This window comes from Callionymus lyra, chromosome 18 (genome assembly GCF_982586985.1).
Source record: "Callionymus lyra chromosome 18, fCalLyr1.hap1.1, whole genome shotgun sequence".
NCBI lineage: Eukaryota > Metazoa > Chordata > Actinopteri > Syngnathiformes > Callionymidae > Callionymus > Callionymus lyra.
Window position 1 is genome coordinate 21,092,775 of NC_141835.1, and position 144,179 is coordinate 21,236,953.

The 144,179-nt window shown below is 40.2% G+C and overlaps 6 protein-coding genes and 2 pseudogenes across 11 annotated transcripts; 6 read left to right on the plus strand and 2 right to left on the minus strand.

The window, feature by feature from the left end:
* Positions 1 to 12,628: 12,628 nt before the first annotated feature.
* LOC148060917 (single-stranded DNA-binding protein 3) lies at positions 12,629 to 45,061 on the plus strand. 6 transcript variants are annotated; one of them, XM_087780156.1, is made up of 18 exons: positions 12,629 to 12,830; positions 20,683 to 20,755; positions 22,417 to 22,478; positions 27,047 to 27,131; positions 35,089 to 35,178; positions 38,466 to 38,549; positions 39,405 to 39,464; positions 39,569 to 39,635; positions 40,636 to 40,700; positions 40,781 to 40,842; positions 41,207 to 41,252; positions 41,416 to 41,451; positions 41,532 to 41,586; positions 42,029 to 42,099; positions 42,222 to 42,300; positions 42,384 to 42,412; positions 42,487 to 42,612; positions 44,150 to 45,061. In XM_087780156.1, exons 1-18 carry the CDS (start codon positions 12,775 to 12,777, stop codon positions 44,315 to 44,317), a joined length of 1,314 nt encoding a protein of 437 aa, XP_087636282.1. In that variant the 5' UTR covers positions 12,629 to 12,774; the 3' UTR covers positions 44,318 to 45,061. The 6 variants fall into 6 exon arrangements, with proteins under 6 accessions (XP_087636282.1, XP_087636283.1, XP_087636285.1 ...); XM_087780157.1 differs by having other exon boundaries at positions 42,511 to 42,612; XM_087780159.1 differs by lacking the exon at positions 44,150 to 45,061 and adding an exon at positions 43,904 to 44,116.
* Positions 45,062 to 53,757: 8,696 nt separating this feature from the next.
* Positions 53,758 to 58,821, plus strand: LOC148060918 (uncharacterized). The gene is made up of 2 exons (XM_087779758.1): positions 53,758 to 53,837; positions 56,063 to 58,821. Exons 1-2 carry the CDS (start codon positions 53,819 to 53,821, stop codon positions 57,427 to 57,429), a joined length of 1,386 nt encoding a protein of 461 aa, XP_087635884.1. The 5' UTR covers positions 53,758 to 53,818; the 3' UTR covers positions 57,430 to 58,821.
* Positions 58,822 to 63,294: 4,473 nt separating this feature from the next.
* LOC148060919 (uncharacterized) lies at positions 63,295 to 70,007 on the minus strand (annotated as a pseudogene).
* Positions 70,008 to 77,060: 7,053 nt separating this feature from the next.
* Positions 77,061 to 86,298, plus strand: LOC148060920 (RNA polymerase II elongation factor ELL-like). Its single transcript, XM_087780110.1, has 12 exons — positions 77,061 to 77,320; positions 78,633 to 78,677; positions 78,768 to 78,889; positions 80,339 to 80,499; positions 80,670 to 80,965; positions 81,966 to 82,090; positions 82,717 to 83,170; positions 83,236 to 83,323; positions 83,410 to 83,470; positions 84,699 to 84,870; positions 85,348 to 85,392; positions 85,481 to 86,298. The coding sequence occupies exons 1-12, from the start codon at positions 77,192 to 77,194 to the stop codon at positions 85,595 to 85,597; spliced, it is 1,815 nt and encodes a 604-aa protein (XP_087636236.1). The 5' UTR covers positions 77,061 to 77,191; the 3' UTR covers positions 85,598 to 86,298.
* Positions 86,299 to 87,164: 866 nt separating this feature from the next.
* Positions 87,165 to 93,331, plus strand: d2hgdh (D-2-hydroxyglutarate dehydrogenase). The gene is made up of 10 exons (XM_087779327.1): positions 87,165 to 87,297; positions 88,251 to 88,610; positions 88,685 to 88,742; positions 89,729 to 89,868; positions 89,928 to 90,121; positions 90,182 to 90,350; positions 90,416 to 90,559; positions 90,656 to 90,798; positions 91,258 to 91,423; positions 91,488 to 93,331. The coding sequence occupies exons 2-10, from the start codon at positions 88,292 to 88,294 to the stop codon at positions 91,748 to 91,750; spliced, it is 1,596 nt and encodes a 531-aa protein (XP_087635453.1). The 5' UTR covers positions 87,165 to 87,297; positions 88,251 to 88,291; the 3' UTR covers positions 91,751 to 93,331.
* On the minus strand, positions 92,828 to 98,623 carry acvr1l (activin A receptor, type 1 like). Its single transcript, XM_087779328.1, has 10 exons — positions 98,485 to 98,623; positions 97,450 to 97,533; positions 97,040 to 97,294; positions 96,756 to 96,967; positions 96,454 to 96,553; positions 95,326 to 95,472; positions 94,971 to 95,246; positions 94,705 to 94,902; positions 94,491 to 94,621; positions 92,828 to 93,865 (listed from the first exon to the last, which is right to left on the minus strand). Exons 2-10 carry the CDS (start codon positions 97,520 to 97,522, stop codon positions 93,734 to 93,736), a joined length of 1,524 nt encoding a protein of 507 aa, XP_087635454.1. The 5' UTR covers positions 97,523 to 97,533; positions 98,485 to 98,623; the 3' UTR covers positions 92,828 to 93,733.
* Positions 98,624 to 100,171: 1,548 nt separating this feature from the next.
* Positions 100,172 to 106,525, plus strand: otomp (otolith matrix protein). The gene is made up of 9 exons (XM_087780163.1): positions 100,172 to 100,247; positions 100,315 to 100,451; positions 102,574 to 102,676; positions 102,765 to 102,950; positions 103,921 to 104,095; positions 104,696 to 104,763; positions 105,793 to 105,977; positions 106,162 to 106,333; positions 106,410 to 106,525. Exons 1-9 carry the CDS (start codon positions 100,172 to 100,174, stop codon positions 106,418 to 106,420), a joined length of 1,113 nt encoding a protein of 370 aa, XP_087636289.1. The 3' UTR covers positions 106,421 to 106,525.
* Positions 106,526 to 116,743: 10,218 nt separating this feature from the next.
* Positions 116,744 to 117,789, plus strand: LOC148060924 (uncharacterized; annotated as a pseudogene).
* Positions 117,790 to 144,179: the final 26,390 nt, after the last annotated feature.

A 144,179-nucleotide genomic window follows, 5' to 3' on the forward strand; every position in this document is an offset into this window, starting at 1 on the left:
GATTAGAAGCTTTTCAATGAGCAAACACACGTGTGAATGGATCCTTCAGAGGAGAATCTGGAGTGATGAAAAATACAGGTTCCAGCCCAAGCTTGTGTCGTGGATTGCACGTGTTTTGGCGTGTGTGCACCCGAAAAGGATGGGGGGCTTCGTTAGTGTAATTACAGCTTTGCTATGTAAATAAGGCTGTCAGGGGAGGGAGACACACCCACATCCCTTTCAGACCCAATTAACCTAACTCCCCTGGAATTTAGATTTCTAACAAAATTGAACACTTATATTAGGACAGAGACACGTGTATGTGTGGATCACTTTATTACATTATTAATCATTGAAATTGTCGTCGCATAAAATCTTTTAACCAATAACATGAGTACCAAAAAGGAATCTTTCAACTCTTAAGTAAAACCAAAACACTTTTTGAACATGATGGTATCACAGATCCTGAAATTAGCATACATTGTAGGTGGTCTGGTTTCAAGTTTAGAGTTTAACTAGAATTCAATATTTAAAAGCTCTTCTGGGCCACAAAGAAAATGACTTTGGGTCCAGTGGATCACATCCACAGACTCTCCGGGCCAGTCATCGATAGTAAATATAAAAATATATATCACAATATAAATGTATTGTGATATATCGTTACATCAATATTTTCTTACACCTCTAAAATTGTAGAGGAAGGTAGAGCGGCGTAGGGCTAAGACAGGCCAGTGGAAAAAGGGCCAAAAGTCTTTCCACAGGGGTTTCACATGTTTTAAGATGATGTAATTTCAAAAAGTATCTCAGTTTTTTTTAGAATGAATAATCTTTAAGAATGGAAAATATGCTCTCCATCTTTTCATTTATTTTTATAGTTTAGACATGCCCTTGAAAGAACAAATGATTATTTTCATTTTACGTAAAATCTTTATTTAGTGGTCGAACTAAATAATGAATTGAGTGTACATATATAAAGGTAGAGTAGGTTCTTAAAACAGTGGGTTATTAATCAAAACATCTAACCCTTTGTCTTCTGGTTCTCGTAAAAGCCACGTTTTATTTCAATTTCAACTATTGTAGAGCCTGTTTACACGAGACAATTTTTTCTACTCATTTATATATTCTTTGTGTTAAAGTATTTATTTCATTAGTTTTGTAAGAAGAAATACAATGAAAACTTCTTCAAATAAATCCGAAAACATGTTTTATTAAATTGAATTGATAAGGATTTACAACGGGAATATATTTATTTTTATTTTTATTAAAATGTTATTGGAAAAATATATTGTGTCCTGAATTCTTTAACAAACATCACATGTTGAGGGAGAGTGATTTCCTTGTTGATACAAATCCTAAAAATTAAAAATTTCTATTGTGGTGATGAAATTATTTTATATATAATATATACATATCATTATTTTTCTTTTCTAAATTACAAGTCATCCTTCAGTTGCACCTACTATTAATTTAAACAACATGAATTTAGCTTAATGTGTCTCAAAATTTGCAAGAAGAAACCAACCCTACATATTTGGTTGTTTCTAGCATGGCCCATGAAAACAAGTCGTCGCCCCCCCACAGGTCCCAACACTGTTCTCTTCTGGTCACCTAAAACATAGCAGCGTGGAAAGCGTGTGTTCCGTGGTGGTTGGTGCAGCTCAGCAGGTGACATCTGTATGCATACAGCATCACCTCCAGCTAACTGGCTGCTGGAGCTGTGGCGAGCAGCATCTATCATTTCGGGCCGCTGATGAATGTCTGTCCTGAGTGTTTGTGCGTGGACGCGAGGGGTGCAGGCAGAATGACTCACGCCGGAGCCAGAAAGGAGGAGAAAAAAGGAGGACGTGTCGAGGAGATTCCGGAGAAACGAGGAGGTCGTGAGGGAAGGAAGACGGGAGAAGGAGAAACGGCGGTAGAGGGGGGGGGGGAGAGCAGGAGATAGAAATGAAGGATGCGGGTGCATGTGGAGGAACAGAGGGAGACAGTGGAGGGAAAAACAACAGAAAAGTGGGTCAGAAGAGTAGAAGTAGAGAGGCAGGAGGATGTGAGGTGAAGCGAGATGGAGATGCGTTAGTGAGAGACCATGTGATGGAGACTTGCTGAACGAATGACACGACACACAACTAGCGATTCTCCAAACCAGCCACGCGTTCGCTGGGAACCAATCACAGAGCACGAGCCCAACAACTTATTTTGGAGGCGGCAGTCAAAATAGAACTATCTTTTTTATTTTTATTTCGTCAGGCAACACTCGTGCAGACTACATGAAGACAAGATAAGGACCTACTTCGCATGTGTGTCTCCACCTTATATTTCAACTAAACGTGGACTGAACATGCTAATCTGAAAAATAAATCTGATATTTCTGATGGGTCACTATCCTCTTTTATTCACCTTTCCTATCAGGCCACTACGCTGCAGACAGCTACATCCTCTCTCTCGAGCCCCTACACGTGCTGCCGGCACGGAAATGACGCCATTTATCAAGCGCTTATACCGGAAAGAAGCCGGGGCCTGAGAGAAGAGGTAGGGGCTTGAGAGAGGAGGTGGCTGTCTGCAGCATTGGTGCTCGAGAGAGGAAGATAGGCCTGAGAAGAGAGGTCAGTTTCAGATCAAAGATCAACGTCGTCGCTTTGGTCCTTTTGTTTGACATGAGTTTGAGCGTCTTGTTTTGAACTGGGTTCAATGTTCTGTTGTGTCCACAGACTGAGGAGGCTATTTTTTGCTGTTTACTCAAGACGGTGATGCAAGCTGCCTCCTGTAAACTCCCCCGTGTCTGCGCTCAACTAAAAAGTGAAAGGGAAGATTGCGATAACAATCCTGAACTATGCAGCATCATGCTGAGTTTTACTCATGAGTTATAGAAGACAAACTGATACTCAGAGCTGAGTCACTGGAAGGTGATGTTTTTGGAAAAAGCGATAGACTGAACCACAGACACAAGTGAATGTAAAATATTGAGGTTAAAAAGAAAGTCATGATTAAGCAACTACATTAATTCTCTAATCTTAATGTCAAATTTTGTAAGTTTATCCAAGAAACAACGAACTGAACTTGTTGCTGTACTTTTGTTGCTGTGTTTTTAGATTTTAGTTTTTTTCAAATGTATATATATTTATTTATATATGTATGTGTATATATATATATATATATATATATATGTTTCTACTGTGCACGTTTGTTGGGGGTACAAAGGAAGAATTTCATGGTACCTATGACAATAAACACTTTGAATCTTGAATCTTGAATCTTGAAAGCCTTGAGAAACGTTGCTTTAGCATTACTTTAAAGCTTAGAGCAGGTGACATCAAACCAATACTAGCCCGACATACAACGCATTTATAGCAGTTCTAGACAAAATGGAGGACATTGAGGACATCGTATTAAGGAATTTGCATTTTAGTGTTGTTGTGCTTTCATAAACAGCTTGTGGGACATTTTTACCATTTTATAAATGTAACAGTTCCACTCTCTGTCTCACTAGTACAGTTTATTAAAATCACGGCAATTTAGTTAAAACAGTAGAACAGTTTAGTGTTGTCTGTCTGGTTACGTTTTGATCGTCAAGACTAATTTGAATTATTATAACACCAACAACAGCAGTCAACGCTCCATAGATCAGGCGCCTCATGTCCTCAGAGTGCATGAATGTGCGCACGTACTTTTCCACCGTAAACTTAATATGTATCAGCAAGAAAATAGAGTGAAAACTTCTTGATAAGGTTTGAGCTGTTGTAAGCGCATCACCTGGGAATGTTAGCCTTGTTTTTAAAATAAATAAAACAAAATGATACGCTTCACTTCAACTCTACTCTACTTACCAATGTCAAACGGTATCACCCGCAAGTCAGTATCAAATCTCAGATTAAAGCGTAACAAAAGTCGCTTTTCCTTGCGTGATCATGCGATCAGAGCTCCTTGAAAAACACATTTCAATAACAGCCCCCTCCTATTATGACTATATGTAAGCATGCGATGTAATATAAATATGTGTGTGTTGTTCAGGTGAGCCATGAGTTCTATTGAAGCTCACAGATGACCAGACAATCTTCCTCATCATCACTACTCAGCGCTTTAAGTTACTGATTTGCAGTAAAAAGAAGAAAAAAAAGCCCCTGATTGTCTCTGTGAGTGAACGTTGATTTCTTTATTCCATTTTGATTTGGATGTACAAAGGAAAAGTGCTTGGATTCGTGTCACACACTGAATATTACATCTGTATATACAAATATCTGAATACATACATACATATATGCAGGACATACAGTACATCTGAATATTTTTCTGCACCATTTTCTGGGTTTGAGTGTACATCTGTTTTTAGTAGGAGATCCATGAAATTCATACTACGCGAGTCCCCTGATTTTGTTTTGTTTTTCTTCACACTTTTATTTTTACTTCCAGTTCTCTTTGTGCAACAACACATCATTGTAATGGCAGCATCTGGAGCACCAACACTAGAATGGCCTATGATAATAGTTTGGTCTTTATTTTCAAAAAGATCCATTTCAAACATTAAAAAATGCTTTATAGAGCAATGGTGGAAGGTTGTTCTATCATTGAAAACGTTATAGCATTTCAGAGTGGATGGGATTGACCGGCACGCTTGCACAGTAAACTGCGGATATGCTGTGATCCCCTTTACACTTAATTCCTTCAATGAGTTCTTGCAGGATGCAGGTCGTTACTCGTGGAGAGGGATCTTTCCTCACGAGGTCACAACGCTGCAGAATCACTTGTTGACATGACTGATGTAATATTATAGTTACAGCAATATTTAAAAAAAACACGATAATTACATCTTTGGTTTCTAACCCTCTGAATTATGGTTGATGTTAATGTACTTATTTACTGTTAGTTATTTAAGCCTTTTATGTTAATCGGAATAATAACTAAATAATAACAAAATAAGATATATATAGAAGAGGATCAACTGCTGGCCTGGTTAAACAAGAGCTAATAAGAAAGGAAATCTGCAAATGAGTTTGAATACAGTCATTCTTCTTCTTACTTTGCTATTATTTTCAGAGTAATCAGTTCCTTTTTAGTGTTATCGGCAAAGTTTTTGCATTTAAATGTAGCATCTGGAGCTCCGTCGTCTTTGTCACCGTCCAAAAGACACTTAAAAACATCCAAATACCTCCATGGTGCTCGTCTGTACTATCGAAGCCTCGACATGAGGTATTGTTCAAATGAAACTCAAATAAGTCTATATAAGAAGTTTGCTTGTAGCGGAAGCTACTTGTCACTTACAGTATGTCCTGCCTGAAGACCAAGTAATTTACTATGACGGTCGAGTATCTTCTGCTAAAAAGAGCTTAAAAATAGACTTCATTCATGTTTTCCGGAACAATTCCTCTTCTCGAGGCTTCAATACAAGATATACATTACAGACAAGCACCATGGAGGTATTTTTTGGACGAAGATAAAGACGAAGACAACTGAGCTCCAGTCGCTACATTATAATGTACATACATGTTTGCCTATAACTCAAAAAAGGAACAGATTACGCTGAAAACAATCCCAGCCCTTAGTTTACAGGAGGGTGAGTAGAATATGAGCGACATTTTGAATTTGAGTGAACTATCAATATGGTGTACGCACAGTTTGGATTTTTCACACCAAAAAATGTACTAAGATTGGAAATACAATTTAAAACAGGATATAAGATGTTTCAGCAAGATATTGTGTTTCATGGTTTCTTCCACAGCTTTTGTTCGAACAACATCCTATTTACGTCGGAGGTCAGAATCAGGTGGGAAGGACCATCACTGGTTTGGAGGATTCCAGTGGAAAAACTCACGTTTCATGTCATAAATACATTAAAATCAATAGGTGGATGAAGTTTTTCTGACTCGACTGAGTGAGCAGGAAGTAGCCTTAACCAAAGGGGCGTGGTTTCGAACACTTTAAAACTTCTGATGTGTGACTTTACATAGTAGTCATATACATATTGGTAAAGATAATTTGTATTTTATTTCATTATTTTATTGACAGGTTTCTCAAAAAAATCGGAGAATATTGTATATTCCGTGTTGACCGCCTCATAATGTAATAACATGTTATTAACACGTTGTTGTTTCGTACTTAACGGAGACCCGGGACAGTGTTTTGACCTTGTTGAACGACACCGCGATGCACAAGAATCCTGTTTGCATCTATTGCATGCAACGGAGGGAAGGGCCGGTGTTTCCGGGGATCATCTGCTGCGTGAATCAATACTGCAGCTGTGATGAGGCAGTGATAGAGTTTGTGGTTGGAGAGCTTAAAGGATACCTACACCATTACTCCCCCTCCTCGTTCCCATGTCCGTGTCAGGACGGCTGAAGTCCAGAACAGCTCTTTTGTTCATCCCTTGGTCGTCTCTTTGCGGCAGTATTTACACCCCGGGCAAGAATGAATCTTTTGGGAATAATGATAGGCAGGAGCAACCTTCTCTCACCTCTAACAGTATGACGCGCTTTATTCAAAATACACAAGTACAGAAATAAAGTCGCATCTTGTGCTGAAATATGTAGTCTGTGGATTTTTAAAATCACTATGGACCCCTGTAGTTCATAGAAGATCATGCTGTATGATGTTCTTAATGGAACCAATTAATTCAAGCAAAGTTTGGATAAGATGTTGATGATGGCCAATTATAACAATGTTAATAACAGAGCAGTGTTTTTGTTTCTGGTGTTTGTCTCCATTTATTGATGATATATATAAATACAACACCAACCATTACAAAGCACCTACACAACCTGACCAACACGCAGGTTTTTGTTCGGAGAATTGTTCAAATTCTTCAGCAAACGGTGTTGAGTGGGATGGTGATTCTCACTGCCCGTTTTTTGTGATGTTAGTTCCACATGACCATTAAATAAAGTTATTCTGAATGATGGATTTTCTTGGTCTCAATGTTCTAAGATCCTGGTATCGGCTGTGTTGGCTTTGACTGCAAGTCAAGTTAATATTGAACTACAGGGATAAATATTTGGTCCGTGACATCCAGGTATCAGTAGGTCACAAACAGTTAATTTATTTCGCAACGCTACTAGTACATATTTACATAATATTGCACCAGGATACAGTAAGATGATCACATTTACCTTTCTCCACCTGTACACAGTAAAATTAAATATATTTGGCATTATTGAAATGTAAAATTACCATTCTAAAATATCTCAAACTAATTATACTATTGTTTTACTTCCTTCTTGGAACATTGTCTTTTTTTTTGTATTAAGGATTATCTTAACTCATCCCTCCTTAAAATATGTGTATTTTTTACACTAACAAGAGGGCACCGAAATTATCGGACAACAATCAAGTACTATAAATGAGAGGTCACACATCCTGTTTTCTATTCATTGGTAAAGCACAAACTAAATATATATTCACATTCTTATTAACTTATATTTATACCTAATGCATTATGTACATGATTGTTAGCTACACTTTTAATATCAAACTTAAAATATTTACATATGAGAATTATATATTTTCATATTATAACACATTATTTTTAGTGCCCCTTTTCCATGTATTCAATAGATTTCTACTACATTTTTAAACATAACAAAAAAAAATTCTACTCAACTGAACTGAATGACACGGACAAATAATACAATTAATTAATAGAAAACTGTAATAAATAAATCACCACAAAACACGGACAAAAGGACGAAGGAAGTGAAATAAGAGTGGAGGTAAAAGTGGGAGGAGACAGAGATGAATTCAGGTTTGTTTTGGTTGGCATGGTAACTGATGCAGACTTGTTAGTGCCCTCTATAAGTGTGACTCTGTCTTTGTGTAATCTCATTCTGCCTCTCGAACCAGGGATCTTATGATCCATCATAAAGTATTAAAAACATAATTCTCATTCATTCAATTTCAACACTCGCTCCAGGCTCTACACACGTTTGCACAGCAGCAATAGTGATTGACATGTGAAAGTTAAGTGAGGACAAAGCTAGTTGTTAAATAAACTGTCTTGTACACTCAACGTGTATTTGAACTGTTTGGCTCTCATAGCACCACATCTGCTTGTCACAAGACTGAATTCATGTGTCCAACAATAATAGTACACACATTTACACACGCAAACACACGGTCAGCTGTGCCCTTCCCACAGCTACTTGTACATGCCTCACACACACTCTTAAAGGCATATGACGCTCTTGACTCTGACTTACACTAGTAGGTCAGTGTTGTTTAATCTTCATTTAAAAGTTAAAAGTTATAACTAGCTTAGTTTCAAAGGTTATTGAATGACGAACAATCTTGTCGTTGGTGACGGCAGCGTAAAGAACTGAGTAGATGACAAATGCATTCAGAGATAATATTAAAAAATAATGTAATGTAGTTAGTGTGGCTTGCATTCATGTACAATCTAGAGTTCTATAGTTCGACACTTCAATATTTTAGATGTAACTTCTTTCTTATTTAATGTAGTTCCAAAATATTTTGTGTTCTTCCTGATTAGTTACTCTGTCGTATTGGTGAAGCTATTGTTTTTTTTAACCTATCATTTATTTATTTATATAAGTAAGTAAGTAATTTATATTTGTAGAGCGCTTTTCCAGACCAGGGTCACAAAGCGCTTAAACAATCAAAACAATACCCAATAAAATATGTAGTTTAAAAGATTAAGACACATAACACAAACACAGGAGTCTCAGAAAATCAAGGAAAAGCCTGCACAAATAAAAATGTCTTCAGATGTTTCTTGAAGGAGTCAGTAGAAAACCTGGAAGGATTTCTCTCCTCTAGTCCTGAACCCTGTGCAGAAGTTGAAAAAAAAACAAATATAAATAATACACACACATCGTATCTATATGAGTATTTATCGACCAATTGGGGGTGATGACCTGATACACAGTCCAAAAGAAGGATCTGTAACCTTCTGTTCTGGATTACATTGGCAGTAATGTGTTTAGTAATTACTTCTGCGGTTCATTCGCTTTTTTATTTCAACATCTGATGGAGAATTTGGGGGTTTTCCGCAACAAACATATTTCGTCTATCTGGTTCTGCGCCCAATCTTTGATCCAGTAGGACGTAGTAGTACACCTCACTGGGGAGGAGCCAAGAAGTCGTCCAATTCAAAAGCTGTATCTCAAAGCTCAGCTTTATCCACTTATCGAGTACATTTTTGATGGACTGGACAGCAGTCTACTCATGTTTTTAGTCTGTGTAGAACCGTGATCATGTTTAAAGGGAACATGGATCCTCTTAACTTTAACTAGTCAGAGGAGTGTGGTGGTCAACCACAAAGAATTCGGAAAGTTAACAGCCATTAACAACTAAATTACACCATAAAAAAAGCAGTTTTGTAGATTTAAGACATCAGCCATGCACTGATGAAACTTGAAATTGACCAATTAAAGTGACTTTTTTTTTTCTTCTTATAATTATTAACTCAAACGGTAGCCAACCTCCAGTGAACTGGACTTGTATGATCCTTCACAGGTGGGGGTCCACCGGAGAACAGATCCAGGTTGTTCCTTCGGGGCCCCATGTCCCCAGACACTCGCCTACACACCCCTCCCCCAAGCCTGGCTCCGGGGTAGGCAATTCTTTCTTCGGTTTCACTCTTACAACCGCTCCGTGTATGGTTGACCTTATTTTTCACCGGAGACTCTTGAGGAGTTCAGCTCCAAGAGACAATAGGATGCTGGAGGAGCTCCATCATTTCACAATGAGATACGTGGATCGATGTGTACAATAGGTAGAAGTGCTGCACCTTTTTAGGATGCTTCCCTGGGGGGGAAGTCTCGGCAAGTGGGAGGAGACCGGGGCTGCCAAGAGAACATTGGGGCGTTCCTACTCAAATTCCGAGCACTAAAGTTGGACAACCTTCACTACCTCTATGTTGACAATCCAAGATGGCTTTATTATGAACCAGTTTTTTCAGACAACTGCTTGGATTGCACCGACTTAAAACTAATAAATTGTATTCATCAAATGAAATTGAAACACCTTTCTGTTTATTTCTATGAAATACAGTAAAAGAAACACATATTGTGTGGCTGGTAAATCCTCCACATCTTGATTTATTTATTATGATGGCCATAAGCTAGAAGAACACTTGTTTTTCCCTGAAGAGCTGGGAGAGGATTGACGTGTAAGGAAAAAAAAAAGTCACCTGAACTATTTAAAATAAACAAGCTAAAACGATATTGACACAGAAGTTTTCAAGTGATAGTTCAGCCAAATTTCACTCATTTTCTACTCACCTGGTTAGGATTATTTTTTGAGTAATGTGCCTTTTTAGAGTTATAGGCAAAAATGTAAGTACATTTTGTTGTACTTGTGACTGGAGCTCAGGGTTGACGTCTTGTTCCGTAAAGACACTTAAAAACAACCCAAAACCTCCAAGGTGCTTGTCTGCACAGCCATCTTGTATTGTAGCCTCGACATGAGGAATTGTTCTGGGAAAAAAATATTTCCTATTTGAATCACATGGCAAGTAGATTAATGCTCTAGCAGCTACTGCTAAAAACAATCTTTAAATATAGACAAGGTTAATTTTTCCGATACAATTTCTACTTTACAAACTGGACATTACACACTTGCACCATCGAGGTATTTAAATGTTTTTTAACTGCATTATTTTGGACAAAGATGAAGACAAAGACAACTGAGCTCCAGTCGCTGCATTTTAAAGAACGTACATTTTTGCCTATAACTCTAAAAAGGAACATATTACTCATAATAATACCAACCCTTAGTTGACATGAGGGTGAAATTTAGTTTCAGGTGAACTATCACTTTGAGAATGTTCGCTAACAGAAAATGTTCAATAGGGTAATGCAGTACAGGTTAAGTTAAAGTGACCATAAAATCCAAATTTAGCAAAGCCAATCTGATCAAACTAAATATCACAAATGTTTAAGCTTCGCCCAGAACTGAAGAATGATTCAGGGAATTTGATAAAAGCAGGTTAACATTTGCATATCCAGGAGGAAACAAGGCGCGTCTGTTGTGTTATGATGCAAAGCTGTGGTGAATGAACCGCGGAGATGTAAAAATTAGCCTCTGATAATTAAAGTTCACATCACTCCTACCCTTCGCACAGTACCTGAAGGCAACATGCAACAACTCTGTTAAATAAGACATGATAAAATGTAATAAAAAAAAGGATATATATATGTTTTTTAGTGTCCCAAATTGCACACGTTTGCACTTACACTTAGTATTTCGAGTGCACAAGTTTGCCCAATGAGCAGTGTGCGAAAATGTAGTGTGCACTGAGCACTCAATTGGTGCACTAAAATGGCCAGAAAATTTAGTGTGGATCGATGCACACTTTCCACTCTCAACGGCCGCCATCTTAGACGTAAGCGACGTCTCTGACGCCGCAAACGTCTCAAGAAAATACTGATTTTATCACAAAACAACGATAACACAATGGTACACTACTTAATACTCGTTTCAATCGGCGAACGGTGATGTATAGTGTCGGCGATAGTGTTCCAACTTCCGGTTGCGACCACCGTTAAAAAGTAGTAGAAGAAGAAGCTGTCGAGTCATTTCGAGTAAGTGTGTAGCGGCAGTACTTGATTTGAGACATATGCTGTGTCTAAAATCGCATACTACTCTTAGTATACTAGAAGTCAGTATGCATCAGTTTAGTGTACGTACTAACTAGTACGCAAATTCTCAACAGATAGTATGTCTGAAATCAAACACTGCTGCTACACACTAACCGGAAATCACATGACAGCTTCTTCTTCTACTTCTATTTAATGATGTTTCAACCAGCTGTTGGAACGCTATCGACACCTGCTGGCAGCACGTTTTGCAAGTTAGGAAAAAGAAATAAAGAAAAAATATGAGAATCTAAATAATCGCGAGATATTTAAACTGGTATCAGCACCAAAGACGTGTCGTCCTCCTATTGCTGCTGATAATGCACCTGTAAGTATATGCATATACAGTATATGCATTTATATATGACGTAACTTCCGTTTAAAACGTCACTAAGATGGCGGCTGTTTAGTGTGGTTAGTGTCCATCGAACCATGCTCAGTTTTGTGGGCGTGTTAGTACGCCAATTTAGTGTGCATGGCACACTAAATTTCGCATACTAAGAATTGAGACGCACTAACGCACTAAAAATACTAACTTTGAGTACGCTAGTATGCGATTTGAGACACAGCAATACTATCTGTTGAAAATGTACACACTAATCAAGTACGTGCACTATCTTAACGTGTACTACAAACCAGTGCACTCGGAGAAGTGCGTGATTTGGGACGGAGAGGATATTTATAGCTTTTCTATCCTCATCTGAACATACGAGAGAAACACAAATCCTTCAGTGTTTTTCTCTAAATATAAATAAAACGGGATTCACTTTTTTGTATTATGTTTGTTGCTTAATATCCGAGGAACTCGATCCAAAAGGCCTCAAACAAGTCAACTTGAACTTGAGCGAAGTGCACAATAACTGTGCCGCTGTCTCTTTAAGAAGCCCCCACCGTCGTGCAGCGGGGGGAGTGCGCGCCGACTCCAGGAACAGCGATTGAAAAAAAAAAAAAAAGCTCCACCAAGTGGACTGTTTCAAGTTCCCCCCGGCTGAAACCCTGCCTGATTTGTGGGCAATGTTGGGGATGCAGAAAAAAGGAAACCGGAGCAAAGAGAGAGAGAGAGAGAGCGAAAAGAGAGAGAGAGAGCGAGCGAGGGGAAGAAGTGAGAGAGGGAGACAACACTAACTGGGTAGCTATGGAGATAGTAGCTTTTCCTGGTCACTTTCTTTGACAGGTGTCGAGTGGGATAAAATAAGTGTCAGAGCAGCTTCCAAAGATGTACGGCAAGGGCAAAGGAGCTGTGGTTCCTTCCGACAGTCAAGCGAGAGAAAAGTAAGTCTTCTTCTTCTTCTTCGGGGGGAAGAAAAAAGTCCAAACGCGTACGGAGGCGCGAGCTAGCTTGGCTAAACTTGGGGGGTTTGTTGGGCAACTTCAGACAGCTGGGGGTTTAAATAGTTTGGCGAGCGAAAGGCGTCCATGTGTTCCGCGTCTTCTCTGGGCTTCTTTTTGTTGCAACTCCACGCCGTGTTTGTTCGCCGCTCGACTCGCTCCAGGAGCTCCAGCTCACCTGCTTCAAAACTCTTTTATTTCCACTTGTTTCCACGGTTAAAAGCTTCCGCGTCCACTCGGCGACCCCCACGTGTTTTTAGTGAAACCCCTTAAATAACCGGTTTTTAAAAACGTGTTTCTGTCTCCTGCGTGGAACAATGGGGGGGTTATGGATGTGTAACTTAGCTGGTGTGTGGTGTAGAAAGTGCGAGTGGTTTTGTGTAAATGGATGTTTTTTTTCTGTTGAAAATGTGCCGGAGAGGAATGATCCAGGCAGCGGGAGTTTCGAGCTCCATCGTGGCCCGACCGTGAGCGACTTCGCTCGGCGGACTTACCAGCCGCCGAGTCCGGGGAGGGAGTGGAGCTCTGGAACTTTGGCTGTCCCGAGTAGATTTTTTTCAAATCGAACTTTTCTTTTAAAAACCCTATCCTTAAACTGGTTTCTGTCTCGGAATCACTTTGATTCGTGGCATGCATTGCTCTTTTTGGAAGAGTTGAAAGTCTCAAGCCAGGGCGGCTTCAACCTTCCAGTCCCTTTGTCTGCAGGTCTCCATGCCTGTTGTTCGCTCCTCGTCCTCCACCGCTCGTGAAACCAACACAAAATACAATGAATCGAAGGGATTCTCAACTTTTTCAAAAACCCGCACACCCTCGACTTGTTGAAGTTCTTTACTCTGTTTTAAAAAAAAAAACGGCACCAAAGTTAACTTCTTAAAACGTGCGAGCTGGACCAACCCGGTCCTCTACGACCATCTTCTCCATCCTTTTTACGCTTCACTATTCTAATGTCTTTTCAGCCGATTTTCTGTCCCTCATCCTCCCCTGTTGAATTATTGAGATGGACCGAAGCAGCTGCTCTCAAGCTTCTGCGTCAGGGTTGGAGAGAGAGACAGAAGGAAAGGATATATGGTGGGCCAGACTCATCCATGTTTAATCTGAGATGGGGATTTGTCAGGATGTTGGGTATGATGCTGGTGGACCACGGGGGAGACCTTGAGTGGGAGTGTGTCAGGAGGAGAGAGGCGGCAGGTCAGGAAGTCACTTCACATGGTCTGGATGAGTTGAAACGGTGTAGCAAATTAAATAGTTTGGTTTATTATAGTTCAATCTCATGCCACTTGCCATTAGATGTAGTAATCTCACTCGCCAAAGTAGGTCATGTCCTTTAACAAAAATGTCTTATGCCCATAAACATGTTGCTTAAATGCGACTCTACCCATGTTTCAAAAACCTCTTCCTTGGCCACGAGTGTGCTTCTGAACTTTTAATAATGCAGGAGGCAAGGTTCTCACACACGCACACACACCTCCTTTTCTAACCCACACAAAAACACACCACACATAAAATTTTCATCGATTGACTCTTGGGGGGGTTGGAACTGCAGCGTGATCCTTCCATCCCTAGACATCAAGTCCTTAACTCTGCCCTTTGAGTCGCACACCTATGTTTACATGTGTCCATCTCCAGACGTCATTGCCACTTTTATTGATTAAATTCAAAATGTTGAAGTTACCTGTAAGGATTTTTTCTAACCAAAACGCCAAAGTTGAGTAGGTGTTGACGTGTGATCGGTAGGTAACAAAGTGGATACGTGTCTGTGGTCCAATACCAGTTTGACCTGCGAGTGACTGTGACTTACACTCTACACCGGCGGTCAGAGAGCTCTGTGACTGACAAATTGCCCTAGAAAGTGGTCAGATTCCCTTCGGCCACATGGACGGGCGAAGGTGTGCGTGTCAGAGAATCTGCTGCAGGACATTCTGAAAGACAATTGAACCAAAAAAAAAGAAGTATTGTTTCAAGTATGATCCGTCTCTAAAACGCCTCAGTAGGGAATTGTCTTTCTGGTCTGACATCGGTGAGCTGGACAATTGGAATTCTGTATTTGTTCAAGGTGGAAAAAGAAGGAAGATATGCAAGTTCCAGGAATTTGGTGATCAGCCGCAAAAGAATGGTCTTGTGTGCGGTGAGAGTACACATGAAGCTGGCATAGGAACTCACAGGGTGCTTGGTATTTGAGAGAAGGAAGGCTTACCCCTGGACTCCACTCAAAGTGGAAGAGCTGCGGTACTGAAGCGCAGCTCCATGGCAAACAATCATCTTGTCCACAATGTTACGAATACACTAAAGTGATATCAACTCTCACAGCGGAGATCTTGGTGCTGAACATGAAGCCTAGTTTGTTTCAGTTTAAAATCCTTACCAAAGGTTGCCCAATCTATTTAACTTAAAAAACATACAAACTGTTTTCCCCATTGAACAACAATACATTTCTAGTGCATTTCCTAGTCTTACCATGGCTCGTGTAGAAAAACTGATTAGAATTCAAGTCAAATTCATGGCTTCAATCTTTAGTGGGAATCAGGGGTGAGCTTTATTTGTCCTATTTTTCATTTTCTAGTTGGTGCTGTATGTCTGGTTCCAAACCTGTTTACCAGTACAATACTTGATGGTGACAATGTTTACCTACGCGGAGTACTCTGGTAAAGGCAATATCCCAATTCATGAGGATGTTTCAGCCGATGTCTAAAACTACATGCAGGAGAGTACTTCAAATGGTCCAATATTAGGTAGGAATGAGACATTCTAAGCAGTATGTTTCATATATGCTTTAGCCCTGTCAACTCGCCAGTCACTTCCTTGTTTAGATCCAGCAGATTAGAAGGACTCTGATCATATACATCTTCTACGCTCAACTGATTCTGTAGATGAGATATATATATATCTCTTCGAACAATGGTCCCATTTCTTTGCATATTAAAACCGTCATTTGAGATGAGATGTTAACATTGCAGCGAATAAGTGTTTGTGGCTTTATCTCAGACCCATAACATGAACATTTGAGTCAAAATTCACAATTTCAAGGCCCCCAAAACACCATCGGCCTACAGCCTCCAAGCTATCAACTGAATTATCCTGGTATCACAAGAGAAGGTCTCCAACAAATCTTTTGTTAGCATGAACTTTAAAAGCTTGATCATAGTCAGACTGGTGTGTGTGTATATATGTGTGTGTGTGTGTGTGTATATATATATATATATATATTGTAAACGTCTTCTGATGTTGGGTTATTAGGACAAGTTTAAATTACCTTGTTAGCCCAGCTAGAAGTCTTGCTTTAGAAATATAACCCAAAGACGATGGAGGAAAAATGAATTAATATTTATTTCCAAGCCCCTGATTTGATTTTCTCTTAGACAATTAAGCTCTACTGACAGGCTATTGGGTTTTGGGATGCTCTTTGTGGGCATCTCGTGTTTGCAAGTCCCATTATCACATTTTTTTTTTTTCTGTAGTCTCCATGGCCCAAATGAGTACAAATGCGTGCTTTACATTATGTGAGATTCACTTGTGCTTAGAGAGTCAATGCTGAAATAAAAATACTACATGTGTACAGTTGGCCTTCCATCATTTTGTTAATGATTTAATTTAGATCTGGACCATAATGTATAACTGAGATTATTAAACTTTATGTTGTATCAAAGTGGTAATAAAGTCAGTGGATACACATAAAGCAAAACTTTTCTTTTTCACTTAATTTTGCCAAACACGCAATTATACGATTGATTAACAATTTATACGCTATTATAAAGGACTGTCCATCCCAGTTACATTGTAATCTAACTCTCTACTTGCAAACATATTTATTATCAATGGTTTGTCGAGTATTAGCTTTACAACTTGATAGAGATGTTGCGTTCAGTCGCTTTCTCTCTTCAATTGTAACATGCACTTGGATTCTGTGCTTTCTTAAACTATTGTTTCATTCTTAAAATTCCTCTCAAAGCAAAACAGTGGTGTACACTGTTGCGTCAGCTTTCTGGAACAAACCTCAGGGCAGCCCAGAGTCAGTTGAAGTGAAGATTTCCTTGGGGTACTACAGTTTCCTCCCACGGACCAACACAAATGTTCTATTGGTTCCGAATGGCAAGACTTTACTTTTTCAACCTTGAGGTCAAAAGCTGACCAGTTATGTCATTCTTTTCATGGCATTAATCCAGACTAAATATGAATCCTATTTAATGTTAAACATCTACTAAATCCAAAATAATATTTTTAATTAATGTCACTTTTTTATATTTACAATTAATACTACCTCCTACAAAATTCCCTGCTTGTATTGGCTGTAGAGGCCTCTGGGCTTCATACATAGTCAATTTTTCATCTCCCTTTTTATTTATACATACTGGCCCTGTTGTTGAAATTCAGTAATCGTGTTTTCTCATGTTGAATTCGGTCTAAATAACTTGAAACTTTTCTAAACTACTTAAATGACTCATTAGTAATAGTCGTTTTCAGATAACTGGGTTTAATTTGTAGGATTAATTTAAATCCATTAAACAAGCATTTTAAAGACTTGAGTATTGTAGATCGAAATACAAGGAAAAAAAAAAAATCTAAACCCAGTTGGTGTTTTTTGAGTGATGAGTACAAAAATGGAGTGCGAGCTAGAGACGGATGTGTGAAGTAATGCCATGTTAACTGAAGAGTTAAAAACTACATTTGGTTTGGATATCAGTGATAATGGGTTATATTCATCAACATTTGGGATTTTTACTTTTCACCAGGAGGTCTGGAATGTAACCCCATGATAATCAAGGGATTACTGTATAAAGATATATTGAAGTCTGACCCACTCTGACATGACAAACACTCCTCCCTGTTTACAAATCCTCTTTAGTAAAACCTTATAATGGGTATCTTGCATTTTTATTTATTGTTTTTATAAAGGGTCTGTGCATATAGCCACTAAGAACCATTTATCACCTGTTAAAAAGGCTTGATTAATACTTATTTCCTAAATGAGTTAATAAACTACAAAGAAATGTACACGTATAGGTTTGTAAGTGAACATTAAAATACTTTTTCACATTATTTATCATCTGGCTATGTAATACTAAGTATGTGCTCTTACATTGATAGTGAAGGATATGTCAAGGTTAATGGTGATTGATGTAGCACATACAAATACATTTCTATTTAAATTAAAAGTTCTTTACTTTACTAACATGAACTCTATTACAACAATATATGTATTTTGCCGAATAAAAATGTCTTACCACTTAATTAAAGGCATTTATATTGACTAATGCCAGTGTGATATTAGAAATAAACCTGACTAAAGGATGTAAATAAAAGTGTTTTCCTTATTATTATTATTAATAAATAATTTGATGGATGGTTGAAGAGCCATCATAATAAACATGGATTTTGATTTGATTGTGGACAAGTCCTGGCAAGAAACATTTTTATTTCCACATTTTGGCTTTGTTTTCATTCTCATAATGACGACTTCAAGTCTAGCAAGCCTACATGGATACCATGGCTCAACAGAAGAAGGTTCTGATCTAAACGCTACTTAAAAAGACATCACCTCGCTTCTCAGAGCCAAGTGGAAAATATCTAGCTTTGTCAAATTTAGTTTTTGTAAATATATTAAATAACTTTCACAGGGGCTTACGGGCAGCCTATTGAAGAAGTCATATTGTTGAATATATTCAATCTTAAGAGGCTTAAAATGAGCTTAATGTGCTTAAGAAGACACTCTACACTTTGGAGTGCCCCACCACCGCCTGATTAGCTCAAACTCACGTTTCATTGATCACTTCATTGACTAATTACGGCGACGCCGACACTGAGCTGCCGTCCTTCTCATTAGGACCATATTGGCCCGTCAGGATCTTGGCCTGCTCTGGGCACGGGGGGCACTGTCATATCCACACCGCCGGTCGATTGATGGTCCATTAACAGCCTATTAAACATGACTAAGTGAAGGAGTTAGGAGGACAATGTTGGGTCAATAGGGGTTTGCCACTCCACAGCATGATCCTCGTCTGTTAATAGACCCCGTTGGATCGCTGGATTCAAGTTTGAATGTTGTTGGATTCATATTCCGTTTTCATGATGGGGACGCGTTGAATGCTTTTATTTGATGGTAATACTAATGTACACACCCTTAAGAGTTGTATCAAGACCAGTTTGGCTGTATTACAAGTCAATGTATTCACAGTATGGTTTCAGTTAATACAAAACTACAGTGAACTAATTGCAGTGAGATACTTACAAACTGATCTTATTCTTAACATAATTGGAATATTTAAAAAAAAAAAGCCTGAAAATGGAGCAACATTTGCATTATGACGAAAAGTGCATTTGTTGTTGTTGATTCTTTCGTTCTTGCAGTGTGTTGGCACAGCTCCCCATTTAACTGCGAGATTTACCAAATGTTTCAACATTCTAACGGGAACATGTCGCGGTTATATTCAGCTTTTGTTTCATTTAGTGCACGTTGAATAATCATCACCCTACGTGACATATTGTTTGTTGAATTTTGAAGTAAAAAAAAAATCTGAATTAAATAGTTTTCTAAGTCAGAATCTGATGTTGTATTACTACAACTAAAATTGCAAAGTGAGGTTAGAGGACATCTTGGATCACTAAATAGCTTTTACTAACAAATGGTTGAAAATGATTTCCCTTCTGTTCCAAAAAATGGTGCTATTGAGTTGATTAAATTCCAAGAAATGGAAAGAGTCCCTTTTTTTGAGTACAATGGCTATCTGTAGGAGTGAATTGTAACGTAATGGCTCAATAAGCTTAATAGCCATTTACTTTTTAGTGCAACTTAATACCTACATAGATAGATCTACTATACAAACGCAATGAAACTCACTTGATACAAAGTAGCAAACCAAAAAAAACATGCAATTATTACGTTCAATATCACGATATTGGAACATGCGATATGCATATCGAAAACATGTGCGATAATTTATCATTATTTATTGTAAAAAGCGGCAAGTATTGTAGAAATACAGTGGCAACAACAATGGGCAATACTACAAATCTACACAGCCACTTTAGAAACCACCACAAGGACCTTTCTTTACCAGTCAACAAGTGCACATAAGACTCTGGTAAAGATGGGGAAAGCGAAAGGCAACCTCACAAACCACTATAAATTAATCGTTTGAATTGTTTTCATACAAATGAGTGATGGCAGCAAAGTGACACAAAGCGCTAACCACAGCGTTATATCGCAAACTGCACTCAGTCAATTCAGTATGTAACGATGAGTTTTTGGATCTTTTCGACGGAAGATATCAACTGCCTTCTTGCACATATTTCACGCAAATTGCAATTACAAATACTTTTTCATTTTTAAAAAACAAACAAAAAAAAGATCCTGCAGGTACTTCAACGCATTACATGACTTTACATGATTTAAGAAATACTGGTGCCATATATACTCACCTGTAGTATATACAGTATATACCTGTAGATCTGCATTTCTTGCAAAATGTCTTCTCTAGATGCTCATTAAAATTAAAAAACCTCAATTTTGGTTCTCAAAAAATACACTTTATACGGACTGTAAACCCCTAAAATGTAGCTTAAGTAAATACAAGTGAGATGTTTTTCCTTCAGATTTTTTAAAACTTGTGAATCTCCCACTTCTTTTGTTTGCGACTATTCTTCCTGGATAACTAGCTATTAAATGTTTAGCAGTGGACTTGAAAAGTTTCTGCCTACAAATATTTGCTTATAATCTTTTAAGTCAAAAGTGGTTCCAAGCATATTGACACATCTGGATTCTGCTGTTTGAACTCAATTCCGTGTCCTGTTTGTGTTTCAGGTTAGCGTTGTATGTGTACGAGTACCTCCTACATGTGGGAGCACAGAAGTCAGCACAGACTTTCCTGTCTGAGGTAAGACATTTCCAAGACGTTTGAATTGTGTTCCCTTTTTTTTAAAACTGCCTCCAGAGAAACACAGTTTGTTTTTATTGTAATGTCATTAAAACTCTCGAGAGGAAACCGAGCAAGTAAGGCCACATTTGAAAGTCCTCGTGTTACCTGGAACATGTGCCTCGATTATTTATGAATGTAAAGCGGCTCAGTTTCTCTGGTCAGTAAAGCCTCATGCCGCTCCAGTAGATGTTAGATAGCGGACGGATGTACTGCCTCTCAGATATATACTTGTCAGTCTAAATGTACTCCTGATTACACGAGTGCAAGGTGTGGCATACATTTTTCATAAGGATCCTATAAAGTTACACCACATCCTGCACGCCACCGTGAGTCATGTTTAAAGTCAACCAACGCCACTTTGTGGCATTAGTGTAGCTGTTTGTAGCTGTTTGTAGACTTGGGTGGTGTGGTGGTTTTGCACTGATGCCTCTCAAGAGGAAGATCTCATTTTGGATGTTTACCTTCCACTATTGTTGACATTATTGAAGACTGACCGGAGTAAAGTGATGCTGTTAAGGCGGCTGTTTAAAATAAATCTTCTTGGTTTAGATGAGGCTTGTGACACACGTACACACTCGATGATAGAGGGTTCAATGCTGGACACGAGGCAAAGTTTGTGACCAACTGATTATATGTTCTTAACACACAGACCAGCAGAATGATGATCCCAGTTAACTCATCTCCTTCTTCTTACTCTATGCATTGTTCCTTTTTACAATATTCTTATTTCTTAACAAGACTGTCCCAATTGTGTACTTTCCAATTTCTTCTGTTCTTCATATTTCCTTTTTAATCAAACATTCTATTGTTCTGCAATCTGATTTGTAATACTTATTTATGCCTTCCTTACTTGATTGCTTTTTTTCCAATTGTATGTGTTATTCCACTTTTCTAATTTTTTTAAAAACCTCACAGTGGGTTGTAGATTTTACCTAGAACACTTTACTTTATGAATGAAAATCACCCCTGATTTCTGCCGATTCATTAAACGGGCGCAGACAAAAATAAAACATTTTGGTCACAGTATTAGTGATGTGTCAATCACTCTCAAATTTGTCCTACAAAAACCAGACCCTCATAAGCAGAGTAGAGAGGGTAACGGGACCCTCTCTACTCTGCTTATAAGGGTCTGGTTTTTGGGAACATTCCAAAAAGAGTCTAGTTTCTTGCAAAAAATGATTAGTATTACTTTTCCTTAGACCAAACTGAAAACACCACAGTTTTTACCTAATTTAAATTTGAATCACATGGGCAACTCGCCCATTTTGATTCTAGTGGGGGGAACTGTGGACCCCCTGCTATGACGCCGAGCACCCCCACCCCCACCTTTTGCATATACTTCCTCATTCTTTATCCTCGAAGGTTTGAACAGAACCATAAATGACGATCTAGTATTGCTTTAAACGAATACTCCTACTACCATTATATGACAGCTACTAAGAGGTTAAGGGTGCTGTTGACGCCATTGAGCACAATGGGTTTTAAGGTTCTTAGGCTCCTTATGCTTTATTTTGTTTTTCCATTCAATTTACATCCCTCTCTTCAAGTCTTCTCTCATTTTTCTTGATGTGTATGTTTTTCTCTTCATAATATATTTCTCAATTTGCTCGTGTTTTTAGATAAGATGGGAGAAGAACATCACATTAGGAGAGCCCCCTGGATTTCTCCACTCGTGGTGGTGGTGAGTCATTTTTTCCTTGCTTGCATTGCTATACATTTGCCTCTTTTTTTTTTTTTTCAAACTGTATTAATTCTGCCAGGCTTCCATTAGTTCAGGGAATAAGTAGTAATTTGTTTGGGTTCTGTACTCATAATGTTAATACTCCCAAAAGAATACAAACAAAAGGTCGCATGATGTCTTTTTGACTTTTGCCAACTTTGATTTAATTAATTTCCCCCCCTCAGTTGGTAGAGTAGCATCAGTTGTTAATGCCAAATCCCTAGCAAGTGTTATTTAACATTTCCACATTGTCATCTCTAGTGACCATCAATCCAAGCAAGCCCTGTTCTGCTCCTGCAATATAACAAATGGGAGATACTCTGTTAAGGTTTATTTCTATTAAAATAATTACTTTTTATAGCATGGAACGCAAAACAGATAATCATTTCAACGTAAAATGTATAATGTTTCATTGTTTTGTAAAACACTCAATTTTACTTGCTGAGGCATCAGAATAATTTGGATAGTTTTTCAGTTGGTTGTGAAGTAAATATTTGCCATTTGCCGGTTAAAAAAAAGGCCATCTACACAACTTAATGGTGCATAATTCACTGTGTGATAACTAGCCGCTGTCTAAAAAAAATATTTCATGGCACAGAACAAAATGTTTGAGCATCAAAATATACCTCATCTTTAACTGTCAATTTCCAGTACACAAAAGTAAGTGGAAATGTACCCGTGTTGCGTTTCGGCAATGAAAAATGCTAATGAAATATTTTCGTCAACAAGCCCTCAACACGTATTAAAAATCAGACAAGACTCAATACAGAGGCAAACAATTCATTTATATCTTAATTACATTGACCAACACAAGACAATACCTAATTTGATTTAGTTTATATATATTTTCCAGACATCTCATTTACTGGCAAGTCTGGCGTGTTCAATAATGCAGGAACAACTATGGTGTTGGCAAAAAGGTTCACATAAAAAACAATGTTTTGAAGTATGACACTCGACTTAAATCAAATGAATCAACAGAAACTCTTTGCTCGATCCTCCTGAGTTTTCAGTTAAATATAATAAACATCTTCCTCAAAAAAAAATAAAACTCAAGATTTGCTTGTCGTTTCAGAGGTCTATAATACTATTTGAAGGAGACGGCAAAATTAATATCTATGTCTTTCGTTAAGAAACGAAGGCAGAAATCTAACTGTAGGCAGTTTTTTAACAGGGAAGTTATACATCTCTTAAAAACATGGGAAGGTACACCTCTGAGATATAATATCCTGTCACACTAATGAATTTGGGAAATGATGATTAAAACGACTCCTATGGGTGTGAGGTCTCACCCAGTCACAGCCTTGTGGGTGACCAGACTCACCAAGGGCGTGACCCCCCCCCCAGCTTGCCCCTCCTCCAGTTTTCCATCTTTTTAGGCCTGTTCCTGAAACAATAGATCCAGATGGTTAGGGAATGGCCTCCCCCTTTGCATTCCCCTCCCCCTCCTCACCCCACCGTCACCCTTTGTGTGCCCCCCCACCTCCCACTTGTCTCCTTTGTTCACAAAGGAGAAGGATTCTTAGCAGATTAACCCGTTGCATTCCAGGTCCCTTTGTGCCCCCACTCTGTTCGTTGGCTCCCTCCAACCTCCTTCTGTCATTTCTGCCCCCCAGCTAAGATTTGACCTCAGGGGGTCAGTAACACTCTAAATACTGACCGGTAGTTTCACTTGTTTTATTGCCAAATTACCATCAGCCGTTAAACCTGAAGTTACCTTTTTTGAAGTGAAGTGCTTGATTATAGGTTGTCGATCATTTGTCTCAACTAATCGTCCAAAAATAAGACTATAACAGACTCTAACTGAAATGTTAATGTTTTCATTGTCTGCTTCTCTCATGTAACTTTGAACAGACGCCCGGTGCACTCATGGAGGTGCATGGTAATGTATACAGACAATGGAAACGATGATCGGAATAAGTGGCTTCATTAATCACAGATCTTCTCAAAAGAAACTGCTCTTAACTGGAGATACGGCAAAATATGTCTCCACAAGTGTTTCGGTGGATCACAAAGGATTCATAATTACTAAGTTGAGGTGTCGGATCAGAGTCGATAAACATTTAGCACTTCTGTGTTACACGTTTTTTATATGTAAAGAAATATTTTAGATTTACTAAAGTGTGGAGTTGTAAGTTCAAGTTCTCTGCTGGGTTACAAGATCATATCTGCATCGAAGTCTTATCTTAAGTGGTAATAGTAAATAATGTTATCGTAAAGGGAACGCTGAATACAACAAGTGAACAGATCATATTTATGCTTGTGATGGATTTATCACAGGAATTCCTCACATCTTCTCTTGCTACACTAACCCTGCGTTGGCAGTGACTGTAGATTTTCATGTAGAGATTCACTCCTTGAGTCAAGCATGGATTTTCCACATTTTTCACTGTTCTGTGAGCAAAATCTTTTCAGTCTAAAAAAAATCTAAATATGTATTCATTTACCATTTTTACAGATATAATTACATCATGGTAGATGAAAAGCTTTGTGATTGTTTTGGTTTTTATGGGCAAGTAAAACTAATATAAAACTGAAAAGGAAGCTACATGTTTAAGAAGAGCCATTATGACACAAACTATCTTGCAGTTTAAAAACATTTAATTTGACTTACTTTAATTTACAGGTATATTATTGTGAATATGATCTTCTTTTCCATAAATCTGTACATTCTGAACATTCCCTTTGCTGAATAAATATTAAAAAATATATATAATTTATGAAAAGAATAATCAGATGAACTAAAATGTGTATACTATTGCCATCTGCATCTATAAGTAAATAATGGTCTAGACAAATGTCGGAAAATAACATTTTCCATATCTTAATTTTTTTTATACTTGCAAAAAAGATTCTGGTCATTTTAGTGAATTAGCAAATTTAAAAACACTTCATTTTAATAACTCTATTTTACATCATAGGCTGTGGAGATGGTATTTTTCACACCTACCTGAGGGCTCTCTTGTATTGACTGTGTTTACATGCATACAGCCCATTGGTTCTGTTGCAGCCTTTTGTCTCAATATAAAAGTTATAAGGTTTAATATTCCTTCTAAATTGTTGGGTTGTTCTGTACACGCATTAACTTGTTAGTCACTTCCGGGTTACCAGGTCAGGAGAACTGCGATTATGGTCATCATCCACTTTTTTCAGATGAGATGAACTAAGACGGACAACATTGCATTTATCATTCAATTTGCTCAGTCGTTGCTATTACCATGAATATTAAATCACGTTTTTAATTTTTTTTGGTATTTGTGTTCGTTGTTATTATTATTATATTCTGCGGTAAGGTGAATACGGTCTAAGAGACAATACCAAATATAAGAAATGGTGTTTGTAATATTGACAATGATAAATATAAGAATTGCAACAATAACTATAATAATATTAATTAAAACAAAAATAAATAAATATTTTCCCTATTTAGAAAATTGATTTAAATGAATGCACAAGTAAATATAAAACAGGAAATGTTGCAAATGATTTAGCTGTAGGTGACTAATGTTAAAATAAAAATAAATAAAAATGAGATGTTGAACATCTTTTTTTCTTATCTCAAACTTACTGGGTTTAATGTTGTTTCTGTTTTTTGAGCTAATTTTACATTTTATCTTAAAATGTTTCCATCTTACAATGTTGAGTTAAATGTTTCTCCATTTGATTTGATGTTGCCTCTCGGTTAAAGGAATCCTCTACAGTCTATAACGCCCTTCGGCTAAGATGGGTCCATGCAGAAGTCACATGATTAGTCATAAGGGGTTGTTGGCCAATAAACAAACGGGACAACATGGCGAACTACTATCAAAGAATCCTCTAGTTTTCTCACATGATAGAGATCAGCCATGGTGAGGTGAAGAATACATTCTTAACTTGGAAACACTTGATCACATTGTTGCATCAGCACTTACTCCCTTGGTCATTTTTTTTCTCCAGTGTCAGAGTAGCTGACAATGTAATGCTTTGAACGGACCTTTTAAGATTCTTTAACTTTTCACCTTAGAGGTTTTCCGTTCTGCTGACTTAGAAGAATGGAAATCAGGGCCATTAAGCCCAATCAGCATATCGGAACCAAGGACATATTTTTAATAACCAGAAAAAAGATGAACAGAATGGAGCCGCGATAAAATATAATTACTTTTGGTACCTTTTTTTTTTTTTTTGGCTCACATTATGAAAGCCTGTATTCTGCTGAAAAATAAACAACATTAATAATGAATTAGTTTATTTTGTGATTTTTCTTCTTGGTAAAGCTAACATTATCGTATCTCCTATAATAATAGATGGTGGTAAATAAGCGTTGTTTTCTAGTCTAATTTCACTTGCATATTTGGAGTGCAATGTTGAACTGGAGGGGTGACACCAGCACCATGTCCCACTCTGTGATGCTCTAGTGTGTGAGAGGCACTTTTAAGAGCACTAGGGAGATTGCCAGAGTGTGTGAATGGGTTATGAATAGCTGTTACACATTTGCCTGCGCAGCTCGATGTTTTGACCTTCTGACCCCTTCTCCTTTCTCTTCCATTCAGTGTGTTCTGGGACTTGTACTGTGCCGCACCAGACCGAAGGGAGACCTGTGAGCACTCCAGTGAAGCCAAGGCCTTCCATGACTACGTAAGTGACTCACCAGTGTTGTTCCTTCCCAATCCAAGTGCACAGGTTTGCACTGAGATGTCTCCAAGATTTTTTTTTTTTTGTTTGCTTTCAATGAGCTGCATGTGATGTATGGATTAAATCCTAAGTGCCTCTGAAACTCTCAGATTTCTGTACCCAACCCTCCAAAATATTTTCGACAGAGGGCTCGGATGTTGTTGTGTAAGGCAGATATTGTTTGTTTATTTGAAGATCCCAGGAGAATTTTGCCATAACTCCGTCAGATTTGAAGCGCTTTATAAAACGAGTAATCCTACTGTTTAAAATATCTGATGGAAAAGTAGCGTTTTTTGGTTAATCTTTCTTGTTTATTAGTAAGTGTTTCTATCTGCTCCAAGTCATAATTTTTTCATGTCCCTCGCCACGCAGAGGTCAGGCTCAGATATGCTAGAGATTGAGGGATTCATCATTCATTCCCTGCAACACTTGTTTGGTGTGAAATCGGTTTTGCAAAATGGAGTCTCCAAAAAATTTCCTTGAGAACCTTCATAGTAAATAAAAGTCAGCGGAGAGATGTGTGTTATAATTTGTACTCTTGCATCTATCTTCAGCCTGTCGTCTCTGGTCAAGACTGTGGCGCTGTCTGTGTGTGTGTGTGTGTGTGTGTGTGTGTGTGTATGCGTGCACGCTGTATAGTGTAGGGAGATAATGGAATAGAGTTCTAATCCGGTAATCCAAGCACTGGGCTGAGGCTAAGCCAGGGATTTGTGCGTGCGTGTTTGTGTGTATGTGTGTGTATTTTTGAACATGGGGCATCTTTGGCAACAGGCCCATTGGTGGGGAGGGGGCTCACACCCTCAGTGCCAGTTAACCCTGTTTGTGTAGATGTTTACTGTCTGTTCATAACCGTGATGAAGCAAAGGAGTAGGCAGGAGTTTAATTTTGGCTCCAGCTCCCTCCAGGCCGGTCTGTGCAGTGCAGGTCCTTTTCCAGTGGTTTTCATAAGAAACATGTTGGTTTGAGGCGTCTGAAGAAACCAAATCTTCCACCTTATCTTTATAGGCTCTTTTTTGTCTTGAGGATTGTGAGACACACTTGGCTGCATTAGAGAAGCATTGTGACAGTTTTTTTTTAAGGTTTTCCAAAAGACACACTGGTTATTAAATTTAGGAGGGAATTGTCGAGTGAGAGAAGTTCATGCAGGGTTTTGCATTACATGATCAATTATTACTTCAGCGTCAACAACAATACTTGTTATTCATTTAATACTCTGTTGCTCATGAGATTTCAAATAACACAAATCGTGCATTTCAATTGGATTTACCAATGGTTTCATTTTTTTTAAAAGGATAACACTTGTAAAAGTGAAATGTATACATTGAAGACAAACGATATAAGCTGCATAAATATTGTAAAAATGTATATTTAAAAAAAGCTATATAGTATGATGTTGTCCGTGTTTATCCAATGACGTGCAATCCCTTCTGTACCAGCAGTAAATTTAAATTCGTAACAAACCAGATCAATAATACAAATTTTCTTTCACCCAAAGTCTGTGGCTTCTTACTTTTTCTCTTCACATTTACTTAACTGTGCCTTTTCCCACCCCCTTTATTCCTCTTACTTGTGTTTTATAAAACATCTTTTTTTCCTCAACTTCTTTTTTTATACGTTCATCGGTGTCACCTCCCCTCCCCTGTGTTTTTTTTTTTCTCTGTTTAACGGTTACCTTTTTCATCCCCCTTCACCCTCTTGCTCGTGCTCACCTTCGCCCCTTGTGCCTTTCCTTTCTCTGTCCTCTCCATCTCTTCTGTGACCCCCATCCTCACCCCCCTACCTCTGCTCTCACTGTTCCCGGGAGAAGATTGATTGGCTAATCTTGTTGTTTACCCACAATGCTTAGTTGCACTGAGATGAGGGCAGAGTGGACGGCATGAATGCACAACCAAAAGACTGTTCAGATACTTGCAATTACAGTCTTGTTGTTTAAAAAAAAAACCCAATCAGTTCTGTCTCTTCGTAATTGTTTAAGACTACATTTTTGTATTGATCTTATTTGTTACAATTTTTAACATTTTAAACGGCTCGGATTTATGCAATAATATTTTACAGTTTTTTTCTTTTAAAGCATTCTGTTTGCAATTATGATTTGGAGCTCTATGACACAAACAATGTTTTACATAAAACAAAGTAACCTGATCTTGAAATATGACCAGCGTTGACTGGAGTTTTCATATCTCGAACGTGTTGCAGACACAACATTGCAATCATTCCCTCTAGAGTGTTGATGACAAACGGTACATTCTGCACATTTTGTACGGCTGGTGTAAGGGATACTTTTGCAAGCAAATGCTGTTTGTGTTGGTGCTCTTCATTTTTGAGGGCATAGATACAGACAAAGTGTTTTTTTGGTTTTTTTTACACCATATTTAAACGTATTACATTTTCAACAAGTGGGTAGAAGGAAAAGATCCTTTGATAATATGAGCTGCTTTATTTTCTGTATTAAATCATTCTAAATTGCATAATAAATACAATTTGCTGCATGAGGAAAAATAATACTGTTCTAATGATGTTTGTCCAATAGAAACATGAATTTAGTAAATGTCTTAAACTCAAATTGAGTCAACAGTGATCTTTAGTTTATTTAAATGTGAATTACAATTTTAAATACAAGTTTTGATCTGATATTGTTGATGAGCTGTTATGTGTACAAAACTAAGGTCAACAAATCTGATAAATATAAATACAAATAACCTTTTTTATGGATGGGCAATCGGACAATTTAATCATGGATGTTATGTAACAACAATCTGACTTTTATTAGAGAAAACACCTTCGTCAAATTTCTAATAAAGTTATTAATAGCTGCTGGCTGTTGATTTAGCTTTTGCTTGTGTCTGGATCACCTTCTGAGCGTTGGCTGACTACATGTTGTGTCTGCTGCATGTATTAGTGGTACATGCCTGCCTGCCTGTCTGGTTTAGCTCCTGTCCTGTCCTTTTTTTTTTCTTTTTTTTGGGAAAATATCTGTGTAGGACCAGCTGGACATTTCAACCCTGTCACTCTTACTCTTGTGCGTATTTTTTATTCATCATTCAGACAAAGGTGTGTGAGGCAAGCGCATCCTGTTGCTCTGTGGAGAAGCGCTGTGTTTTGACTGGGTTGATAAATGAGGTAGATCCTCACAGTCAGCTATTTTCCACTCCTCTTTAAGCACTTACTATCCTGCATCCCTCAATCCCTCCGCCTTCTATCTGTGAGTGCGTATGCATTGAGGACAGCGGGTCAAGGAGACGGTGATGAGGTGCATATCAGTGTGAACCAGAATGTAGATTAGTAGCGTCTCTGCAGGCCTGGACACAAATGCACACGCACATATATGTGTATATAATATATATATATAATATATATATATATATATATATATATACCCTGTCTGTTTCTCTCTTCTCCTCTTTCCATCTAGTGTTTATGTCTCTGTCTTTCTGCCTGTGAAAGGTATCAGGCAGAGGTCAATAATGTGTTGAGCACTATTGATCTGTCCTGGAGGTCCTGTGCTGAAGAGAGATGAAGAGGCACGAGGAGAGGGAGGGATCAATGCTATTTTATATCGCTATCTCTACACTGTACAGGAACTGCCAACCTGATCATCCATCTTTGTTCCTTGTCAGAATTACCCATTGTGCCAAAAAAGAATTGAACGTCATGTGAGGTAGCTTCCATCATCCCTTGTTTACACCCGCACTGGTGCAACGCCAGCCCAAGTGTGAGCTCGCGGCTGGCACGCCAAGTATCTGGTGCGAGTGCTGGGACGTGCTCATGTCTGCAGCCATTGTAAGGAGAACACATGGACCACATTGTCCAAGTGGTTTTCATCGCCACCGGTTGAGTGTCGTGTGTGTATGTTTCACTGTTGAACATTAAATTTAATTTAAAGCCTCAATTCCCAACAGTTATCCCAAGACATTTTACAGTTAAATGACACTGTGTAAGGGAAGAGAAAAACAGGCCCCGGCAATTAACAATGAGCAACAGTGGCGAGGAAAAAAACCTTTAATGGACAACATTTTTGGAATAGGATACTTCTTTTTTCTGTTAAACTAAAGGCGTTTCTAGCTCCCTTGGAGCTTTGGAATAGTATAATTTGAATTTTGGAAATTCTGTTGCTAAATAAAACAAAATACTTACTGCTGACCTTCTGCTTTAAAGCACTTTTGTGGTCATGTGAAAATTTGACAAAATGCACATGTTCCATATTTTAGATTTAAATTCCACTATTCCCTTGAAAAAAAGATTTGTGATCTTTATTTTAAGAGTTGCAGTTTTAGGTAATCTGTGTAGTTGACGGCTAGCTTTGCTTTCAATTGCCCTCCGGAACCAGACCTCCCTTGATTTTGGGCCAGACAATATTGTTCACATCATTTAATAATATGACTCGTATAAGTGCCCCCCAAGTGGCTCGTTAAGATTAGTTAATGACTTAAGTTTAAAGTTAAATCAATTTGATTTGGCTATGTTATTATTTCCAGATTCATGCTGCTACTATCTACACTTAATTTGTTATACCCCAAACTGAAGTTGATGTAATTTAGGTCTTACTTTCTTAAATAACTTGTTTTTTTTTTTTTTTAAATGTAATTGACTGAAAGATTTGAGAAACGCACCTTTTTTTTCTTTAAGTTTTGAATTGGATAAATTATCTTTTAATAATTTAAAGCTACACTTCCTCTAGAATTTATAATCATTTTGCCTAAAGATTTTACTTTACAAGGAGTTTTTAAACTGTGTTCCACTCTCTGGTTGTGCAGTCAAATGACTTCATCAACTCAAAAATGACTTGCACTATATCTTCTACAGAATTGGCTGCTGCAGGCTTTGCTGCTTCGTCTGTGTAGAGCTGCCGTGGAAGCCCATTAAAATATGGTTTATAGTTTACAGTGTAAATATTCCCAGACATTGGAAAATGTCTCCCTCGGGTTTTGTTGAACTTTTAAGTTCTTCAATGAAAGAAACACAATCCTCTTCTCTTTCCTGCTACTTGTCACACATGAAAGATGTATTTTTTTTTTAAAGTCAATCTGCCTTTTTTCCATACGTTCAGCGGCAAAATGAATAATTCAACTCGACTACAAACACCGAGGTTCAGTGTATCAACTAATTAGTGCATCACTAATGTGTGTGTGTGGAAGTTTTCGTGGTCTATCCCACTATTTTGAGTCGGAGTTTTCACCACAGCGATGTAGACTTGTCAAGCTTTTATTGTGAGTCCGTTTGTTGGAGGGATTTCTGCTCACTTCTATGCTGCAGAAGTAAAGATCGGGCATACTCTTGGAATCACAAGGGGGGAAAAAAAACTTTTTAAAAAGCACTGTTGGGTTCTTTTGTGCATTTCCTCGGGCCAGTTGGTTTTAATAAAGACGGACTGCATATTAAATCTACCCAATGCTTTGCTGCTGGCAACTGTGTATTTTCCCTTTGCATCCAATTTTATTCAGCAGATTGGAATATTCATTATTAGCCACTGTTAATGGTCTAGGACAAGAAGTGTGAACAAAGATCTGCATCCCTGTGCCATTTTCCTTTTTTTCTCCCTCTCTCTCTTATCATCTTTTTCCTTCTTCTTTCTTACTTGTGTATCTTTTACCCTCCCCCTTTCTCCCCTGTCTCTCTCTCCTCACTCCTGGAGCGGGGGATGCCAGGGGGACAGCGCGCAGATAGGACCTGTCTCCATAGCAACAGCTTCTGCAAGCTGCTGACGCCCTACTAGGGGGATAAGGGGAGGAATGGTTGTGATGGGAGGAATAGTCCGGCGTTTGGGCCGCCCGAGAAGCTCAAAGTGCGACTGTGTGAAAGTGAGAAGGGTCACGGAAAGGAGAAACGTTTGGAGGAAGCGTGTGCAACAGAAAGGGTGTAGGAAATGGATGGATGCTTTCGAAGGGGATGGAAAGAAGGAGGCAGTCGACCCTGCTCCTTCCCCAGGGACTCGGTGGCCTGCTCATGTTCAGTAGAAGAATTAGCATAAAGATGGGGGAGGTGTGTTTGAGTGTGTGTGAGATTTGTCAGTGTTTGTGTGCTGGTTTCAGATTGTTGGAACAAGAATTGTAGCGGGTGTGTTCTTGGATGTGTGTATTTGTTACAGTGGGTGTGGGTTGCTGCCCGAGCATGGTCGATGCGTCACATGGATGTTGGGTGTATGTGTGCTGGGGAGTGATGTGTGTGAAAGATTCCCTCCCCTGGGTCTTAAACCTCCTCCCTGTTCTGGTGCTGTGTCTCTGCACTGAATTGGCTCCACTTTATGAGCCTATGATGCAACTCTTTGTGTCTGCGTGTGTGCTTGTGTGTGTGCGTTTGTGGGTGTGCGTGCATGTGTGTGTGTTTGTTCCGGTGTGCTTATGTAAGCACTTTGAAAATGCGTCTCAGTCTATGAGTGTTGACAAGAATACAGTTATATCATATTTATCTGGCAGGCTGAATTTCTCACCCGCTCTCTCATCCCAGATTCCTGTTTTGTTCTTTCTTATGGTTTGACTGACAATGATGGATAACTCTTGGATGTTTGTTTTTTTTACTTTGAAAAAAACGTACCTTCAAGTGAAGTTACATTTTTGTGTTTGTTTTGATCTACTCAGGCGTCGGTATGATAGTGAAATTGTAGTTACTAAAGTGCTCCGAGGCATACATGAACCTTGGAGCCCCAGCTCTTTTTGACACAATTTTAGAAAGATTGGCAGCTGTTACCAGGTCCTGGCTGAGAGTATAATACTAGTGATGGGCTCAATAAACAGATTTTAGGAGCACACCTGGGGTGGCAAGCTACTCAAGTTTTCTAATCTTTGAAATGTCCGGTCAGTGTATTTATTATTATTGTTTTACAAGATGAACATCTTTGGGAGATAACTCGCATTTAAAGAAAACGACTATATTCATGAAACTTGTCAAATGTTTGTTTACGGAAGTTGTCTGTGTTCCATAAATAGTTTTGCAAATTAAATTTTGATAATAAAATGTATTCTAATCTGAAGATAAATATTGAAGGAAAAAAATTGGAATAAAACCAAATACTTTGGTGTGTCAGGTTTAACCACAATTGGATCTTCCCTTTGTTCTCTTTCTTCTTGGTGAGATGATTAGATAAGGCATAACCGTAATATTGTTTTTAGTCCCTTTATATAATCATGTTAAATTATAAAATAAACCTTAATGGCAATTTAATAATTCTTATTAATTGGTCTCTTGATATCGCCATCAACGCTTATCCTCTATTATTTAGCCTCATTGGTTTTCATCTTTTTCTCTTTTGCCCACGTACTTCCATCACTGACCTTGTGAATCATTCGAGTCTACTCTTTGTTGATGTTGGTGCCTGACTGGTTTTCCACAGACTCCGTCATACACGTTAAAAGGACTTTATTCCCTTGAAAGTTTGAGATCTGAGGAAACTGGAACACACAATTTATTTTCAGTAGCACTGCCCTAACACTAATAATTCAAAAATAAAATTTTAAAGATAGGCAAATGGTAATGTTACCCTTTCTCTTATTGTCTAGATAATTATAATATATTTGTTCAGAATTACTGGTAAAGATTCTAAGTTCAAGTAGAAATTCCAGTCAATCATTATAATGTGGGTTCCATCTTGCTTTTGTTGTTTTTTTTATAGTTAACAAAAAACTCTGTATACCATTCTTGCATTTCTTGATGTTTTTATTTTATTTATTCATGTTTAACCCCAAATTAAAAATCTTCATACTTTCCATGTCGATAACTCTAAATAATCTCTTCCTTTATCTCAGTTTAAAAAAAAAAAGAAAGGTATAAAATTTGGCCTCAAATTAAAATGATTATTTTTTAATTGCCTGCATAGGTAAATTATTATGAAATGGTTCCATCTGTGCTGATCCCATTCTCTCTTATAATGTGATGTATAACGCATGCCTAACACAAACGTCATTTTAAACCTTTTCTTTTCTTTCAGAGCGCAGCTGCAGCCCCCAGCCCAGTCATGGGTAACATGCCCCCCAATGACGCCATGCCAGGGGGTCCCATGCCTCCAGGCTTCTTCCAGGTAAGAGTCTCTTTGACTTGCTGAGCTCTTCCTCATAAAGTCTTCAGACCATTTCTCATACACCGTCCTGTTATGGTGTACCACAGCCTGTGCATGTAAAGAGAATCCCTCGCTGTCATTCATGGTGACGCTGCATACAAAGGTTTTTAGGGAAGTCATTTCGGTGCCTTTGGATGGTTGTAGGAACTTGACGTTGGTTGTGTACCAAGCCTGGTATCGTAGCTACATGAAAATGAAAATCAAGATACTAAACTTTGAGAGTCATTAGGATGACGCGCACAAGGCAAGCTGGTGTTTGTCAAAAACGTAAAACGGTAAAAGTCATCTGTCTGATTGAGTCCTACTTCACAAATCCCAAGCTTGGATTTATCACCATAATTACAGTTTATGCTGTCAACTCTCCCACTCCTTGAGCAGATTTCTCCAAACACTGTTCATTCCGCTCTTGATATTTACACCCACTCAGGCCTCCGAAGCTCACGCCGTTCATTCATTTGTGGCTTGCCGGCCACTCTGCTGTTCAACCGATTTGTGATTCAACCATCCTGTATTCATTCGCTCCACACCTCCATCGCCGTCTCCATCTCTGACCTGTGCCGGCTCCTGTGAAGGGAAGGTTTTAGTGTGGGAGATGGCTGTCTGTGGAGTGGTGAGAAGGAGAGACGCAAACGTAGGGAATGCACACCGATGCATACGCGCACAAACATGCACACAAACACATACACATTCTTAGCGAAGGCAGTGGTGTGATGGACAGCACTGGCATTTGGCAGCAGGCATGATAAGGTGGCTGAGAAGAGTGGGAGAGAAAAAGCCAGTGACATGATAGAGGGAGAGAGTGAGAGTAGATAGAGGGAAGGCAGTAAGAGATCATTGCCACCAGGACTGCAACACTGTTTATTTCTGTGGCTGCATACCTATCGGTCCATTTTTTTTTTCCTGCTGCATGTAAGGGTGAGGAGTGGGTGAGGAAAGAGGGAGGGGACTAATGAGAGTACAGCTGTGACTAGGCGAAGAGATTGGTGGTGGGAGTGAGGGTGAGAAGGGACGCAACGTTTTTTGCTATTTATAACGCTGGTGGGGGAGTCTGCGTGTGTTTTTGTTTAGAATAGAGTGGCTGTAGAGTGATTTTAAAACAACTATGTTTGACACGCACACAAACTAGAAGGAGTTTTGTGAAAATTAATGTCCTATTATACATTTGTTACGTCTTTAAGATCTAGGGGATCTTTGTAGAGAGAGGTCAAGCAGTATATGTCTTTATCATTTAAAAGTTTGGGAGGGACTAATGTGCTATTAGTGCAGAAACCTTGAGATAACTTTACTGCATTTATTGAAATGAATGGGTAAATGGGAGACAGTTACAATATACAATAAAGAAGCCAACAAACTCAATACATGGCTAATATGAATATATCAATGACAGAAAAAACAATTCCATCTTTATTATCTCTACATGTCTACAAATTAATATTTTAAAACTAAAGCAGTGTATACAACTATACATTTATCCATCAAATGAATGCCAGTATGTTCATAGTAACTCATTAATGCATTAAAAATGTATTTTCTTGTCAATTGATAGATTACTTGCTTAAACAGGACATTGAATATTAAGTCCTCCCTCTACTATTTGCGTCCTTTTTATTTAATTTTGGTGTGGTGGTCAGATCAAAAAAAGGACATTGACTTTTAATTATAATTCAGTCCTAAAAAAGGCTTACTGTGTTGAACCACAAACACACCAAGCGCTGTTTTAAGAAACCTGTAAATGGCATCCAACCAATTTGACGTCAACACTATAATTCATCATGTAAAATCAACCAACAATACTTGCACCAACCACCGATGATCATAAAACTATCCACAACAGAATCCTCTCTATTTAAACGCACACGTTTTCTTTGTTCCATCATTGCACAAAAACATTCAAATGTGAAAATATTTTTTTAATCATGCAGGTTTGAATGCACTATTTATGTGTCCACCTCCTGAACCCAACAGCCGTGCATTTTAATGGCCATTTACAGACATCAGTAATAAGGATGGGAAGGCATGCAGTAACCATGACAACAATTACAGAGTGGAGTCAGAGCAACACCACTGGGCCAAAATCTGCACAAGTTTTGCCCTGCTTGTTTAACACTCACCGACTCTGCTTTGGGCAGATGAAGCATCGAACACCGACCGACTGACTGACACTGCAGGTGTTATTTGTTAAAAGCATCGACGTAACATAAAACATGTCCAGCCAGTGGCACACTGACCTCCTGCCTCTGTTGTATTGAGTTTTGCTACATGAATGATTTGTGTGATAAGATTCCAATTTGTAAATGATCTTGCTGGTGACAGTCACGATGAATACATGAAGGCGCTGACAGTGACTGAGCGGAAGATGGACTGTTGCATAATGAGTTATTTATGAGGGGTCATTAACCCCGTGCTGACATTTCTTGGGGTGAAATGTCAGCAATAACACATCGGTGAAGATCCGGCAGTGGCTCTGTGACGTCGTTTTCTCAACAATCGGACAGCAAGTCTAGAAGTAAAAAAGATCAATGCGTGCTTAAGTCAGTATTTTGTTTTGGTAAGAAATTGCTGCTGTTTTGTCCTTTTGCTGCCTTGCTGAATTCTGCTTTGGCAACACTGACCCCACGTGGCTGTCGGGTAAATTGCAAGTCGGTATTGAACGGCCATAGGTGGATATTATGTTGTATTTTGGATCGTTTAACGGTAAAACAAGTATTCCACAAAATGTTATTATTTGTATTGTATTAAAACTTCAAACATTCAAACAATTCATTAAAAAATGTATTGACTAAATTGTTGGTACCAGCCTATAACTGGGTAATGTTTTGGGGATTTTCTGACATGAACACCACTTTGTTGTCCTGTTTTGAATTTATTTATTTGTCTTTTGTTTTGAACTAAAGGTTTGAAAATCCTAGACAAAGGGGCAGATAAATTAACAATCACATTGCGTACTCGACTCTGTTCTGTTCTGAGATGTGTTCATATGATTCCTGAGCCTGTAAAAAGCTTGTCCAGACTGATTGCTACGATGATACCTCTAGGCCTGTAAAGAAATGTCCTTTAAGCTTCTTGAAAAGGTGGTAAAATATCATAACTTGCCATTAATGGATCTTTTTGTTATAAATTGAATATCAGTGCATTATTATTCACTTGAAAACGCCCTCTTTTTTTAATCATTCCTCTTATTTTGATTGGCTTTCATCCTGTTCAAAAAAGGCCCCTCTCCTCTCTGATATCCCTCTTCTTTCTTAAAGGGACCACCCGGCTCACAGCAGTCCCCTCATGCACAGCCCCCCCCACACAACCCCAACAACCCAATGATGGGACCTCATGGGCAGGTAAGACTCAAGCACCTTCTCTTTAACCCCCCCTCTCTCACACGCACACCTCTTATTTCTCTCTCTTCCATACAAGATTTCCACACTGTTTGACCCTCCGGCCCTTTTCTTCTCCTGCGAGCCCCCCCTCTAGTTTAACGCTCGGGTCATAAAGAGGAAGCCCAGCTTGCTTCTCTGTAAGACCCAGAATCGGTGGTCCCCGTGTGGGATGAATAATTTACCCCACTGCCCCTCCCCTGGAGCATCTTGTGGGGGTTGCACACATATCTGCTGCTTTGCTTTTAACACAAACACACCTCTTCTTTCTTCCTACTTCTTCCAGCAGCTTATAAATTAAACAGAGTGGAACCACTGTGGGCATGTCACACACTCCACCGATCAAGTCCGAAATCTGAACTATTAAGAGGTTTAAAAACATGCGATCACTTATGAACAGTAGCAACAGATGCCACAGCAGAGGTAAAGTTAGCCTTCCACGATTAACTGCGGCTGCTTGCTTCTCATTCTTGTGGTCTCTGGTTTCTTGTGTGCGAGGGAGAGTGAAGACATGCTTCCTGTACGGTTTTAAACTACACTTTTGGCTCGACGCATCTCAATCTACGCCAGTCAGACCACAGACCGAGTCGGCTTACACCACAATAGAATCACACGTTGGTGCAGTTGTAAATGAATATCAATGTTTGAAGCTGGACAGCAATTGTTTGGACGACCTGCCAACACATTTGTGATCTCCATGTGTCGTCATCCATCCTCCAACCACTGTGTTCATCTGCGTGTCCTTGCTGCTAACTCTCTGAGTGCTCTGGATCTATCAATAATAAAAATGTCAACTTTCTCCTTCCATCTTCTCTGCAGCCTTTTATGTCACCACGGTATCCAGGTGGACCTCGCCCCTCACTCCGAATGCCAAATCAGGTACCTTTAGAACAGATCATCTGATTTAATGATGCGTTTTTACTGGTGGATACAGTTTTTATTGCCCATTTGCCACTCATCTAATTAATCTGATGTTTCCTTAGCCTCCTGGGGGGATTCCAGGATCACAGCCACTCCTGCCAAACAGCTTGGACCCTACAAGACCACAAGGTAATGGCTAAACATCAACATCATTACAATACTTTAACTACTCTGTACAGGCCAATGGAAAAAGGCAAAAAAAAACAACATTAAAATATCTTTGAATAGATGAATAGTGTTTCTGAACCTTTGCAACCACTCAATGTTGAACTCAATGACCAATGACGGTGAATAAACACAGTTTTAGACGATTTCTCTTAAATATTAAATGCACTGTAGTAGCTTTCATGTAATCATCAGAAAGAATCACTGGACCACTTCATGAAGTTCATCACGACCATGGGTTTGTTGGTCTGATTTAAGTGTTCAAATGGAAAACGCTGCTCACTCTACTGTATTCATTGATTAATTGATTATTAAAATCTGGTGTTTATTTATTTAATCATCGTGGTAGGAAGGGCCACAAAATAGGAAAATTAATTACTAATTCTACTGGATCAGAAGTTAGACGGAACAATCAGTACAATATGTAATGACACTTTTTATCAATCATTTTGTTTCTGAAAACAAGAGCTATCAAGTGATGTATGGCATTTGCTTTTATAGCAACACTTAACCCACACAGCTGCATTGATGTGTTCACTGAGAAGGAGCGAGGATGAGAGATTCGCCCAATCACATTGTCTATAAAAACCTGCTCATTACACTTATTAATTGGCAGAAAATAAAGATCTAGGAGTGAAAGTAAAAATATTTGAAATGCATCATCTCGGTTTTTCTTATTTAATTCATTTATGTGTTATAAAGAAGAACACTTCAGTTGTGTAACTTTTTTTGTTTTACATTTTAAGTACTAAAACATATTGAATATTTAATCTTGGAGAAACAAATTCTATATCCATAGCAAATAAAACCAGGCATTTGTTTATAATTGTAAGACTGAAACCCCTAATGGGATTGTGGCAGACTATCGTCTGAGGCATTTCTTAAATCCTGACTTTAGGAAACCGTCCATATGTGGATTTATGTGAGCTGGACCTGTGTTGACTGTCCTTTTTTGTCTCCACAGGACATCCAAACATGGGAGGCCCAATGAGAATGAACCCCCCAAGAGGAATGGCCATGGGCCCACAGGTAAGACTTGGTGATGCTTTCAATGCTAAAATATAACAAATATTTGTAACTTTAACATACAGATATTTCCTTTTACACAGAATTATGGTGGTATGAGACCTCCACCTAACTCAATGGGGGGACCGATGCCAGGAATGAACATGTAAGTTAACTCACTTCTTTAGTGAAACAAGCCAGAGATGAATAAAGCAGATTATTGAAATGGTGGTAGTACCATTCGGTCCTACTGAAGAGGACAATGGGTTAATCTTTTGTCCTCTCCCAATATTGCCTTTTGTGACTAATATTGATATTGATTGACAATAAGATCATAGACACAAAATTAAGACATTAGGGTTCTCTGCAAGCAGGTTATATGAGGCCCTTCAACTGTATTCATGTGGCCCTCAAAGGGACGGAGTAGACTTTCATTCTGATCATTCTTTTCATTTTTGTGATTATTCTATCCATTTATTACAGCTGCACTTATTATTCCTCTCATATATATTTTCTTAATGTCACTTCAGGGGTCCAGGTGGAAGAGGACCATGGCCAGGACCCAATGCTAATTCTGTAAGTCTGAATGAGAAAAGTCCCCCAATATTATGTGCATAAATGTTGTATTTTCTCCAAATTAAGTTAAGCGTTCATGTAGCTTGAAATATTAAAATATACATTTCAAACTAAAATAGTTGCACATGTATACTTACTATTGTCTGGGTTGATGCGTCTGCAGATAGCCTACTCTTCCTCATCTCCAGGAAACTATGTGGTAAGTTTACTCACCAGTAGTAACTCTCATGTCGTATCTGCCTACAAACCTTTAATCTGTTTGACTTTTTTAACTTGCAGGGTCCGCCGGGAGGAGGAGGACCTCCAGGAACACCCATCATGCCCAGCCCAGGTGGTGCGTTACTTCCATTTTTCCCCTTTTCCTAATGATTTAAAAATATGAAGTTCTTTCCTGTCATTTATCCGTGCGATTTAAGCTCATAGTCATAACTAACCATGAAAATGGACATGGACATATCTCTAACATATATCTAACTCGATATGCACATTTCTTATTATCAATGCTCTTCTGTGCTTCTTCTTATGTCTCATGTAGCCTGTGGGCTCTGAACTGGGTCAAACAAAGGGTCTGATGTTTACTAAATAATGGCAACTTATTGCTACACCCTCCAAAACAACACACACTTTTAAACAGCATCAATAAATTATCTCTCAGTCAGTGTATCATATATATTTATATGTTGAATTGTCTTGTGTGCAGATGAACAGTTTCTAAATATATTTTGCAGAGAAAAAGGTTTTACTTTTTTTATTTTTTTGTTTCTTGTCTTCCCTAGACTCAACCAACTCCAGTGAAAATATCTACACAATGATGAACCCGATTGGACCTGGAGGCAACAGACCCAACGTGAGTCTTTGACACTTACGTTTTTAGTTGACTGCCACAGAGCCTTCACAGTTGGGGATCATACGAATGTGCTTTGAAAAAATGTTGATTTTCCTAACAAACATTTTATTCTTGTGTCGTAGTTCCCTATGGGTCCTGGCCCTGATGGGCCGATGGGAGCGATGGGAGCTATGGAGCCACACCACATGAACGGATCACTAGGTGACTATGAACGGATGCCGAACATGTTCGACTGATTCTTATTCTTGCAAACAATAACACTTGAGTTATTCCTGCCTTCTCAGGGTCTGGGGACATGGACGGGTTGCCAAAGGTGAGTAAATGAATATTTCCTTTTGCGTTTTGCTTCAATTATTTGTGTAAACACAACATTAAAACACTCATCAGTTCATCTCTCCGCCTTCTCTACAGAGTTCCCCGAACAACATGGGGGGCATGAACAACCCTCCTGGAACGCCGAGGGATGACGGCGAAATGGGCGGGAATTTCTTGAACCCATTCCAAAGCGAAAGTGTAAGTAGATGGAGTGAACACCGTTTGGTGATCCCTAACAGTTATCCTCGATGCCCCGACATGTCAGTGGAAGAATGCAAGCAGAGGTTTGGAGAGTCCACGTGACAAAAGTGTCCATAGATGGACCACGTTTACACCTCGGTGCTAAACTCTAATTTTCCTATTTGGATTTTGTCATGAACAGAAGCAACCTTATACCAGACCTACCATTAATACTTTGATGCCACCTATCTGTAAATGAAAATATATTTAATGGATGATTCCAAGGCAAGAGGACTATATGTGGAAGAAAAATATATATATTTTTTAGTATAAGATTGTGTGCTGCATTAGTAGTGTATAGTGTAAAGTTATATAGTAACAGTATTTATTTTCCGGTAAAAGTAGTACACATAAATGTACAAATGTAATAACATAAATGTTACTCACCAGTTTATTTTCTTCAATTTATTTTCTTCAATTAACTCTTTAAAGCTCATCGCAGATAACACAGTATAAACGAAGTGTCTCATTTAAGAGTACACTGTCGTATTTTCATCATTTTGTGTTGCCGTGGTAACACTAATGGATTCTGAAAAAAAATACAATTGAATCATTTGAAACTTGACATAGAAAAATCAGTCCATGTATTTTCAAATATCCCTGATTATACACCTCAGAATAAGTTGTAGTTTAAAAAGAAGGCCACATGAGAATCAAACCTTTTCTATTAAAAAAGGAAACTACTGTTAAACACTGAGACATTTAAATGAATGGTAATAAGCATGTTCACTGTTCAAATGAAATCTGAGAGACACTCTTCAAGTGTTTATCCTTGAGATTTGTATCGATTAAATTCAGGCACATTTTGATCAACTTTCCCGTTCTGCTTGCATTAAACTGCTCACTAATTCATCCTCGTCCCTCTGAATCAGTGATGGGATTAAATTGGCAGTCAAATGAACGTATTCAAATATTTCATATGTTAAATGATGATTTGAACAAAGTTGGTTAAATTTTTTGGTGTTGTACAAAACTGTGACACGCTCTCACCCTGGAACCTCCGAGTCGGCTTTAGTTCAGGATTCAAGATGTCATCAATCTGAATGTATTTGATGCTGAACATTGCAGCATCAGCAGCCACTCGCTCCTATGAGCAAGTATGAGAGTAAAAGATGGTCAGTGACATTTCTTATTTCTGGTCTTCTGCCGGCTCAGTGGAACAGTGTCCGAGCGCCCCCTGGTGATCTAATGTTACACCTCCACTCATCTCTGCCCTCCTTCCCCTTTCCCCCTCTCTCTCTCTTTACAGTATTCTCCCAACATGACGATGAGTGTGTGATTTTATTTTTATTCTTTTTTTTTCCTCTCGTTTTTGTATCCCTTGTTGATTTTTTTTTTTTTTCTTTTTTTTTCTTTTTTTTTTTTTCTTCTCAATTCTGACCCTATCCTGGACTGGACCATCTGCCCCATTCACACATACACAAACACACACACCTTTACCTTTTTCCACGTCTCCTCCTCCTCCTCCTCACTTGGGAATCGTGCGGCCGCGCAGCCTTCCGGGACTGCCCTTGAGCATGCTGGGACTCTAATTAAGGCGGGCGCTCCCGGGGTGTGCAAGATGGCCAGCAGTCTGAACAGGAAGCAGTTGCAGAGCAACCGGAAGAGCCTCTTCTCTTCCGACTCCGGCCTCCCCGGCTTCCTGTCAGGGTCCAGACAATGAGCAAGGGAAGGGAGAAAGAGAAGAGACGGGCGACTGACTGATCAGCCCTCTCTTGTTCGAACACTCATCTCTCATCAGCGGACTGGAAGCTCCTCAAACAATCGCTGAATTTCGACCCCCGTGGATCCAGCAGAGGCGACCCAGGCTCTCTGTGTGTGTGTACATTTTTAACAAGGTGTCGTGATGATCATTGGACATTCTTCTTTTCATTTTTGTGTATGTATTGTATCATTGCTATTTTTATTATTGTATTATTGTTATTAATTATATTGCTCTGGTCATTTTTTCTGTTTTAGTGGCACATTACTCAAGACAATACACAGATGATAATTTAATATTCAGGAGTATGGAGTTATATTTCTGCATCCGCTCCAAATCCAATCCAAACAAGAAAACGACTGTTGCTAATCTGATATGGTGGTCCTGTAGTACTGTAATCTTCCGATTTCAAAGGAGGGAAAATGGATTTATTTAGGATTAATTGACTCTTACTTTTGAGTATGGAAGTACTAAAAGCCTGAAAATTTGAATACTTTTTCTAAAGAAGCTTCTTTTAAATATCGGTTATTCTGCACACACTGCTAAAAAAGTTGCGTTTTACCCCGGTTTGCTCAGGATTTCCGCAGTAATATAAACCCATACTCCGGTGCACCTGTAACATCACCGCCCCCTGCTGGCGGTGGCGTTCTCAATCTTTTTTTTCTTTTCTTTTTTTTCTTTTTGTTATTTTGCTTTCCGTCACAGACTCAGATGTTCAGTCTCTTCATGCAGAGAAATGCACAGCTCTATTTATTTATGTACTTTTGATTTGTCTCATGAACATTTTCAAGTGTTTGCCCTGATGTTTGCAGAACTATAGTAGCAGCTGTTTTAATATGATCCAGTCAACAGTGTCTCCACATGTCTCTACTGACCCCCCCACACTCCTCATGCCCACTCCTGTGTCCAAACACTCTTTTGTTTTTGTTGCTATGGTCCTACATGGTGGTAAGACCTCCACTCACTGTGATGTTTTTTTTTTCTCTCCCGTTTGGTTTCACCTCAAAACCTCCACAACGACTTTTAAGCTTAGCGTCGAGGGGGCAGCAGCAGGTTGGGCCAGAACTGGTCAGGTTCTCTGTTGTGCTCCTCCCAACCCACAACACCTTCCTTCTGATTTTTATACAATCCTCCATTTTTTTTTTTTTTTTTAAAACCTTTTATTTTTGTAAATACTGTAAAATGCATTTTGATATCATTGACATGTTTTGATATTTCAAATCACACAGTCGAACCAGAGCTGCTGCGACTCTGCTCCGAAATAATGTAAGCGAGAGGGAAGCGGAGATAATTCACCTCTACTTTCGGAGCTGTTCTTACAAACCATGAAACTATGTTTTTAATCTTTTACAAGAGAAATTTAAAGCGCCACATGTGAATTAGCAGTTTTTTTTTTTTTTTTTGAGCCTCCACACTGACACTGAACGTCGGCTCGCAATTTCAACCACACGGGACCAGAGACTCTACTATGAAGGATTTTTTTGAAATTCTATTTAAAAAACGGGGTGCAGGTGAAACGTCCGAAGATCCCAGAACTAGGGGATACTGTTGTATAAAGAGCAGCGGAACTTCTCTGGATGACTCTGTCCTGTGAGTGACGCTGTCACGACGTTGATCATTTCTGTATTTCTATCGTGCTGATGTAAAATACTGTAACATTGAGGGGCGAGGGAGGGCGACAGAGGAATGTGGGAGGGTTGGAGGGATTCAAGAAATTTCGGTTCCTCATCTTTCCCCGTCTGGATGACAAAGCAGTATTGAATATGAGGCAGTCTGTCTTTGGGGAGTTGCTTTGTATCTCATGTTAGGATAGTTTCCGAACCTAAATGTCTCGTGTAGTAAAATAAAGAGGTTCCTTCTTCGTATGTTTCTTTATATTGTAAAGTTTCTTTAGAAATGCTATTTGGAAAAAAAGGTGGGAAAATTGCATTGATAAATGGTCTTTTTTTTGTTTTTTTGTTTTTTTTAAATTTCATCATGTTGTCGGTCTTTTTTGCCTGTGTCCCCCCCTTGTTGTAGATACATATGAAAAACAAATAAAATGACTTCACTCCTTTTGCCATGAACTTGTGCTATTCTGTGCTCTGGATTCAGGAGTCGCTGCCGATTTCATTTCGTTCTTAGCTGGAATATGACGAGTGCTATGAATGTGGAAGTAAACACGATTGATTTATTTCAATCTTTACTTATTTTGCACATTTCCCTGTTTAATTTTCACGTCCCATGCAGGACCTCATTCTGTGTGACACTCGGTCATCTTAGCCACAAGTCTGATTGTAAATGATGTCTGTGAGCTGGAAAACCAACTTCACGAAGGAGATCTTCAGAGGGATTAATAAAGTTGATCTAAAACAGGATTTATTAAGATTAAAGAAAACGTTTTACCTTATGTGTTAAAAGAAACTTTGGCATACAAAATAAAAGTACTGGAATGTGTCTAGCTAAGTACACTGACTGCCTCCTTCATTGGCCTGTTTTAGTCGGGTCAGGTTGTGGATGGTGAGCCAAGGTTCTGATGTCAGCCTCTGTCAGTTACTAGGAGGAAAGTCCTCTGCTGCCACTTCTGCTTCCTTTTATACCTGATAGAAACAACACCCACAGTCACCAACATCCGTAGCAAGACTCTTCCTCTTGTACATCCTGTGTTCATCCTTTCAACTTTAGTTTGATCTGTTCTTCACTAACATCTGTCTGTCCTCTTAAGATTGACCTGGCACTCACTGATCCCGTGATAATCCTGACATTACTGTGACCATCCCTCGCCCTAAAAAACAACTTAGCAAGGAAATAAAAAAAACTAATTTAAACATGTCTTCTTAGATAACTGGATACATGCAATTTATTTTCTCTTGGTGACTCAATTCGTTGTAATGATTCGATTAAAGACTCACATTCCTCTGTTTTTATTAGTGATACCTGCAGTTCTCGTGCACAAGGTGACTTCAGATGTTATGGGGCTATTACAGTTGCTAAAGCTTAATAAATGCGTGTGCATTTATTTGCAAATATATACATGTATCTTCACAGTGATCCGTAACTCCATTTACTGAATGTGTAACTTGATTTATAAATGTGTTATTCAGAATAACTATGCTCAAGTCTGTAAAAGCTGACAAGTTAAGCATCACAAACTTCGCACAAGTTCCAAAAAACAGAAAACCTTTTTTTGCACACATGACTTTTGCAACAGTCCTGCCACGGTTCACGATCTGCACATGTGTAACAGGATTTGTAATAAAGTTTTATCCATCTAGCTATACAAATGCATCAGCTGCGATGACACCGACCCGCCAGTAGGGGGCGGATATGCCTCCATGCAGCTGGATGGAGTTAACATGGTGACGAACACGAAATAAGCCTCGGACACGACATGATAAAAATGTGGTCAGGAAATACTGAGTTGTGGCCACGGAATGATTATCTTGTGGTATCAGGAATTCATTGAAATCTTTTAATTTCATCTAACCGTGATGACGTTTTCAGCCAGTGTAGGACATCGCAACACTATACGGGACTTCACCTCAAGATACCGGGTTCGAGACCCGTGTAGTTCTTGTCATTTTTACGTGATTGTTTTTAGAATCTTATAGTGGTTTAGAGAATTAAATATTTAGATATTAGTCTCAATAAGAGACATTGGTAGTACTATTAGGAGAGTGCGTTCTTTAGAATAAACTCTGGTGTCAATGTGAGAATATTAATAATGTCTAAACAAATAGAAAACAATGTCTGTTATTGAGACTAATACCTAAATATTATTTACAGCACAATAAGATTTTAAAAACAATCACGTAAAAGTAAGGACTAGACGGGATTCGAACCCGCGACCTCATAACAACATGTTTTAGTTTTTACCATGTCATGCCCGGGGCTCGTTTGTTTGTGTCAATGTATCCGCCCCCTACTGGCGGGACGGTTTCATCGCAGCAAATGCATTTGTTTACACATCCTGTTACACATTTGCGGATTGTGAAAAAATAGCAAGTTTTTCCTGTAGCTTTCATAGATTTGAGCATAGTTATTCTGAATTACACATTTACAAATCGAGTTACGCGTTTGTGGATCACTCTACAAATACCCATATGCATTTTTTTTAATTCCTTTCACGCATTTACAAATCTTCAGCAACAGTAACAGCCCCATACGCCTCATTGCGACTTTAAATCACGCTCTTAAAAACGACATTATTTACATTTCAACAAAATTTCAAGATTGTCAGCTTGTCTCGTTATTACCATACTACAGTCTAACAAAAAGAAAAGTTGAATTTTATGAAGATGCTTTATTTGACAAATCAAAAAAACTGAACAAGTAATAACATCTTACATGACAAATATTTTCAAAACAAAACAAGTGTATATACACAGCAAACTATTAACCTGTCTTTTTTTTTCACAAAAAGGAGATTTAACGTTGGTCCTGGCCAGACATTAGCGCAGCCAGTTCATCTCTCGTAGCATTTCCTGACTGTTCATTAGCCTGCAGGCCTTCATGGGGTGGGTCAGGGTCAAAGTTCGCCTGTGCAACATGATCATCTGGCTCAAGCGTGTCTTCATTGTCCAGACAGACGTTGTGCAGAAAGGCACAGGTAGCTATCACCACAGGCAAGAATGAAGGTCTAATGTCTGTTGCCCTTAAAAGAGTGGACCTCCATCTGGTCTTCATCACAGCAAAGGTCTTTTCTATTACGCCTCGCCCCCGGGAATGGATGGAGTTGAAGTGCGACTCTACAGAACCTCCAACAGGTTCTTCGTAGGGCGTGATCAGGCGAATCGGTGTGTCCAGACACGGATAGCCACCATCACCAAGAATGACGTGTCCTTGGGGAGGGTACTGTTGTGTCCTATAAATAGGACTCTTCTGCATGACGCTGGTGTCGTGTACTGAGCCTGGGTAACCAACAAAGATATCCAGAAACCTCCCCCTACTGTCACAGATGGCCTGCATTTTTACAGAAAAGGAACCTTTAGAATTCAAGTAGTCATTTCTGTGTATAGAGGGAGGTTTCACGGGGAAATGACAGCCGTCTATAGCACCGACAACACAGTTAAACACAGGAGTTCCTGAGAGCTGTCCAAATCCCTGCCCGATTTCTTCGAGCTCCTCTGGCCGTGGAAGGCGGATGGCGAGCGCCAGGTTCTTCCAGATCGATTTCGCAACTCTGTGGACTACACGGTGTACAGTTGTGTTCGGTACACCGAAGACTCTGGAAACCACCTTGAACCCAAGTCCATGGGCCAGCCAGTAGACGTATATTAGAACCTCGATTTCAGAGCCCCAGCCATGGTCCTGGTACCTTTGCAGAAGCCTCTGGAGACCATGCAAGGATCTTCTGCTGATGCGGAAGTCCTGTCGCAGCTCGGACTCCACGTCGAACCACATCCTGAGTATTGGAACGCTTTGGTTTAGCTTGCAGTAAGCTGTAGGGTGAGCATTCTGGGGAAAATCACATGAAATATTTGTTATTATTCTATTCTATAAAACGTTACCAACAATATGTGAATATGTCAAGCTAACCCACAACAATACACGCCTAAATACCTTATTAATACTGTATTGAAAGAATAAAGGGAAGTTGTTTTGTTAGCATGTGCTGGGGCTGGTTAGGCTAACTTAAGACAATACATTTTCATTCTTTTCTACATACCTGCGTTTGAAGCAGAAGTAAAGCCATGTGCCGTAAACGTTTTCTGCGGTGAACATTTCTGCGTCTGGCATTTAATAATCTCATAAAACTGCCGACAGCCCAGGCTATAACAGTCACCATATTCTCTGGAGCCATGTTTGCAGCTTCTGCATCTGTAAACAGTGACGTCATTTTATGTCGACGGCAATGGGCGACTTACGATGACGTCATCCTCTGGTACACACAACGTATCAATAATGTCGTTTTGCTTCCTTCTTATATGATGTAATTATTACTATTATTTCACAGTTTGTTTAATTTAATGTGTATTTATTTTTTAATATTTATTGTCTATTTCTACTGTGTATTGCTGTAACAACTTAACTCTACCTACTATGGGACAAATAAAATAATGTTTTATCATATCTAGCAAACTCTCATCATATCAATCAAATGGTCTTACTCACATTATTAAGAATTTATATTGACAATAAGTAATCGTGTTAACAATGTGTTCTTACCTAAAGATGTATTGTGTGGAAACAAATGGGTCACAGCACTGAAGAGGACATTATTTGTATTGCTTTTATTGTTCAAAGCTCACAGTAATTAAAACTGGGAGAAAATGTGTTCTGTCCCAAAGGTTAAAAATCAAAGTATTTGATATTTAATCGTCTCCTTCTTGACCTCTCAGTCCAGGGTGGAAGCCTTTTGCGACATTCAGAAGTCCCATTACTTGTCGGCTGTGAGTGGTTGAGTACTCTCCTAGATTGCTGAATATATCTGCTGGGCTGTCATTCCCTCGGGATTGTGGGAGCAAGGGAAGGGTTGTTGGTGATTGTAGTCAAGGACATAACCCTTGTCTTTGGGGGTCTGACGTAGTCGAGATGGTCTTCCCATGGCTCCTGGACAAGAAGGTAGCCCTGAAACGTCATCTGTCGACATCTTCCATAGCAGTCTATGAACCAGCTTGAAGGACCAATGTTGCATGCGTCACTTTCTAAAGCACATTTAACTGCAGTATCTACACAAAAACACTTATATTCCTAGAGTCCCGCTTAGATTAGGATTTATTTCCATCTTTGTATTCTGTTAGAATAGCCCCTTCTCTCCTTCACAATCAGATGAGAAAAAAACCCTTCTTTGTCTGTTTTATCAAGGGACAGATCGCATGAGCAGCAATTTCATCAGAGAGGCCCAGACTTTCCTGTTCCCAGCTACATCATACAGCTCTTCCCGGGGAACCCTGAGGAGCCCCCAGGCAAGCTGAATCCGGCATGTACTCGGTCTCCCCTGTTGCCTTCTATAGGTGAGACATGCCCCGTACACCTCACCATTGTGGCAGCCAGAGGACATCCTAATCACACGTCAAAGCCATCTTAACTGGCTCCTCTCAACATGGATGAGCAGTGGTTCTACTTGGAGCCTCTCCCGGATGACATTGCTTCTAACCCTTTTTTCTAAGAGAGAGTCCAGACAACCTGTAGATAAAACTAATTTAGGCCACTTGTACCTATGAACCTTTTCTTTAGGTCACCAGTGATCATAGGTGAAGGTAGGCGTAGATCAACTGATATACAGAGAGCTTTGCCTTCTGGCCCCACACCACTAAAAAAGAAGGAATTGTCTGAATGAACAGAATATCTAGATGCAGACAGGGTGTTGAGGGGATCGGATTAGAGGGCTTAGCATTGTGCTATGTGCCGAAAACCTAGTAATCAGACCATGACCTTCAGCTCGTGGAGGATGAGATGAAAGGGGAATGAGATCATGCCAAGTGAAGAAGTTTCTTCAGAGAAAAAAATGAAAATAAAAAAATCCCCAGTTGTATTTACTGCTAATATTATTAGTTTACATTCACACAAGTTTTCTTTGTAAGGTGAGAGAAATAACAAATGTTCACCAATGTTCTCATCTCTATGTCTTACTTTTCTCTAAAGCAAATAACTGTCAGGTCACTCTTTAAACTCTATCAGCTGGCGATGCATTCACAGACCGTCGGACCTTTCAGCATTGCTCCTTGACTGCCCAGTCGCCCGCCCTCATGTGATTTGTCAGAGTTCCACTGTCAGTAAATGATTTGCCACAATAAGAGCAGATAATAGGTTTTTCTCCAGTGTGCATTCTCATGTGTTTTCTCAAAGTATCTGTACATGCATAACAATTACCACTGTGGGAGCAGACCAACGGTTTTTCTCCAGTGTCCTCTTTCTCTCTCAGTATTGCAGTTACTATAGAGGAATAAAGTTGGTAGAGTGGTTGCCTGCAGTCCAAGAGGTTGCAGGTTCAATCCCAGCTCCAGACAAGCTTGTGTCGGTGTGTCCCTGAACAAGACCTGATTGCTCCTGATGGCAGAGCTTGTGCCATGTGTTGCAGCCTACTCCCATCAGTATGTGTGACTGGGGGAATGCATGACTGTCGCTTTGTGACCCTGGTCTAGAAAGGCGCTATATAAATAGACATTATTATGTGTGTTCGACTGGTGCAGGACATGTATGTTGGACTGGTGCAGGACATGTATGTTGGACTGGTACAGGTGTGACAGAAGGTGGGGGTCGGACTACATCAGAAGTCCCTTCTTGTTTGCGGTGGTGATGGACAGACTGACAGATGAGATTAGACAGGAATCTCCATGAATTGTGGTGTTTGCAGATGACATTGTGATCTGTGGTGAGAGCAGAAACCAGGTGGAGGAAAAGCTCCAACTTTTTGTCAGTTTAACAACTTACCCTTGAGCAGTCATGTATAGTTATTCTGTCCTTATCATCGTTGTCCTTAAATTGCGTTATTTAAGGACAATGAGGACAAGGACAGAATAAACACTCTCGATAAGTCGCTGTTTTCAAACTCGCTTTTTAGGCGAACCCAAATTCTCAGCGTGTTGCTGCCCCTCTGGGGAAATGACAATTTTACAGTAATCAGTCATCTAGATTCAAATAATCACTTGATGTTCCATACTAAAGTCAAGCTCGGCAGTACTTCAGGTGAGGTCAAGCCTACACACGAGAGAACCACAAGAAATCTTTAGATGGTTTCAGCAAGTCTCTGCTCGAGGACAGACATCTGTGTAAGTAAAATGATGAACATCTTCTTTCTAGAAGAATTCGACCACGAGGCACGGCCATCTTAGAAGCCAAACCCCGACACCCCCTAGTGGTGATGGTCATAGTTATTAAAGAAAGGCTTCACTGACTATATCGCAACCGTGTTTATTTAGATTCATGTTATTAAAATGCTAAATAAACAGAATTGCAATTTGCAAATGGTCTTTACTTTAGCTTTAGGTTAATAGTGATAAACTGCATAGTTATTGTTATAAAACACAGTTGTCATGATCGTATTATAAAAATAACTGCAGTTTAAACCTGGTCTTTAAGTCTAATCTTAACTTCACTGGATATGGATCAATGGCCATTCAAATCCTTTAAGTCCAATATTTGGACACTGGTTGTGCTACTAACAGTTATTATTTGGGTCAATGTTCATTATTTAAAATATTTCTTTCATCTAGATTTGGTTTAAAAGGAGATATTGGTATGAGGTCTTGATTTAATTATTTATCATTTTAACTAATTTAAAATAAATAAATTGTAATCTCACCTTGAATAAATGGAAGTCAAAATGTTTCTGTCATGTCTGAATAATCTTGACTGTGTTGAAGTACATATTTCAGCCGTTAGATGGCGACAGTGTCAACTGGAGACTAACAACGACGACAGAAGAAGAACACTTCCCCACATGACATAGTGGTAAACAAAGGATCTTCACTCTCCTCCATTTTCTTCCACCAGAAGCACCGAAGCATCTCCTCCAAACGGAGGAGGATCCAGCTGGAGATGGAGACCATAAATCCAGGTACACACTTATATTTGTATTCAAGGTGGGAATAATGACATTGTTGACATCATGGTGAAGTTAGTCAGATGTTGGAAATTCGACAGATATTCACTCCTGCACCATCTTTGTATCATTGAAGCTCGAGCTGCAGCGATTGAAGAATTATATTACAAAATTGACAGAATTAAATTTGTTGACGGTCCTTCTTCTTATAAATAATCATTTATCAACGTAAAACTGATTCTTGAAGTTATGATTGTAGTAGATGATATTTTGTTCTTGTATTTTTCTTTCCTGCAAGCAAGGTTGATGAGTTATCTTGTAACTTTAATATTATTTGTATCATTATTGATTATCTTTATCCCCGTTTCTTGATATTGTGTTGCTGTCTCGCTCGTTCTCAGTGACTAATGTTGCTCTATTCCTAGTGAATGAAGAAAAAATGAATCCTTGAATGTTAAATCCTTGCTTTTGTGGTCAGTTTGATCAGGTATACGTTTGAGTTTAGTTTACTTTACTACACATCACAAATGACAATGGAGAAAACACGTCAACATAGATGACAACATAATAACACAAAAGTGAACAGATAAGTCCTGAGTTTGGGCTCTAGGTTGTTGTCTAAGAAAACTATGAATGTTGTATAACTGTGTATCAAGTTTAGTTTAGTGACAGTAATTTGGTGAACAATACAGTATTTGTTTTGATTTGATGCAGTCATAACTGTCTGAGAATTACATGTGTTCTCCGTGTCAGGCCTTGACTCCCATGAGTAAATGAAACAAATCATGTTCTGGTCTGGTTCGTCTGTAGTTCCTACCTACGAATGTACCTTCTTATCAAAGTTTTATGAGACTGCTTCAGTAGGAAAATTCTCTACTTCTTGAAGTCGTATCATCTCTCTCTTTGCAAAGATTGTTTGTCCGTCACTGTTTTTTACTACTTATTTTCTTTGTTAAATTCAGATCTTTTCTATTATTAATAGATGTTTTTCAGACTCAAGTTTCTTTAATGTAAAAAGTGATTCTTTCAAAAGGGAGGCATGAAGCACTGTTTGTCTAGTATGTGTAATGGTGCCTATGTTTACAGTATATATTTTTTCAAATTATTACAAAATGTCAAACTCAAGCAAATATAAATATATGTCTATAAATATGCATTTGTCTCAAGTATTATAGTGTAGTGTAACCTTTTAAGTTTAGCATTATGTGAAGATCACTTGATTAAAAGGTTATATTTCATATTAAAGTAAAGCTCAGCTGTACCTCAGGTCAGCTAAAGCCTACACACAGAGGGAACCATAGGAAAACATTTAGATTGTGCCAGCAAGTCTCTGCTCAAGGACAGACATCTGCGTAAGTCAATATTTCTAAAAGAAAACAACTCCAGTAACTTTCCACAACGACCACATGGCACTGCCATCCTAGAAGCCATTTTTTTAGAATTGCTGTCGAATCATGCAAGCAGGACTGACCAGGGGCATTTACCTGAATATTCATACTACAAAACAGCCGCCATTTCGTTAGAACTTTGGCACTTGAAGAAGTCTCTGTGATAGATCTGGGCTTTGCCAAGAATCCATGATCATGTAAGTTGTTTCTCTGGCTTATTTCACTAAACAAGCATTTTCTCTAAAACTCATTCCTGTGTCCTTCTCTACCACCACCATGTATCGAGACTCGGGATGGGTCGATTAATTGGAACAAAATCCCGACATGATCAAAGTAAAAAAAATCCTCCTTTTTATTTTTTATTTTTCTTATTTTCTTTATGTATTTTAACTGTGTATTGTTCTGTTGTTTAAGCACTTTGTGACCCTGGTCTGTGAAAGGCGCTTTACAACTATAAACTTACTATCTCTATCTCTATGGGATATATAGAGAGGATATGGGAGATGGATGGATGGATAGATTGGGAGATACTTGAGATACAGAATTTATCCTTCTGGGATCAATAAAGTCTCTGTGTGTATGTAAAATATATACAATGCAATTATTATTTTTTAAATACGACTGATTCCACAGATATTTAACCGGAATCGCCTTTTAGGGATTCTTCCTGAATGCTTCTTTGGAAGGTGTTCTTTGGAACGGGAATGACTGACTGGGATAATACCCAGGATACATTTGAGAGACTTTCCTAGCAGTGAGAAATTATAATATATATATAAATATATATAAAATATATAACACGTCCACTGATTTGGATTGGTCAGTGACTGAGGTGTGTTTGTGTCCCTGCAGATGTTCAGCAGCTGCTGGTGATCAAAGAAGAAATTGAGGAAGAGAAGTGCAGCTCCAGTCTGATTAAGGAGGAACATAAACATGGTCTCATTACAGAAGAAGATGCAGAAGATATACAAGCTGAAGAGAAACATCCCCCCCAGTTCTTCCACACTCCTGTTGATGTGAAGAGTGAATATGACAATGACACCAAACACTTGACTCCACAAATGAAGGCAGAAGAGGATGGAGACAACTGTGGAAGACCAGAACCAGCCAGCTACTTGCATACACCTCTCCATCCTGACCACCAGATGGGGCTGTGTTCTGAATCTGACACTGATGACAGTGAAGACTGGGGAGAAACCAGTAACTCTCAGTCAGGTTCAAACTCTGTGGAGAATCCAGAAGTTCATGTCGGTGAGAAGAAAGATGACGATGATGATCACAAATCCCTGATCTGCTCTGGATGTGGAATGAAATGTTCTTCAAAATCTGGACTGAGTAATCACACAAAGTTCTGCAGTCTAGGACCTTTTAGTTGTTCGATTTGTGGAAGACGTTTTTTAAAGAAGGAGAATCTGAAGGTTCACATGAGAATTCACACTTTAGAAAAACCCTTTAGCTGCTCTCAGTGTGGTAATTGTTTTGCTCAGAACGGGACTTTGAAGGCCCACATGAGAATTCACACTGGAGAAAAACCTTTCGTATGTTCCCAGTGTGGTATATGCTTTACACAAAAACAGAGCCTGAGAAAACACATGCAAATTCATACTGGAGAAAAACCTTTTAGCTGCTCTCAGTGTGGTAATTGTTTTACTGAGAAAGGAAGTTTAAAGGCACACATGAGAATTCACACTGGAGAAAAACCTTTCATCTGCTCGCAGTGTGGTAAATGCTTTGCACATAAACACAGCCTGGGCAAACACATGCAAATTCATACTGGAGAAAAACCTTTTAGCTGCACTCAGTGTGGTAATTCTTTTACTGAAAGAGGGAGTTTGAAGACACACATGAGAACTCACACTGGAGAAAAACCTTTCATCTGCTCGCAGTGTGGTAATTGTTATGCACGTGGAGATTGTTTGAGAAAACACATGAGAACTCACACTGGAGAAAAACCTTTTCCCTGCTTCGTTTGTGGTAAATCCTTTACTCAGAGTGACCGCCTTAAGATACACATGAGAATTCACTCTGGAGAAAAACCTTTTACATGCTCTGTGTGTGAAAAAACCTTTACCCAGAGTGACTGCCTTAAGATACACATGAGAACTCACACAGGAGAAAAACCTTTTACTTGCTCTCAGTGTGGGAAATCCTTTACTCAGAGAGGAAGTTTAACGAGGCACATACCTCAGTGCAGAATACAAGTGATGGAAAAATGTTAAAATGAAGTATGTTTATCAAATTTACTTGAAGGGCACCTAATGTGTGGATTTAAATTGATCTTCGACCTCTATTATACCTATCCGTATGTTTCTTTTTGCACAAAACTCCTTTAATAAAGATATTTACATTAGAAAATGTGCCTAAGCCCCGCCCACTTGAAAAGATCTGTTTTGGCTGAGATTAAATCTCGTCCAAGCAACTGGAGAATTAGAGCTGTGCTCTAATTGGTCAGGGGTCAAAGGTGGTAGTGACTAGTCCTAAGGAAATCTCAAACTCACCTGTAAAAATCTGTTGTATACAGCGCTTTGCTGGTGTACAAACAAAGTAATAATTAAAATAAGGTTTGCTGCTTCATGTACACATTACAAAAACAAAGAAGAGCAGAAGCAAGTCCCACCATGTTTAAATAAAGATAATTTGTGTCACGCTGAACATGCAGGTTGTGTTTAGCGCTTAGTAAATGTCGTTGTTAGTATATTTAAATTCTACACCAAACTTTGCCAACATGACTACATTGCAGTGTTTCCTCATTTGGTCCATGTAGAGTCACGGAAAAGACGTCGTTTCACATGCGGTTGTTGTTAAAACACGAGTCCTCAAAGTATCGTTTGAAAACAAAAATCCTCCCATTGATGCGTCAATCCAACTTCCTTGGTTGAGTATGACACCATTTGAGTAACATAATTTACGACTTGTGAAACTGGGATAGAGATATAACCGCAACCTCAACAGAACTGGAAACTCTGCTGTTCTTCCTCTAATTTTATACAATTCAAATGTGTGTCTTTAAACCAAGATCTAATTCCTCATCATCGTTTAAAGTGTTAAGTCAGATTCTAACATGACAAATTGGACCTTGGAGCCGGATCCCAGCATCTCTGATCAACGGGAGGAAGACGGACAGCTTACTGAGAGACTGTTTACACAGCATTTTAAAAGACCTCTGGAAGGCCAGTGACTGAACGTGGAACTCTTGTCGACCAGAGTGACGGAATTAATGAACCAAGTGTTAAAACAAGTCCCAAACCCAGTCATGGGACTCAGTAGCTGTTCTTAATGCCCTTTCCTTGGTTTATTTGCTTGTATAGTATTATCTTAGTGTTTTTAACTGTTCTTATTTTAGGTGACATTTTAATGTTCTTGTACAGCACTTTGTGTCAACTGCTGTTGTTTTAAAGTGCTCTCTTAAATGAGTTGAGTTGAAAAATGACTTCCGATTTGGTAAGATAAGTACACAAAAGTCCATACTGTGCGAAACGTCTGAGACCATATGCCTTAAAATATGCGTATTGAAAATAAATATTCTTATTAGAAATACCAAAGCGTGTGTATGTGGATCGTTGTTGAAGAAGCAGGACTGTGGAAACACAGTGACAACTGCAGCAGTCTGTTGAAGTAGACACTGTAAAAAGTAAAGTAATAAAGTAATTGAATTATTTCTGGTCCAATTAAATTCATTTACTAGTCGAGGTAGACTAGACTAACATGCCTGACTACAAATTGTAATCTAAAGTAATTGATTATGCAGAATAAGAATTTAGCCCTGGGAAAATCCTTGCAAATAAAATCTAGCAATAAGGTGACTACTAAAAATTTTTTTTAATGACAGAATAGAAATTTAAAAATAGCAAAACTTGCACCTCTATATATTTAGTTCATGGCATTTGGAAATCAGTCACAGTTAAATGTGTTGAAGAATAGAAGAAAGGATATGAATTTACTGGGGAAAAAAAAAAACAATGCGAAGAGTTTAGTAAAAAGCATGTTGAGTTTTGGTATGAATAAGGGAGAAAGAGGGAAAGTGAAAAAACAAAAAGAAAATGCTGTTCATGATGAGTTCCTGGCTCAGGGCCTCATCATTTCGTACAATTTGATCAACCAATCCACTCTGAATCCAGTGAGTAAGCGAGCAAAGATTAATTTTTTAATTATTTCAAAAATTCAGAGAAAATGATAAATGATACAAATTGAAAAATCAAAGAATGTCAAATTTTCCGTTGTGGACTGTTTGGATGGTGATAAAGACTTTTTCTATTAGTAAGTAAGCAATTGTGAAGTGCCTTTCTAGACCAGGGTCTGTAAGCATTTGAACAAAACACAGTTAAAAATACATATAAATTTAAAAACTTTAAAAGTTCAAAACAACATACAGTCAAACACAGCAGCAACAAGAAAGTTAAGGAAAAGCAGAAATAAGAAGGTCTTAAGATGTTTCTTGAAGGAGTCAGTAGACTAGAGTTTTAAGGATCTGGGAAATGTGAGTTCTTCTACTAAAGCAAGTCAGAATTCTCGCTGCAGAGTTCTGAATAAACTGCAGGCGAGACAGATCCTTCTTGTTAAGACATGAAAATAAACCGTTACAATAGTCCAGACGAGATGAAACAAACACATGGATTACAAGCTCCAGATCATGTTGTGACAACATTTTAATTTTTCTGCAGTGTTGAGTGTTGAGACATGTCTTTGTCAAATACAACACCCAGGTTTCTCGGGCTTGGTTTGACAGACTGTCCTAAGTCACCCAAGTACTGACTTTCACTCAGTTTCAGTTTTGTCCACTTAGCCATTGTTTGATCTCTAGCAAGAAAAAAAGCTGTTCAGCCTCTGGGGCTCAATTGGATCTCTGTGTTATATTGCCCTTCAGCATATATTTGATTAGTATTGTTTTGTTTAAGCGCTTTGTGACCCTGGTCTAGAAAAGCGCTCTACAAATATAAATAACTTTCTTTCTTACGTACTTACTTTATTAATAACTTACTTAGAGCTTGTGTGTAAAAAAACAGGTAATCTGAATGAATTATTTCACCCAGGGAAATCAAGTGAAGAAAAATAATAAAGGACCCAAAACAGAACCTTGATGGATTTCCACACAACAGATCCGCTGATTTAGACCTTATTTGATTGGCGGATACACTGACACTGCGCCCAGAAAGGTATGACGAAACCTGGGCCTGGGCCTGGCAAGATAAAAATAAATGAAAAAAATCTTAACTATTAGAGGAAAGATTCAAGACCTCCTAGAGTCCTCTACTACAACCAGTGCAGCTTTACTGGGCATAGACACTAAGCCTGATTCATACTTTGACTCATTTTTACCAGTAAGTCCTCGACAACTGTCTTTGATTGTTTCCTCCTCTAAATCCACAGCATGTCTCTTGGATCTATTCCCACATGGTTGCTTAAAAACAATGACATCAGACTATGTGCCTCAGATTTTTAAAAGTTGCAGAAATTAAACCTCTGCTTAAAAAGCCCACTCTTAATCCAGGGGTTCTAAATAACGATAGGCCTATCTCTAATCTTGTCTTCATTTCACACGAAAAAAAGATCTGTGATTATCTCTATGACAAAGATCAATTTAAAGTGTTTCGGTCTGGTTTTAGGGAACACCACAGCACAGAGACTGCCCTAGTAAAAGTCAGTAATGACCTTGTTCTTCTGGACCTCAGTGCTGCTGCTGACACTGTTGACACCACATTCTTCTACAAAGACTAGAACACCAAACTGGCATAAGTCAAGCTGCTTTTAACTGGTTTGAATCTTATTTATCAGACAGAGAACATTATGTACATGTGAACCATCTCTCATCGACACACTATAAGGTCAGCTATGGTGTCCCACATAGTTTTGGTCCAATCCTATTCAGAATCTATATTCTTCCACTAGGCAACTTGATCAGACACAAATGTCAGTGTTATGCTGATGACACTCAACTGTATTTGTAAATGAAACAGAAATCAGCCAACACAACTACAGTCCTGTATTACACATATCAAGTCCTGGATGAACAAAAGCCAATCCGAAAGCGACGGGAAGCGGTAGAGGCTTGTCTACCCACACCGCCTCGTCCAACGAGATCATGGGCCGATTATATTCACGAGGACCGATTCAGATAACAAGGACGACCGGCGGTGTCGTGAGATGGATCCTAGATCCCTGTTCTGATCCGAACTGGGAGAAGTCGGAGCGGAAAGGGAAATTGGGTTGGAGTTTTGTTCTGATGAACCGACCCTACCCCAGTCTCGAAACGTGGGGGTGGTAAAGAAGGACACAGACACAGGAATGAGTTAAAGAGAAAATGCTCATTTAGTGAAATATCGAACCCTCCGATGCTGTACGTGCTGCCCTCGACCCTGGAGCTTGGCTCTGGCCAGGCCGCACTGTAGCTCTGCCTAGAACTGAAGACAGGCTAACGACTGTGCAGTGCGCTCGACAAGCTCACGGTTGACCGTGATGAGCTGGGACCATCTGGAGGGCTTCACGTTTGGTGGCAGAGAAACATGATGGAACGGAAAAACCATGGCGCCTTTTACACGCGGGTTTTCTCGCCATTATGAGACCAGACGATGATGAGGAGCTACCCCTGCTGGGCGATGGGATCTCACGAGCAGGTCAGGACTGCCAACGGAGCTGGAGAATGTACAAGACGGGGTGAGTGATGCGTGCTGACGCACACGGATCTGTTCTCAACTCGCATCAGCTTCGTAGAAATTCTCTGGTACATTACTCCACTGTCAGCTCCTGTGACACTATGGAGTGCTCGGGGAGCTGGGGAGGCTTCTGGGGGGAAGAGGATACACGCGCAAGGTGTATCTGAGGTTCCTCACGCCCACTCGCTTTTTTCTCCCACAGAGCTGGATTACATGTACGAGAGTGGGGGTTCTAGTGAATCCAACTCGAGTACATGCTCGTGTGATGCCCTTTCAATATCAGCCCGTCCTGGGACAGCCCATTCTCCAACTGACAAAACAGTTGCTGTAAACTCGGCGTCATGTGACGACAGCAGGTGTTGTTATGTCCCTCCTGGGGCTCATGGCAGCAGCTCACAGGGCGGTGCGACTGGGCTTGCTGCATATGAGTAAGCTCCAGAGATGGTTTGGTCATCTCAAGCTAGACCCAAAGCGGGACCAAGGTCGAAAAGTGCGCCTTCCTACTCACTCAGGTGTTCAAAGACGCATCTCTGACAGGTTGGGGAGGCACCTCGTGTCAGACCTATGCCAGCGGGGTCTGGAACAGACCAGTGTACAGACACGTCCACTGGCTAAAGTTGAAAGCAATTCACAACATCCTGCTTCACCTCTCTCCCCAACTGTCACAGTCAACCTTCACAACCTTCTAATGCTTATCAGACAGCTCCACTGCCTTGGCGTACGTGAATCACCAGGGTGTAGTCAGATCCCCAGCCCTTCTGAGTGTGGGCAAAAAAGATATGGTTGTAGTGATAGCATAGGCTGTCTGTGATGTCTCTTAAAGAAACTGTGTCTTTGTAATAGCACGAAGATTTAGGTATTACAGAGTGATAGATAGATAGATAGACTGCGGTAGAAAATCAGCAACAAGACTTGAAATTTACAAGATATAATAAAATGTCAATTTTACACATTAAATATTGAAGACCATGTACTTTTTAATCTCACCCAAATTATATATGGCATGAAATGTTCTCCCTGCTTGTGTGGCTCTCACACACTCCAAACTCATGGGAAAATGAGGCCCATTGATTCCATTTAGGTGGTTATTTAAGAGGTCTGTGTGAAACAGTAAAACCGATCATCTAGAAATGTTTCTGACAACTAACCATGCTGCAGTTCAAAATTAATTATGGCTGTTTTAGCTATCAAAATATCCTGATGAAGTTCTTGGTTTAGGACTTAATTTTCTCTTTTGTTTTTTCTTTCTTACTTATTTTGTGTGTCTGTATTTTTCCACAGCTATTAACAGTCCAGGTGAAAGATAAGTCTTGCGGATGCCCTCGATCACATCTTCAGTGATGTTGTATCCTAGGATTCAACATCAGATCCCCTCAGCCCAGGCGACCCGACCAGTGGTCATCAATCTCCGGCCTGTTTCCCAGTACCGTTTTCTCACAGTTCTGCCCTCTTAATTCAAAGTTATCGTGTGTCTTTCTCTGCGGTTTCAGTTGGGGATCTGATGGCCTCCCGTTTTGCCTGGCTGACAAGTACTAGCCGCGTGAATACTCTACAGAGTTGCAAATCCCCGGCAGCCCACCTCCAGAAGCTCACAGATGGTTTTCAAGCCTTGATTCCTGCACTCTTCCACTAGCTCCTGGTATTTGGCAAGCTTCCTTTCCATGCGTTCTTCCCATGGCACGCTGAGCTCCAGAATGATAAGCTGCTTGGTGGACCTGAGACAATGATTGTGTCTGGGCTAAGGCAGGTTGGTGTAATTCTGGGAGGGAACCAAGTTTACTTCCACTTGCCAGTTGTTGGCAGAAGTGAGGAGGTCAGACTTTGCCCATGGTGGTATATTGGGCTTCTCTCCAGCTCTGTGGAAATTGATGGCGATGCTGTCAGCCACTGCTCTAAGCACCTGGTCGTGGCACCAGCAATAGCGCCAATCTCCGAGGGCTTTTAGACAGCTGCTTAGTGGGGGACAGGATGGTGTCTCCGTTTTACCCCATACAACCGTTTTACCCCATACAACACCCCATTAAAACACATCCTTGCCCATGTGATGAGCTTCCCTGGGCCTTGGAGAATCCACCTGCTGCCTGGTACGGATGTTGTGGTGACAGTCCGTTCATCCATGAAGGCTGGCGTACTCCTGATGTTGTCAAGGGGCCCCTTCTCTCTACCTCCGCTTACATGACTATCATGTTCATGGAGAGGGCTAACAGGATGACTGAGATTGTGCAGCTGGTTATAATTCGCTGATGCCAATCTTATTTTCCTGATCTTACGGTGACTCTTAGCCTAAAGTTATTGTAGCAATCCAGAATAAGGTCTGAGACTTTGCTGGGAACATGATGTCGATGGAGGGCAAGCTCAACCAGCTTGTGTATGCATTGTTTATGGAAATAATTCCCTCTGTGCTCAGTAAAACGCCTAGCCTCAGTGTGTCAAGAAACTCGTAAACACGTAAATTAAAACAGGTTTCTAGACGACTAGAGAAGAAATGGCGTTCATCAAAACATAATGAATTCTACCAGGACTGGCAGGATAAGTTAAAAATATACAAGGCATCTCTTCGGAAAGCCAGAGACAGCTACTACTCATCACTTATAGAAGCAAATAAGAATAACCCCAAGTTCTTATTCAGTACTGTTGCCAGGCTGACACGGAGCCATCAGTCCATTGAGCAGTCCATCCCTTCTCATCTTAGTAGCAATGACTTTATGAACTTTTTTAATGAAAAAATTGTAACTATTAGAGGAAAGATTCAAGACCTCCTAGATTCTTCTAATACAACCAGTGCAGCCTCACCCGTCACAGAAACTATGACTGATACATACTTTGACTCCTTTCTACCAGTGAGTCCTCGACAGCTGTCCCAGGTTGTTTCCTCCTCAAAGTCCACAACATGTCTTCTCGATCCTATTCCCACATGGCTACTTAAAGAACTGTTCCCCTTACTTAGCACTTTCATACTTGACATTATTAACTTGTCAATAACATCCGGCTATGTGCCTCAGATTTTTAAAGTTGCAGTAATTAAACCTCTGCTTAAAAAACCCACTCTCGATCCAGAGGTCCTCACTAACTATAGGCCTATCTAGTATCTAGTATTCATTTCAAAACTTCTGGAGAAAGTGGTAACGAGTCAGCTCTGTGATTATCTCCAGGACAATGGTCAATTTGAGGTGTTTCAGTCTGGTTTTAGGGAACACCACAGCACAGAGACCGCCCTGGTAAAAGTAAGTAACGACCTACTGATGGCCTCTGATCAGGGCCATGTTTCAGTTCTTGTTCTTTTAGATCTCAGTGCTGCATTTGACACTGTCGACCACCAAATCCTTCTACAGAGGCTAGAAAACCATTTAGGCATTCGTGGAACTGCTCTTAACTGGTTTAAATCTTACCTGTCGGATAGAACGCACTATGTACATGTCAACCACCTCTCATCGACACACACTAAGGTCAGCTATGGTGTCCCACAAGGTTCTGTTCTTGGTCCAATACTATTCACAATCTATATGCTCCCACTAGGGGACTTGATTAGAAGACACTCTATAAATGTTCACTGTTATGCTGATGACACCCAACTTTACTTGTCCATGAAGCCAGATGAAAGAAATCAGCTAACACAATTACAGTCCTGTATCACAGATATCAAGTCATGGATGACCAAAAACTTCCTCCTACTGAACTCGGAAGAGGTTTTACTAGTTGGTCCGCAACATCTCAGACAATCATTAACTAATGATCTAGCTTTACAAAATGGACTTGCTCCTGCTACTAGCACCACTGTCAAGAATCTGGGTGTATGCTTTGACGAGGAATTATCATTTAACTCACACATAAAACAAATCTCACGGACTGCTTACTTCCACCTTCGTAACATTTCAAAAATTAGGCACTTCCTTCCTTTAGATGCTGCTGAGAAGCTCATCCATGCTTTTGTTACCTCCAGGCTGGACTATTGTAACTCTCTTCTGTCAGGCTGTTCTAAAAAGTCTCTCAGAACTCTTCAGCTCATTCAGAACTCTGCAGCTCGTGTCCTGACTAAGACTAAGAGGCGCGAACACATTTCCCCTGTACTGTCTTCCCTACATTGGCTTCCTGTAGAATTTACAATACAATTTAAAATCCTTCTCCTAACCTATAAAGCCTTACATGGTCTAGCACCAACATACATTAAAGATTTAATCCAAACTTACCAACCCTCAAGGACTTTACGATCCCTAAACTCTGATCTACTAGTTATACCACAAATCTCTAAATGTAGATTCGGAGCCAGGGCCTTCAGTTTTCAAGCCCCTCTGCTGTGGAACAAACTACCGGCTTCAGTCCGGAGGGCAGACACCCTCTCTATGTTTAAAAATAATCTTAAAACCTTACTTTTCGATAAAGCCTATAATTAACTTGACTGTTTATCTCTAGCTGTCATAACTAACAAAACTGTTTATCTTAGCTGCTATAGGCTGAGAATGCTGGAGGAGTTTTAGTTTTAGACACCGAGCTCTGTATATCCTTTTTCTCGCCGGGGCCGTTCTGGCTTGGCCGATTCGGGTGTGAGGGGCCCGGCGGGTGGGGCCTGTGGGTGCCTTGGGCCTGGTGGTGGTGACCGCTGGTGCCGCGATGGCCCCGTGTGCCGGCGGGGGGGTGGCCCGCTTCCGGGGGGTCTTTGGTGGTGTGTGGGGGCTGGTGCTGGCGGGGGTGGTTGGGGTGGTGGATTGGGGGTTGCGCTGGGGGCGGTGCTGGGGCTGGGGGGTTGCTGGTCCCGCTGACGGGGTTGGCGGGTGAACCGTTAGGGGTGGGGCTGGGGCTGGCCGGGTGTTCTGGATGGCCTTCCGGCCCCGATGGCTTCGCCTGGTCTGTGGTGGGGGGCCTGTCTTGGGGTGGGTGTCTGCTGCAGCGGTGGCTGTGGTCCTCTACCCGCCCTGTGTGGCATGTGCTGTGGTCGGGGAGTTTGTTGCCCTTGGTCCTGGGGGTTCGTGGCCGGGTTGGTCGGTCTTTCGGGGGCTTCCCGGGTGGGGGGGGCCACACTGGGCGGGGTCACGTTGGGGGGACGGCGGAGGCATTGGGCGGACCCATGTTACCGTAGAGACCATGTACCGCCCATGCAAGTGATGCTGTCCCCCTGGGTGCTGCATGGTGGGTGGGGGCGGGGGGCTGGGGGTCAGTACGTGTGATGGGCGGGGCCTCTGCACCTTAGAGACCGTGGACCGCCCATGAAATACTGCTGGCCCCCCAAACTTCCCTCATGACATGGGGGAGGTGGGCTGTGGCTGTTGGGGACGGTCTACAGTTCAAAGATTGGAGGCCGTTCCCGGACGGCTACCCCCGCCCTGCCCGCACAACCGTGGCCCCCCTGTGACCTGGGCGACTCTCACCGGGGGACCTGAGCCGGTGCCTGGCCATTGCTCCCCCGGGCTCATGCGGTGGCACTCGACCCGGCTACTGGCCGTGTCCGCAGGGTATTTGGGGGTCTCCGCCGCCGCTGCTGTGGTGGATCCCTATCTCCTTGACTCGGTCCCCTGCTATGGACTTGGTGGCAGCCTGACTGTCTAAGGGTCTTCCGTGGCCCGGCCTGGCCCCGGGGCTCTATCCCCTGACTGGTTCTTCTGGCTGCCCCTCTGCCTCCGTGCCTGCGCCTGGTGCCTCCCCCTCTCTGCTTCCTCGGTCGTCCTCGCCTGTGCTTGCCCTCTCGCGCCCCCGGTGGTGGTCCGCCTTCTCGCTGGTGTTTGGGGTCGGCTCTGGTGGTTATCTCGCCTGCCGGGTCCTGGTCTCCCGCGGGTTCCTGCCGCGGCTTGGGCCCCTGTGTCTGGATCCTGCTGTGCTAGGTATGTGCCCTCTGGCCTGGCTATTTCAACCCCCCCCCCCCCCCCCCTCTCCCCTCTATATATCTTCACCCGTCACCGGAGTCTGTATACCTGTGTATTGCATACATTTGTCCCAAACCCACACCTTTTTATTTCTCTCCCGGAGCCCCAGGGATCCACCTCCAGAGCTGCTGCTGATCCAGGATCTTCACCACGTCATCAGATCCCGAGTTCTCTCCAGCACCCCCATGGACCCTCCTACACTCTCCTCTTTTCTCTCACTATATCCTCCCTCACTCCTCTCCTTATCCATCTGTCTACCCCCCCATCCTTCCTCCCAGCCGGTCAAAGCGGCAGGCCGTCAACAATGAGTCTGGTTCCGCTCGAGGTTTCTGCCTTCTAAAAGGAAGTTTTTCCTCGCCATTGCTCACTGTACAGCTCACTGTACAGTGTTTTGTTTCTTGCTCTTTGTTGAATTGCTGGGATCTATTTTTCCTTAATCAACTGTAGTCTTATTTCAACTGTATAGTGTCTTGAGATAACTTTGTTATGATAAGACACTTTAAATAAAATTGAATTGAATTGAAAATTGAATTGGCGAGATCGAGCCACAGCACAGTGAGGTCCCCTTTGCCTTCGTGAGCCTTCCTGATGAGTTGTGTTACAACACTATTATGTTCCAAGCAGACGGAAACACTCCAGGGATTTCACCCTTCTGAACAGATGTGTCTATGTAGCTATTCTTCAGAAGGAACTCCATTAGTCGTCTTGCCTTTGACACTTAGCAGTGAGATGGTTTGAAACTGACTGATGTCCCTGGAGTTCTCTTCCTAAGGGATCCACACACCATCAGCACACCTCCACTGGTTGGCAACTTTCCCCTGCACCAGATTTCTCTCAGGATCTACTACAGTCAATGAAGTAGTTGTAGGCAGCGCTTGTACACAGTGTATGGGACTCCACTAGGGCCTGGGGCTGACGCAGTTCTGGCTCCTCTCTCCACTTCCTGAACCTCTGTCCAGGTGGGCTACCTCAGAGCAAAATCCACTGATGGAAGTTATGGGTTTATGAGGGCCCTCTGTGGCTGAAGCTCCAGTTCTCTCATTGGGTCGCTCAAGGTGTTGTGCAGAAAGAAGTTCACCTCCTCGGCTGAGCGGACTAGGCTGCCACTGCGCTTATCCCCCAGGAGCTTCTTGGTGAAAGTAAAAGGGTTGGAGATGAAGCGGCGCGCTTTCTTTTTCTTTTCTTCCCCCGTTCCTTTTCGTCCTCGATAGACATCTCCCAGTCATGGTCTCGAGCCGCCGGTCTACTTCCCCCTTACTTGTGGTCTCAAAGACCACGTCAAACTGTGATCACACTGACTGGCTCTTAACTGGAGGCCATTTGATCCGCTTCTGTTGGACTATTTTGCAGGTATTGGAGGGACTGGGCTCTTTGGGGGGACTACGGGCCGGGCTCCTCCTACGTCTCACCAGGATCCAATCCTGTGCGTTGCATTATATTCTCCTGCTCCCTGCATTTCATCCTCGCCAGATGTATGTTTAGGCCACGTTTGTTCTTGCTGACTTTTCCGCAGATGCATCTTGGATTTGTGGTCGTGCTTCTGGATGCTTCTCTTTTCCCCCCCTCGCACACTCCCCTGGGAGTATTTCTCAGAAGGCTTTTTCATAGCAATTTTTGGTTTCTCCCTCGCAGAAGACACAGGTTGAGGTGCTTACCCTTCCCGTACCCGGGTGTCGTCTTTCCAAGCTGTCAATTGTCCAAATATTTGTTTGTTTTATTTGTTTCAACAGCAACATTGTTTTCTTTAAACTGTATTTTATAAGTATGTATTTACTTGTGTCTATCAAAATGAAAGATGAATGTATATGTGTCACACGTGAATGCAATTAAATTAAGTATATCTAAAATAAATAAAATCTCATCCTTTAATGCCATACCAAGATTTCTCATTTTTTCCTAATGGAATACATAAAAGATTAAAAGGAAATAAAGAATGTATTCTAAAAAATAATGTGACATCCACCAGCAGTCGACGGCTGCTCTGATGAGGGGGCTGCAGTCGGACAGAGGGTCCACTATGTGAAGGGAAGCATCTTCCCTCATCCTCCTCCTCTTGACTGTTTCCAGTCGTCCACTACGGTGCATTGAACCAGTGGAATAAAGATCTGTATTCCAACAACTCCACATTAGAGCAGGAGTGGATCGTCCTCGCTGACCTGGTGTTTCCTCTGCACTCCAGCTGCTGATGATGTGAGCTTCAGACACAAGTCAGCATTTAAAAAGGGGTTTTAAGACCTAAATGTCACCTGGCGTGGACGCTGACACAGCAAAAGGCTGATTGATACAAGTCATCTTTGAACAGTCATCATCTACCTGTGAGCACCGTCGACATCAAACACACAGAGAAACACTGTTAAGACACACGTCCAAAAATCACTGTTTGTTTTTCTTCATTCAAGTCAAAGTGTGGTAAGAGCTGAGTAGAATCTACTTCTGCCATTGATGCATTTTTTAAATCCATCATGTAATGTTTTAAATATAATATAAAAGCAACAATAAAAAAGATTGAAAACATTGTTTTTCGCTTCCCCAGTGTCAGAGCAGCGTTACTACAATATCATGGAACCCCTGAGTTATCTATCATAACCTCAGGTTCTACGAGTTGGTGCTCCGCCCTCTAACGGCTTCGCTATTGGTTTACCCCGAGGCACCGCCTCGTCTCTGAGAAAGCTTAATGAACTCGCCACCCAGCAGGGGGCAGTCCACTTCCTATAAAGGCGGGAAGCACCCGCCGCACTTTCTCCAACTGAAAACTCAGCGAGAAGGGCGGCCGCTGGGCGACGAGGTTAGAGGGCTTCGCACCAACTCGTAGAACCTGAGGTTATGATAGATAACTCAGGGGTTCTACGTCATTGGTGCTCCGCCCTCTAACGGCTTCGCTATTGGTTTACCCAAAAGGCGAAGCCTGACGGGATAAATGTACCCCCAGCTGGACGCCGCTCCTGAAGCAGCATCGCTAGGGCCCCACCGGCCCAGGATCCAAGTCCACTGGAGCCGTGGGCCTCGAGGGGGGGCACAGCAGCGCTCAAAACCGTATGAGCTACTGATCCCGCCGTCGTGTCGAAGAGATAGGCCTTAGCAAGGTAGACGTGGACGCCCAAGAAGCAGCTGAGCAGATATCCTCTGCTGCCACACCCCGCAAAAGAGCCACTGAGGCTGCCACACCACGGGTGGAATGTGCCCTCAGACCGCTAGGAGCGGATCCACCCGCTGCTCGGTAGGCCCGGATAATGGCCGATCTCACCCAATGAGAGAACCTCTGGGAGGAGATCGCCTCTCCCCGTCTGCATCTACCGTGGCAGACAAAAAAGGGCATCAGAGCGCCTAAACACGGCCACCCGCCGCAAGTACCAGGCCAACGCCCTCACTGGACACAACAGGTGGAGACGTTCCTGACCCGGGTCCGAGTGGGGCGGCGGATGAAAGGCCCGCAGCGTGAAGGTCGTCGCCCGGAACAAGGAGCTCAGAATCTTTGGGTGGAACGCTGTGCTAGGACGCAAAGACACCGAAGACTCCTCGACGCCAAGGAAAGACACTCAGGGCTAATGGAGAGGGCACAAAGCTCACTTGCTCTCTTCGTGGTTGTTAGTGCCAGAAGGAGCGATACCTTGAAGACAAGATATCCAGTGGGACTTGGTCAAGAGGCTCGAAGGTCGGGCCTGTGAGAGAGTCCAGTACCAACTGGAGATCCCACTGAGGGCTGGAAGGCCTTGCAGGAGGTCGAAGCCTGCAGGCACCCCGCAAGAAACGTGCCACCAAGGGGTGGGCGCGAACCGAAGCACCCTCAAAACCGACATGCCTCGTCGCTATGGCTGATGCGAACACTCTCAGTGTGCCACAGTCCGCCCGTTATCCAGCAAATGTTGCAGGAAAGACAGGATAGCGGAGACCAAACAAGAGCTGGGGTCCAAGGACCTGTCTGAACACCAGCGGGAGAAAATCCCCCACTTTGAGGCATAAGCCTGCGTGTTGACAGGGCCAGGGCGTTCTCCAGCGTGTGGAGAACGTCCGGGTCCAAAGTCCCGATCAGCTTGTCCCGTGCAGGAGCCACACCTTGAGAGGCCGGCCCAGCACCGGGGGCGCTGTCAGAGTCCCCCCCGCCTGACACAGGGCAGCGGGGCCCAAAGGGATGGCCCACGGGGCCCCGACCGCCATGCGCACCAGCTCTGGGAACCAGAGCGCCCCCGGGGAGTTTGGTGCTACTAGAATTAACCTCAGCCCCCCCCCGCGCCTCGCCCTCCGAATCAAGGGGAGAAGGAGCCGCGGAGGAGGGAAGGCGAACAGTAGACCGACCGGCCACCTCGAATGGGCTAAAGCGTCCACGCCTAGTGGGGGGCAATCCGAAGCCCTGAGGGAGAACCAAAGAGGGCATTTGAAGTTCTCCTTGCTGGCGAAGAGGTCTGCAACCGGGTGACCGAATCGAGACCAGATCTCGCTCGCCACTGCCTCGGACAGACCCCATTCGTCCTGGACGGCCCCCCCCCTCGACAGTCTGTCCGCTACTGCATTCAGCTCGCCCGGTACGTGCTGAGCTCTGAGCGAAAGCAGGTGACAGTCTGCCCACAGCCAATCTTCTTTGCCACACTCAGAAGGGCTGGGGATCTGTCTCCACCTTGGCGATTTACGTACGCCACGGCGGTGGAGCTGTCGGATAGTACTAGGACGTTGGACCGTGACAGTTGGGGAGAGAGGTGAAGCAGGACATTGTGAATCGCCTTCAGCTCTAGCCAGTTTATGTGTCTGAGCACCGGACTGCTCCAGACCCCACTGGCATAGGCCTGACCCGAGGTGCCTCCCCAACCTGTCAGAGGAAGCGTCTGTAAACACTTGAGTGTAACGAAGGACGCAACCCAATGGAACTCTCCGCCTGAGGTTGGCTAGAGAGTTCCAAAACTGGATGTCCTGCAAAACCCGAGCGGGAAGGCGCACTTTCCGACCTCTTTCCCGCTTGAGGTCTAGCTTGAGACGACCAAACCATCTCTGAAGCTCCCTCATGTGCAGCAAGCCCAGCCGAACTACCGTGTGGGCTGCTGCCATGAGCCCCAGGAGGGACATAACAGTGCCTGCTGTTGTCACGTGACACCGAGCTTCCAGCAACTGTGTTGTCAGTCGGAGAATGGGCTGGATACGCACGTCCGGGAGGCGCGAGTATCCCTCCTCCGAGTTCAACAGTACCCCCAGGTAAACTAACTGTTGAACTGGAGTCAGAGCGCTCTTGCTGAGAGTTCACTGTGAACCCCAGGGTGGCAATAAGGCTCAACACCTTCTGTGTGTGAGCGTAACTTTCTGCCTCTGACCTGGTAAGGATCAACCAGTCGTCCAGAAAGGTCAAGATCCTTACCCCACTCACTCTCAATGGCTCCACTGCCGCTTCCACACACTTGGTGAAGGTCCTAGCCGAGTAGCCGAACGGGAGTCGAGTGTATTGAAACACCCGACCCTCGAGGGCGAAACGCAAGTACTTTCGATGTCTCTTGACTATCGGTATGTGAAAGTACGCGTCGGTCAGGTCGATAGATGTCATCCAATCTCCTGGACTTACACCTGAAGCAGTTTCTTGACCGTCAACATGCGAAACGGGCGGGTAGCTATGAACTTGTTCAAATAGCTGAGGTCCAGAATGGGCCTCCAACCCCCGGTCTTCTTCGCCACGAGGAAGTACCGGGAGTAAAACCCTGTCATCATCTCGGCTGCAGGGACCAGTTCCAGGATAATTTCTCCTGCTCCGCCATACGCGTCCAGAGAATCCCTGAAAAACGCGGGGGTTGACGGGCAAATTGTAGCGCATATCCCCGCCTGATTACTCCCCCCAGCCAAGTGGGTCTTAGAAGTAAAACCAGGCGACTCCAAGCCGAATAATGTTCTGTCAGAACCGCAGCCCTGGCGCCCCCAAGGGCGGGCCGTAGACGAAAGGGCATCACACAAGCCGCGTCTCTATCTCTTGAATCCACAGAGCATGTACTCGAGTTGGATTCACTAAAACCCCCCACTCTCATACATAAAAACCGGCTCTGTGGGAGAAGCGCGCAAGTGCGCGTGAGACACCTCAGATGCGCGTCTTGCGTGTTCCCTTCCCCCCCCGGAAGTCTTCCCAACTCCCTGAGCACTTCTTAGTGTCACCGGAGCTGACAAAACCCGCGATGTGGAGGAATGTGCTGGAGAATTAACCCCGAGCTGAAGTGAGTTAGGTCGCGCGCGCGACGGCACCGCATCACTCACACGGTCCCGTACATTCTCAAGCTCCGCTGGCGGTCCAGACCTGCTCGTCACTCGTGAGATCCGACCGCCACGCACCTCTCCAGTTGATCGACCAGACGGGGCGGAAGTTCTTCGCCCTCGCCTGGTCTCAGGACGGCGAGAAAACTTGCGCGTAAAAACACCAGGTTGCGTCAGTTCCATGGCGTTTCTCCGCCGCCAACCGTGACGTCCTCCACGGTGCCAGTGCTTGTAGACAGCGCTGTGGGGGAAGGAACAACCTCCGGTCAACATAGACATGTCTGGACTAGTTCCACTCACCTCAGCTGTCAAGCTCTGTCGGGCACGAGCGCTGGTCGACGCGGAAGTAAACACAGCTGACTCAGCCGGTCTCGCGGACCTCTGCTCGTCTGTAAACAAAACACATGTGGTTGGAGTCTGCCCCTCATTCGTGTGGACAGACTCCGTTATTACAGTCTCGGCATGACCCGGGCGAAGGGGTTTAAACCCTCCTTCGAACTGTGTTCTGAGAGGAAACTCTCGCCGTCTATGAACGGCAGAGCATGTTAGCTTAGCATTAGCGGCGAAAGTCTCTAATGACGCCTGTGAATACGTCACACTCACAGGCGCCTCGTCATCACGCCAAACGTGACGTCATCCATGACGTTTCTCCGCCAAACGTGACGTCATCCATGGCGCCGGGATTTTCTTGAAAACGCTCATCGGCGGTCAAACCCCGTCAGCGCATGTCAACACGGAAGTGAAGTAAACACAGCTGATCAAGCCGGTCTCGTGGACATTTGCGTATCCCCGTCGCGCCTCGTCATCACGCCCATGCAGGTGATGGTGGAGCTGCGCCGCCTCCTGCCGGGCCATTCCTCTCAATGGTGCGTCCGTTCCATGGCGTTTCTCCGCCAAACGTGACGTCATCCATGACGTTTCTCCGCCAAACGTGACGTCATCCATGACGTTTCTCCGCCAAACGTGACGTCATCCATGACGTTTCTCCGCCAAACATGACGTCATCCATGGCGCCGGGATTTTTTTGACAACGCTCATCGGCGGTCAAACCCCGTCAGCGCATGTCAACACGGAAGTGAAGTAAACACAGCTGATCAAGCCGGTCTCGTGGACATTTGCTTATCTGGAAACAAAGCACATAGTTGAGTCTGCCCTTCATTCGTGTGGACAGACTCCGTTATTACAGTCTCGGCATGACCCGGACGAAGGGGTTTAACCTCCTCCGAACTGTGTTCTGAGAGGAAACTCTCGCCGTCTATGAACGGCGGAGCATGTTAGCTTAGCATTAGCGGCGAAAGTCTCTAATGACGCCTGTGAATACGTCACACTCACAGGCGGAGCCACATGCACACTAACACCTCTCAAGTGAACCTGTCGAGTGCGCTGCAGGGGGGCCATGTGGCCTGCAAGAGATACTTACCTGATCGCTCTCGCATACCCCATGGTCGACTCCATGCAGCGAGCCAGTCGTCCTCCTAGTCGACGTCTGTTCATGATCGATGGACGACTCAGCTCGACTCATCAGGGCCCAAACGTTGGAACGTGAGCTTGTCGAGTGCAGCTCACAGGACTGCCATGTTGCTTTCTTAAACAACATGGCAGTCCTGTGTTGATCATAATCATGATCTGAGGCGGCCTCGAACGCTTCCCAACAAAAGCCGTGGGAAGCGCTCGGAAGGCCACATAATCATCACGTGTGATTTGGGCCTCTAGGCAAACGAAGCAGACATGTGTGTCTCCTCTTCAGGGAGTCTTCGTGCACACATGGTTCACTTCAATATTCATTCGCCATCATACATTCCACTGTCAGGAGCTTTCTCGCTGAGTTGAAAAAGGAGAAAGTGCGGCGGGTGCTTCCCGCCTTTATAGGAAGTGGACTGCCCCCTGCTGGGTGGCGAGTTCATTAAGCTTTCTCAGAGACGAGGCGGTGCCTCGGGGAAAACCAATAGCGAAGCCGTTAGAGGGCGGAGCACCAATGACGTAGAACCTCTGTCGTCACATACAGCTTTTGTTGACAAACTGGACGTAACAAACATTGGAATTTAAGGACATTTTTTCCTCATTTCATAATTTAGAATGAAGTATATCTTCAATATCTTCATCAAAATTCGCATTCAGTTTCTTTTATAAGGTCAAAATGGGAAACTAACAAAGTCCTGGTCGCTCTCTCCAAGGCCAACAAATGCAGACAGTTCTTTAAACCATTGAGATGACATAATTAGTGAAACACATTACAAAAATACCCATTTAGCTGCGTGACGCATAAATAGTTAGATAACTTTACATAATGGCGTATATTGTCCTTCTTACGAACATTGAAAAGTTTTTACTCTGAATTATACTCTTGTTTAATAATCATTGTATTTTGAAAAGTGTTTTGAGTAATATTTGATTATATTATTCTCATAAAAGATACTCTTTTTTATTATGAGGTAATTTAGCCTCCAATTTATTTGTACAATTGTGAAATCTCTTACATTCTTTTATTTTCAGAATCTGAACTGGAAACGTGTATTGCCAGTGTTTCAAACACAACATAGGAAAGGTGGCCTTGGTGCTCGGTTCTGTTTTGCTTATTTTGTTTGTTATCTTATTTCCTTTTATTCTGTACTGCCACCATAGAAAATTTCTATCGCAGATCCACATTTCATCGACGTCTGCTGTCACCCTAAGTTAAACCAAGGTTTATATATTTTCAATAGTTCAAAAACACCATTGTATTTTAAGTAAATTATAATGTGTCAAATAAAATGTTTTTTTTTTTTATTTATTATTGATATGGTTTAAGTTAAGCACGTATTTTAAGCATGAACGTATTATTACTATTATTATGCTATTTAAAAGAGCAAAACCTTTGTTTATTTAAATTTGTTTTTAAAAACACCTTTAATATTGCCAAAATTCCTGATAAACCCTCAAATAAATTTGATTTAATTGTATTTATTTTTTAAATAAACTTGTTGTTCAGCATTGCAACAGTGTTTCATCATCTTATACATCGATTAAGCGTTCATGACAGGAAGTGGAGGGGCGGGGCCAGAGAAGGCACTACGTCCTGATTTATTTACGTCTCCTGGCCAATCAGGTGCGCTTCGCCGTGATGACGTCACGTAGTACTCTCCAGAATAGCGCGCGCGGCGGAGGAGCAGAGACAGGGAAGCGACGATCTTTCCCTGCTGTTCGCGGGCGGTTGGAGCCTCTTCACCCGGCGCTTTCACTTCGGGGTTCGGCCTGGCTGCTCGGGGGGTGGTGGTCGCGGGATGTCGGCGCTGACGGAGAACCGCTCCTATGGACTGTCCAACGCCACACTGAGCCAGAATGTGTCCGTATTTCACGTCAAACTCACTGACAGCGCGGCAAGAGCTCTCGGCACTCACCAAAACACAAAGGTGAGTCCTTCCCCTCCTGTGGGGCTCCTCTATTGTCCCCCGAATCCACTCCAAGTTAGGAAGGGAAGCGTTAGTTCCTTCCTTAAGCTCGATTTGTTGTCTCTTTAAGCAGTGAAAAGGAAACACTGGTTGCATAATGCAATGCGGAAATGTTTCCATGAGTGGTCATAGATGTAGCTGGAATTGTTATTTGTATTATTATTATTGGCTAACAAAGACGTACCCCCTTTTTTCAATGTGTTTAGTTTGACAGTATGTTAAATATACTGCCAAAGTACAGGTAAATAATACATTTAAACAAGGGACGAAAGTAAACATGAGAAGATACAAGGGGTTATTAAAATCCTTCTCAGAGTCACGCCATATTAAGGGAAATGGATCACAACCAAATGATAACAAGTCATAAAAATATGCTCTCAAGACCAAATAAAAGTCATACATAGAATATGGAGCCTGTTGGATCATTTACAGCCTCTTCTCAGAATGAAGAAAATTAGAGGTAAAAATCTAAACAAACGACGTAGATATCATTCCAGATGGTAGTCAGGCCTCAATGTATCCTCATTGAACAATTGAATTGAATAATTAATTAAGTAAATAAGCAAAATATAGTGTTTTGTCTTTTAAAAAAGACAACAAAAAACAGAAATCTGTAGTCCTGTTGACTACAGGCTGTGTATATTTTGTAAGACTCACACAACTAAAATGAACCACATTCTTTTTTTGTTTTCTAAATTCAGTTATTTATTTTTCTACTGTTGCCTTGGTATTGTTATGTCGCAACCAGGTGACCTTAATGGGAAATCTAAGCGTGTTTACTGCAAGGATACACTGCATGATCATCATCTACACTTCCTCTATTCGTCAATTCCCAGTAAAGCGGATAGTCAGTCACCAGCCAAACTATCATCCGTGTCTCATCTGAAAAAGTGTAAACCACACACACAAACCATGGTGAACCAGACCGGAAGCAGCTACTACGCTCGTAGCAACAAGTCATATTCGTGTTTCCTTATTTATTACCAAGTGTGTCTGCACTAAACTAGCCTAACCTGATGACAGTGTCAACACCCATGGTAAGAACATGATGTCTTGTCATTTGAGTTACTCAGAGCCGAGTGGATGTCATGTACTTTTAAACGTGCAAATACTTCTGCATAACCGCACAGGATCCTGTTGAATACCTTTTTCAAACTGCACTGACACGCTGACACTAAATAGATTAATGTTGCCGTTGATATGTGCAAACAAACAAGAGCCAACGATGAACCAATACCAAACATGTGAAGCAAGCTTGTGTTTTCTCCTCCAGGGCTGGTCTAGTCATCCAACCATCTGCTTCAATGGAAACCAGGGGGTAAGATTTTCTGCCGTCATTCTTTCCACTCGTTCGTCGTGTTTATTCAATGTTCAAACACTGAATTGTCGTGCATCTTTTGTACGACAGAGAATAACTATTCCTGGCTCAAATGATCAAGGAGACATGAGGACGTTCACTTTCGGAGTAACCAGTATCGCCCCTGACAATCCACATGCCAGCTTCGACTGCATCCGGCAGCTTTCCACAAGGTAACGATGAACAGAAAGTATTACATGCGTGACTTTTAATCCTCTTTGTGGTCTCTGGGTCAAGATGAACAACCTCCACCACTAAATTGTATTTCTGGAAGCCCGGGAGGTCGTTCATCTTGAACCGGAGGCTTACAAGTTTACAGAGTGTGTTATTGTGTCAAATTACGCGGTTAATAAATATGAGTCATAAGTGGAACTTAATTTCTTAAATATTATTTTTAATAATTAATTCACTGTTTCTGTTCGCAATAGAAGGGATATTCAGCCCCGCTGGTAGAAGGTAAAGGTTGCGGCAACACTTGAAATGCGGAAGAATTTAAATGACTAGAATAGTATTTAAAACAAATAATTACGTCACAATGTTTCTTTTCATAAGCTACAATAATTAAATAAAAAGAAAGAAAAATGAGTACTCTTCTCAACGTAATGGATTAAATCAGATCGATCAGTTACGTTTTAATTACTTATTGCTAAATCACTCTTTTTTAAGCAGCACAAAAAATAATACAACGTACTTCACATTGTGTTGTCACACAAACATTTAGCATCCCTTCACAATGCAACAGAGACTTTGAGACGGACTTGCTAACATCATTTCATCTTTTTTTTTTATCCTTCTGCTCAGTTTTAAATGGATGGGCATGACATCACCACAGTGTCTGAGTTCTTAGTATTAAAAGAACTCAATCTCATACAAGATAAACTCTGCAAGATAAAATTGATCTGCCAAGGGAGGCAGAAGCTCTGCAGCAGTCATTTGATATTGAGGTATTTAATATCGTGTCTTGAGTCAGATATGCTCTTGCTATGAAGTAGTCATACAGTAAGCAACACTTTCATTAAGTTCCAGCTCCTTTTGCAGAAGTATTTTTTTCTACAAATGTGTCAGAAAGTGTTTCCGATGTAAAAAGCATCACGTTTTATCCTCAAAAATGAGTCTTCCTGCAAACGGAGAGAAACAATTCAAGTTAAGTCCTTGAATTTCAGAATGTGGGGGTGGCTCAGTGGTTAGCCTGATCGTGTTTTGGGGAGGAGACTTATGGCCTTTCTAGTTAGAGCATGTATGTTCTCCCTGTTTTGCTTGGGTCTACCCTGGGCACTCCGGTTTCCTCCCACAGTCCAAAAATATACAGAGGTTGATTGGAGAAATTGTTTGTAGGTATGAGTGTGTGAATGGTTGTGCGTCTCTGTGTGCCATTGAGACAGATTGGCGTCCTGTCCAGGGTGTCCCCCGCCTCTCGCCTGAAGAAACTGGGATGGGCTTCAGCCCCCCCATGCGACCACCATAAGGGAACGAATGAACAATTATCTATTGGATTGACTTGTTTTTGCGTCTTTATTGACAAGTCATTTCACTATACAACAATCAATTTGAAATGAATATAAACAAGCAAGAGGTCTGCAATCATTGCTACATCGGCGTTCTCTCCCTCTCTTCTTCCTCAGTGGTGCAGAGGAGCTGTCATGTCTTGGGGTGATTCAGAAGAAAATGATCGTCAAAGCAACGGATGACTCGTATGATAAGGCTCTTCAAAGCATGGCCCAGGCTGAGGAGGAAACGCGTAGTCGAGGGGCAATTGTCATCAAACACAGGGGGCGGCACCAGGGTAAGAAATGAAGCAAAAGAACATGTGATCACAACTGAGTCGTAGAGATAAAATTGGACTTGGTTGTAAAGCTTAATGACTAAAAAAAACATCTGCAGGCTTTAATAGTAACCATGGTAACCTCTTAGTTAGAAGTGGTTTTAACCTTCTGTATATAAACCTCTCACTAGGGAAGAGGGTGACGGTACGAGCCCCGGCACCAGCACTGGCCAGGCTGGCCAAACCTCGAGTGTCCTCTCTGTCACTCCTCACCAGCATCAAGTCAAACAGTGGGCAGTCCAAGGTGAAGAGGAGCATCAACATGTTGAAAAGAAGAAGCAGCGACGTGCAGGAGCGTCCACTCAGAGACAGAGTGACGCATCTGCTCGCTCTCAGGCCGTACAAAAAGCCTGAGCTCATCCTCAGGCTGCAGAGAGATGGACTCACAGCTGCAGACAAGACCCTGCTGGACTCTGTTCTGACTGAGGTGAGGAGTATTTTATGACAAAGTTCAACTTAAAGTTCGGGAAAGGGATTATTATGTCATTTACAATTGCCTGATTTTGATGATGACTGTAATTAAATATACAGGACAATGTGATATTGTTGACTGATAAACAATAGATTGAGACAGCGCACCTTAAAAATAACCTCAGAATCTAAAAACGTTAAGTTAATAAAGAACATGTTTAGCTGCACTTCTCTATGAGCTGCAGGTTTCCAGGTTCCCTCGACTTTTTTGTGTCATTGTTACAGAGCCCCACATGACATGGTAAATTAAAGAACAATCAACTTCTGTTTTGTCTCTCGCCCAGATAGCTACATTTGTAGAGTACACCACTCTGAATATCAGAGACACAGGTTCGATCCCTGCACTTATAATTGCAATATTTACATGATTATTTTGAAATCTTATTATGTTGCAGCTACAGAAGTAGAGTTGCTCTCTCTGGGCTTTCAATTTTGTTAAGGCCTTTTTCCTGGTAATACGACTTGGGGACCTACGATGTCATGGCTTTTTATACTGCATTGTGCATCCTAACTTTACTTTAAAGCAGCGAACATGTTGTAACTGTTCTACCATTGGTTGTAAGAGGGACATTACAATGTATTTTGTTCCCACAAATAAAACATTTCCGTCTTTTACATGGCATGTATGGGGCTCTGTCAATTGGGTCATGAACTTTTATCTCCTCTGCAATCTTTTAAAAAGTTGTTGTTGTACTTTCAAATTTTTTTTGCAATTTTTGAATTTTTGAATCATGTTTTTTCATGTTTTGTATGTATTTCTGTATTTATTTGATCGTTTTTACATTTATTTATAGCTGTTTGTAGGGATGGATGTTTTATTGCTTCTTGACAAAATAATTTCTCCTCTGGTGGAGCAATAGAGTATTTATCGATCTTATTTAATCAATCCTTTACACTTCTGTTTTCAACATCTTACCATTGATTAAAATTAAACCTTTTTGTTGTTGTGTCTGCAGGTGGGCCAGTTGAGCGCACGAGACAGCAGTTACCTGCTGAAGGGCAGTGTTTACAAAGAACTGCGCAAGGACTGGCCGGGCTACACCTCCGGTGACCAGCAGTTGCTCAAAAGAATTCTTGTCAGGTAACTCATGACACAGTCAGAGGATCCTGTGTGCAAGACATATTGGGCAAGTTCAGATACCGAGATTCAGTCCACATGTGTTTATTGTGCTCCTCCTGTGAGGGGAAATGAAGCGAGTTCAAACATGCACTTTGAATAGTATCTCCTTACTGCAAGTAGCATGTTGAGAGGAGGGAAAAACCCATATTAGTGACGCCCATATTCACCAAGCTCTAACATGACTTCAATAATACCAGGGTTAAATAATATGCTGCTAAGATAGTTAGATTTTAGGTTTTTAATAATTGCTCATGAGAAAATATGCCTCACGACTAGGTATTACTATGATTTGATTTTTATGTTAGTACGTCCAGCTACACCTTTAGAAAAACAAAAAAATATTTGTTCATGTATTAATATCACAATATTATTTGAGATCATGTTATTGATTCCACCAGTATATGTTGGTACGAAGGAGTTTAGCACAACAGGATTTAATGTGCAACAGCAATGTTTTTATTTCTCTTTAATGCGTGATGGCTTGAACAGACGTAGGTGATGTTAGTTGGATTATTAGTTTGATTCAAGACATTAACGATTTCCAAAACAATGTTTTAATTGTGTTATCATGTCATCAATCTCATCAGGAGACTCTTCCAACCTCACCAGAACCTCCTCACTGTCCCTGAAGCTCAGGTCAGCCCCCTCCGAGACACGCCCAACTCTTCCCCGGCACACCGGCACAAACATTCCAGCCAGGAGGAAAAGCCTGAGCCGCCGGGGAATAAAAAACCCAGAATCTCCCACTTCTCTCGTAAAACCGCCGGTGATGAGTCGAAGCAGAAGCCTTCTGCGGCTTCCGACGATGCTCAAGTAACGGAAGATGACGAACCAAAACAGTCGGTAGACTCCAGTCGGCTTTTTGACTCGCTGTCAGACACCAGCATGCAGAAGGAAGAAGTCCAGGAGTTAAATACATCTCCACGTCTGCCTGGTGAATCCACAGACCAACATGACCCTAACAAGTCTCCTCCCCCGCTTGTGGTACCTGATCTCAACAGTAACCTAGCTAAAAAGAAAAACGGAAAACACAAAGACAGGGTAAGAAAAAATGATTAAAATATTTTTTTGATTTTTATTTTAATTGTGTTGATATTCTCTTAAAGAAAAAAGATAGAGGGCGAAGCAGGAAAGAACGGAGAAAAGATCGTCGCTCTGTGGATGGGAGTAAAAAAATCCACCTGGACCTCTCAAGTGAGTAGTGACTTTTCAGAATGGACTGTATGGCTGAAAAAACAAAAATAATATATATATATATATATATTTTTGTCTCTTTCCAGAATCGGGAAGCGCATTAAACTCTGAAGCACACACAGACAAGGATACAACAGATTATTTATTGTGAGTATCCATCATTACAAAGCCACACTTTTGTATGGGAAGATGGACGGACGAACGGACGTGTAGATGGATAGTAATGGATGGATGGCTGGAAGAGAGATGAATAGGAAGATGGATAGAAGGATGAATCTGTAGATGAATGGTGATGGATGAATGAATGAATTGGTAGATGGATGATGATGATGATGATGATGGATGGGGATTGATTGATGGATCAATAGGTAGATGGATGGATGGGGATGGGTTGATGGTAGTGTTGTAGTCAAGACCACACCAACCAGGACCAAGACATTATCAAGATTGGAGAGTGTTCGAGACCGAGATACTCTGCATGAACACGTGGGAAAACGGGGGCAGATCTACTGGGGGGGCCTTCAAGATAGTCTTGGACCCCTGTTGCCACCCCAATTTGCGGATTCAAACGGATTCAATTCAGTATACATGTCTGTAATATTGCCACCCCTCGAAAGTTTCTGCCCCCCTCTTGTCACCCTTTTTTTATTTTTTTTAGATCTGCCCCCTTATGAAAACATACACTCGGAAACAGAAAATAGACAACTTGCTTGTAGGGATGCAACGGTTACTGTTAAAAGTGTAACTGTGGTAAATGTTGCTGAGGTTATTATTAGAGAGGGCTTTTTTAATAACCGTCTTTGATTACCTAAATTTCTCAATAGCTTACTGTGACTTCTTATTACCCAACGATGGAGCAGTGTTTACGTTGTCTTCATCATCAGAATCAGTAGATAGTGAATTTGTGTTTTCATACTGGTTAAAGGGAGTACTTGATCACGTCTGTGTATTAAAAATCTGTTTAAAAAGCAGAGATCAAAGTTCAAGGGTATTTGACAGGATGTGAATCACCAGGCGACTCCGCTGTTCAGAGGGTTTGTTCAACATATGAATGTAGTCACAAACTGCCTTTTGTATGTTGTGACTTTTTCTGTGGTTTTGAGTCCGATTCAATATTTTTTGTCTATAGTTGCATCAGATTTAAGCAACATTTGTGATGGAAAAATAACAGGGCCATTGTGAAATAATTTAAATAATCATATCACCAATTGTGTGTATGTATTAACGGAAGATTTCAAGTGATCTTCAGAATCAATGCATTCGTACGAAGTGCTTCTCCATGTCCATTTTGGTGAAACGTTATGTTCACATGATGTGTTCAATGATGTAATGATGTAAAAGGTACATTTATTTCTCCATTTCTCCTCTCTTTTAGAAAATATACTTTGATAGACAACCAGGAGCAGAGACAGAGATACAAGCATGAGTTCAACAAAGAGTACAACGAGTATCGAAATTTGCACGCTCACATCGACGGTGTGACTCGACAGTTCATGGAGCTGGATTCTCAGCTGAAACAGTTGCACCCAGATCGACATAAATACAAGGTATGAGACTCCTGTTGTTGTATGATAATGTCATGTTCTTCTATACCAGGGCTGGGCAATTACATTTACAACTGGCCACATTATATGTGGTGACTGCAATTGTGATGGCAGAAAGAAAGACGATATCAAGAAAAGGGGCCTCAACATAATTGGAAAACAAAAAATATGATTAAAAAAAATGCAAAAAGACTTTAAAAAGTAGAGCTGAATGATTATAAAAGTTCTGTGTATATATTTATAGCGTTTCATTATTAGGAAGTTGTGTTTAAAAAATATGCAAAATGCACTTAAAAAAAAATAAAATTTTTTTTTTATAAAAAGTCAATTGAATTGTTAAAGAAAAAAGACAAAGTATCCCTGAAACGTATAAAAGTAGTTTAACAACTTATGATAGGAGTTAAAGTTACTAATTCAAGACACTTCACAGTTTAAACCAAACGGCAGCAAAGAGATCTGATCTGTTTCTTTTTCTTGCAGACTGTTCGACATCAAATTCTTCAACATTATTGCTACATAAAAAAGGTAATTAATTATTAACTCTGTGCAGAAGTCAATAAAAATACTGTATATTTGAATTTGTCATTAACTGTTCTTGATATTCTTTTTGTAGTCAAACCCCAACTATAGCCAGGACAAGACCCGCTGTGAATATCTTCACAGGAAGCTGGCCCACATCAAGAAGCTGATATCAGACTATGACCAACAGCAACTTGTTTCTTCCAACTGACTCATAGAGAAGGGGACAAAAGGAGAGAAGGGAACTTATACATCTTAAAGTGGCTTAAGCTGCTAGGATGTGTAAAAGAAGCCTTTAAGTGTTTTATTTTTATATCAAACAAGATGATTTCCCCAAAACAGGACAGCAGTTTTGCTGCCTTTGCCAAGGATAAAGAGACAAAGACGCTGCTGAAGCTAAGCTGCTAACACGGATGTCTAGAAATGGTGCTCATGTTAGAAAGCAAAAATGTGTATATTCACAGCAAGTGTTTCAGGTGGTTTCAAACTCGATTCTGTCACCTTTGTCAGTGTTTTAGTGGAAGCATGTTTGCTAAATGCATGCTGTAAATAAGACTTAAACGTTTTCATTCAAGTCTTTTAATGTGCCATCTCATTGTTAATTCCCTCAGTGTTGTTGACATATTTAGTCAAAGTTCCGGACACGTATTGTTTACTTGTGTTGGACACTCTCAGAACCTTAATGTTATATTCAGTAGTGATGGGCTGATGAAGCTTTATAGAACAATATCATGTTGTTTAGAGGTCATCTAGTGGGCTCTGAAAAATAATGAAGCTTCATGAAGCTTCCTCAATCCATCACTAATATTCAGGCCTTTTTACATTAATGGACAGCAGTCGATCTTTTGTTTGTTACTGCATGTTGTCATGTTTGCAGGATGCATGTCGGAATAAATCTTAATTTAAATTAAACATGTTTTTTTGTGTGTGTGTGAATATTTGGTCTCAAACACATGTTTTTGAGATCAATTTTAAACTAAATATTCTAAGGCACGGGTAAACAGTTATCTCTAAACTGGCATCACATTTAAGACATTCTCTACTCTCAACAGGTTAGGCAAAATATAAACTGTAACTGTGAGAATGTGCTGGTCATCATTGAAAAAGCTCATCATTGCTCAGAGAAAATTGTAAAAAATGTAAAATCGTATGCATTAATTAAAAAGGTTTCTAATTGGAGCCTTGGGGAACACCAAAATCTAATTGTGTAGTCACAACAATTTGATCATTTAGACCTTACTTACTATTTTTTTTATTTTTTTTTATTACTTACTTCCTTACTACAAAATGATATTAAACTTATTAAGTCTGTCTTAGGACATCATGGAAGTGGAAGTGATGACAAAAATATTTATTGTACATATAAAATATCTCACAGGTTCTGTAACGATCGTAATTTGGCAGCAACACTGGTCTAGTGGGAGGCAGCGTGACGGTGCATGATGAAATCTTCCTCTTCACACCATAACATTTCACACAAGCAAATAGATCCGTTGTAGCAAAACAGACAAATTGAATCAATGTATTATTTAAAGATCACCATAAATGAATTGCAAACTATTTTATTTTTTATTCATATGTTGTAGAAACGAGTTTGCGAATGAAATAAAAATCCGTTAAAATATCTGTATATAGTTTTGAAGTCATCGAATGGTAATTCTGCGTTGTGTGTTTACCTCGGCTCTGATTGGTAGACCTCTTTGCAAAACCACCTTCTATTGGTCCATTGTAAATACCTTCCTCTGATTGGTCACCATTCACTTCCGCGTTTAGATTGTTCAACGATTAGCTACAAATACATAAATATAAGCTTTTGCAGGAGTTTAACGTGTGTTAAGATTGTAAATTATGAAATGAATATAAAACATCATTGAAACAGTGACTTCGACCTTCAGGAGAACAGCGTTTTAAGTAAGTAATGTACGACTTACTGGCTTAACTGTCATTGCGGCTGAGAGCTAACACGAGTGACAGTCGTGTACTTCCCTTTCCTAACCATTAAAGTCAGTAAAGTTCGTGACAAATGCTGAAGAAATATGAAGGGACTTCTCTGTGTCTTGTAGCAATTTAAAGAAAGTTATTTGTAATCATTAATCGTAACGTTGCTTGCAAGTAAACTTTACCTGCAGTAAAATGAATCACTTGTTTTTCCTCTCTGCAGCGCTTGACCTGACAGGTACATCTTGACCTGTAGTACTCGCTTAAAAAACGTTTCAGTGTTTTGTGACGAAGTATTGGTGGTGTTTTTTTATTTTGTGCTTTAAGTAAATGAATTCTTCTTCAAACTCAAGGGAAACGGAATACACTTGAAAAAGTGTTTAAAGAAAAACTTAAAATGAAATTCAAAAATGTACAAAGTATTAATATGAAATTCTGCTACCATATTTAATTAAAAAAGGATTTAACTGTTTCAACATTTTGAGGTAAAACTTTTATATCATTTCAATCTTCAACAGAAAAACATCAGTTTCAGTAAACTGTTTTTATTTGAAACAATCGTTTGCTTAAAGCTATACACATTTTTGCGTTGTATACATCATTCATGTAAAATTGACCACATTCAAACATTTTCACCTGCTTAATTAACACAAATCAACATAGAAAATATATTTAAAAGAGTGAAAAGAAATAGAGAGAACATCTTATTATTTTTGATCCACTTTTCAATCGTTCCCATACATCTTCCTTTCAAATTATATTACCTTTTAGAGAATAAGGTTCAAATCTTAAAATAAAGCCAAAGGAAAATAAAAGTATAAACATATATGTTATTATATGTATGTACTTTGGACTTGGAGCAAAGTGTTAGAAAGTAAAAATATATGGTCATTTGTAATCTTGCAAATCCAAATCTGTCATTTCAGCATCTACCTCTCGGAAGGACTCCTCCACTCACCCTGCTGTCATGTCTGGAACACTCCGACTACGCTCCACTCTCAGACTCTTGAGTAGCCACAACAGTGTCTGCTCTCCAGCTACAACCAGACAGTTTCAGCTCTGCAGACAGAGTTCGCTGACAACCTGGTGCCAGCTAAGAACTCGCCGCCTGCACACTGGCACAGATGATTCTCACAAGTCAGCAGCTGAAGCACCACAGAGACGGCCATTTTCCAAAGTTACACCTGCTGATCTGGACTTCTTCAAGAAAGTGTTACCAGGTCGGGTCATCACTGATCCAGACCTGCTGGAGTCCAACAATGTGGATTGGCTGAAGTCAGTCAGAGGTAAGTCTTTTTTTTTTTTTTAAAACAAACTTAAATCTAAAAAAAGGTAACTTTTATCATTTTATTTCCTTCAGGGTCTAGTGAAGTGTTGTTAAGGCCACACTCTACAGAGGAAGTCTCTCAAATCCTCAGGTAATGGGTTCCTCTGCTTTTTATTTTCTCAAAAGCTGTATCATGGATTTTACATTTCCATGTAGTTATACATAGTAATTTGGACTAAATCATTGGTTATAAGCGGCAAATAATGTAGGTTGTGTGGTTATGTTATCTAGTTCCAATGAATGTACAAAGATTAATATTCAAACAGTTTTAGTTGAATATCTTCTACATCTAAATACATCTAAATCTTAAGGCATGTTCTGAACATATAAATGTAATTTTAGGAAATGCTGAGATGACACTAGAAATACAAAGACAAGATCTATTTTTTAGTGTTCCAGATTACAGTCTGTACAAGGGATGTTTTGACTTTATTTATCATTCACTTGCATGAGCATAGTCAGAAAAAAGAAAACGTGACTTAAAACACTTTATAATGGATTCACTACAATGAATAATCTCTGATGCGAGTCTGGTGACAACATGTGGCATTGTTGTGTGGAATGTTTTTCGCTGTGATGATGCAAGTGATTAAAACATTTAAAAATGCCTATTATCTGTAAAATATGAATGTATTTTGGGCTCACTGCTGCATCGTTTAAATCTTTTAATCATTGCTTGGACAAAATTTCAATGTAAAAACATACAGAAAATAAGTAAGTAAGTAATTTTGTTTGTACAGCGCTTTTCCAGACCAGGGTCACAAAGCGCTTAAACAATCAAAACAATATTCAATAAAGTATATATTTTAAAGATCAAGATAAAACTGATAACACAACAGGAGTTCCAGAAAATCAAGGAAAAGCCTGAACAAATAAAAACGTAAAGCAAAAATACATAATTAAAAAAGGTTTTAAAATGGAGCCTTGGGGAACACCAATATCTGATTGTGTAGGGACTGCAATTTGATCATTTAAACCTTACCATAAAATAATATTAAGCTTCTGTATCAGGAAATCAAGGAATTGGAAGTGATGTACATATGTATGTATTTATTGTGCATTTGAAATATGTCACAGGTTCTGTAACGAGCGAAATTTGGCAGTGAACACTCAGGGGGGCAACACTGGTCTAGTGGGAGGCAGCGTGCCGGTGTACGATGAAATCATCCTCTCCACAGCTCTGATGAACAAAATTATGAGCTTTGATGACATTTCCGGTGAGTTTAGGCAGATAATACAGCAGGAGCAGCTCTGGACCCTCCTCTTGACCCTGCAGGTATCCTCACCTGCCAGTCCGGCTGCGTCCTTGAGAATCTCTCCACCTCCCTGGAGGAGCGCGACTACATCATGCCGCTGGACCTGGGGGCTAAAGGAAGCTGCCACATCGGGGGGAACGTTGCCACCAACGCAGGGGGTCTCCGGCTGCTGCGCTATGGCTCCCTGCATGGAACAGTTCTGGGTGTGGAAGTGGTGAGTCGGCCAGCTGGCTGAACACGGATGAGTCATGGATTCATTGAGTGGATGTTTCAGGTGTTGGCTAGCGGTCAAGTGCTGGACTGTCTGGCCACTCTGCGTAAAGACAACACCGGATACGACCTCAAGCAGCTCTTCATTGGCTCTGAAGGGACCCTTGGGGTCATCACTGCCGTGTCCGTCCTGTGTCCTCGCAAACCCAAGTCGGTCAACGTGGTGTTTTTAGGTCAGCTTTGTCTGTGGTGCGTCTTCCCCTGTGTCTTATTTTAGGAGACTTTTTCTCTGCTGCAGGCTGTGAAACCTTCGACCAACTGCTGAAGACATTCCAGCTGTGCAGAGGCATGCTGGGAGAGATTCTGTCTGCCTTTGAGTTCCTGGACAGTGAATGTATGAGGCTGCTGAACACACACCTGAAACTACACAATCCCATCACCGGTACACACGCACACAAAGACGCATGCACGCACACACATGCACAGTTATTTCTGATCTTGTAAAACTCAAATCTTGATCCCACCTCCGTTTATACAGAGTGTCCGTTCTACGTCGTCATAGAGACGTCAGGCTCTGACTCCACTCATGATGGAGAGAAGCTCCACAATTTCTTGGAGGAAGCGATGACATCATCACTAGTCACTGACGGAACAGTAGCCACAGAGGATTCCAAAATTAAGGTAACAGTTGGATCATATGAAAACAGATTTTACTTAAAAGTATAAAGTCAATGAATTGTGTCAAACTAGGTTTAACCTTATTCTTTATTATACATTTACAGTAAAATAAATTATTGCATTTTTTGTGAAGAAAATCAAAAATACATAGTCTAGGGGAAATTAATGAAAATAAAATATATTTATATAAAACATTTAATTATTTCCATGAACAAAATATACAAGTCTGTGTATATTTGAAAAGCATGTTTAGGTTTAACAAAATTTTAAAAATGTTGATAAAAAGATTGCAAAGAAATATAATAGAAGAAAATCGATACATTTCAAGTAAATTTTATTGATTTATGAGAACTATGTCTTAATAAAGTTTAGTCTTCTCTTAAAATATTTTTGACGGTTCTTTCCATCATTATAAATAAATGTTCAATTTTGTGAAACTCAAGTTAAATGCAAGTGTTTCAGGCTCTGTGGTCACTGCGTGAACGAGTCACGGAGGCTTTGACTCATGACGGCTTCACCTACAAATACGACGTCTCCCTCCCCGTGGAGAAGATCTACCAGCTTGTGTTGGACATGAGGGAGCACCTGGGGGGCCGGGCCAAGAGTGTGGTTGGATACGGACACGTGGGTAAGACCTGGAGCGACATCCACGGCTATGTAACACCGCAGTGATCTTCCTTCTGCGTCTGTAGGGGATGGAAACCTCCACTTGAACATCACCTCTCCTGCCAAAGACCCGTCGCTGCTGGCTGCCATCGAGCCGTTCGTGTACGAGTGGACGTCCGGCTCTCAGGGCAGCATCAGCGCCGAGCACGGGCTGGGTCTGAAGAAGAGGAACTACATCTACTACAGTAAACCCCGAGAGGCAGTGGCGCTGATGAGGGACATTAAGACCATGATGGACCCTCGAGGAATCCTCAACCCATACAAGACTTTGCCCGACTCTCTTCACTAACTCTTGCTGAAGAAAAGGAGGTTCTCTTCTGAGTGGAGGTAACGAGTCCACAGCCGCGGGTGACACCATTATAACTTCACACCTTCAGAGCTGCACATGAAACCTGATCTCCATCTGACCTTCACCTGTCTTTAATGAGCATGTGATGTCATGAGGTTTTGAACAAATCCATGTTTATTAGGGGATGGCTGCAGTATTTGCTGACACTAACTCATCTGATTATTACAACGTCAGTGGTTGGAAAACATGGACAGAATAAGAAATGTATAAAGTGTCTACACATTATCTTTAATCAGCCTCACAACGATGGGTGTTTGTACTTTATTTTATTGAGGCTTTATAATTGTTGACTTGTGTTATAAGTCGAATGAAAATAAAATTACTAAGACTGATTAGACTAATTTATGTCGTCTCTTTGGGTGACATGCCTTGACTCGATTGATATGTGATGCTTCTTTCAAATTGTAATAGACATAACTTGAATAATCCTTTATTTTTTCAATACCTCTCTTCGACTTTGGCCAGGTGCGCCAACTGGTCACATGACAGCCAAACTACTTAACCACAGTTGCATTCAGAAGGACAGATAATTTTGTCGAGCTTTAAGAAAGTTTAAAACAACACAAAAGGACTCGTATGAAAAAAACAACGACACAATGTTTATTGTAGCAGCAGGCCTGGAACACTCGTTTACGGCAATGCAATTACATTGTTCAAACAGTGGAGGGAGCCGAAAACAAATGTGTTCACTTTTGGCATTAACGCAAACCAGATCTAGGCAGAAGTGATCCTATAGCTATGTTTTGGAAACCATTTTAATTTAAAATCATTTGAATTACTCATTACTAGTTATATAAATAGTACCTTAATAAATCATATTTTTTCAAATGAAATGACTGGCATAAATTCAAAGTCATAGACGATTAAAATGTTTTGCTCATTTGGCTTCATTTTATGTCATGAAGGATGATTTTTGTATTTTCTCTCCTTTGACTTGATGGCTCCTCAGTAAAGTGGACCCACATGCATTCTGCGGTGCCAGAGCAAATGTCGTGTGTGTAACACAGCAGACGTAGGTGCAGTAAATATTTTATTATATATAAAACCTTTCAAAACAAAGTCTGCATTTATGGACACTTGCACGTTTAAAGTTTCCAGGATGAAGATGAAGTGCTGCACAGCGAATGTTGAGTGGCAACCCGGCCTTCCTATAGATCTCAACTTTATACTTTGAACTATCTTTGTTGTTTTCTTATTATAAGATACAAACTGAATCCTACTTGCAGGTCTTCCACATACAAACACTTTTGTTCCAGAAACAACCACATGAGCGAAAAAAGGGAGTCTACTAGTCGGCATGTTTTTCCTTAAAGTTGCACTTGTAGAAAGTCTTTTGGCTCTTTTCCTATATTTGATGTGTTTTTGACTGACTGTGGTGTCTTTTGTGCAAACTAGGGCCCAGTCCTTATTTACACCCTACATATTCTGTGACATGAGTGTAGAGAAACGCTGTATGAAGGACATTAATCAAACGCTGTTGTGCTTACATTTTGTTTTGTCAACAGAAGAATTTGAACTGCTCTAATGTGCCTCATGTGTTTCATCTTCATCTCAACATTCACTCCACAGTTCTGACCACTGACCAGCTGCTAGATAAAGTGTTACAGATAATCCAGCCAACATGAACGAGTGTGCTTGTATATTGACTCAAAAGCTACACACTTCAGCGAGTCATGAGTGGACTGGACCCAAGCCTACAGCAGATCGCCATGACAACCACTACAAACACATGCTGGGGATCAGAATGAAAGAAGACACTTGTCGATGTGAACGTGAGTTATGTTGAAGCATTTCTGTCATTGTTCAGGAAACGTAGGCAGTCGGCGTCCGAACGGAGACGTCCAAATGTTGGACATCTTTCGGAAGCGCGGAGGAAGGATAAGACTGTATGACGATGATGAGCTCTCGAGGCCCCACGCTCTCTCACGACTCCTTCCCTTTCTCCAGAGAGCTGTGGATCTTGTCCAGGGTCTTCTTGGTGCGCAGCGCTGTGAGTCTGGCGGAGGGGTTCTGGTACCAGCACTCCTTCATCAGCTTCACCAGAGCAGAGAGAGTCTGGAAGGCAAAAAGCAACAGATGGTGTTGAGCGTGTGTCGCAGACACAAGACAACTGGTGGACAGAAATCATAGAAAACAATAGGACCAACTTAAAAATATAGTCTTGTCATTTTCCTAGTGGACAAATAATGACACTGCTCCATGAAGCTTCATCAGACCATCACTAGTATTTACACTTAAGACTATATTTCTCAAGGAACACTATGTTGAATTTGTGGTGACAACTGGTCACATGACCACAATACTACTTAACCCCAGCTCTTGGTGGGAGACAGTTGCAGGTTTTTCTTACATGGCTCAACTACTGACTGTACATTTTGAGGCTTTCGTACCTAAATTTAATTTAAAACTTAACCACAATATGTATGTACACACACAAATGCACATGCCAAGTGGCCCTGGGACACTTCCGTTTTCACGACAAAAGCAATTTTTTGTTCTCTAGTCACGCAACGATGTTCAGTATTCTGTCGTGCGACTTTGAGTTTGCAATAATTGCAGGTTTCATTCTTCAATCGGTTTATATCAATGGGAAACATAGTTTTAAAGCTCTAAAGAGACAATAAAACATATCCTTCATTTCTTCGTTTCAAAACATTTGTCAGCATCATCTGTAACTCACAGGGTCAGAGAACCAGCGGTTGGGAATGAAAGGCCTCTGCTGCTCCACACACACCACCTTTCTCATGTCGTCAAAGCTCGGGTCGTTTGGCACTTGGTCGTAGAACGGAGGCTTGTATTCTTCCACAATACCTGGAGAGAAGAAACGAGGACCAGGAGAGTGAGAATTCCTCTGCTTGTGCCATTATCCGGCTGCTGTCCACCACGACTCTCACCGTTACTGTAGGTCCGCCTGGCGATCTCCCACAGCACCAGTCCGAAGGCCCAGATGTCCACTCTCTTGTAGGCATCAAAGCAGTCCGTCTGGATGGTTTCTTCCAGAACTTCGGGTGCCATGTAGCGCTTTGTGCCCACTTTAGGATTGTTACCCACATCAAGCAGGTTATCTGTCTGAGAGTGAGTCACAGCCAGCCCTGCAACAACAATATTCACAAATGACAACTAATCTGGACTAGAATCTGAAGTGTTGTCAGGTACTGACCCAGGTCAGCGATGCAGCAGCGCAGCTCCTTGGTAACAAGGATGTTTTTACTCTTGAGGTCTCGGTGTGCGATGGCTGGTTTCCCCTCCGTGCCGAAGATCTCGGTGTGCAGGTGCACCAGGCCGCTCGCAATTGACGCAGCCATCGCCAAGCCTTCAGACGTCTCCACGGCAACCCGCTGCAGGTAATCGTACAGAGAGCCATTTTCATGGTAGTGCGTGATGAGCCACAGCTGGGTGCTGGAGTTACGAGACGTCATGTCGGACGCCATGAAGCCTAGAAGAATAAAAAAAAGAAGGTTTTGTTTTGTCAACAAATGAAGTGGTTTCAAATATCAAACTAACAAGTCTCTCACCCAGGATGTTTTCATGCCTTAGCAGCACCGTGTTGTAAATCTCCGTCTCTCTGAACCAGGACTTTTCATCTCGTGACGAGAAGATTTTAACAGCAACATTCTCACCCTGCCACTGTCCTCGCCAGACCTCCCCGTACCGGCCTTTACCTGCGGAGAGACACAACAGACCATCAGCTGGTGGCAACATTCAAGGAATGTGAAGCCAAGATAGAGCCGAAAAAAAAATTCATCACTTTTGACGAGTCTCAGACACATTTAGTGGTTGCCGTGTAGGTTGCCATGTAAACAGTTATACTTGGATAGTTAACACTGAAGCGGCTTCCTTGCTCTTGACCTTCTAGCTGCATTAAACAATGCTGGAGCCCTTATTACAAACACTCATCATAGAGCGTTTGTCGCAACAAAATGATCTAGCCCAACTATGAACTCGATTCTGAGTCAATATTTACTCGCTCGTGATATGAATTTCCTGAAAATGACCTTATTAAATCAGCTAATTTAGTTAGTCTTTTCCTCCGTTACAGAGGCTGCAACAACCCAGGAGAAGAATACAAATATATTTGAGTTAAACAACCTTGCAATGTGTTCTGCAGCTCTGACTCAAATCAAATTACTTTCCCTTTTTCATATCAAGTTTTAATACATATTAACAAGAACAACAACTGTGTCATGTGTGTCACCTAAATTGACAATTACAGTAGCAAAACTTTACCACTTAAAGTATAGCAACAACACTACTATTACTACTTTCTATAAATATTGTTATCATTTTGAACAGCTATGACTCATGAAGAATTCTCATAATTATCTCTAGACGACCCGCCTGCAGAGTCTGTGACAGCTGACCACAAAGTACGAGCCAAAAATGATACAAGAAGATTAATAATTTTGTTTTGTAAACAAAAGCACATGCTGAAAATGAGGGGGCGCCAGAAGCCCATTTTCAATCCTAAAGATTGGGCCTTTAATACCAGTGCTTCTTCTTTATTGATACACATTTATTGGCCAAACATTGTGGAAATTATCTGGACAGAATCCAACATTGTTGTTTTCCCAGACTCACGTAGTTGAAATTGATTCCATGCGTTTCTTGCACATCTTCAAGAATGATGGAAATGTCTCACTCACCTACACACTCCATCAGACTGATCTGCCGGGCAACAGTTCTCTGAACAAGGAAAGGAAGACCAGAACCACTGCCAGATGTACACGAGTGATCCAACAGATCCTAGATATGAAGGAAAATATTAGTGAATCTGTCCAGCTATGTGGATTATTTAAAAACATCTCCAATTAATGCAATACATAGGAATTGACTATTAATAAAGCTGTACCATTTCCTTGTTTTAACATGGAATTATCAAAGGGTTTAATCAGACATTATTATACATTTGTAACATTACTGTAGCTAAAGGTTGATTTTTCCTCACCGCTAATGTGCTGTCTCCTACATTGGAGCTGATAAGTCCATCAATGGCTCCTTGCTCGGTGTCAAACTCCTGTAGCCGCTGTAGACGGCCATGGTGGAGCCTCCTACAGGCCAGGATGGATAACAAGGACAGCAGAGCCAGGACAACCACAGGGGCCAGGATAAAGAGAGCCACCATCTCAACACAGTAGCGAACCGGCTTTTCTTGTGGGGCTGTGGGCACGAGAAGACCAATGAGCTGCAGTGTTTAGATTTACCTTACAGAGTGCACACAGGGACACACACATGACGGAAGTTGAGATATCAAGGCGCTCCTGGTGGACTTGTCGTTGCACATGTCCTGGGAACAGCAGAAAATAGCCTGTCTGTGCAACGGCGGCGTGTAGCAATGCAGGCGCGTTTTCTCCGACCCGTTCAAGCAGCCATGCTCGAAAACCATCCCATTACTCTCGTATTTGACGGACGAGAAGCATCGCGTGCCGTGACACTGGGAGGCCTGCGAATACTTGGTGCCGTCGCACAGACACACCAGCTGTCCATCTGAAAGAGAGACCACACAAGTTCAACACTTTGTAGTCAAAATCTGTCAAAAAGTGCCACAGAGAAACTGATACTCAGCACATGCTAAATAGTGCCCCAGATGTGTTCAGCATCATTAACAGATGTCAATAACCACATCATGTGGCCAGGCTTACCCGAGGCCTCCACTGGTGGTCGCAGTAGCTGCAGGAAGATGAGCAGCAGGACGTGGACACTCCAACACGCCATGGTTCAGTGCACTGCAGAATAGAATGAACAAAACATACATGTTCAAATCTTTTGGACACAAAAATGCTGTTCTCATCTTGTTCTTTTGGCTCATTCAGAAGGAGTAGACCATTTCACTGCAGGTCTTGCTCAAGAGGGGCCACCTTTATGCCATAAATGGCATATAGACGATCCTTACAACACAGGAAGTCCTAGCTGACTCATGTTATTTCTTTATATGACGATACATAAATGCATTTTCCTTAATTGTAAATGAATGCAATGATAATAGATAAATAAACTTGACTGAAAAAAAGTTGAATCCACTAGATAACAAAGTGCTGGTAATATGTTCGAGTAATCCAGACATCTATTGGATTAACTTTAGTTTGACAATGTCCCAAGTTTGTTACTCAGAATAAAGAGATTGAACTAGTATAGATGAATAAACGACCTTAAGAATTTCAATTGTGTAAAGACTGAATGAAGGCAAGTACTCGAATGATAACTTGGCGTTAAATGATGGACCTTTAACTCACTTGTGTCTTTATTCGATTTATTACAACAAACCATTCATGTTGTGAAGATAATCTTGTTCCTGGGACAGTTATATCCCATCAACTGAAGAAAACGTACATGGTTGTACTTGAGTGTATATGGGAATAAACCAGGAAAACCACCAGCGTGGTGTTTACAGATATGCTAACAGGCTAACATGCATTACAGCGTAACAGCATCACTTTCAATAGTAAAACTGTGTTGAGTCACACACACACGTGTTTTTCCTTTAGTCTTAACAGTATTCATCAAGGGAAGGGTTGCCTGGTTGAGCTAAGAGGCCATTTTAATAGCCGGAGACAGACGCCTGAGAGGCGCCAGGCAGGCGACTCGTCGATGCTGCTTCTTCCGTTAGCTCCGGCGGCTAAACTCGCCACAATAAGCAACACCACTGATGTACAAAGGAATAAAAGACCAACTCATACCTGGCACTTTTCTTGTTCGGCTCCTAACTCATCCTGTGGTATTTGTGTACTCGTGTTTTGGGTTTAAACGAGGTTATGAGTTTAATAAAAGCAGAGGGGCATCGCAGCCCAACCCACTTCTCCTCCCAGTCACCAAAACATTCCTGTCTTCTTCTCCCGGTAAACTGTTGGGATCATCGCGTCATCGTTGTCTACTGCCCCCTAACGTTCAGGACACGTCAGTTACTACTGCTTCTAACAGCATATATTTTTGTTTAAAGGGCAACTAATGCGTTGATTTAAGTGTCTCTTCAATGGAACCTCTATTGTTTATTTATGTATATACATATAAATAACTTACTTACTTACTAATGTTACCATCAGTATGTGTCTGTTTGTACAAAACTCTCTTTTAACTAAAATATTTACGTTAGAAAATGTGCTTAAGCCCCGCCCAATGAAAACAGTTTTTCTGGAGATTAGATCTTGTTTACCATAACTAAGACCACTCCGCTGTGATTGTTCAAGCATCAAGGTTTGTCACCGTTCATCATTAATCCCAGATCTCCACCTCCAGGGGGCTAGTTGTATAAACAAAGTGGGGCGTCATTACAGCTGGCTAGAGGAGGAGTGGAACACATTAATACGTCATAATGAACTCCGCTCTCGTAAACTCTCATTTGCTGTTATTTCAGATGCCAGAGAACTTTATAGAGCATTGTTTACATTAATTGCCCTTTAAATCAAAGTTTCAAACCTCCAAAAAGTGACAATCTGACAATCAGATTCATACTCATGTCAAAGACGGTAAATATCTTGTTCAATACAATAGGCCTATAGTCCCTGTTTTATACTTGTATTTACTATTGCTGCTATCGCCTCGATAATTGTTTTTAAATAAAAGTGACCCTACTCTTAACAAAAGGCCATTATGTGGGCTAGTGAAGGAAATATATGATAACCTGTCTGAATTTCTCCTAATGACTGGTTTCCTTTTGTACAGCTGCTACTGTGACTTTATAAAAACAATTTGCCAACAGTTTTATGTCAGCGTGACCTTTTCGATCTGTAATTACACAACAGTGCAACAAATCGTTGTGGGAGAGAGATCAATACATCAACGGGACAAAGGACAAGGCGGTTGACCATGATTAATCTCATTCTTTGTTGGCTCAGTGTCTCTAAGAAAAAAATGTCGGAATGTGCGTCCAAAGACAGAGGAGAGGAAGACTTGTATCGAATGGCCGATACGTTTCTGTCCACTGTGGCCGCGAACAATAACCTGCTGTTTGTCTCCGCTCAGCTCCACGCTTCAGCCGCCAGTGAATCGGATCCGAACCCAGCCGGTATCTATTTGCCACGAAACACAGTCCCAGCACAGAGAGACATTGTCCAAAGCCTTTTTTAATTAAAGACCCCGGTTCCAGGTGACCCCACCTGCTCCCAGGTATACCCTCTACCTTCTCCAGTGGGGATAAGTCTCAGTGGGTATTCGTGGATGTAAAATGATCCTGCTATCATGAGACAGCGTCAGGATTATGTGCAGAGGGGGAATAAAGTCGTGTTTTATTCTCTTTAAACCCACTTGTCCCCCTCCACACCGGACCTGAGTATAAGACGTGGACCAGTCAGACCAGTTCCTTTTTTTCTCTGGATAAAGTCCTTCTGTATTAGCAATAACATCCAGAGTGAGCGTCCCGGAGTGAACATGGAGCGACTACTTGAGGCTTTTCTCCTCCTGCCTCTTCTGTTGGTCAGTTGTGTTTCCCATCACAAGGCGACAGGTAGATGACATCTAAGAAAATTCAACATTTCTGCACATTGATGACTCATTTCTTGAATCTGGTTTAGTCTCCTGGTGCGTGATATCTGATGCGGAGCAGCAGAAGTGTATGGACCTGGCTGGGAACGCCACTGCTCGGAATATAAGGGGAACTTTGGAGTGTGTTCGAGGCCTGGACTCGAGGGATTGTATGGACAAGATAAAGGTAAAATCTCTGTCAAGAACTGTTCATGTTGTCAATTAAAGAGGTTTAACAAAATCATAAAAAAATTGATTTCCTGAGTCACTTACTTTAGTTCATAAAAGAGTTTCAACAATTTATGTGTTTGCTTTGCAATTAGATAAATAATCTTAAAAACCAACCCTGATTTGTGAATATTTCTTCAACTCTAGCCTTTAAAAAAAACGTTATATGTGGTTTGTAATTCTGTAATTAAACCAGATGTCATTCTTGTTTAGGAAAAGTGCAAATTCGTTTATGTTTCTGACACAACTTTTACTAAGCCTGAATGATGAACTAGGTATGAGTTTGATAAAACACCTAATGACATAGGATCATTGAGGAAGTACAAAACATTGTATTCATTTATTCTACTGTTATTAAAAACAACTAAATTTAATCTTAAATAGTTATTTCTGTCGAGATGCGTCTTATCTCCGACCTGGGCCTCTTCAAATCTAGGCTAATTTTATCCTATTTCGTCATTTTTTATTTTGCACTACTCTATTGTATTACTGTTTTTAATTGCTTTTATTTGTTTCCTCTGTATTTATTAAATGTTGTAAAGCACTTTGGTTCACCGAATGGATTGTTGTAAAAGACTGAATAAATAAAGTACATTTACATGTAATTCATCATTCTTTTTTTGTTGTTAATCTCTCTTATTTGATTTGATTGTATTTTTATTGGTCTGTTTTTATTTCATTTAAATTATTTCATTATTTTTTTTCAGTACTCAAACCGCAAAACAAATCCTTTGTTGTGTTCACAACACTGGCAATACAAGTTTCTGATTCTGACATCCATTGATTTGACCTTATCCAAGTCTTTCTCTAATCTAGATCTTGGCTTACAGGCAACTCTCTAGAATTGAGTTGTTTTTCCTCAATTTTCTTTTGTTCTTAAAGGATTGATTCTTTTTTTTAAGAATCGATTGGCTCCTTCTTTTTCATTTCAAGTGTGTTCAAGAAAACAATAATTGTGATTAGCTTTTTCCTCACTTCTTTTTTCTCTATTTATAAAGTTCTTCAGCTCACGACTTGAGAAATGTGAGAATCAGAGTCGACAATATACATATAATATGGATTTACTTTGTAATTAAACAAGGGAAACAAGTTCAAATATTCATCTTAATACTGAAGGAAATAAAACATCTATGATAAGTGTCAAACAGTTACAGGTGCTTCTGACACAGAAGATGAAATCAGTTATAACGTCTTATCATTTATTCAGTTATTTTGTTTCTGGATGCCGAGGACGAGGACCGATGTGTTGCTTTTGGTTCAAGATGAACGTCCCTGGCTTCCAGAATTACATTCACCTTGACCTTGAGACTACACAAGGGATACCACAAACACATTTGTTTTTGGGCCTTCGGACACTTTGACCCTGAGATGACACGAGGGATTAGATCGGTTAATGCTTTGAATTTATATTTAAAAAAAACTCTGTTGTTATGCACATATCAATGTGTTTCAATCAATCAAATGTTAATTTGAATTTCCAATGTCTTTACTTGAGTATGTTTTGTTTGACAAATCATAATATATATAATATATAAAATCCAATGTAAAAAGGCTCCTTATACTAATAGGTAGTGATGGTCTGATGAAGCTTCATGAAGCAGTGTCATTATTTTCAGAGTCCACTAGATGTCAGTCTCTGCACTATTTTATTGTTCTCATAAGACATCACATCATTTTTAAACTGATGACGCCACCTACTGACCTCTAAACAACATGACACTGCTTTGTGAAGATTCATCAGTCCATCACTACTAATAAGATGAACTTTCATAATATGTATTCATTAATATAAAAAGACATCTAGTATTTTCTTAGATAAATTTGATTTTTTTTATATCCTGGTATGTACGGCGTGAAATGTAATGTTAATATATTGACGTTTACATCATAGAGAGAAACTCAAACTAATGTTGTGTCATGAAGTTTCATGGGTTCAAGGGTTTTACGCGCATTTGTGGATCATACTTTTAGATTCAGCCGCCATTCTGCCTTTCTTGTCTTGAAAACCAACATAAGGGACTAAAAACAATCTATTGGAAAATCAATTTATTAACTGCAGACAAAAACCTTTGTTTCCTCAGAACGGCACGGCAGACGCAGCCTCCATGTTTGCAGACGACATCTACGCTGCCAGTCTTTGCCACGGCCTGGAGCTGGCAGCAGGAGAGTCCCACAACGGAGTGGGTGAGTCATATAAATCCTGGAATGAATTCAAATCAGATCATTTAAAAAAAAATGGTTGTGCGTCATTTTTATGAATCTGGTCACCTAGATGGTATCAGCTTCTACGTCGTAGCCATGGCTCGTCGCTCCTCTTCCGATCTTTCGTTGCTGGAGATGCATGAACGCAGCTCCTGCCACCCCGGCATGAGGACCACAGTGGGCTGGACTGTACCCATCGGCTACCTGGTCAACACATCCCAGATCAGCGTGGGGGAGCAGTGCAACCTCCCGAAAGGTAAATCATACGCATGCCAAAGACGGGTAAGATTGAAAGGAAAAGTTGGGCAGTGGGAAGAGTCACTTGGTAAATGTGTTGGTGCCGCAGGTCTCGCCCAAAAGTTTTAAAAGGTGATTTTGAGGGGGAGGGATTTGAGATAGAGCATCGGGTCATATTTGGGATGGGACAGACAGCAAAAAGAGTGACCTCTGAGGTCGGTGGGGGTCGATATTGAGGCTCAAAGGTTGGGATTTTTTTAATTTTACCGTGGCCAAATGGGCAGACACAGGCCGTCCACATTTTGGGAGGTCACAGATCGTCGAGTTGTCGTTGAAGCTGCACCTACAAGGTCGAGAAGTTGGTACAAAGGCAGACATAGTACACGCTAGTGATGGGTTTATGAAGCCTCATGATGCAGCATCAGTTGTTGGAGCTGAATCATGATTCAGTGTCTATCATTCGAAAGGCCACTAGATGGCACTATTTGCATTCTTTCATTATTTGACTAATCTACAAACTCACGCCTTCAAAATGATGACACTGAATCATGATTCAGCTCCAACAACTGATGCTGCATCATGAGGCTTCATCAACCCATCACTAGTACAGAGTATCCACGCAAAATTACGATTTTATGTCGGCTTCTGCAATAGCGATTACTTTATGGCCATTTTTCACCCAATTGGGGCGCAAATTTGGGACCCAAACATAAAATGCAAATGTTTTCAAATTATTTGCGCACAAAGTCTCAAATTAAAAAATTAAAGCTGTGTGAATTTTGTTCAGGAACCAATGCCATATTCCAATTACAACGTGTTTTCTAAATGGGTGTTCAAGGAGGATGCCAAAAAAAAGAATGTAAAACAGAGACAAAAAAGGTTCAGGGTCATCAGATAGATCGTGTTCTTTATTTATTGTTGAAAAAAACGTTCATTCCAGACGAATCCATTGATATTTGACTGACATCCAATTGTGTGTCTCTCAACAGCTGTGGGACAATTCTTTGGTTACAGTTGTGTACCGGGAGTCAAAGATCCCAAGCATGACCCGCGTGGAAACAACCCTAAAAACCTCTGCGAGGCTTGTATCGGCGACGAAAATGACAGATACATTTGTGCCAACAACCACAGGGAGAGACACTACGGAGAGGCAGGAGCCCTGAGGTACCTCTAGCTCTGCTCGTTTCATACACAAATATGTATATTTTAAAAGTGATGAGCTGCCTATTATTTCCTAGAACTGTAAGGAAGCATCATTTGTCTTTAAAAAGTTCAAGTTTGATGTCAATGACACTTAATAACTCACAAAGGGGTTGTTAAAATGTTAAAAAAAATAGAAAGAAATGATTGATTACCAGGAAAATAATCACCACCAACTTCTGGATCCCAGTTAGACATGTTCAGAACAACAAAGTGTCCAGGAGTCTGTGCCACCTCAAGCCAGACTTCTATTCATGTTGAGGAGCAGAAGTTCTACTTTGAGTCTCAACACAAGACTCAGCATCTCACACAATCTCTAGCGAGACCTATTTCCTTTGGCTCAGCTCTTTTTCCCCCCACAAGAGCCACATGATTCTCACGAACATAACCTTCATTTATAATTTAATAACAAGTTTGTAAAAATGTAAAAGTCAGTACATTGATGTCAAGGATTTATTTTAGCGTAACATTTCACTAGATTATTCAATTTTCTTTTAGAGAGGATATATTTATAAAAATGAAAAATGTGTGACCATGTGATTATTTTGTGTTGTTTCCTTCCAGATGTGTGGCAGAGAATCTCGGTGACGTGGCATTCATCAAACACACAACCATATACGAAAATCTTGACGGTCAGTGGCGACTTTATAATAAACAGTAAATATGTTTCAGTAAGCAGCTGCTGTTCTCGACTCAACCGCCGGGTGTCACTGTTTACAATGTTAAAGTGAGGCTCAGAAAAACCCCTCAGCAATAAAAACCTTCCTGGTTCTGCTGCTCCACTTAGAGCAGCATCCTAAATGAATAGTGATCATTGTCAGTGCAGCTGCTCTGCTCTGCCTCCAGTGATCAGCTTCTTGGAACAACTTTGACATTTACAAAGCAAAGATCAAGCAGAGTTGCTTACAGTAAAAATAGAACACAGCTGACGTCAAGTGGAGACGAACTCCAGATCACGCAGAAGCCACCAAAGACTGTAAGACAAGGCGAAACCCTGCAGGTTTACATAGTTCAATATAGTGATGCCGAGCAAATATGTCCCAGTTAAATAGTCGGGACGGTTGTTCAAACACGAATGGATCAGTAGCTGCTGTGAGAGGAACGTCATGACCAAAGAAGATGGACTCAAATAAATATTGGCTTCAAATGTAATTAGGCTATGGTGTCTTTTTGAAGATCCTTAAAAAGAATAATATAATAACTAAGGATATGCAGCACAGGTTAGCGCTCGGTTGGCTCTGCATTGCAGCCTACTCCCATCAGTGTGCATCTTAGTGTAATATACTTAATTTTTGAAACATTTTTTCAATTAGGTTTATGTGACAAGAGATATTCACAATAGACAGATGAAGAGATTGAAAAACAAGTTATATTCATAGTAGAACGTGTAGGTAATACAAAAGTATAAATACTTTATTTTAGAAAATGTTCAAATACACTATTAGGGCCATGTAAATGTAGTCAAAGGGTTGCATGGGTTCGAACTTTGCAGACTCATTTGTAGTATGAAAAGCAATAAACTAAAATAGGACAACGGTGATCCACTCAATGAATAGAGATTTTGAGAAGGATACACCATCCAGATGTTCCTCGGGCAAGAGAAGCGTTGATGTCCTTTTTACAGACATATTCCCAATTATCCAACTTCCATCTTCATAAAGGTAAGAACCAGGAATCGTGGGCTCTGGATCTGGAGCTGGAAGATCTGAAGCTCCTGTGTCCAGATGGTACTGATGCGGGTCTGGATGAGTTCCAACGTTGCCACCTGGCTGCCGTACCTGCCAACGGCGTGGTCGTGCGCCTGGAGGATAAATGCCGCGTCTGGAAGTTCCTGGAGCGCCTACAGGTGGGGTCTGGCGTTAAAAAGCTTTCTGCAGATATGTCCCTGTCACGGTGGATCTGCGCGTCAACAGGTCTGTGCCGCCCTGTCAACCTGAGACATGACAGACGCACTTGGCCACATCCTCGAGTCAGGACGAGTCTATGCCTGCCTGCCTACATTTAGCCCTGTCACGTTTTCTCTGCCGCAGAACGCTTTTGGCAACGCCACCGAAGGGTTCCGCCTGTTCAGCTCAGCTGGCTACGCCGAACCCGATCTGCTCTTCAGTGACGCCACCCTCCACCTGCAGAGGGTCGTGGGGAGCTGTGCCTCCTGGCTGGGACGCTCCTACAGCGCCGTGCTTCAGGCCTTCGAGTGCGAGGGTGAGACGAGAGCGTTGGTCCTGGTTTGTTTGCTTCCTCTGCAGCTGTTCTCATTATGGCTCTCTACCTCCAACAGGCTTCTGCTGATGGAACAGGAGGAAGACATCCAGCGCATCAGCTTCCACCCAATCTCTCCTCCGTCCTCTCGTTCTGCCTCCCCTCCCTGCCATCTGCATCTCTCTGCCTGCATCCTATTCCTGCCTCTTCCTGTCCTCCATCCTTCTCGTCCTTTTCTTCTCATTTGTTGGCAAAAGGATAGAATGTAGCTGAAAGGGATTAATGAGCCGTGGTTTCTGGAATAATCCCATATACATTTTTAAATCCCGCCAGATGTAGGTGAAGAAATTTGACCCCCAAAAAATTGTTCTCAAAAACATATTAAAGAAAAAAACAAATTGACCTTTAATTTGTTATTGATACTAGATGTGCTCTTGGTCAAGCAGGAGGCTGATGACCATTTACTGAAGTGCTGAAGAAATTTGTAATTTGAAAACTTGGAGTGAAATGACAGAACTCACAAAACAAAAAACAGTCATAATTAACCCTGTTATCTCAGTGACCCGAAGGTCATTGTGTAAAATGGTTGTGTCATTTTATTTTGAATGACCAAAAATGTTCGCGAAATACAAGGTCGCATAAAGAACTCAAATAGTACAAATAAATACAATGAAAAGCAACACGTAAATTGTGTTTTTATTATGGCAAAGCAGTCAAATAATTATTTTCGCATGAAGGCTGGAAAGTTAAAGGTCCAATTTTTTTTATTGAAAATTGAAAATTAGAAATTAAATAACCTGCAAAACTATGTCAACAACACATTTTCACCATTTTCCGGGAAATAAAGACACAATTTCGGGTTTAATTACTCAGATACGGTTTAGTAAATATGTTTATATTTTTCAACCAAATAACACATGAATACTTCTTCAGAGAAAACTGGCTCGCACACGTAATGTTACCTTTTTGTAAGGTGAAAAACATTCTGTGCTTTCTTCATACATTTTCTTTTAGCCCCTGAGAGAAAAACAACAAGTAGCCACTTAATGTTATTAATACAAATTTCAATTTAATGTTGATTTATATTCTGCAGTAAATTGTAAATGGAAGTTTGATCGGTCTAATCTACATATTTGACCAAAAGCGAACAAGGGAATTTTATTTCTGAAAGTTATAAAAAAGAAAGTGTAAAAGAAAATAAAACTTCCGGAAGAAAAATTTGCTCTATTTCTACGTGCAGTGTTGTGAAGTACACTTATATAAAAAGCTCTCAATTAACAACTGATCCGACCCCCGGAGCACATGTGGTACCGACATCCTGAGAATATTTACCCTCTCTTCGCTCTTTCCCTCCTTCCTCCTCCACAGGGTCGATCTCTGACACTGAACAATTGGGTGCTATTAACTTCAAGCTTAGAAAGTCTCCATTTCTGTTTGTGTGTGCGTCTGTGCGAGTCTTTCCTAGGGCCTTGTGTTGCCTTAATTGCCAGTCTGGCATCTGTGTTTGTGCATTAATGCATTTGTGCCTTTCCCATGACTTGTATAAGATTACTTCTGTGGATCACTGCCTCCTCAGTTCCGAGCCTATGCCAGCTCCTTATGTTTCGTGTCTCAGAGTTCAGCCTGGCTTGGCCACCAAGTGCAGTTTTAAAAGCTATTTTTTTCCCAATTTTCCTGCAAATGGTGTTGTTTTTCCTCTTATTAACTAACCAACACAAGCATGTTTAGTGAAATGTCTTATAAGAAGGACATTGATTATTACACGAAAGGCATGTTGAGAACAGATCGTTGACGGCACAGTTGGTCGTGTTTAAAGAAGTATTGGTAAATTAATCAGAGAGCCTGAAATAGTTTCAGAAGCGTCACAACATCATATATGTTTTGTTAAGAAGACTCATTAAAACAACCTAATCACAGATTTTTTTTACGCCGACTTCCTCCTTACAGTTAACAGGATTGACATCTTCTCTAACACATTTGCTATAAAACGAGTTTCAAATAAACGTTTCTTCTCTTCAGAGTGAGTGTTTTTGATTTAAGTTTATGAGAAATGATACCTTTTTTTTATCAAAACATTCCTGAAGCATCCATTACCGTTCTAGAATCAACAGAACCTGAAGTATAAAAATATATAACTGGGTATAACTCATTTTTTCAGTGTTATATATCATTTTCTTCTAGTTTTGGTCCATCTGTCTATTCATTTTCAGCCGCTAATTCCCTTATGGGGGTGGCAGGGGACCGGAGCCTATCCCAGGTGAAGCGGGCGAGAGGCAGGGGACACCCTGGACAGGATGACAGTCTGTCGCAGGGCACACAAATACAGACCATTCACACACTCATACCTACGGAAAATTTCCCCAAGTTCCCAGTCAACCTCTGTATGTTTTTGGACTGTGGGAGGAAACCGGAGTTAACCCATGGAAAAGGGGGGAGAACATACTCAAAGAAAGGTCACAAGTTGACTCCCCCCCAACCGGGAAGCAAACCTGCAATCCTAAAATCCACACAACTGAATATAGTCAAGGAAAACGGAGACCAACCTTGTTCATAAAAAAACAGTGAGGTTAACCCCTGTGTGAAAATAACAGGCAGATAGGAAAACAAGGAATGCCATTGTTTTTGTCAGTACAACGTCATAGCTATTGATGTTAGAACTTAACTCCAAATTTCCCCAATGAGGGGAGGATAAAGGAAAATCAATCAATCATCAACAAAACCATGGCGATTAGATACCAGCTCTTAAACTAAAATCTTATGAGACACCTTTCCTTTTATACATCCAGTCACTTGTAGGCCAGGTTTGGTAAACACTCACAGCATAACACAACTTCTGCTTTGGTAATAGACGCACAATAACCAAAACCTCAAGAGTGAACACGTGCAAATAGTGTCATTAGGTCTTGAGGAGAAAATTAACGTATTTCTTTTTTAAAATATTACTATAAAGTTCACCTCAAATACAAACCTCACCCATTTTCTACTCACTCGTGTTGACTAAGGGTGGCCATTATTTTCAGAGTAACCTGTTCCTTTTTAGGGTTACAGGCAAAAATGTATGTTTATTTTAATGTAGTCACTGGAGCTCAGTTGTCTTTGTCCAAAAAGACACTTAAAAACATCTAAATACCTCGATGGTGGTCTTCTGTAATTTCGCTCTTGTATTATACCAGTTGCTACATTAAAATGAAAATACATTTTTGCCTAACTCTAATAAAGAACAAATGACTCTGTAAATAATCCCAACCCTTAATTGACATGAGGTTTAATTGTTTGTTTGGCTCAATTTAATTCAGAAAACATTTATTTAGCTCTGAAAAGTTTTGAACGCACCACACTTTGCCGGTTGATGCAATGCGGTGAAAGGATATTCAAATTGTTAGTCACTTATTTTGCATCATTTTATAACTTATAATAATATTTAGGTCGTGTCTTGGTTTTGTGATAAAGTCGTTTTTTTTGTTGACACAAGAATTACTACGTAAGTTTGTGTGGACAAAAGTCCATGAACAAATAATTGATGACCATTTGTCCATGAAGCTAAAATCTATCTTATAATTCAATAATGTAATAATAAATCACCGATTTCCTTTACGATCAGTGGATGCTGCACAGCAGCTTGTGTGCTGAGCAACAAAGCCACCATGATGAAAGATGGCCAGAGCTCGAGATAAATCTGACAACTTGATCTTCCCACAGAGTGACTGAGCTGCCTCGGCTTGTAGGTGGTTCCACCTCGAAAGGTGACTCAAGGTCACTTGCTAAGACGGTGGGTGGTCTTACATAAAAACATTCGTGGAAAAGTTGAACCCTGTTCCGACGGATCTCCAAAATGAATCCTTCAGAGAGAGAGAGGGAGAGAGAGAGAGTGTCGGTGATGGAGGAGCTCCATTTAGCGGCGGGCAGATACAGAAGATTGAAGCGCAGTAGCAGCAGATCGCCATCACTCTCCATTGTCTGTTGCTTTTACCAGACTGCACAACGACTCTGGCTCATAACAATCCAATTGAACCTCACTCAGGCTTATTCTTCGGTCAGCTGGTTATTTCCCTGAAGGTCAAACCTTTACAATTAAGAGGATTTGTAAAGCTGATTTGGATTTGACTTCTCAACAAGAAGGTTGCAATCCAATAGTTGTTTCTAAAGTTGACTTTGTTCTTGTTTTTTTGCCAATAAAGTTTGAAAGCAAAACATCTGTCCACCGGGGTATGCATTATCTCTTATGAGATTGTAGTATACGACCAGCTGAAATCCTAAAATAAATATGGTATTAGTTTGATTGTAATGGGATGTATTTGAATTCTGATCGGAGTATTTTGCCTTTATTTCCAAACCCTTTTAATTAACAAAAAGAGTTTAATTCTGGACATCTCCATTATTATATTATATGAGTTTATATAACAACTTTGTTAAGCGATTTTTAATCTATAAGACCATAAGATCAGGCAAACGCCGACACAAACAAACAGACATAATAAGAAAAATAAGACATAATAAGATAGATGAACAGACAGACACATTTACTATTGTATATATATACAGTATATATATATATATAGGGTTGAGGTGTGTGAAAAGTGAACTTAAAATGCTACAGGCTACATCATACATATTAAACATTTTTAATTGTGTATGTTTTTTTGTGTGGCCGACCACTCCTGATGTACAATCATAGCTGCCTGTAGAAAGGGAATCACGTTTGTCGTCTTCTGAGATGACTTATCAAAGTTTTTCGTTCTTAGACCACCATCATTTTACTTCCATGGACAAGCTGGACAAGCTTCTAGACTAAATGTTGCATGTGTCAACCAGGGCACATCAAATTAATTCCAAACCGCAGCAGATTTTGTATCCTCTAACAGGGAAAGCCCAACCACTATTAAAAAGAAACTGTGTGATAGATTTCCTTTATAAATCTAGTTACTGATGATGCATCATTAAAGCAAACTTTGCTCTCTGGTTCACTACTTATTCATCCCATGAATTTGTTAAATCATCTTCAAGACACAAATGTTAATTCTAGGGCCATTCATTCACTGATCAGATTGAATTTTTTGAAAACTCGTTGAGAAAAATATGGCCACAGGCATTAACATTAACACTTCATACTTATACAACAAACTGGGGGATCCGATTAAATGTTTTAGCGACTGTATTTCTGTACTTGTACTTGTGTGCTGCGTTTGACACTGTTGATCACCAAATTCTACAGAGACTAGTTAAACCAAATAGGGATAAGTGGAAGGTCTTGTGGACGAACACTAAGGTCAGCTTTGGTGTCACACAAGGTTCTGTTCTTGGTCGAATCCTATTCAAAATTTACAATTTATGAATCTCAGCGTATCAGAAAACGTTCATATTTTTACTTTTATGTTCAACTGTATTTATTAATCAATCCAGGTGAAAGTAATCAGTTGACACAACTACACTATAAAATACTACAGATGCCAAATCCTGGATGACCCAAAACTTTATTTTCGAAGTATTAATATAGACTTTTATAAAGGACTTGCTCCTGCTACATCACCACTGAAAAATAAAAATAATTTGATTTTCTTTGATGAAGACCTGTCATTTCTCTTAAACAATTCCTAAGAACTCCTTATTTCCAACAATTTTAAAACTCAAATATGTTCTTCCATTTGAAGCTGCTGTGAAGCTCCATGCTTTTGAAACCTGCTGTGGAACCAATTACTGTCCTCAGTCCAGTAAGAGTGGTCTTAAAAACTCGACTTTTTGATGGAGCTTAAATAGTAGTTAGGACTGACTGGACCAGCTCTTGGTCATGCTACTATAGGTTTGGATTGCTGGAGGAGTTTTTACACACTGAGCTCTCTCTCTGGGTCTTTCTTTCCTGCTTCATGTCTCATCACCTGTGCAGTTCTAACTCACACCCTTGCTCTTCGTCCCCCCAAAGGCCCTCAGTGCTCCACGTCTTTTCAAAGCAACTACAGGTCATGTTGCTGGTTCCAGGATCTCCTTCAGATGGAATCAACTCCTCTCATGGTCCTCTCTGGACCCTTCTATCCTACTTCTTTCACTGATCTTATGACAAAGAAAGCAGACTGGTTCATTAACTAGTCAATGACTGGTCTAGTTTTACATGTCAATAAACTTTTAGACATACTTATATTAAAAGAATAAATGACCAAAAAAAACATCTCTTCACTATCACCTACAACACCTGATAAATTATTTTCCTTTCTACTTCTTTCTGAGTATCTCGTTCTGTATGAATGTAACCCTATTTTTTTGATTTATGTAAAGCAGTCTTTGTGTACTATGAAAAGCTCTTAAGAAAACATATGAATTATTAATTTTATTAAATCAAAGTGAAACAAATGTCAGGATCCTGACCCAGATAAGACTCAAAAATATGTTTCAAAGCTTGAAACAAATACAGAGGTTTATTTTTTTTCAGATGAAATATATTATTATGTCTTTATTGTGTTTTCATTTATTTCCATAATAGCTAGAAACGATTATTTCAAAGGAAAGAAAAAAAAAGGTGGCAGCAGTTTCCATAAATTATAAACTTTTGTATAACTGGGGCTTGTCTAGAAACATACTTGCTGCTTGAGGTTCTACTCTAGAAACAGTTACAAAAGTTAAACAAAGAACAGAATTTACTGTTATGACACATTGTTGAAGAGAAAATCTAGTTAGCTATGCTATTTCAATCAATATTGTATTTGTTTTCCTGTATACAAATTAAAAATATGTGTTTATGTATGTCAGTTATTTTAGATGTCACTTTACAGCTGGCTAAGAATCGACCATAGATTTGTTGAGAACCATGATCTGTTAAAAAGTGAGAGATTTACCTTTGAAAGGGAAAATGTTTGCGGACCCACATTAAAACAAAGACTCCGGCTGTATCTCCGTCAGCACGGGCAACGACTCAGACGCGAGACAATTTGCCCAGAGGTTGCCGGGCGAGAGGAGAAGCATGACAGTGATGGAGGGAGAGACGAGGGTACAGTGACAGGTAATCCATCAGAGGCGTTACTGTCATTATTCAATTACCACCCATCCTTAGCACTCTTGATAACCCCGACACACACCCACGCTGGCCACACATGCGCACTGACCACAGAGACGCTTCTTGTGCACACGTGTGTGTCTGTGTGTGTGTGTGTGAGAAAGAGTCACGACCTCATGCTTGGCTCCGCTTCCTTATATGCTTTTAGTGCAGCAGACCCTTAAATCCCCCCTCCTCACCTCCTACATCCCTCACTATTAGTAAGTTTTTCTCCCCCATCTAACCGTCTTTCTTTCTTTCCTCCTTTTCCTCTCTTGAGTTCATTTCATCTCCAGAGCTGTGAGCCGATAAGGAACATGGAGTATGATTAGAGCCGGTGACACCGAGCTTATCGCTGTGCTCCCAAAACCCTCCTCAGATCACGAGCGCACACACAGACGCGTACACACACTGGGTTACATCAATATAAGATATGGTTTGCGTACAGTTTGTGTGATGGTGCATGCTGCCTCCATAATGACGCAGTAGCCAGATGAAAAATGACCACAGCCAGTAGGTTGTTGAAGTGTAAAGCACTCGGGAGTGTACCAGTAAGCATGTTTGCAAGTGAGCGTGAGGAGGAGGGAAGTTACAGTACTGGATAGCAGCAACATTTTTTCAAATTTTAACTTGCAAAATCTGAGAAAAAAATAACAATTTACACATTTATTTACATTAAATACTCAATTTAAATATTCAACAAAGCAACCATATCCATCTTACTGACCAAGACCTCTGTATGACCTACAGATAAAGTATGTTTTCTTCTCTGCTTCAGAAGTCTGTAGCTGCTCAACTTAACCCTGCTGAACTCACTTCCTTATTCTCTTATCTGGAACAAATGATTCGATCATTCTGTCACCTGAACATGGTTCTGACATCACAAGTGAGCACTGAGGAAACAAGGAGAGAAGGATAACATTCTTCATGAATTTACCAACCAAGACTTACAAGGAGATTCAACTGCTTTTTAAAATGTTCCCATTTTGGTTGAAATTAGTATAAATATTAATAATTCTGTCCACTTTAGCTAACACAGAGTAACTTTCTAGTGGTCGTTTTGTTGCAAACTGGAACAAATGAACTATTGTTCATTCCTTTGAGCCTTAAGATCAATATTTTGTTTGTGTCAATCAGTTATATATATTTATGAACAGTTTAACTCAAGATATCATAAAAGATTGTCAAATCTGATGCACTTAAAATGTCATTTTATAATTGGTTGAGAAATTCATCTTTGTAGCAGCAATTCTTTAAGCTATATATTGTATCCATGCCATATCAATAAGATGAATTTGGACCCAAAATAAAAGAGGAATGGAGAGAGAAAAAGCCAGAGAATGTTTTAGGGTAAAGTGCACATAAAACTCTGGGACAATGGTTCCAACATGTTTTTCTTTTGATCCCCTAGAAAAGCAGTTGTGATAACCACTTCCTGTATGTATGTTTTGAATTATTTGTTTATGTCTTTTTGTATATTTTATTATTATTGTATGTATTTATGTAATGTATTCAACTATTCATCTTGATTTTTTTTTTACATGTTTTTATGGATATTAATATCGATGGATGTGTTATTGAGGCTGGACAAAACAATTTCTCCTGTGGGGATCAATAAAGTATCCACCCAGCCGTCCATCCCTCTGTCTGTCCATCCATCTATTTTTGTCACCTGATTGTTCTAATTATTAATTATACATATTATATGGCTATGTTAGTTAAGCTACCAATGTATGAGGGTGAGACACAAAATGACATCGAGGCTAAGTTCTGTTGAATAATAGCCACTGATACTTTGTCAGAGCTGGTGAGTTTGAGTGGGCAAAGATAACAGGTGGGGTTCCTCATGGTTCCATTATTGGCCTCATCTATATGCAATCTAGTTATGGAACATTTTTGTGCAAATGCAATCAGAATAAGCAATTTAGCCCACTCAGAAAATTGGCAATTTCAGCTTTAAATAAATGTTCGATTTCCTTCCTCTCCTGTACACTATGAGGGAGTAGAATGGAAGTAAATCAATGCCATCAGAATATTGAATGGTTGAATTCATTTTTTTTTAATTATTGAAAGGTTGAATTCATTTCAATTATTCATTATTTATTGTATTTTACTTTCAGTTATTCAATATTTTTTAATTCGTAGAGTTTTAAATTTAATATAAAACAATTCGAAGCCTTTTAAATTCAGCATAATGGTGCCATTAGACAAAACCAAACGAGTACAGAGTTACCGAATAATACTTGCATAAATGATCAGGTGACGTCATCACTGCTGCATCAGTTTAGATATTTTCATGACAAAGTATCAACTGTTGTTTTAACATCTGTAGTTTAAACATGTTAAACTACATCTCACAATCAATCAGTAGATTCTGATGTCAAATGATTTGCTCAGTGAGTTAATGTGATGTCTTGTCTTTTGGAGTCGCGGGTTCGAAACCTGCTCTAGAACTTTTGTCAAGCGATGTAATGTTTTAGAATGTCTAAAGAAAGAAAATCTCACATCTGGTGAGACTGACTCTCTTTATAACGTTTGTTCTGTGAAAAAATGCAATTTCTTCCCAAAAATTACTATGAATTTCCTTTTTGTGTTAAGAAAAAAAAAATTAAAACATCAATTGAGACTGTATTAACAGTTTATATTCGTTCTTTTAAAAATATTTTTTGACATCACACTGTTGTAAAGGAGTTCAGACGAGTGTAAATGTTTATATTTGACATACATTAACACAAATACTTTATTAATAGAGACAATCTAGAAAAATAACAAAGAATACAAAGATCAATCACCATAGAATATAACATCATGATACTTTCACTCCACTGTTAATATTTTTAAAAGTGCCAGGTTTTTCAAAAGTTTACTGATAAAAGTGAAAAAGTAAATGAAGCAATAGTTATGTTTTTATTGCATTAAAATGGTGTGAATCATATGAGTTCACCACAGTTTCCGTTGTTGCTTAACATCTGATAAAGCTAACAGGAAGTAGCATGCGGAGCATCCTCCTGATGATATCGCCTAGTTCCACCATTTGTTGGCGAGAAGCTGCTGGTGGTGAAGAGATTGAGATCAGGAAGCAGCAGCAGAGTTCACTCTCACTCACAGACGAAGACATGGCTGCACAGATCCTGCTGCTGGTGGCGCTCATCTCCAACAACATCCACGCTGAAATCCTCAAGATGGAAGGAGACTATCATGACTTCATCCCGAACAAAACAGCTGATGACTTCTGCTTGATCTCAAGATGGAGCGGTGATGAGAAGAAACTTCTGTGGAACTCTTCACAGCATCATGACTCCAGTTTGCACGGAGAAGCTTCTTATAGAATATACTCTCTGATGGTTTCAGACTCGGGTCACTACCAAGAACAGTGCTGGACCCAGAACAACATGACGCACGAGAGGAACTCCACTCTCCTGGTTTGCGGCACACGAAAGTTGAATCTTCAGTACTTGAACCCTTATGTTGGACAGACACTGGAGCTGAATTGTGACGGTGTGGGACCAAACCAGAGTGTCCAGTGGGCTTTTCTTCATAATAACCACATAACAGAAAATGTTGAATTAGCTTTATTATTATCGATGATGAAATATCTTCAATGTACAAACTACAGCAAGTGAAGAACAAATCATCTCTTCTGGTAACGATTGACGTAAGTTCTGATCAGTTCTATTATTACTGTCTGGAGAAGAACCATCAGAGCTGTGACGTACTGAACCACATTTATGTTTCTATACAATCACACAATTACAGTCACAGCTGGGTGGGAGAGAGTCTGGAGCTGAACTGCTCTGACATCAGTGGAAGCAAACCATATGTGTGGAGGATCTTTAAATCAGTGACTGAAGAGAGAGAGAGTGACAACTACACTTTGATGTTTCCTTCACTGACCTTGAACCACACAGGTTGATACATCTGTGATCGCAGAGGTCAGGATGATTTTTACTACCTGATTGTGTGTCCTAAGTCTGACCTGCCTTCTGATGTGTTCTTCACTGGAGAAGAAAACGTGACTCTACAATGTGGCGACTGGAAACAGTCTGATGAGATTCTCTGGTTCATGAAGACAAACAGAGCTGAAGGAAGACAATCACGTGTATTAAATGAAAGACAAAAAGACAGAATCTTTCGCTCCGACACGAGCCTGGTGATCACTAACATCTCTCTTGAAGACAGCGACGAGTACTGGTGTGTGATTATGAAAGACAATCATTGTGTGTTCAAATCTAAGACCCTTGTAATGTTTGGAGAGCCAGAGGTTGATCACCATTCAGTGAGGTCTGTGCTGCTCAGTGTTGTGATCTTCATGATGTGTGCTGTTGTTGTTGTGGTCTGGAGTAGCAGGAGTAGAGAGCAGCTCCCAGTACCAGTGGTGGAAGTGGAGATGTTTGATTTGTCTCCAGCGTCAGCAGATGTGCAGCCAGAGACTCTCTGAGGCTTCAACATGATCCACGTGTGTTTGGATTAATCTTTCTTTGACTGTTTGTTTGTAATCATTGTGACTCTTGTTTCCTATTCAGTGTAAATAAAGTGAACCATTGATCTCCTATAAAAGAGTCCCGTTTTCTTTCTTTAGAGATGTTGATGAAGTGTACATCAGATATTATTCTGCATTTTTTCCTCCTGTTTTCCTTCTTTCTGCTCCTCAGTCTGTTTCTTAATGATGTCTCTTCTCTTTTCAAATATTTTCTCCAGAAAACAAGGTGGTAAATAATCTGCTTACTGATCACATCACCAACTGCTTCACTTCAATAACAATGTATTTGACAAGAATGTCTCCCATCTTTCTGAGCAAAAGCATAAAAATATTTCTACACTTGTAAATGCAAGGATTTTGATTGTTTTTATTTTGTTACGTTTTCTATTATTTTGAAAACCTTTAACCGGAAATTTAAATTTCCGCGCGAGTGTCAGAAGGCAGAAAAGTTACATTCACGAGCAGAAACATGAGGTGAGAGCGAGACAAAGAGATGTTCCAGAGAATCCAGTGACCGTGCTTGATAAGGAGACAAAGTGGTTCTTTAATGTGTATTTGTAACATCTTTACCTTTTTTGTTCTGCTGTGTAAGTAAACTTAGACAAAAAGTGCGTTAAATCGGTGGCAAATAAAAACACTATGGTGCAGAGGTATGGAAGTAAATCAATGCCATCAGAATATTTAAAGGTGTATTAATTTCAATTATTCCATATTTTTTGATTCGTAGCATTTTACATTAATCATAACTGTGCCACCAGACAAAACCAAACGAGTACCGAGTTACTGGATCATACTTGCATAGACGATGAGGTGGCGCATCACTGCTGCATCAGTTTAGATATTTTCAGGACAAAGTATCAACTTTGTTTTAACGTCTGCAGTTTAAACATCTTAAACTACATCTCACGATCAATCAGTATCTTTGTTAAAGCCCCGCCCACAACCTCTGTTTGGCTCAGTGAGTTAATGGGATGTCTCGTCTTTTGGAATTGCGGGTTCGAAACCTGCTCTACAACTGAGTGTAAATGTTTATATTTGACATACATTAACACAAATACTTTATTAACAGATACAATCGAGTTTGAAACCTCTTGAGAGGAAGTTGAACAAAAATAAAACTGCAAGTTGACATGTATAACTACATTGACATGTATAACTACGTTGACATATGTAACTACGTTGACATGTATAACTACATTGACATGTATAACTACATTGACATGTATAACTACACTGACATGTATAACTACGTTGACATGTATAACTACTTTGACATGTATAACTACATTGACATGTATAACTACATTGACATGTATAACTACATTGACATGTATAATTACACAGACATGTATAACTAAGTTGACATGTATAACTACTTTGACATGTATAACTACATTGACATGTATAACTACTTTGACATGTATAACTACATTGACATGTATAACTACATTGACATGTATAACTACACTGACATGTATAACTACGTTGACATGTATAACTACTTTGACATGTATAACTACATTGACATGTATAACTACGTTGACATGTATAACTACGTTGACATGTATAACTACTTTGACATGTATAACTACATTGACATGTATAACTACGTTGACATGTATAACTACATTGACATGTATAACTACATTGACATGTATAACTACACTGACATGTATAACTACGTTGACATGTATAACTACTTTGATATGTATAACTACATTGACATGTATAACTACGTTGACATGTATAACTACGTTGACATGTATAACTACTTTGACATGTATAACTACATTGACATGTATAACTACATTGACATGTATAACTACATTGACATGTATAACTACACTGAAATGTATAACTACGTTGACATGTATAACTACATTGACATGTATAACTACACTGACATGTATAACTACATTGACATGTATAACTACACTGACATGTATAACTACATTGACATGTATAACTACATTGACATGTATAACTACACTGACATGTATAACTACATTGACATGTATAACTACATTGACATGTATAACTACACTGACATGTATAACTACGTTGACATGTATAACTACGTTGACATGTGTAACTATGCTCTCATCAATCATGAGGCCTTCATGATCATAAATCCTTTGACATCAGAATCTACTGATTGATCGTGAGATGTAGTTTAACATGTTTAAACTCCAGACGTTAACAGTTGATACTTTGTCATAAAAATATCTAAACTGATGCAGCAGAGATGACGTTACCTGATCGTTTATCCAAGTATGATCCAGTAACACAGTACTTGTTTGGTTCTGATTGCGCTGATGTACTTCCATAGAGTAGTGGTTAAAGATTTCAACAGCTTTGAAAGTGAGTCCAGTTGTTTTAGGGATGAATGAAAGTGTTTTTTTTTTGTTGTGGTGTGATTTGCGATGAATCAAACTAAATGTTGCGAGTCTGATGCAGAAGAGATGTTTGACTGTTGTCTGCTGCTGTCACTCATACACCCAGTACTTTTGAGATTGGACTGCTAGTGGACCAGTGGCAGACCCGTGTAGGTACTGACACGGAATCTTCCCCTTGGGCATCCAAGCAGCCGCCTGCTCATTACCGCTATACACACTTGGACATGTATACGCCACACATCCATCAAGGTCACGTGGTAAAAGCCATCTACAGGTTGTTACGTTTGTGTGAGTCAGGCATCAGTTAAAGAATCACTTATGTGCAGCCCTCCCTTAACCTCATTAGGAAAGGTGTCACTGTAAAAGTGAAGCTAAGGGCAGCAGGTGGGCAATTAGCCGTGACAAAGGAAGTTATAGAGAGTCAAGATGAGCATAACAAGGCTGGTGTTTGTGCTGATGCAGTCTGCGGCACATTCATCTGTACCAGTGGTCCATAATGAGCTGACAGGTGTACGAGCAGCAGAGCGGTCAATGACGGATGCATTCCTTCTATTCAGCCACTCACTTTCCACCACCTATAGATACACACACACACTGCTATAAACACACTCAGTACAGGCTCATATATTGAAGGGTATTTGTTGTCTAGCCTCAGCAGCACACGCAGCTTTGGAAGGGAATCAGGAAGAGAAAAGAGGCGTTGGGTGATTTAATAGTCTAGTTAGTCTGCAGAGTAGCTTCGCACATTAAGCGATAGGCCATTCATCAGGATAACACCACACACACGCCCTCACCCATTCACCGGAGGAGTGGAAAACTTTACTATAAGCAGACTTAAATGGTCAACTTAATGCGAACACATCTGAATAACTCTAAAATACACACTTGTCCCACGCACTCTTTCAGTTGCCAGGCCTGTCACGAGTGTGAGTAGTGGCTCATTAAAACTCTCCAAACTCCCACCCACACCTCCTCGCCGCATCCTCCACCAACCCGACCGCATCTCACAAATGGACAGGACTCCTCTCCGCCAATGCTGCCGCGGAAAATAGAGTGAAACGCAGAAGAGGAACGAAGGGCACGACTAGCAGGTGATGCAGGTGCGCTGTCTAACAAGAGGGGTGGTGGTAGAAAGTGGTGGATGAAGTTGAGGAAAGGATTGCAGAAGGAAGAGGGTGAAATATTAAGATTAAAAAGTGATGCTAAATAAGTACGAAGGAAAGCCATTATACTCTGGAGCATTTTACTGTGAAGTATATGCATGTCTTCGATAAGGAGTCTGGAGTGGAAGAAAAATTAAGCAGGACGAGGTAATGAGGGGAAAAAAATTGACGAGAAAAAATAAAAAGACATTAAGAAACGATGAAAATGGAGAAAATGAGGCGTTTAGGTGACAATTACTTAACAAGATGAACTGGGGAGGAAAGGGAAAGCGACAAGGACATCATCAGAGCAGCAATTTCTTTCACAAACAACAAGTTCCTTGTGCTCTCAGTTAAGCTTTAATCCTCCGTCATTATCCGAGAGCTCCAGTTATTACCTCTTCATTGCCCGGACTATGATGATGGATGCGTTCCAATCAGTCCGTGCATTAATACCATCAACGTGGACATTAGCCCAAATCATTCAGCACGCTGTTGATAATAACTCATGATTGTTGTGATTCAGTCCCATCGCCACGACAGCTGGAGCTGCGTTTAAGGACCATTAGTTACAGAGATATGGGGCGAGGGAGGGAAGGAGGTGTAAGAGAGGCAGGAAGGATTGCCAAGGAAGTGCATTGTGCAGAATAATCAACGCGGCGAGAGAGCATACCAACTACGCTAAAACTTATTTTCACTAGGTCATACTAAGTCACTGAGAAGTCACAGTTTGACTAAACTGATCAGGTCATAGTTGCTAAGGTATAGTTACGTAGGAGGAAATCTGTAACATCACACTACACACAGAAATGTCTGATGGTCTGATGAAGCTTCATGAAGCAGTGTCGTTATTTTCAGAGTCCATTAGATGGCGGTCTCTGCACTATTTTTCCTTTGTTTTCAACACTATCCAAAATATAAAAGAGTTCATAGAAATAGTAGAAATAGGGAAGTTTTACAAAACTCCAAGATTACAAATCTGCTTCAGAGGAAAGGCCATTTATAAAAAATTATAAATTTTCTAATTTAAATTCTAGATCTTCTGTTTTTCAATTAAATTGGTTGTCTTTTAACTAGGTTTTGAGTTTAATTACACTTCTATTGAGCTTTTTTTTTTAACAACCTGATCTTTTTTTGGTGAAAAAATACAGATACTCCTATATCACCCAATTCCTAATAACATTTTTGGAGTAGCTCTTAAATCGCTCACAGATAGAAAGAAACAATCATGTGTTGAGGATCATATACAGTGAATAAAATAAGTATTTGAACACCCTGCTATTTTGCAAGTTCTCCCACTTAGAAATCATGGAGGGGTCTGAAATGTTCATGGTAGGTGCATGTCCACTGTGTGAGAGATAATCTAAAAAGAAAAATCCAGAAATCAAAATCTATGATTTTTTAACAATTTATTCGTGTGATACAGCTGAAAATAAGTATTTGAACACCAACGTTAATATTTGGTAGAGTAGCCTTTGTTTGCAATTACAGAGGTCAAACTTTTCCTGTAGTTCTTCACCAGGTTTGCACAGACTGCACACAGATCTTCTCTAGAAGGGTTTCTGGGCTGTCGCTGAGAAACACGGAGTTTCAGCTCCCTCCAAAGATTTTCAATTGGATTTAGGTCTGGAGACTGGCTAGGCCACTCCAGAACCTTGATATGCTTCTTACGAAGCCACTCCTTGGTTTTCCTGGCTGTGTGCTTTGGGTCATTTTGGAAGATCAAGCCACGACTCATCTTCAATGATCTGACTGAGGGAAAGAGGTTGTTCCCCAAAATCTCACAATACATGGCTGCAGTCATCCTCTCCTTAATACAGTACAGTCGTCCTGTCCCATGAGCAGAAAAACACCCCCAAAGCATGATGCTACCACCCCCATGCTTCACAGTAGGGATGGTGTTCTTGGGATGGTACGCATCATTCTTCTTCCTCCAAACACGCTTAGTGGAATTATGACCAAAAAGGTCCATTTTGGTCTCATCTGACCACAAAACTTTCTCCTGGGGGACTATGAATATTATGAACTCAACCTCAGTGAAAAGACAAAAATGCATGAAGTTATGCCATTTCAAATTAAAATCCCCTGTACTGAAGGTTCAAAGGATGAATACACTCTAAACAGCAAAGTTCAGACAAGAATGAACTGTAAATATGTGCTGTCCTCCCACTTACTTCATAGCTGGTGCACCCCTTTAGTAGTAATTCTTAGAAGTCAACATAGAAATATGGATGGACAACAATAAACACAATTACACGAGTGAGTATCAAAGTAAATGCCTACATGAACATTTTTCTTGTGTATTTTTATATTCCTGTATATTTCAGAATTTATTTCTATATTTAGACTGACAGTTTATAATGGTATATCATCATTTTTCACCTAAAATTGTCTGGATAAAGCAGATGAAGAGGAGAATTCATCCTCCTCAGTGCTCAGCTAAAGAACTTTGGACTTGTCCAGCACTCAGATGACTCACAATTTGAACTTGACGAGGTGAGATGGCAAGTAATGATCCACTTGAGTTTTGGGACTTTCATCATCTCCTATCATTACTGAACAGTCAAACTTGCTTTCACATCCTGACAGGTGAAGTTCAGTCCACTCTAGTGGAAAAAGTTGCGTGACTGACAGATGTTGAGTCGAGCAGACATTTTTTTTAGGCTGCAACAAAGACACAGAAGGACTCGAAGCATGTGGTAATGGTTGTGCTCATTTGAAGTTTAACTTGTTTGGGGCATTTAACTTTTGCCTCCATTTTGTCCAGAGTCATGCAAAGTTATTTGGTTTCTATTGGAGTTTGGGATGTGGAATGAAATCATGTAATGAATATGGTTTAAAAGCAGCACTACAAAGTTATTCATTTTACGACCAAAAGGTCTCTCGGTACACGTCTCGTCTCATCTTCTTATGCTTATATAGTGTTGGATCGCGTTGCAGTGGCTTCAGTAGGAAGGCCCAGACTTTTCTTAACCCTAAATAATCTAGCTTTTTTTCACAAAAACTTTCAACCTCGTTCAGTTGTAACACGTAAAATACAATACGATACACACATTTTTTTTAGTTCATTCCTCATCCACAAATCCCTCAAATTATTCATCTTCAGTGTCCGAGTCAAAAAGTTGTCTCCCCTGTCTTGGTGAAGGATTAATTCAGTTAATCTACCTGGAACCATGAAATGCGTGTTCTTGTTTACGTTGTTATGGAAATGGTTTGTATGGCGAGAATCGAGAGGTCAAAGTTGAGGTACCTGATCTAGTGTGTTGTGTGTGTTTTGAAGGTGAGCTGCACGGCAGGAAGGGACTCCATGAGTTGTTAAATGAAGCCAAGAACACTCATCTACTTCTTGAGTCCTTCAACAACTGTATATATTACTCGGTAAAACACTCTGCACTACGCTAGCTGTAATATTGCAAGCGGTGCGGCTGTGTGGTTTACCAAAGTAGTACTAAAACATTTAAACCGAGTGCAGTAAGCACTGTGTACCAAACAAAAACTCTTCTATGTCAGACATCCCAGAATGAATCCATACATACAGCGCAACAGATTATCAGGCGCACCCTTGTTTTTTTAGAGAATGAAATGTGTTATAGTCTCTAAAACACAGTAATGAAGATCATTGTTAAAATAATAGGCGAGAGTTCTACTAAATTCTACATCATGATTAACAATCATTATGAAAATATGACAATTTAATAATTACCTCAACAGTTTATCTTAATACAGAGCAGTGAAGATGAATATTTTTTTTAAATAGTACGACATCCAATACGACTAAAATACTGCTTATTTAGATAACACATTTCAAAATGCTTTTCATTTATTTTACATCTCAAAGACAACAACCTACATACTACATACTTTTTTGCAGATGACATCTGCAACTCTACTGCTCTTTTGATCCAACTGAGCCCCAGAGGCTGAACAGCTTAGTCAATTGTTTGCTAGAAATCAAACAATGGCTGAGTGAAAACACTTTGCAGCTAAATGTGGACAAAACTGAAACTCTGGTTATTGCTCCTGATGATAAAGTTCCAGGGTTGAGTCAGTACTTGGGTGACTTAGGCCAGTCTGTCAAACTCAGCCTGAGAAACCTGGGTGTTGTATTGGACAAAGACATGTCTCTTGTTCAACACTGCAGAACACTGACCAGAAACTGTTTCCTTCAACTGAGAAAAATCTCTAAACTTAGGAAAATGTTGTCACAACATTATCTGGAGCTTGTAATCCATGTGTTTGTGTCTTCTCGTCTGGACTAGTGTAACAATTTGTTTTCATGTCTTGACAAGAAGGAGCTGTCTCGCCTGCAGTTGATACAAAACTCTGCAGCGATCATTTTGACCGGCTCTAATAGAAGAACTCACATTTCTCCGACCCTTAAAACTCTTCACTGGCTGCCAGTTTCTTTCAGGATCAACTTTAAAATTCTGGTTCTAGCTTCATGGTCAGGCTCCTCCTTACATCAGTGATCTGATCCAGCCTTACACCCCAACTCAGGCTCTGAGGTCTGTGGATCAGAATCTACTGATGGTTCCTCGCACACGGTTCAGGACCAGAGGAGAGAAATCCTTCCAGGCTATTGCTTCTTAGCTTTGGATGCGATCCTTCTCTCCCTCTTCGCTTTATGGAGTCTACTGACTCCGTCAAGAAACATCTAAAGACATTTTTATTCGTGCAGGCTTTTCCTCGATTTTCTGAGACTCCTGTGTTGTTCTTTGTGTTATCTTGATCTTTAAAGCATTTTATTGAGTTTTGTTTTGATTGTTGAAGCGCTTTGTGACCCTGGTCTGGAAACGCACTCTACAAATATAATTTACTTACTTACTTACTTACTTATTTGAAACTACTCCATCATTTTGTTGACGTACATCACAGTGTCTTCCTTGAACACAAACATAATATAATGGCAATAAAAAGAATCCTGATTTTAGGAGGAGAGCCACTATGTTAATAAATGTCAACGGGTGACTGCATGAATAATCTAGCTATTACTGACATACTGAATTTGCATATCTGACAATCCACAGGCAGCGTGGTGTTGAAGGACCATCTATTCTCATTCCTGCTCGTATGATGTTCATGGAAGCTTGTGAGCCAGCACCAAAGAATATTCTCTCCAGATGAGACATTTTCAAATCTGGCACACAGGTCTTTGTTTCCATTTGCCTCAGGCCAGCGTTGCATCTGCTCTCAACAGCGTGCATCTGCTTTTCTCTGTGACGGCACTTTTTTTCCTCTATTGTTCACGTCTGGATTCTCCTCACAGGGAGAGCCCAATGCAAGGGAGACAGCTCGCTTTGTGGTCAGGATCCATGTTTTATATGCATTGAAAACAACAAGTGTTCCTCCTGTGTTTCCCTCCAGTGAGAGGAGGAACAATTGTTACAATCCCAGAAGAAAATGGACGAGTTTCTGACATTAGTTATCAAAAGAATGAATGTACAACTATAAGTGTACTGCAGGATTTAAAAAAAAAGAAAAAAAAGAAATAAATTATGATAATAATAAAGGATGAATGATGTCACTCCAATCTTCATTAAGACTACTTGGTATAATTATTGAATCATCATCAGCCAGAATACTTGTACAGCCACATTTGGTGCTTGAGGAACAGTCTTGATGCTTCACTGCTCCAAAACTCAACAGTGCATGTTCCAGGGTGATAAAAGCCAGGATGGTATGACAGGTCCGCTTTCTGATTCTTAAAGGTTGCAATATTTGTTCTATATCTTTAAAATATAGGTCATATTTTGGTATCATATTGGTAAGAAAAACATTTTGAAAATGAATGATTTTCTTTTTTTACACATACAGATTTATAATCTAATTCCAATATAATAATAAAAAAAAGCTATACATTTTAATTTGTTGACGTTTACAATCGATATAAACATGGTGGTATAATACTTCCACCAGACAGTGCCAGAAGCGTACAGAGCTACTTAAACTCTCAGCCAATTATGCGACGCACAGGTGATCATGTGATTATACCAAAGAAGCACTAGCGCATCTGATGTTCAACCTGTAGTTTTGATCAAAGGATTTCAGCATTCATGACGCTTCATTCCCACAAATGATCTTATGTCATTTTCTTTTACCTAGAATTGAAAAAAAAAGTTGACACTTTGTCTGGAAAATACCTTGATTGACGTGCCAGTGCTTTGTCACATGATCACGTCTATGCATCACATGATTGGTGTAAAGTTCAATGAAGTAGCTTAATACTCTTAAAGTATGTTCTTATGGCTATCATACCAACATTTCTATATTGAATTTAACAGACTACATATTTAAACAAACCGATAATAAATATAAAAGGCTAAGAATTAAATAAAACATTTAATTTTTAGTTTACTGGAAATAAAATATCATACTCCTTGTATAAAAAAGTAATTCATTTTGACTATGTTCAAATTATTAAATTCAAGATAAATAAATTCAACTCTCTTTGAAGATTATTGCAGGTGTCACATTCACAAGTCTGTCCTTTCTGTCCACTCACCTCCAAATCTGGCAATGTTACATTGTTTCTTTGTCTGGGAGCGTTTCATAAAGGATGCAGCCTTTAGCAAATGGTTCATATGAGCGCCCATCCCTCACGCTCTGCACAGAACTGCTTTATTTCGCACAATCAGCAGGTCCAGAAGGTAAAACAGATGAAGGGCATGTTAGGTGCTCAATCAGCTTTTATTTTTTCATCTGGTGGCAGAAAAGGCCAAATAATCATTAGGAAAATACATTAATTCATTTTGAGTCACCTCCTTGATAATGCTGAACTATTTATACGTTGAGTTCAGAGAAAACTGAGCATTGTGTGCATGTAGGAGCGAATTGGAAATGATGGTATGAAATGAAACGACGTAGAAATAAATTGCCCGTGCAGCTGCTACTGCAGATAATCGCTGCGACATCGGTTAGAAAAACTCACTGCCAAGACCATCTATCACTGCCCTACATCTTACGTGCAGTATTGGTGGGGGAAAAAGAAGCAAAAGAGCTCCAACACTTTGGCTTGGCCCGAACATAGCGACGCCTTCGATTTCAGTCACAAAACAAGCCTTGGTCCAACGTGCGCTGATGTGTGGGTTGCATGTGAGAAATGGGGCAGAACGAACAACAGGGCAAACACTATCTCTTCACAAGCCGCATGAATATTATATCAGGCCACATCACCATAGGAGCGGATCAGTGTTGCTCACACTAGCTCACCTCGATTACACTGCAAGTGGAGCGCTCCTTATGAATATTACACACCTCAGTGTTAAAAGCTTTCCGTCTTCACGACCATGTTGGCGAGCTGCTGCACAGATGCCTGTGAATGTGTGAAGCGTGTGTGTCTTCAGAAGGTGATTGGGCGGCTCGTCTTTGGTTTGTTGTGAACACAAAGGACAGTGACGTGACCGCATGATATGAAGTGGCTTCTGTGTTTGTGTGGGAGGGCGCGTGGGTTCAACACATCCAGGCACGGTCATGTAAGTGTCACATGCTCTTCATTCAACGTCCTGTGATGAGCGCTGGGCTGTCCCTCATACACAATGTGAACAGATGTGTGCAGGAAATGTCAGCTGGGCTCTAAATGAGCCTATAAATAGAAAGAGCAGTCATCCAGATATGTGCAGTTGTGTCCCAGACATAACGTCTTTCCTCTCAAAAATAAAGATCATCTCTTAACAAAAGAAAAATCTCGTTCACATTATTATAACTGGGGACATTTTATAACTATAATACTTAATCATAAAGTTTTGGGAGTGAAAATTCAACTTTTACAATTTTTACTGGACCGTAAAAAATCACATGGAGAGCTCAGACCTCTGCCAAACAGCTTATTTGATAAAATAAAGCATGGACACAAATAATTAAAATAACAAAAATGTTCCAATATTTAAAATGGACTGCAAAAAGCCTTACAGTGTGGGTGAAGCGGTAATTACAACGCAAACATGTGAATACATTTTCCAAGTACATCTGTTCTCCATTTGTTTCAAATGGTTATTCAAGACTATGCCTCATCCATGAACAGACCACAATCATCATTACAAATGAGGAATACGGAGTAAAGATTTGTTAATCAATATCATTCAAACTCTTAAAAGAGAATCATTAGGAGCAGGCAGACATCATTGAAGGTAAAGATCTGTCAAGGACTGTGGACACTTTTAGAGCAGCTGCTTAAGCTGGATAAGACAAGGTTATGAACGTTTGACGATACTTTAAAGAGACTTGGGTGAATGACGTGAGCTCCGCCACATAACTGTCATGATATTTGAATCCCAAGACTATATAAGTCCGACCTTTCAAGAAACATCTTAAAATATTTTTTAGTGCAGGCTTTTCCTTGACTTTCTGGAACTGCTATGTTCTTCTCAGTATTATCTTGACCTTTAAAGTATATATGTTATTGAATATTGCTTTGATTGTTTAAGTGCCTTGAGACCCTGGTCTGGAAAAGCGCTATATAAATACAAATTACTTTGTTCATATCTCTTCAGCTTTTGCATTTTTTTTTCTCTGTAACAGGTCTCTCACTAAAATCTCTGCTGAATTCTCTGCTTTTTAATATCACCCTGAAGTTCATTGAAACCTCTTTTCGCTGCACTTAGTGTTAGTGATTTTATACACATCTAGTTATGTTTGGTGTTTTTTTTAGAGGAAGAGATGTTTATTTTGTCTGTTTATTCGCTGTTCGGTATTTTATAATGATGTGATGGATAACAACTGCATCCTTATTAAAACTGAGGAACAAATATTTATATATCTTTATATATCATCATGCAATTATAAGATAGTCCTTGTCAATAATATCCATGGAGTATGAAAATAGTTCTAGCTGAAGCAAATAAAAATATTGTGCGGCACTAAAAAACAACTCCACTCTTCACTTTGTTGTATTTAAACGTTTACAAGTTTGTGTACATTTTTGTCCCTCAGATTCTTATCTATGTAGGGAGAATTTCAGTTCTGATACAATTCTCTCCGATCATCACATTTTGTTAAATTTATACAAGGGGAAAAATCATTCACATTATTTTGCTATATATTATTTTTTACAATTGGAGTCAATCAATAAGAAGGTCAGTCATAACACACTCATTTTTTAGTCAGAGCAGAAGGCAAAAAACGAATCTTTTAAAATGTACATATTTTACATGAAAACCACAAAAAACAATTCAATTATTTGTTAATGTTTGACCAATAAATGTTGTAGGCAGAAGAAATTTATGTGCACTTTAAGAGTTCATTTGTCTTGAACACATACAAAAGACCTTGAATTACTTCTAGACATTCCTTACTTGGCTTTATTTTCTAACCATAACAGAAGTGATTCTTGCAGGGAAAGCGGTTCACACACACACAAAAACTTCTTTCACCTTCCCCACTTCAATTCAGATCTTCTGCTAATGAGATGACTCCTTCCCACAGTCAGGCTCTTATTCAGGCTTTCTACTCTTGCGAGGACACGCACTCCTGCTGCTTCTCACCTCTCCTTGGCTCTTTTCCTCCGAGGCCTCTGAAGGCAGCTGGCTGTGAGTGCAGGTCTCAGCTCTATTAAAAACAGACTTCATCTCATCTGCCATCTACTTCTGTAAATACTCTCTGTATGTTCGCTCTGCCCTCCGTCCTCCTTGAGTGCTTCGACCTCTCGTCCTCCACGCGTCGGCTGTGGAGCTCAGATGAAGGTCTTTACGGCGCAGTATCTCTGCACATATTCATCAGCTTCAATGAATAAGCACTTTTGTTTGTGCAAGGTGAACCTGGGTGATTATGTGAGACGGCTGGAAGAGTCCGTCTGATGCCAGGAAAGTAGACAAGGACCATATATAATGACCTACTGACCTTATAGACCAAACCATTTAAATCTATTCTTCAATTTATTACAATTAATAACTGGATTAGGTCGAAGTTTTAACTTTAATAGTGAGGTAATTCTTATAACTGGTCTCCATTTATGATTTGACATCTTAGCAAGTTTAATCACTTTTAGAATTTCAAAATAAAAGGATGTATACATTCATCTAGTTCACCATAAAAAGGACTACTTTAGACCAAAAACATATTCAGTATTAAGGCCTAATATTAACACTTCTTCACCTTGCGGTGTTCTCATTGGATTTATGGGTAATTGTCTTGGAAAGCTTGTGTGACATTTAATTATTGTGAACATTTGACATTCCCTTGGACATGCCTGGCCGATTATCTTGGTCTCAGGTTCTTAGTATTGCATGTTCTCTGGCCATTATAGTAGTTTGAAGCATTCTGATTATTTCCCCCTCCTTTAATGGTATAGATGGTTCATACGTGGATCCCACAATTGACGATGAAGAATGTCATTGAATAGGTATGTGTGTATTTGCCGCTTCCTGGATATTGCCGTTGTTTTTCTCACCAGTATACAACATCTTCCAAGTTTTTAGTCGCAAAACTCCTTCGAAAAACATCTTATGCGAGTAAAATATCAATTGGAATCCCTATAACAATATATGTAATTTTTTTAATCTCCCAAATATCTTTTCAATTGAATGTTTCACACATTGTAATATTTGGACCTTACTGATATTATCTGTCACTTCCAATGATAACTGTATAAATTTTAACAATTAAAAATATTAACTGCTCTATGTTTCCATTATGTATATTTAAACAACTTATTGTGTGTTTGTTGGATCTGGACTATGAATTTCCTTTTCATATGCATATTTTTTAATGTTAATTAATTAATTTTTATTTCCAATTAAATGTAAGTTATTAAAAAAAAAATGGAACATCCTTGGAACCTAATCTTTAACATTTTAGAAATAAAATCTTACAAGAATGTGGAATCCAAACTCCAAAAAACGTGATAAATACAACAGGAAGAGAATGAAATGAGCCAAAAAACACAAACATAACCAACACAACTGACAGCAGAATGATACATCTATTCATTTATGTCAGAGTTTTAGTCTCGATCTGGAAAAGTCTTGGTCTTGGCTGGGTGGGTCTCGACTAAAGCTCTATCCTCTACAGACACATAACATTTGTGAAATTACATCTGGAGAAGACAAACAAATCATTTTAAGCAGGCAGATGTTTGTACTACATCCTACACACTGGGTTTGATTTGTCACACCTACTTTCTCCAACAATTGAGAAGATATTTTTTGGTAAATAACATTAATAATAATAAAAAATTGGGTCTTGAATTTTCAACTTCCAGATTGAACTAAAATCGTGTTGGCTGTCTTGTACATACATAAGGATGAAGTTCCAAGCAGTTCAGTTCCTCCAAAGAAAAGAAGATGTAATTGCGATTTGTCCTGCAAGAGTGGTCCCAATGTCCTTGAGCAGCAGCAAACCAGGGGGAACGAGGTTCTTCCCACTTGATTAGTCACCACTGTTGTTATTAAAGTAAAGAGGCATGATAATCTGTACACATTTAGCCGTAATAGCACTGATGCCGCTCTAATCTCCGCTTTAACAAAACAAACGACTTCCACCAACGGAAGCAAGGACGCCTCGGAAAGGTTGAGCGTGATCTTGTTTTACCAGGCAACATAAATCGCGGAGGTCATGGGCCTGTCCTGGACTAATTTAATGCAGTCTTTGAGGGTTATAGCTGCCATAAACAAACAAAACACCCCATTAAGCATTTGCTCCGGATGAAAGAAACATTAAAGTGTTTAGGAATCTGTCATGTTGCATAAATTCCCAGACGTGTTTTAATTGACTGAAATTAAATCCTAATTAGTCTGTCGAGAAAACATGAACAAAAAAGAATCTGGGATGATGCTGAACCATATCTGTCAGTCTCCCAGACAGTTGCCACAGCGCTGCTCTGAAGTACGTTTGCACAACGTACGTAAGAGGATTGAGCAACAACAAACGACATCAAATAGTCATTCATTCAAAATCTCTTATAATTAACAACATAGAAAATTGAGATCTCCCTTACATATCCTGAAATATAAAATGTACTCTAATTCTTATCAGGGTCATCTTCCCCTCTTTTTGCCGTCTTTCCCTTAACCTGACCCCTACATACAAATTTTCAAGCAATTTTGTTGAGTGGTCTATTAGACACTAAGATCAGGCGAACAGACACACTTTTTTATATAAAGATATTGTGTTAATCTGAAGGCTCCTTTGTAAAATAATGACCAATTCGAAGGTTGTGCTGTGTTCTTTGGGATTGTGTGTTGGGACAGCGGCATGACCTCGAGAGACAGTAACTGGCTGGAAAGGTTGATCAGTAAATGTATTTCTGTGACTGGGAAGTGTGGACTCTGTGGGAGCAGTGCAACAGGCTCCTCTCCATGCACTGCAGAACTTATCGTTTTAATCCATCCATCATTTATTTATTTAAGGCCTTTAAACCATGAATCATATCTTCTCGTCAGTCCTCAACACCATTAAGACCAAGGAGTTTGTAGTGTACCTTCAGATCGCTTTCTAGACTCTTTTTTTATCACAAGAGTTGGAAGTGGCAGAGAAACATTATTAAAAGTGCTGAATTGCTTTTGTAGCTGTGTGTAAATTAATAAAACAAAATGGCTGGTCCAAGTTATTTGAAGCTAATGTTGCTCTCAAGACATCTCTATTTAGTATTAATGTGACCCTGACATAAAAACAAAAAAACAAAATCAACTTCTACAGCTGAGGGAGGCCAAATATAAGTACGCCACAAAAACTATAATTTACATATAACTAATAGAATCTTGATTTATTCATTCAGGTATTGAGGCCTCAGGAAAACTCTGAAAATGTACACAACAACTATTAAAGGAACCCTTATCCAGGGGTGGGTAGTTCAATTCCCAGAAAGGCCATGTTCTGTACTGGGGCTGTCTTGTTCTCCTATTATTTTGGTTTTATTTGGTCATAAACTTGCTGTTTTCCTGTCTTCTGCGTCCTTGATTAAACTCTGGGTGGTAAAGCTTCCACTTCTACTCATGGCTATAGCATATACCCTACTCTAATACACTGGCTTGGATGATACGCTCAGAGCCATTTTCATTTTTGCACAAAAACACATCGATCAAAATCACACAAGTTAGAAGGGCCTACTTTGATCACTAGGCTTTTCAAGGTGAGTTTAGGGTAAGAGATGACATTTTTATTTTAATTAACCAACCCAACATAACAGAAATGCTGACAAAGGCACCTCACGCAACTCTTCCCAAGATTGTCAGGCCTAGCCTAATGTAGGTTTATAGAAATCAAATTAAAAACACTCTGGAAATTATCTTTAGTTAAACACTATTACATAACACAAACCCTGGCTGAAAAGAGAGCTATAATCCAATGGTTTTAAGGGTCTTTTCTAACCTGGTAAGACCTTGGTGTTTGTTGCAGCGCTGACCTTGTATGCACATCTCAATCTTTGCTAATACACAAGAGAGTGGTTGGCCTCGGAGTACCTTGATTTTGCCTGAAGGTTTAAAATCCTTCTTTCATGTCTAGTTGTGGTTCCTGGTGAGTATGGAAAGACATACGTTCTATACTAAATAAAGTAGGACTTTTATCCTGAATAGTAATGTTATAGCATTTGTAATAATCCCCTACCTGTATATTTTATTTATTTTCTTGTTTTCTCCTTGTCCGTCAGAACTCTAAATCACGCAGCTGCCGGCAATCTGTCAATCATTCCTCCTTTAAATACACAAGGGCTGCGTTTCGATATCAGTTTGAGTTGCCTTCATTTGCCCAAAGCCCTAGCTATGAAGTCACAAGGAGGGCACATGGAGAGTAGGCGGTTGGAATAGATAAATTAATCGCCCTTGTTTCCTCACAGACCCAAAAAATCATGGATAAGTCACACGTTGCTGGAGAAGCTTTAAACTCCCTGATCAGAATAATGAAAAATATGTGGTGACTTTCATAGAGACGCAGACATCTTTTTAAAAACACATGTACATATCTTGTATTACCCTATCATTTTTTTTGTAGTTTAAGTTTTAGAATGACTTCTCTCATAATTTTTAGGCCTGGTACCATCCTCATGATTATCTTGATGTGGCTTTAATTGTTGAATACAACAAAGAGTAATGTAAAAACACTTCAGTCATGTAAGATAAGTTACTGGTACAAATTGTACAATTGTGTTGTTTTGTATGTTTGTAAATGGAACTCACAATTTTGATTGAAAACCTGATTCCGCATTATTGTCTGTCCCGTGAGGCCATCAGCATGTTAATGGAATTACCGGTCATCAACAGAAATCATAGTTTGGATGCTGACCTGAAGGTTATTCCTATACTGCGCACCTCATGTGGCCTCCTACTGTGCGGTGTTCACAAGCATTTAGTGCCCCCAAAACTAGCGTATTTCAGGGGAAGTTCATAAAGTGGCAGGTGAAATAGTGGAGAAGAAGAGCTGCTGAATAACTCTTCCCAGACCTGAAGGCGATGAGACGTCTGCTGTCCTTGCCAACATTTAAAACCCAATTGATGGGTTTAAGAATAAAGGCACCTGCAGGTCCTGCCTCTGTGGATTACATCAACCACAAGCTCCAGCCCCAAAGCCGTGTGTGACAGTAGAGGGTAGGCTTTTGCACACTTTTACAGGATATCCATGACACAAGTGTGTTAAAGAACAATCTTCTGTATAAAACTAAACTGTACCTCCCAGCAGGCTTGTTCATTCACGGTAGGTAAAGGCGGATACCCCTGCCTGACAGCAATGCATTGTTGAGATTTTTCATTGACAAAATTAAATTGATCAAAGAGAAAATCTCTCCCCCTTTGTTTGGAACCCCTACTGTCTCTGAGCCCATCTCCTCCTCTTGGTCCTCCTTCACTGCTGTATCTTTGGGTGATATTTCAGCATTAGTGAACAAGATGAAACCATCCTCTTGCTCAGATGACGTCCTTCCTTGTAGGCTTTTTATCAAAGTATTGGATGTAATTGGCCCCTGGGTTACCAATATGGTGAACCTCTCCCTTTCCACAGGGGTTTTTCCCAATGCATTTAAACATGCCATTGTGGAGCCTCTGCTCAAAAAACCAGGCTTAGACCCAACTGACCTCAGTAATTTCAGGCCTATTTCTAAGCTCCCTTTCTTGTCCAAGATCTTGGAGAAGGTGGTGTCTGAGCAGCTGTCTTTGTTCCTGGATCAGAGCGACATTCATGAGAAGTTTCAGTCTGGCTTCCGTAAACATCACTCTACAGAGACAGCTTTATTGAAAGTGTCCAGTGACATCATGATGTCGGCTGACTCGGGTAAATTCACTGTTCTGGTTCTCTTGGATCTGTCCTCAGCCTTTGACACAGTTGATCACCAGATCCTGCTGAGAAGACTGAGGGATGAAGTGGGACTGTCTGGGTCTGTGTTAGAATGGTTCTCCTCTTACCTTTCTGGGCGCAGTTTTAGTGTATCTGCCAATTAAATGAGGTCTGAATCGGCCGATCTGTTGTGTGGAGTCCCTCAAGGTTCTGTTCTGGGTCCTTTATTGTTTTTGCTGTACTTGATTCCCCTCGGTAAAATCATTCAGAGATTTCCAGATGTTTCTTATCACATTTTTGCTGATGACATCCAGCTCTACTGCTCTTTTGACCCAACTGAGCCCCAAAGGCTGAACAGCTTAGTCAATTGTTTGCTAGAAATCAAACAATGGCTGAGTGAAAACACTTTACAGCTAAATGTGGACAAAACTGAAACTCTGGTGATTGCTCCTGATGATAAGATTCCAGGGTTGAGTCAGTACTTGGGTGACTTAGGTCAGTCTGTCAAACTGAGCCTGAGAAACCTGGGTGTTGTATTTGATAAAGACATGTCTCTTGTTCGACACTGCAGAACATTGACCAGAAACTGTTTCCTTCAACTGAGAAAAATCTCTAAACTTAGGAAAATGTTGTCGGAACATGATCTGGAGCTTGTAATCCATGCGTTTGTTTCTTCTAGTCTGGACTATTGTAACAGTTTGTTTTCATGTCTTAACAAGAAGGATCTGTCTCGCCTGCATTTGATTCAGAACTCTGCAGCGAGAATTCTGACCCGCTCAAGTAGGAGAACTCACATTTCTCCGATCCTTAAAACTCTTCACTGGCTTCCAGTTTCTTTCAGGATCAACTTTAAAATTCTGGTTCTTACTTTCAGAGCTATTCATGGTCAGGCTCCTCCTTACATCACTGATCTGATCCAGCCTTACACCCCAGCTCGGGCTCTGAGGTCTGTGGATCAGAATCTACTTATGGTTCCACGCACACGGCTCAGGACCAGAGGAGAGAAATCTTTTCAGGCTGTTGCTCCTAAGCTTTGGAACGATCTTCCTCTCTCTTTGCGCTTGATGGAGTCTACTGACTCCTTTAAGAAACACCTTAAGACGTTTCTATTTGTTCAGGCTTTTCCTTGAATTTCTCGAACTCCTGTGTTGTTCTCAGTATTATCTTGATCTTTAAAGTATGTACTTTTTTGAGTATTGTTTTGATTGTCTAAGCGCTTTGTGACCCTGGTCTCGAAAAGCGCTATATAAATAAATATTACTTACTTACTTTGAGCAGCCAATTTCCCCCTGGTCCACTGCAGTCTAAGACAAGAAGATCTTCATTCGTCGACACTCAAGGGCCCAAATCAAGAGCTTTTGGAATGGTTAAGACTAATTTAGAAAGAAGCATCTTTTAAAGACCCTGGAAGTTGACACTACTCTTTTGCTATCAGCCACAACATGTGTCTTGGAGTTGGGGATATGGAGAAGTCAGAGGAGGAGGCTTGGTGAGGTTATTTATTTGTAAATGTACATTAAATGAGACACCACACAAATTAGTTATTTGAAAATTTTTTGGGGGGGATTTATTAGTTAACTTTAACTGAAGGTATTACTCATGGCCTAAATAAGTTACAAAATGAACATTTCTTCGACCAATCCTCTCCATGATATTGAGAAGCCAGTTAGTCTGGGCCTCTAGCTGCTGAGTGTGGTACTTGTAGCTCTCTCCTTACTGTCTATTAAATTATCCATTCACGTCATTTGTTGGGGGGACTGGACTTTGATGGTGATTGTAGGGATCCCGATTGATGGAATATCCCTGAATCATGTGACTTGATAACCTCCTAATAAACCTCTCATTTACCTTGCACAGTTTCGGGTAACCACAGCCAACATCTCCAATTTTGTTATTCGGTTACCTTGGGTTTCTTTTGTCTTAGGTCTTCCATGGTTGCAACTTCACAACCCAAGAATAATGTCGTGATTGGGTGTGATTTAACAAACTTGAACGTGGATCGCAATTTTCTTTCGGAATGAGGTAAATCATTTTTTGATTGCAGGATATTTTCTCTGGGATTGGTCGCTTTTGTTTATTTGGGTTGTAATTAGACTGTCCGTCGAATTATTCCTCTGTTTCAGAGCTTTTAGTTCATTAAATATAACACAATGATGAAGTCACAATTTGCCTCTGATCATGCCTTGTCTGTGATTATGTTTTAATTTGAACCAATTAGCCAAAGTTGACGTGAACAGCAGTTAACTTGTAAAAATCAAACAAATTGCCACCAGTTTTTTCTTGTTTTTGTCATTGAAAAGCAGCTTATCGAAGTTATATGAGTTGGCGAATTAATTTATTTCAAAGCCACAGTAGTGCAATACGTAAAAGAAAAAATGGTGTGATGTCTTGGTGTCCGGTCTGAAGGGAGAGGAGTCTGAAAAGGACAAAGGCTAGGAATTCCTGGAGGAGAGGACTAAGAGCACTGAGAATGCATGGTGATGGCAAAGAAGGTTTTGAAGAGTTTGTGGCGTTGTGACTTTACCCTGATTGCTACTGATGGCAGAGGTTGCGCCCTGTGTTGCAGCATACTCCCAACAGTAAGTGATTGTGTGTGTGAATAGGGGAATGCATGACTGTCAAAGCGCTTTGTGACCCTATACACATGGACTCTTTCCAGTAAAAAGTACTTCACCCACCTGCGAGACCACATCAAAGAACTCAATTTGGATGAAAAAAATACTAATACCGTAAGTAATGAGAAGCATTAGGAAACACACACATTTAAATTTATGAAGGAGCCCCTTCACCCTTAACAATAGATCTGTCCTATTCTATTTTAATTTTTTTCTCCAACCATCACAATGGATTTCAAAACCGTTCTACATACAAACATCAGAGGAATAAGAGGAAATAAACAAGAACAAAGAAGATCAAATTAAAAGGAATCTCTGTAGCTCACTTAACTTAATACTTCTATCAACAAACTCACAAAACTCCTGCTTACAATATCATCAATAAAGAACGACAGTCAGGACATGGGCGAGAAGTAGGAATTCTCATACCATAAATATTGAATACAACAATATTGACCGTATCCTCTCACGACATAAACTACATGCAAATAATGTCTCTGCCAAGTTAAAAAATCACTCCACAGTCACTCACTCCCTCATAATGGGAGACTTTAACGCAAAGCACCTAAACCTGCACAGCAATAAAACCAACATCAACGGCAAAGCACTCCAGTAGATACTCAACAACATAAACGTATCTATTATTAACACAAAAAACCCACCCATACATCCCCCCTTACAGACAAAGTGGAAATCTTGGACCTCATTCTCTGCACCCCGAATACATATAGAACACATGGAGGAAGAATTTAAAGAAACACTCAGCAACACACTCAACAAAAAACAAAAACACCCTCAGACCACCCTCACTCACCCTCCACAAACATAAAACTTCTACAGAACACTGGATAAAGACTCAAACCGCCGGATATTATATTATTTTTTATTTATGTAAAGCATCTTTGTGTACCACAAACAACATCCTTCGCCTTTCAGAAGACATTTGAAGAAATGCTAACACAAAGGAAATTACCCTGGCAATATTTCTGGCACAACGGACTCAAATACAGACTTCTAGACTCAAACCTTAAACTCCCACAACACACTCAGTCCATCATCTCAAGCTTCCTCAGTAACTGCCAAATAAAAGTCAAAATTGTCACCAAAATCTCAACATCTTTCACCCCTAAGCAGGCATTCCCCAAGTGGTCATTCAAAGTCCCAACCTCTTCCTTCTATACATTTCCAATATTTATTACCCTTTTCTTTCAAACATTGCACATCCATCATAGTTGCTGAGACGTAATCAGTATAATCCCTCCTTCTTCCACTTTTCACCACTAGAGGAAACTGTCCAGAAAGGCTTGTTCCCAATCCATCTGATCTCCCTTTTAGTGTCCCTTTCTTACCTTTTCTAGTTTTTACTGTATGTTTAGAAGGCTTCAGTGGCGTGCCAGGGTCAAGTTTATACTTACAATATTTGTCCTGTTCCTCATCCTGGTTGGAGAGAGAAGAGACACGAGACCACAGACCCCCTTCCAGTTGTCTGGCAGGTTTTGAGATAGTCTGTGTCCTCCACAATACCAACTGGAACTAGCAATTGAATAATCAAATAAGTCATCTGTTGAGGAAGCTCAGTGAGTTTTGTTTTATTGCAGGGAGATTTAAGTTCTTAGATGAAGCTAGTAATTTATACTTTATATTTTGATTATCTTTTAGCATTAATTTAAGTATGGCGTATACGTATAGTGTATAATAATTTTTAATCTAACACTTCTATACATTTCCAATATTTATTACCACACATCCAAAGTGTCCCAGTTTTGCAGATGATCTCTGTTACTCGTTCAGTAAAAAAAAAAAAAACTCTTGCAGGCAAAAAACTCCAAACATGCATAATTGAAATAGGTTATTGAGGTTTGCTCCGTTTGGTTTAGTGTGGACTGAAAGGGCCTAGACCCTAAACCGTCTGACACAGTCTGGATGTGCCTGCTACCAAACTCTACCTTCTGGTCGGGCCGGTAAAGCAGTCGCTACCAAACCCGCTGAATAGGATGACATCGTCTACAGCAGGGGTGCTCACACTTTTTCGGTTCGTGAGCTACTTTTATAATTGTCAAGTTCAAAATATCTACCTTCATCAAATTTGCTCAACGTTAGTAAAAACATACTTTACTCAGATGACTTGCACTGAATGAAGTGAATGATGATCAGTCATGATGGAAGGATGTGTGGATTTAATCATCTTCATAGAAATGCTGACTTACATAAATAACTAGATTCAAATAGTGCAGTCTGTGAGGAGCATATTTGCTCATAAGAAGATGTTCATCAAAATCAACAAAGAATTCAGACGGGTTCATCCCTTTCCATGCCTCCATTTCAAAATGCCGATCATATTTAAATGAAGGACAAGTTTTAAATTTCTCCATTTTTGTGATCATGAAAAAACAAAAACAAATGAAAACATGAATTCAAACAGTTTATATTTGTTAATTTTAAACATGTCTGATATGAATCACACAAGTGGATTATTTAAATTTTAAAACATCTTCAGACGAAGTTTAACGAGAATAAAACTGTTAACCAGTAACTTCACATCATCATCGTCATTAGAATTTGTGGCTCACCTGCAACTGTTTAACGTGTTTCAGCGTATTCTTATTATATTCGTGAGATAAAGGTAATTTACAAATAGTCATCCTGTGATGGTGTATTAATACAAGTGTGTTTTAGGGACGCGATCACAAAAGGAAAACCAGCATTTGTTGCGCTTTCATTGAACCTGCAGCTTAACTTTGATGGAACTGACGTCATTTTTCTGTGACTCTCGTAGAGAAGACCTGAAGCGATCAAACGCGCATTATTTTGTTCGATATATTATTTAAAAAAACAAGCTTATAATTCTGTATCGTTTTTCTGAATTGCGTAAAATGACTGTCGCACGTTTTGCTCTTTTTATTCTCGATTCATATGAACTTTGCCGTGCGTTCAGTTGAAGAGGCGGGAGCTCTTATTGGCTGCTATGCATGTCAATCAAATTGTCAACCAATCGGCGCAATAACTATTTGATTGACATGCACAGCAGCCAATAAGAGCTCTCTTTACTATTTTCTAATATCATATTTTATTAAATCACGCGATCTACTACTAATGGTACACACAGAACTACAATCTCCCATGATGCTCCCTGCCCAATCATGAAAGCCGATTGGTCAACTACAATATTGATCAAATATTAACTCACATATATAAGGAATTAGATCAGTTTTTATACAAGGGACAAAATGACTTGCGTTTGTCAGTTTTATCAACCCTGAAGCTGAAGCGAGTGTGGCGCAGCAGAAGATGGTTTCCCTCATGATCACGTGATCGAAGCTATCTCCTCGAAAAACAAACTTTTATATTATTGCACCATCACATAATGAAATGGTTTGTTAACAAAAATATTTTTCTATAAATACAATAATAATATGCGCATGTTGTGCAGATGAGACACACATTTTAATGAAGCACAGAGACGATCAGACAATCTTCATCATCATCATCACAATAAAGTGATTTAAGTTTCTGATTTGCAGTTTTACTCATGTTAAATTTGATCTTAAGATGTTTCAAACAAGCCCATTAATGTTTTTTTAAATAAATGATTTGTTTCAATAAACCAGTATGTTAAATATAAACGTTTACACTGGAGCTCGTCTGCATTCATTTACAATAGTGTGTGATTCATTTCAGTTAAGCCAGTTTAAATCCATGTTTTCATTTGATTTTATGATCATGGAGAAGAGCGTTGCTGGTTCTGGTTCATTTAAATATCATTGACATATTTAAAGCAGAAGGGATGCATCATGGGAGGTTGCAGTTTTGTGTACACCATTAGTAAGTTTGGTTGGATAATTATTGCGGATATCGGCGCTTACTATTCAACCCTGTTGGGTTATAAACTCGTTCATTTATCACAAAAAGCCCTCAAGAACGCCTGGTCATGCTAAAAAAAGAAAATACATGCAGAATTTTCAACAAAAATTGGACGTCCAACTATTTATTTGCCGAAGTCGGAGGTAAAGCCGTGTGCTTAGTTTCCGTGGAGCAGATCTCCGTGTCCAAGGAGTACAAGATAAGACAAAATCGCTAAAAAGAGTGAGCCATTCGCAGAGGGAGAGTTTTTTAAAGAGTGCTCGGTGGACTCTGCAGCACTAATATTCCCCCGAAAAAAAGGAGCATTTGAGCAAATCCCGCTGTCCAGGCGAACGGTGACGAGAAGGATCGAGGAAATTGCGGGGAATCTGCAGCATCGACTGCAACCTCAAGTGGCAAATTTTGACTGTTTCTCCTTGGCTTTGGACGAGAGCTGTGATGCTCCGCGACACTGCTCAGCTTCTCATATTTGTCCGTGGAATATAAACTTCAAGATTACGGAGGAGCTGGCAGCAGTGCGCTCGATGAAAGGGACGACAACAGGGGGTGATCCGTTTACGGGTGTGAATGTGTGCATGGACACTTTGGGATTGAAATGGGACAGACTGGCAGGTGTCACAACTGAGGATTGTCCAAATCTTACAGTGCAACAATGTTGGACTTTTCAAACGTATGCAAGATAAAGTGACTAAAATTGATGCAGATCAGAAATTTGTATTTTTGCATTGTATCTTACACCAACATGTGTTGTGCCAGTCAGTGCTTTTAAAAATGGTATTGATGTTGTTGCTAAAATGGTCAAACTCATCAGGCTTTTGGCATTGAATCAGCGACAGTTTGTTGCACTTTTGGAGGAACAAGACACGGAGCACAGTGATATTGGCTATCACACAGCTGTCAGATGGCTCGGCCAGGGGAAAAGTGTTAAAAAGAGGACCAGAGGACCTGAAAGCAGAGATTCGAGAGTTTTGTGAGAACAAAGGCAAGGACATGCCAGAGCTCTGATGAATGAACTGAACACCAAACTGCAAGGCAAGGGCCTTTTTGTTCATGAAATGTACAGCCTAGTGGAGGATTTCATGAGAAAGAGGCAGTTTCCTGTCAACTGGAGAGCAACTCCCTCTTATGCAAACACT

What these genes read in the sequence shown, in the direction of transcription:
- LOC148060917 (XM_087780156.1), top strand. Translation starts at nt 12,775, where the DNA reads ATGTACGGCAAGGGCAAAGGAGCTGTGGTTCCTTCCGACAGTCAAGCG. An exon ending in CACAGACTTTCCTGTCTGAG is followed by an intron (nt 20,756 to 22,416) that starts GTAAGACATTTC and finishes TCGTGTTTTTAG; the next exon opens with ATAAGATGGGAGAAGAACAT. An exon ending in GGACCCTACAAGACCACAAG is followed by an intron (nt 39,636 to 40,635) that starts GTAATGGCTAAA and finishes TTGTCTCCACAG; the next exon opens with GACATCCAAACATGGGAGGC.
- LOC148060920 (XM_087780110.1), top strand. Translation starts at nt 77,192, where the DNA reads ATGTCGGCGCTGACGGAGAACCGCTCCTATGGACTGTCCAACGCCACA. An exon ending in AATCCACCTGGACCTCTCAA is followed by an intron (nt 83,324 to 83,409) that starts GTGAGTAGTGAC and finishes GTCTCTTTCCAG; the next exon opens with AATCGGGAAGCGCATTAAAC. An exon ending in CAGATCGACATAAATACAAG is followed by an intron (nt 84,871 to 85,347) that starts GTATGAGACTCC and finishes TTTTTCTTGCAG; the next exon opens with ACTGTTCGACATCAAATTCT.
- d2hgdh (XM_087779327.1), top strand. Translation starts at nt 88,292, where the DNA reads ATGTCTGGAACACTCCGACTACGCTCCACTCTCAGACTCTTGAGTAGC. An exon ending in TTGGCTGAAGTCAGTCAGAG is followed by an intron (nt 88,611 to 88,684) that starts GTAAGTCTTTTT and finishes TATTTCCTTCAG; the next exon opens with GGTCTAGTGAAGTGTTGTTA. An exon ending in GAAGTCTCTCAAATCCTCAG is followed by an intron (nt 88,743 to 89,728) that starts GTAATGGGTTCC and finishes AATATGTCACAG; the next exon opens with GTTCTGTAACGAGCGAAATT.
- acvr1l (XM_087779328.1), bottom strand. Translation starts at nt 97,522, where the DNA reads ATGGCGTGTTGGAGTGTCCACGTCCTGCTGCTCATCTTCCTGCAGCTA. An exon ending in CAGTCTGATGGAGTGTGTAG is followed by an intron (nt 95,473 to 96,453) that starts GTGAGTGAGACA and finishes GTCTCTCCGCAG; the next exon opens with GTAAAGGCCGGTACGGGGAG. An exon ending in CAGGCGGACCTACAGTAACG is followed by an intron (nt 94,622 to 94,704) that starts GTGAGAGTCGTG and finishes TCTTCTCTCCAG; the next exon opens with GTATTGTGGAAGAATACAAG.
- otomp (XM_087780163.1), top strand. Translation starts at nt 100,172, where the DNA reads ATGGAGCGACTACTTGAGGCTTTTCTCCTCCTGCCTCTTCTGTTGGTC. An exon ending in ATTGTATGGACAAGATAAAG is followed by an intron (nt 100,452 to 102,573) that starts GTAAAATCTCTG and finishes TTGTTTCCTCAG; the next exon opens with AACGGCACGGCAGACGCAGC. An exon ending in CATATACGAAAATCTTGACG is followed by an intron (nt 104,764 to 105,792) that starts GTCAGTGGCGAC and finishes ATCTTCATAAAG; the next exon opens with GTAAGAACCAGGAATCGTGG.